Here is a 129918-nt window from a genome sequence, read left to right as displayed (position 1 = left end):
GGGATGGTGGTCGCTTCGGGGTCCTCGGAGATCGGGATGCCCGATCTCTTGCTACACTGGGGAATTCCAGCAAGTGGTCCTTAGTGCACAAAATGGTGTGATGTGCTCTCGGCCGCGTTCCCCGCTGAGGAACCTTATACAACGCGGTTGGGTTGTATAACTATGTGTTTCTCGGCGCTGCGAGCGGTTAAACGCGCTATGGGACCAAAAATCTGTCTATCCCAGCCTTAACGATATTCATTGATGAAGCATGCACGCCCCACTGGGATATGGAATTCCCTAGATTTACAACTCTTGGAGTGAAGTAATTTCTTCTCATCCTGGTCTGAAATGGTCAGCTTCTTATCGAGACTGCGCTCCCCTTGTTTTAGACTCCTCGGCCCGCAGAAACAATCTCTCAGTGTCCACCCTATTAAACGGGCAGCACGGTGGCACAGTGGTTGGCACTGCTGCCTCGCAGCACCAGGGACACTGGGTTTGATCCCAACCCTGGGTGACAGTCAGTGTGGAGTTTGTACATCCTCCCTGTGTCGCCGTGGGTTTGCTCCGGTTTCCTCCCACAGTTCAAAGATGTGGAGGTTCGGTGGACTGGCCATGATGAATTGCCCCTAGTTGAGGTTAAGGGGGATTGGGCCTAGGCAGGGAGCTCTTTCAAAGAATCAGTGCAGCCCCGATGGGCTGAATGGCCTTCCTCTGCACTATGAATTCTATGATTCTTTGAAACCCCTTCAGAATTTTGTTGGTTTCAATGAGATCACCTCTCCTTCTTCTAAAGTCCAGAGAATTTAGGCCTCGTTTGCTCAGCCTCTCATCGTAGGACACTCTCCTTATCCCAGGAACCAATCTATTAATTGGGGCAGCACGGTAGCATTGTGGATAGCACAATTGCTTCACAGCTCCAGGGTCCCAGGTTCTATTCCGGCTTGGGTCACTGTCTGTGCGGAGTCTGCACATCCTCCCCGTGTGTGCGTGGGTTTCCTTCAGATGCTCCGGTTTCCTCCCACAGTCCAAAAATGTGCAGGTTAGGTGGATTGGGCATGATAAATTGCCCTTAGTGTCCAAAATTGCCCTTAGTGTTGGGTGGGGTTACTGGGTTATGGGGATAGGGTGGAGGTGTTGACCTTGGGTGGGGTGCTCTTTCTAAGAGCCGGTGCAGACTCGATGGGCCGAATGGCCTCCTTCTGCACTGTAAATTCTATGATTAAGCCTTGGCTCTGCGGCCTGCAATATAAGTACATTCTTTCTGATACATGGGGACCTAAACTCCACCCAGCCATCCAGTTACAGGCTCACCGAAATGTTGCATAATTACAGCAAGACTGGTTTAGTTTTTGTATTCCAACTCCCTTGAAATAAAGGCCAACATGCCATTTGCCTCCCTAATGGCTCACTGAACTTACGTGTCAACCTGTTGCATTCCTTCTACGAATACACCCAAGTCTCTTTGCGCATAAAAGCACACAAGGCTTAACGCCTTTTCAAAATGTTCAGCTCACACCCGGCCACGATGGAAGGCTCCCTGAAGGAAATGAATGAACCAAGTCTGGTTATTCAACAATCCATTTCTGCTCATCACAATTGCCTGTCCTGTTCTGAGATGTACTTATTGCCACTGGAGCCAGCGGCAGCGACTGACAAGTGGCCCAATTGATACGGGACCGCCAATTTTCAACTGGGTTGGACCTGAGCAACCCTCCGAGATGTCCAACTTTTGGGAGATGCTGAGAAACGATCAGAGGAAGGAGCTGTGCAGCCTCCACAAGGAGAAGGTGAAATTGTTTTGCAAAACGGACAATCAGCTCATCTGTGTTGTTTGCCAGAGTTCAAAAAGCCACCAAACCCACGGGTTGCTGCCGCTGGAAGAAGCTGCTGAAGAGTTTAAGGTGAGGAGATACTGTGTAAAGCAGAGGGACCTAACAGAATCGATCCTGATCACAATGGTGTTCATTGACTTGGGGTTGAGGCCTGGCTGTCAATACTTAAGACATTTTTGATACTGTGTTTGTATTTATGTCATTACAGAGCCATTAGTAATAATAATAATCGCTGATTGTCACAAGTAGGTTTTGATGAAGTTACTGTGAAAAGCCCCTAGTCACCACATTCCGGCGCCTGTTCGGGGAGGCTGGTCCGGGAACTGAACCCGTGCTGCTGGCCTTGCTCTGCATTACAAGCCAGCTGTCTTTGCCCACTGTGCTAAACCAGCCCATTACTTGGGCTGCGAGTTGTATTGTTGTTTTCGGAGGCCAGGGATAAAACGTGCAAGTGTTAGATTGATTAATGTAGACGAGCCCTTCAACTGCCTGATCCAGATCTGAAGCAGTTAGTGCCAGCATGAATCGTTCTATCACCGACACCTCTCCAACAGCCTTTGGCAATATGGTAAAATAACCGGGATCATGAAACAGAGGCAGGTCCATTTTTTCGGGCCTTTTCCGAAAGAACAGCCCAGACAGAGGCAGCTTTAACAGGAATAAGCAATTTGGAAGTGTAGGAAAATAAATTTATTTTGAATCCGTAAGGAGGTCGTGGGCATGATTTAACGTGCAAAATCAGAGTTTCATTTCAGGCACGTGTAGCATGGTCTGCCTCAGTGCCAGTAGCGCCAAGAACAACTCCGCTATCAAGCAGGACTCCGGTGAGGAACGCCCCGACAAGGCCGTACTTACCTCATTTCCTGAACTAACCAGCTCAGCTCGTCAGTGCAGGAAGAGATCGGGGTGGAGTTTAAAAACGGTAGCATAGTGGTTAGCACTGTTGCTTCACAGCTCCAGGGTCCCAGGTTCGATTCCCGGCTTGGGTGACAGTCTGTGCGGAGTCTGCACGCTCCCCCTGTGTCTGCGTGGGTTTCCTCCGGGTGCTCCGGTTTCCTCCCACGGTCCAAAGATGTGTAGGTTAGGTGGATTGGCCATACTAAATTGCCACTTAGTGTCCAGGGATGTGCGGGTTAGATGGGGTTGCAGGGATAGGGCATGATCAATTGCCCTGAGTGTTCAAACGAAAGGTGAGGTGGGGTTACTGGGTTACGGGATAGGATGGCGGCGTGGGCTTTCCAAGGGCCGGTGCAGACTCGGTAGGCCGAATGGCCTCCTTCTGCACTGTAAATTCTATGATTCAATGATTCTACGATCTCTTGACTCTCCTCAGATGCCAAATCATGGCCTCCGGACTCCTCCCACTTCCCCAACTTACCTCTTAGGAGGTCCTCAAGCCTCCCACCCCCTCCTGAGAGCAAGCCACCACCAGGTCCGATCCCAGCACAGGCAATCTAGCATCAGGGCACTTTGGCACTTCCAGCCTGGCATTCCCGGCAGTGCACCCGCCAGTGTGCCAGGGTGACAGTGATCGGTGCCATGTTGGCAGTACCAAGCGGGAATGCTAAGGTACGACCCTGCCCAGAGCCCGACTACCCGGGAGTCTCCGATGCCCTGGGAGACATCCCCAGGTGCCATTATGCCTGGTCCACGTTTGTGTGTACCAGTGCTAAATGGCGGCATGGCGAGCTCTCCCAGGTGTTTGTTCTTGGGCCTCGGGAGAATCGTGAGGCAACATTTGTAAATGAGCCTATTGGCTCGCTTAAATATGTTAATCTGGATCTTGCTCCGCGAGGGCGAGATTCAAAATGAGACGTCTCATAAGATCTCATTCGATCCGGCGACACCTTCCGGGAAACATAAATCTCGCGAGAACGCCTCTCAAGAAATTTACCGATCTTGTTGCGTCACCGAGATCTAATGAGATCTCCCATGTCACAAAAAAATTGGTGGTGTGGTGAATAGAGAGGACAGCCCGAGTTTATAGGGTGACATAGACGGGCTGGTGAGATGGGCAGAATGGTGGCAAATGGAATTTAACCATGAAAAGTGCGAGGTAATGCATTTTGGGAGGACTGACAAGACAAGCGAATATACAGGGAAGGGCCGGATGCTCCGAAGTACAGAGGATCAGAGGGATCATGGTGTGCATGTCCATAGATCTCTGAAGGCAGAAGGACAGGTCGGTAAGGTGGTTAAGAAGGAAGACTTTATTCCCTGAGCAGAGACTATAAGAGCGGGGAGGTTTGCATGGCGCTTATTAGGCCACAGTTGGAGTACTGTGTGCAGTTGTGGTCGCCACACTACAGGAAGGATGTGATTGTACTGGAGGGGGTGCAGAGGAGATTCACCAGGATGTCGCCTGGACTGGAGCATGTCAGCAATGGAGGGAGGCTGGTTAGGCCGGGGCGGTTCTCCTTTGAGCAGAGGCAGCTGTGGGGGAAGAGGGGGAGACCTGATAGAGATGGACACAACAATGAGTGGCATCGGGTAGATAGGAAGAAACTTCTCCCCTTAGTAGAGGAGTCAATAACCGGGGCATAGATTTAAATTCGGGGCAGGTGATTGAGAGGGGATTTTGAGGAAATGTTTTTACATCCAGAGGGTGGTTGGAATCTGGAGCTCACTGCCTGAAAGGGTGGGGGAGGCGGGAACATTTAAGAAGCATTTAGATCAGCACTGAAAATGCCAGAGCATACAAGGCTACATTTGATCTGAGTTAGATTTATTGTCACGTGTACAGTGAAAAGTATTGTTTTGCATACAGTCCAGACAGATCGTTTCATACATGAAAAAATACAGGACATAGAATCATAGAATCATAGAAGTTTACAGCATGGAAACAGGCCCTTCGGCCCAACCAGTCCATGCCGCCCAGTTTTTTACCATTAAGCTAGTCCCAGTTGCCCGCACTTGGCCCATAACCCTCTATACCCATCTTACCCATGTAACCATCTAAATGCTTTTTGAAAGACACAATTGTACCCGCTTCTACTACTACCTCTGGCAGCCCATTCCAGACACTCACTACCCTCTGAGTGAAGAAATTGCCCCTCTGGGCCCTTCTGAATCTCTCCCCTCTCACCTTAAACCTATGCCCTCTAGTTTTAGACTCCCCTACCTTTGGGAAAAGATGTTGACTATCATAAATACCCAATGTAAATACAGACACACAGGCATTGGGTGAAGCACACAGAGTGTAGTGCAACTCAGTGGAGAAGATGTGTGGAGAGGTCAGTTCGGTCCATGAGGGTCATTCAGGAGTCTGGTAACAGCGGGGAAGAAGCTGTTTTTGAACCTGTCAGTGCCTGTTCTCAGACTTTTGTATCTCCTGCCCGGTGGAAGAGGTTGGAAGTGAGAATAACCCGGGTGGGAGGGGTCTTTGATTATGCTGCCCGCTTTCCCCAGGCAGCGGGAGGTGTAAATGGAGTCAATGGATGGGAGGCGGCTTCATGTGATGGACTCGGCTGTGTTCAAGACTCTGTGTAATTTCTTTTCATCTTGGGCCGAGCAGTTGCCATACCAGGCTGTGATGCAGCCCGATAGGATGCTTTCTATGGTGCATCTATAAAAATTAGTAAGAGTCAGTGTGGACATGCTGAATTTCCTTAGTTTCCTGAGGAAGTATAGGCGCTGTTGTGCTTTCTTGGTGGTAGCGTCAACGTGGGTGGACCAGGACAGATTTTTGGAGATGTGCACACCCAGGAATTTGAAACTGTTAACTATCTCCACCTCGGCCCCGTTGATGCTGACAGGGGTGTGTACGATACTTCACTTCCTGAAGTTAATAACCAGCTCCTTAGTTTTGCTGATGTTGAGAGAGAGATTGTTGTCATAACACAACACCACTAGGTTCTCGATCTCCCTCCTGTATTCTGACTCATTGTATGAATCTGACCCACTACGGTCACGTCATCAGCAAACTTGTAGATGGAGTTGGAGCCACATTTTGCCACACAGCCGTGTTTGTATAGGGAGTAGAGTAGGGGGCTAAGTACGCAGCCTTATGGGGCCCCGGTATTGAGGACTATTGTGGAGGAGGTGTTGTTGTTTATCCTTGCTGGTTGTTGTCTATGGGTCAGGAAGTCGATGATCCAATTGCAGAAGGAGGAGCCAAGTCATAGGTTTTGGGGTTTTATGAGCTTGGCCGGGATTATGGTGTTGATGGCAGGGCTGTAGTCAATGAATAGGAATCTGATGTAGGAGTCCTTGTTGTCGAGATGCTCCAGGGTGAGTGTCGGGCAAGGGAGAAGGCGTCTGCTGTGGACCGGTTGTGGCGTTATGCGAATTGCAGTGGATCAAGGGGTTCTGGGAGTGTGGAGTTGATGTGTCTCATGACCGACCTCTCGAAGCCCTTCATAATGATCGATGTCAAGGCAACTGGACAGTTGCTGTTGAGGCACATTGCCTGGTACGTCTTTGGCACCGCTGTGATAGTTTCTTTAACCTCGGAACGGAGTAGGGAGAGGTTGCAGATGTCCGCGAACACACCCGCCAGTTGGTCCGCGCAGGATATGACTGCACGACCAGGGACTCCGTCAGGACCCGTTGCTTTCCAAGGGTTCACTTTCAAGAAGGCCGCCAAGTGCTGGGAAATGGGATTAGAATAGATTAGGTCCCAATGGCCGGCACAGTCACGGTGGGCTGAAGGGTCTCGTTCTGTGGTGTAAAACTCTGTAACTATGATTAAACAAATCAGACCAGCGGTAAAAGTGTTTTCATTATTATCAAAAGAAATCTAAAACTGGGGAAAACAATAGCATTTGCAACTTTTGCTGGTCGATGGGATTGCGATAGCATTATTGAAGGTCAGGGCAAGTCATGTCGATATGCACCCCCCTCAGCTCTCATACGGGCTATTGATCCCTGTAATCTCCCAGGTCGAATGAAACTTTTGACTCCCCTTGTTAATGTACACCCTGTCTACATCTGTGAAAAATATTCATTGAGCCTGCCTCCACTGCTCCCCGGACAAACATAAAAACTTGCTCTCTGAGAGGACAAACATTTCCTATCTCCATCTTCAATGTGAGAGGCCTTATTTTTAAACTGTATCCCTAAGTTCTAATGACGTCCACTGCATGATTGCTTACCAAAGAGAAGCAGGACAACAGGGTCAACAGGAGAATAAGTGGAACGATACTTCATTTCTCACAAGCTATTCCAGTCAACATATCCTCAATGTTAACTCCATGCCTCAGACCACAGATTGGCTTGCAAAGCAAATGGAGATCAGATGGTTCCTATGGACAGCAGCTGATCCCTCGTTCCAACTTTACCACCAGACAGCAATCTGCAAATCGACCCCAAACTGCTGAATGTGAAGAAGAAGAGGCCTCATAAAATTCTGGAGAGTTCCACATAGGGCAGGAAGAGTCAATTCGGCCTCTAAATGTTTGTCCTACCATTCAATCAAATCCTGGCTGGTCTGGGTCTTAACTCTAGTCAATTATTTGATTTTATGATCCTTAATGTCAAAAATCTATCAAACTCCATTATGACAGATGAAATTAAAATCTGGATTTAAAAATCTAATGATGACGTGAAACGATTGTTGTTTAAAAGAAAAAATCTGTCTCACAGGTCTGCATGTAAGTCAAGATCCACAGCGACATGATGGCACTGCAATGGCCTAGCAAGCCACTCAGTCAAGGGCAATTAGGGGTGGTCAAACACTCAGTTTGGGTTCTGCCAGAGTCATTCAGCTCCTGACCTCATTACAGCCTTGGTTCAAAAGTGGTCAACAGAGCTGAATATCAGAAGTGTGGAGAGAGTGACTGCCCTTGACATCAAGGTAGCATTCGACCGAGTATGGCATTGAGGAACCCTAGCTAAACTGGAGGGAATGGGAATCGGGGAAAACTCTCTGCTGGTTGGAGTTATACCCGGCACAAAGGAAGATGTTGTGGTGGTTGGAGGTCAATTGTTGCAGCATCAGGACATCACTGCAGGAGTTCCTTAAGGTACAGCAGTTCCTCAGGGTAGTGTCCTTGGCCCAACCATCTCCAGCTCCTTCACCTTCCATCCATCATAAGGTCAGAAGTGGTGATGTTTGGTGATGACTGGACAATATTCAGCACCATTCATGACTCCCCAGATAATGAAGCAGTCCATGTCCAAATGTAGCAAGACCTGGACAATATCCAGGCTTGGGCTGACAAGTGGCAAGTTACATTCACGTCACACAAGTGCCAGGTAATGACCATCTCCTACAAGAGAGGATCAAACCAACGGCCCTTGACATTCAATGGCATTACATCACTGAACCCCCCCCAATCAACATCTGGGGTTACCGTTAACCACAAACTGAACTGGACTAGCCATATAAATACTCTGGCTATCAGAACAGGTTGGAGATTAGGAATCCTACGGCAAGTAACTCAGCTTCTGACTCCTCAAAGCTTGTCCACCGTCTAGAAGGCACAAGTCAGGAGTGAGATGATAAACTCTCCATTTGTCTGGATCAGCTCAGCTCCGACACTGAAGAAGCTCAACGCCATCCAGGACAATTGAATTTTGAATTTGTTCTGGCCGGGACAGCAGTGCTCACATCCCAGTGAATAGAAAACAGTAACCTATTCATTTTCTATATTCAAGACAGTAAGAATTTCCATTGTATAAACTAAATGGAATTTAATTTTCAGATATTTATGGTATGCTCACGTTAATTGATGTTCTTTGTTCAGGCGAAGCTGCGAACCTTCCTGAAGCCAGTCCAGGACAAGAAGAAGGACTGTAACGCTGTGAGAAGTGATTATGAGAAAATATTAAACCACATTCAGGTACTTTTGATGTCACTCTTTCTTTTTCTTTGACCAGTTCAATATTCAGTTCAAGGTTACGTGGATTTATGAGCAGCAGGGTAACACTGGTTAGCACTGTTGCTTCACAGCTTCAGGGTCCCAGGTTCGATTCCCGGCTTGGGTCACTGTCTGTGCGGAGTCAGCACGTTCTCCCCGTGTCTGAGTGGGTTTCCTCCGGGTGCTCCGGTTTCCTCCCACAAGTCCAAAGATGTGCAGGTTAGGTGGATTGGCCATGCTAAATTGTCCTTCGTCTCCAAAAGGGTTAAGAGGGGTTATTGGGTTAGGGGGATAGGGTGGAAGTGAGGGCTTAAGTGGATCGGTGCAGACTCGATGGGCCGAATGGCCTCCTTCTGCACTGTGTTCTATGTTCTATTCGTCACCAAAATAAAATATCACTTCAGCAAATCTCCCATGTTCTGGTAAAACCCGAGTTCAATACAATACAGCAACACAATCCTCCGTGTTTTGAAATTAATTTAAGGGATGTGGGTATCGCTGAGGGCACAGAGCCAACCACATTGGTGTAGGTCTGGAGTCACATGTAGGCCAGACCAGGTAAGGACGGCAGATTTCCTTCCCTAAAGGGCTTAGTGAACCAGATGGATTTTTAGGACAATCGACAATGGTTTCATGGTCGTCATCAAACTTTTAATTCCAGATTTTATTGAATACAAATTTCACCACCTGTCCTAGTGGGATTTGAACCTGGGTCACTGGAGCATTTCCCTGGCTCTTTTAATTACTAGTTCAGCGACAATACCACTGCCTCCCCGAAGAGAGGGTTTTACTCTCGGGGCGACACGGTGGCTCAGTGGTCAGCATTGCAGCCTCACAGTGCCAGGGACCCGGGTTTAATTCCGGCCTTGGGTAACTTCCTGTGCGGAGTTTGCACGTTCTCCCCGTGTCTGCGTGGGTTTCCTCCGGGTGCTCTGGTTTCCTCCCACAGCCCAATGGTGTGCAGGTTAGGTGGATTGGCCATGCAAAATTGCCCCTCAGTGTCCAAAAGGTTAGGTAAGGTTACAGGGATAGGGCAGAGGATTGGGCCCAGGTAAGGTGCTCTTTCAGAGGGTCGGTGTCGATTTGATGGGCCGAATGGGCTCCTTCTGCACTGCAGGGATTCTATGAATATTCTTATGAAGAAAACTGCACAACGTTTTTGGAATGTTCATTTCTATTTATCAACCTCTGTCCTCTTTCTCCAGGACCAAGGTACAAATGCAGAGAAACAGATCAACGCCCAATTTGAGAAACTTCACCAGTTTCTCCGTGAGGAAGAGAGGATTGTATTGGAAGGTCTGAAACTGGAGAAAGAGGAAAAGAGTCAGGAGATTAAGGAGAGGATTGAGAAGATAACGGAGGAAATCTCATCGCTTTCCGCTGCTGTTCAGGATATTGAACAAGAGCTGAGGGAACAAGACAACATCAAGTTTTTAATGGTAGCTCTTCATCTGTTTTTTTTCCCTTTGTTCCTTTGTCGCTTCCTTGACACCGTGTCCGAGATCATGCAGGTTGCTCTAAAAAAAAAACCTGAAACCTTGCCAGTTACGAGAACTGAAGGCTGACAGATCTGCTGAGAATTCCCGGAATTTCCTGAATTGTTCGGAATACGTCCCCGCTGACTCCGACACGTCAACTGCCATTTCAAGCTCCAACGAGCGTTGATTGGCAGAAGGAGGTTCCCCGTCTCATTCGGGCCTATTACGATCCCGGACCAGATCCCAACATTGCTAGGATACCGGACAGAAACCCCAATATTCTATTTAATCTGTATGACTGTGAGGAAAGGGTACCTCGCTGCAGGAGTGATTTCACCCACAAACAGGGATATGGCATATTAAAACAAACTTTATTACTAACACAGTCTCAATACCTTTAACCTTATCAATACAAATAGCTTTCAATTATCAGTTGAACAATGTTTCTGAATACAGTGACACAATAGCTCTGAACCGCTATCTTTACTCCCACTCAAACAAACCCATCTCAAACCAAAATCCACTTTGAAATACAGTTAGAACACTCAGGAGTATTTGCTGTAAAGGGATAAACCACTTTGAGAAAGTGATATCCCTCAGGAACCAGCTGCAGTTTCTTGCCTGTCTCAACGTATTTCTGAACCTGCCAACCCTTTTCACCGGCAGATCTTTAACTCACTGTCTTGAGGTCATCTGCTTCTGGCCTGTCCCCAGTCAAAGCTTGAACTGAACTGTTTAGGAAAGACACCGCTCGTGTTTCCACAGACAGATCTTTAACTGAACTGTGTTGGGAGCAGCTGCTTGTCTTCTGTTCAAATCCCAACCTAACTGCACTGAAACCCCAGAAACTGCTTCAGTCCTGGCTCCTCCCATTAACTCCATCACCTTGCAAAGCTGAACACAGTGGCCGCGATCTTCCGGCCACACTGTGCCAGAAAAACATTTCCCTGCGGTGCCGTGTACGGTGAAAGCCGGGAGACCCCACTCCCAGTATCTACCCGGCTCGCCATGCTTTGTGACATTCAAAGCAATCTCGCGAGACATTGCAAGGTGAATCCCGCCCGCGATGGCCTCTGGCGGCCGCGCCATGCAACATGGCGCCGGTCGTGGGTGGATCCGGTCTGCCAAAAACTGCCACCATGTAACCAACCTCGCCACCCCCCCGGACCACCCCCCACCAGTCCCCGCTGCCCCCGCTGAAGCCCCCTCTGACAGTGGAACAGCCCCCTCTCCCAACTGTGGTGGCGTCCCCCCGACTGAGACCGCAGCCGCCACGCGATATCCCTGAATGGTGCGAGCACGCGCGAGCGATGCCATCGGGGACTCGGCCCATTGGGGACGGAGCATCAGGAGAGGGCCTCAGGTGACATCCTGAGGCCGTCCTGACAGCGTGCGGCGTACTCCCCGAGTGTGCCATTTTCGAGGCGGTGGAGCATCGCAAACATGGTGAACGTGGATTCTCCGGCCGATCGCCGAATGCGATTTTGGCGTCAGCGATCGGAGAATCCAGCCCCATTTAAAATGGCGTCCCAATCTCTCGCTGCAACAGGGGGTACTGGCGACGCAGGCCCTCTTTAGGCCCCTTATTCAACACGTGTTTCTCAGCGCTCGAGTGCCAGGAAACACGTGGTTAAATGTGCTCGCTCGGGGACTTTGTTTCTTTCGAATTATCTCTCCTCAGGGAACCCCCTTAATATAAGCATAAATACATGAGCCCAAACCTTTGCAATGCTTTAATTGCACTTCTGGCTGCCTTGCAAACAGGATTTTTAAAAACACGACTGCAGCGGTCATACGCACCGTAACCCAGACTTTTCATGCTGACTGCACCAAATATATACACGATAATATATCTGAAATCCCCACATTATAACTTGAGAGGGCGCAACTCCACATCATGTGTGACTGACCAGGAGTCTCTCCCGCTCTTACCACCGGCCATTGGCACGTTTGGAAGGATTTACAGGTTAACAATCAGCCTGTTTGGCCACGTTTTGAACGCACCTTTCTTGGCCGTCAGGTCCGAAGGTGGGACTCGAACCTGGAATTTCTGACTCAGAGCCAGGGACCTGACCCACTGCACCACAAGACCTCCCAGTAACCAATGGTTGATCCCTCACTCTGAGATTGTGATCCCTAGTTCTATTCTCCCCAGCCAGGGCAAACATTCTCCCAATATACACTCTGGGCAGGATTTTCCAGTCCCCCCTGTTGCCAGGATCATCCACTCCCACTGAAAGTCATTGGCTAGGCCACCGAATCTACCATGGCGGGTCTCACCTCGACAGGCCGCAACATCCCTACCTCTCAAAAGCCCCTTAACCATTGTGCATTACAATGCGACCGCTGCTCATTAATCTGAACACCAAGGTGGGAATTTCACGTGCTTCCTGCCCGCGGTGTGTTCCGGTCCCACCGAAGTCAACTCTCCACAGCGGGTTCTTTGGTGGCCACGCAAGAGGGGGCGGCATGTGTGGTGGGATAATTCCGGCCTAAGGAAAATAGGCCTGGGGTGAAATGTCCCAGTCCAGCCAGTGGAATGTTCTAGTCCAGCCAGTGGAATGTTCTAGTCCAGCCCGTGGAATGTTCTAGTCCAGCCAGTGGAATGTTCCAGTCCAGCCAGTGGAATGTTCCAGTCCAGCCCGTGGTATTTTCCAGTCCAGCCAGTGGAATGTTCTAGTCCAGCCCGTGGAATGTTCTAGTCCAGCCAGTGGAATGTTCCAGTCCAGCCAGTGGAATGTTCCAGTCCAGCCAGGGGAATGTTCCAGTCCAGCCAGGGGAATGTTCTAGTCCAGCCAGTGGAATGTTCTAGTCCAGTCAGTGGAATTTTCCAGTCCAGCCCGTGGAATGTTCCAGTCCAGCCCGTGGAATGTTCCAGTCCAGCCAGTGGAATGTTCCAGTCCAGCCAGTGGAATGTTCTAGTCCAGCCAGTAGAATGTTCTAGTCCAGCCAGTGGAATTTTCCTGGTCAGCCAGTGGCACGCATCACCACAGGATCCCATTCCTCGACTAATGGGAAGGGCAGGAAAATCCCAGCCCTCGTCTACTCAATTTTTCCTGTTATGGTACCTGAACCAGATCCCAATTCATATTGAGACCCCAACTATTTTTCAATTTGTAAACTGTGAGGAAAGGCATCTTCACTCCAGGAGCGATTCCACTGACGAGTATTAAAGGAAACTTTATTATTCACACAGAATTTATCGCATTGTATTCCAAGAGAAAAATGCCTTTTTATAATAGTTAAACAGTTCTATAAAAACAACGTAAGGTCTTTTCTAAATTTGTGAAGTGATTAGTGTAGCCGCTTAAAATGGCTAACTCCCGATTAGAATGGCCAAACCCCGATTTAAAATGGCGAACGGAAGAGGCTGATGGGAAAATCAGCCAACAGGACTCAAACAGACAGCTGCAGACAAAACTGTGTATTCGCCTCTGGGGAGGCCAGACAGAATCGATACCTGCAGCCATCAACACAACAACACACCAGCCATCTGCATAATAAGTAGCAAACCCGGGAACAATATGCTACAAATTAGAAACACAAAGCCAACCCAGACGTTTCGGGGCCAACAGGAGCTTACACAAAGAGAGGTGAATGACCACCCCTCGATCAAGGAATCGCTCCAGCATTGGAGAATATCAAACCAAGTGATTGGGACCAAGTCCAATCACTTGGAACCAGGTACAAGGTCCGCCCCAAGAGGCGGGAAGCCCCTGGGGACTATAAGAATAGGGGCCAAGTTCAAATCGACCCTTCTCCTCCTCTGCACACCCTTCGAGACCCTTCTGCTGACCTTCTACAACAGCCGCAAGAACCGTAAGTCTTACTCCAACGCTCGCTACGAGATAGGCACTCCTGACTATCGACCTGTACCCGCTTTGAATCCCGCAGGCTCAGAACCCATACGAAAGGCCATTCGTTTCCATGACCGGGTGGGCCATTTCCAAAGTTAAGTATTGGCCTGTTAGTTGTAGGAAGTAGCTTAGAAGTAGAATTAATGTATAAGTGTTGATTACTGTATATAATAAATGTGCATTGATTTAACTCTTACTAAGCGGTGTGTTGGATAATTGATCATTACTCGGACTTGAACCACGTGGCGGTATCCGAAAGATACCTGGCGACTCAAGAGCAAAGGTGATAGAACAAGAGTAATTAAACTAATGCTAAAACGAGCAACATTTTGGTGACTCCTGACGGGACCCGATCTAGAAGTGGAAAACCACTCCGGGAGAACCCAAGAAATTTTGAATTTGAATCCAATTGGAAACAGAAAACCACAAGTGTTCAAGCAGTTCTAATCAATAGTCATAATTCGGAAGTGTGTGCATGCATGCGTAACTAACAGGGCTAGAAGGTAAAACTGATCGATTTTTGTTGCGTCAAAACTGTCGGAAGTCTGTATTTTCGGAAAGTAGCGAAAGCCGTACCCGCATTTACAACACCGCCTTAGCCCCCTGTTCCAAATTTAGAAGAAGCAGTCGGATAGCAAAGATGGCCATGCAGGCAATGCAGCGCCTCATGAACCCTGAGGAATTTGCGGTCACAGCGACCAGCAGCAGTAGAGTGAGACAGTGTCCCATTTGGGAGGAGGAAATCCGGAAATATCTCAAGGGCAAAGGATGGCCCCTGTGGAATGATTTCTGCGATAATGAGGAATCAGGCCCCGGGAGTATAGGACATACTTGGTGGGAGAACCTGAGCGAGATACACAAAAAGAGCTTGGAAAAAGCTTGCAAGCTGATGGCAATCGTGTCCTGTTTGGCACAATTGCGAGGCACAGAGGAGGTCGTCAAGACGCTCCGCAAAGAAGTTGAGGGCATACATCGGATGAGTAAAGTCGATGTAAGCGAAGTTGAAAAAGAGAATTTAGAATTAAGGAGGAAATTGGCAGCAAAAGATGGAGAGGTGACTGACGCCAAACGGGGTCACCAGTCTTGTCTGGCGCATTTAAGCAGTTTCCAGTCGCAATATGAAAAGGCTTATCAGGACACGCAACGTGCAGTCCTGGTAAGAGAAGAGACAGAAAAACAGGTAGAGACGCTACAGAAACAGCGTAGTGATCTCAAGGCAGCGTTAAGAGCATTCCACGCTGCCACCACAGAACAAAGGCAGAGCACCATAGATCACGCAAAGTGCCGGAAGCAGATTGCAGAGCTGTAGTCACTGCTCTCTGTTCAGAAAGGTTTTCAGGAAACCTTTGTGGATAAGTTAGACCAGGAAGACGGCCCTGATTGGGAAGAGTTACACGAAACAGCGCAGAGATATGTTCAGAGAAGATGTGCGCAGGGAAAGCCCCAAAAGAGAAAAGCACCCCAACCCCCCACACAGCAGATAGTTCACGCTCTGATGAACCCTGTAACCACCCTCCGCACAGCCACACTGGACGATGCGGAATATCTATATTCCACCCCCTTAACAGTGACCCAATTACGGGACGCGTGCGAGAAGATCACACCGTTCCTCCCCACCTCAGACCCCCACCATTTCTTTGCCACAGTTAGACGTCAGGCGCACATGTACGGCCTGGACGAGAGAGAGCATGTAAAGCTCATGGTTTTAAGTTTAGATCCGTCGGTAGCAGCAGCCCTTCCCGACCCACAGAATGTAGGAGGCACCCTTGCAGAAATGCATACCGCGATCCTGGATGCGATCGGGTATAACCAGGGTGACCCCGTAGATGGCCTCAATAAATGTAGGCAGAAGAAATCTGAGCACCCCACAGCGTTCGCTGGACGCCTGTGGATTCACTTCGCAGCAGTCTTTGGAGACGTAGACCGTGCCCATTTGTCCCCAGACAACATGGCCAAATGGACCCGCACCCTTATCTCCCATGCCACAGAAACAGGACAAACAGCTTGTGCGAATTACGACCCCTCAGAGGAAGCCCACAATGAGAAATGGGTTTTAAAAAGATTGTCCCGCGCCTGGGAGCAGTCTGTACAAAACAAACCCGCAGTTAAAAATCCCGAAGAACAGCAGGCAGAAGCAGACAAACCCGCAGTTAGGGAACCCGAGGAAGAGCAGGCAGACATGCATCCAGATAAAACGCACCAGAACCCCGCATGGGTAAACAAAGGAAGGAACAGCCCCCCACAGAAACCACCGGAATGTCACAATTGCGGACAATTAGGACATTACGCACAAGAATGTCAAGCCCCCCTGAAACAGCAAGTGAATCAGCCCACAAATGCCCCCCGAACCAGCAAAGACACCAACAGCCCCGACCCCCCACCCAGGGAACCATACCCAAGGGAACAATGCACCAGAGAGTCTGCTCCACCTTATGTGCCCCAGGGGTCATGTTACAACTGTGGGCAGCCAGGACACTTGCCCGAGATTGCAGGAGACCCCCACCAGCTAGACTAGCCCCCAGATATGAAAGAGAACACCACCCACAGCAGCTACAAGGTCCCAGCTGCCTCATGCAAACTGGGAGCGCTTACCCACCACTTCTCATGGCAACGTTACCTCAGCAAGGCCACTTCATTTTTGTTTCACGCCTCCTTCCTTTCTTCTTCGGTCACGCTGCACTCCCTTCATATGCTAATTACACCCCAGCCCAAAGGTGATTTACGATGTCCCGTATTCTGATGGAACCTGCAGAATGTTTTATGTTGTTAGTAAGTTTGTTTAATGTTGTATGTCCGACAGGAGAATGTTTCCACCCGCTTGTTCAGCGGAACTAGCTTATCTGCAGAAACTGGTCAAGAGACCACACGCTCGTTCAGAGGAACTAGCTTTTCAGCTGATACTTGTTCGGGTATCAGACGCCCGATCATAACTGCCCTTCTGGTTCGAAGGATAGAACCACTACGGCAGCCCCACCACGATGACTACATTTTTGCCCGTTCTTGTCGGTTGCTCAGGCAGTGGAGAAACGGCTTGAGACCCGCCCTGCCTGGGGACCCCCCCGCTGGTCAACTACGCTTGGGTAGGAGAGATACGGCATTGGTAGCCGTCCTACCCGGGGACTCCATCCATCTCTTACCCGTCGCGACCCATACGCACCTCATTTTGACATTTTTCATTTCAAAAAGTTTTGTTTGTTTCGGGAACCTTTAGGTTGCCGCCATCTGCTATTTGCATCCTGGAACATTTGGATGGTAACTCAGCACTGGTTCATGATTGGGAAGTGTGCCGTGTCCTAAAATTTGTTTTTGGAAAAAAAAATAAGGGAGTCACACATAGTGACCAATTATAAAGGGAATAATTGGCACCAAAGGACAGACACACTAACATACCGGATATTAAACAAAGATAGTTACAGATACGATGCTTGTTTCTACAGAACTCCAGAAGCTCCAGGACCGGAGAAAATAAAGAGAAGAGAAGAAAGTGAAGGAAAGAGAACAGCCATGAAGACTTCCTTCACCTTGATCAACACACTGTTTGTGGACATTTGGTTGCGCGTGAACGCGAACCCCATGACTTCAAACCCCCCAGCCGTTAATGTTTCACTGCCCCGCAGTACCCAGAGCCCAGTCACCAACGACACTGCATCATCCTGGTGTGCCAGGTTCACAACCTGGTACTCCCTGTCCTATGTGATCGAAACACTGTTAGCGTTGGTGATACTCTGCTGTGTAGTGCAGACTATGCGCCTACGTAAATGGAGGAGAGCCGACCGCGAAAACCCCGGTATATAGGATCAGATCCCCTATGTTCGGTTACGACCAGACCCCCGACCCCCGCGAATAAAATATTAAAGTGCATTCACTTGCGTTTATTGTTGTAAATAAAGAGATGTAAAAAAAAAACTTTTTCATGAGCAAAAATTGTACGATCCTGAGCTTGACTGCCAAGCCAGGAAAGACTGTATGCAATGCTGTGATTTTGTTGGATGATTGAGGAAGGTAGGAAAATGGAATGTTTAGCGAGGGTAGTATATTAAGGATAAATTAGAGGTTCCAAGTTTATTGTTTTGTAATGCATGTCCCTGTCTGACATAGCGCCCTTAGAATTGTTAGTTGAATTTTTTTGTGCATAGGTCAATGCAGAGGCCATGTAGGAGGTGTGTTCCCCGGTCAGGGAATGGAAAGTAACAATCATGATGTGATCCTTCACGCTTCGCGTTAGGATCACAAGGAGGGTAGTGTAGCCACTTAAAATGGCTAACTCCCGATTAGAATGGCCAAACCCCGATTTAAAATGGCTGAAGAGGCTGATGGGAAAATCAGCCAACAGGACTCAAACAGACAGCTGCAGGCAAAACTGTGTATTCGCCTCTGGGGAGGCCAGACAGAATTGATACCTGCAGCCATCAACACAACAACACACCAGCCATCTGCATAGGAAGTAGCAATCCCGGGAACAGTATGCTACAAATTAGTAACACAAAGCCAACCCAGACTTTTCGGCGCCAGCAGGAGCTTACACAAAGAGAGGTGAATGACCACCCCTCAATCAAGGAATCGCTCCAGCATTGGAGAATATCGAACCAAGTGATTGGGACCAAGTCCAATCACTTGGAACCAGGTACAAGGTCCGCCCCGAGAGGCGGGAAGCCCCTGGGGACTATAAGAATAGGGGCCAAGTTCAAATCGACCCTTCTCCTCCTCTCCGCACCCTTCGAGACCCTTCTGCTGACCTTCTACAACAGCCGCAAGAACCGTAAGTCTTACTCCAACGCTCGCTACGAGATAGGCACTCCTGACTATCGACCTGTACCCGCTTTGAATCCCGCAGGCTCAGAACCCATACGAAAGGCCATTTGTTTCCCTGACCGGGTGGGCCATTTCCAAAGTTAAGTATTGGCCTGTTAGTTATAGGAAGTAGCTTAGAAGTAGAATTAATGTATAAGTATTGATTACTGTATATAATAAATGTACGTTGATTTCACTCTTACTAAGCGGTGTGTTGGATAATTGATCATTACTCAGACTTGAACCACGTGGCGGTATCCGAAAGATACCTGGCGACTCAAGAGCAAAGGTGATAGAACAAGAGTAATTAAACTAATGCTAAAACGAGCAACATTAGTTTATTTTGATGATGTCATCCACACACCCAGTGACACACACAGTTACACACACAGTTGCACACACACACCCAGTTACACACACAGTTACACACACACAGTTACACACACACCCAGTTACACACACACAGTTACACACACACACCCAGTTACACACACAGTTACACACACACAGTTACACACACACAGTTACACACACAGTTGCACACACACACCCAGTTACACACACAGTTACACACACACAGTTACACACACACACACAGTTACACACACAGACAGACTTTGGATGAAAAACAGTTTCTGAGAATCTGCTCCGGTTCTGAACCGGATCTGGGAAAAGGTCGGGGCCTCAGGGTGTTGACATCATCCCTGACATCACAATGACTTGACCCCGTGATCAGGGTCAGAGGCAGAGGTCAGGGGTCAGAAACCGCCATTGACAACAGGTTGTCACTAAATGTGTTGTTTAATTTGCAAATTGTAAAATCCCAATCAGACTGTAAATAAAAACAACCCAAATAAAAATGTCAGAGAATTAAAATGAAAAGGAAATTAAATATCATGAACTTTCCCCTGCATTGTAGTGCCACTTTCAGCCAGACGATGGTGATGTTGAGCTGTACAAAGTTCAGTGAAGTTTTACAGCGCAATATCGCCACCTGCTGCTGGTACCTGGTACTGGCAAGAATACCAAAAACCCAAAATGCTTAAACACTCGCTGATCAGACAATTCAGTCAGGACCTTTCTTCACAACTGAAAGAGAATTGGATCAGAAACAATGGAGAGAAAATAAACACGATCCTGAACTTTCCACTTCTATGTTGCTGTCACACACCAAGACCCTATCGGGAAATTCCACCCAGCCGGTCTGGACAATATTCCAAAAAGCCCAGGTTGGGAGAGTGAATTTCCCAGTTTGGGATCCTGCTGTGTGTCAGGAGCTGAATTCACAAATCTGGGTCTGGATTCCGAATACAGAGAGGATAAGAATGACCTCCTGGTTTGGGCAGCACGGTGGCGCAGTGTTAGCACTGCAGTCTCATGGTACTGAGGTCCCAGGTTCAATCCCAGCTTTGTGTCACTGACTGTGTGGAGTTTGCACAATCTCCCTGTGTTTGCATGGGTTCCGCCCCCACAACCCAAAGATGTGCAAGGTAGGTGGATTGAACACGCTAATTTGTCCCGTAATTGGAAAAAATGAATTGGGTACTCTAAATTTATACTTAAAAGAAGAATGACCTCCTGGTTTAATAACTGGGACATTGGTGGATAGTTAGAATGGGAGAATGAAAGTGAAATTAGACAGAGCAACACCACCTCCCCCTGGCTGACAATGGTATTGCAGCAATAAAATTGAATTTTTAAAACCAGTGCAGCAGCTCCTGGTGAGACTGGAACAACATGTTCCCTGTTCAATTAACCAGCAGATCAAATTAATAACAAAAACAGAAAGTTCTGGCAAAATGTACAGCAGTTTCATTTTACTGTTTGTCTGCACGTTCTCCCTGCGTCTGCGTGGGTTTCCTCCGGGTGCTCCGGTTTCCTCCCACAGTCCAAAGACGTGCAGATTAGATGGATTGGCCATGATAAATTGTCCTTAGTGACCAAAAAGATGAGGAAGGGTTATTGGGTTACAGGGATAGGGTGGATGTGTCACACCCAGGACCCACATCACACTGCAGCTAAGCTCCCAGCAGACACACACTGCCCAGCCTCACCCCCATCTGTAGGACCTGCCCACACACAAGCCTCTAAGCATGGAGGCGATTGGAGGCACACGGTTACCCTCTCCACTCCACGACCAGGTGCCACCATGCTGGTGGGATAGCACACAGCCCACCCAGTGAGGAGACCCACAGTAAACCCCACTGGAGGAAACAGGACACAGGCCGCTGACACGGGTTTCGGCACCCACTGGTACCCCTGTCGATAGGGATGATCGGTGAGGATAGAGCCTCCCACATCACAGGCCCTGTCCCTCCTCCCTTCACTCCACCTTCCCTGTCCCTCCTCCATTCCCTGTCGCTCCTCCATTCCCTGTTCCTCCTCCCTTCCCTGTCCCTCCTCCCTTCCCTGTCCCTCCTCCATTCCCTGTCGCTCCTCCCTTTCCCGTGGCTCCTCCCTTCCCTGTCCCTCCTCCCTCACTCCATCCCACTACCCCAGCTTCTCCTCCCTCCCTCCGAGGGTCCTACCAGCATCACCACAGGGTGTTGGCGCTGGGTTGGCAGTATCAGCGGGTCTTGTCCGCGGGACGGAGGATGATGACGACTCGCTGGGAGATGAGCTCTGGATCTCCTCATCGTTTGATACAGTCTGACTCCTGCCTTTAGGATCACATTCCACTGTCCACCCGGGTCATCCCTGCATGTGTGCCGGCCAATCCGCCTCACAGGCCCATATAGCTTGTGGGGAGGGGGTTTGGGGAGATAGTGAGTGGTAACGGCTCACTCACTGGGTAAGCTGACATACACGGAGGCCTCACACTTCTGGCCCTGTTTCCTGCCACCTCTCACTGAGGGGGACCCCAGGTGGGACGTTCAAGTGTCCTGGGGCCCTGCCCCCGCCGTACATTCCAGAAGCTCGATCCCTGTCCGGATTACAGCTGCTTCCTGGGATCGGGCAGCCCTCCGACCGCCCACTCCCTCGGGAGTCCCTGCCTCCACCTGATGTGCTGCAGCCTGTGTGAAGTGAGCACCAGAAGGTGACCCAGGAGCCTCTACACTAAAATGCCCCCTGAGGTGATAGTCTCTGTGATGGTGGAGGGTGCAGGTGACAGCAGTGACGAGAAGTCGCTGTCTTCCCCGGACTGGTGCTCCGGGGTGTTCTGGGGATGTGGCTGGGGGCCAGCGAGCGGAGCTCCTCACTGCACAAAACGGGGCGATGTGCGGCCTCGGCCCCGCGTTCCCCACAGGCACCTTACCCAACGTGGGGGGCGTTTTATCGCCATGAGTTTCTCGGCACTGCGAGCGCCGGGAAACACACGGTTAAATACCCTCGCTCCGGGACTTTGTTCCCTTTTAGTTGAATCGCGCCCTTACTCTCCCAAATGGAGAATCCCGGCCATAATATTTGATATGAGGCCACATGTGGAGGTGGTTATTCAATGTGATCCTCCACAGACAAACCTCTACCTTAATCCTCTCCCTGGATGTATAAAAGGTATTCATCTGGAGCGAGTGCAATGTTTCCTCAAGGCAATTGAGAAAATGGGCTTTGCTGACACTTTGAGGAAATGGATTGCAATCCAGGGCTTGTTCCCCAGGTCCACAGTGAACAGCAGCTGACTCCATCCCCCTCAGCTCTCCTCCTCCCTCAACAGGCAGACAAAGCCTCATTCCCAGGCTTCCTGCACCAACCTTGGTCATGGACACGAGTCTGGTCCACAAGGTGGAGATGTATCAGGAGGATGAGGATTTTCAGGGAGGAAAGGTTCAGCTGGGAATGGCGGAGTTTCCACTTGTTGAAGTTTGTAAAGTATGGATGGGTTCTGGAGACAGAGCTTCATCTGAGAGTTCCTGTATTGGTGATGTTTGGGGAGCCGACAGTTTCAGCTGACCGAGCTGGGAATGATGTTTAGAAAGTGGATTAGGTGCATGAATCAGACTTTAATTCCAATCAGGACCATTTTTATCCTCATTTCTTTATAAAAAATCATTTAAACATAAACTCTCTTTGATATTTATATATATAATGATTCAAATATAAGGAGCGGGATTCTCCGTCCCGCCGCCCCGGATTTCAGGTTCACCCCGCCGGCGGGATTCTCCGTCCCGCCGCCCCGGATTTCAGGTTCACCCCGCCGGCGGGATTCTCCGTCCCGCCGCACCGGATTTCAGGTTCACCCCGCCGGCGGGATTCTCCGTCCGGCCGCCCCGGATTTCAGGTTCACCCCGCCGGCGGGATTCTCCGTCCGGCCGCACCGGATTTCAGGTTCACCCCGCCGGCGGGATTCTCCGTCCGGCCGCCCCGGATTTCAGGTTCACCCCGGCGGCGGGATTCTCCGTCCGGCCGCACCGGATTTCAGGTTCCCCCCCGCCGGCGGGATTCTCCGTCCCGCCGGCTGGTCAATGGGGTTCCCCATTGTGGGGCAGCCCCACACCATCGGGAAACCTCCGGGCTGCCGGCAAAATGGAGAATCCTGACGGCGGAGAATCCAGCCCAAGATATAAATCAGGACAGAGGAACTTATCTGAGTTTTACCAGGGTTAATGACATCCAGCATTTCTCTCCACACTGGGACGGGAAAGGGCTGTTGAATCTTCCGATGGACAGGACACCATCTGCTCCTGACAGCTTTTTACTCTCATCGCAAATCTTGTAAATAGTTGATTACAAATTGACCATAAACACTTTGCTGAGTAATTTTCCCAACTTGCACTGAGTTTCAGTAAAGTTCATGTCCTACCAGTCTTCCGGTGACAGCCACGGAGTGAGTGGTCGCACATTTGGTCGCTCCTGCTCGTGGCGGTCTTTTTTGGGCTTTGCCCCCGGTTTTCAAGTGGAAAAAGGTTCAGGAGTGTGAGTCGAGGAGATTGACCCTCTAGTTTATGGAGCTGAGGACCAGAAGTGCCCGAAAAAGAAGGAACAAGTTGGTCGAAGTGGGTGTGGAGCTGGAAATGCACGTGGAGATGGCGAAGGGGCAGGAAGCGGCCTTGCCGGCTCAGTGGTCGACGGAGCAGCTGGTGAGCTTCTTGAATGAGGAGTTCACCCAGCAACGAAAGGAGAGTCTGGAGGACCTGGTCCAGGCGGTTGACTCGATCAAGGCTGTGGTTGACCGCGTGGAGACGAGACTGGCAGCTCAGGGTCGGGCAATCCAGACGTTGGAGGAGTTGGCGGGGGAGCTCGACGAGCAGGTCACCTCGATGGCAGTGGAGATGGGACTGATGCAGGACCACCAGAAGCAGTTGGAGGAGAAGGTGGAGGATGTGGAGAACCGGTCGTCACATAGAACATAGAACATAGAACATAGAAAATACAGCACAGAACAGGCCCTTCGGCCCACGATGTTGTGCCGAACCTTTGTCCTAGATTAATCATAGATTATCATTGAATTTACAGTGCAGAAGGAGGCCATTCGGCCCTTTGAGTCTGCACCGGCTCTTGGAAAGAGCACCCTACCCAAACTCAACACCTCCACCCAACACCAAGGGCAATTTGGACATTAAGGGCAATTTATCATTGGCCAATTCACCTAACCCGCACATCTTTGGACTGTGGGAGGAAACCGGAGCACCCGGAGGAAACCCACGCAGACACGGGGAGGACGTGCAGACTCCGCACAGACAAAGACCCAAGCCGGAATCGAACCTGGGACCATGGAGCTGTGAAGCAATTGTGCTATCCACAATGCTACCGTGCTGCCCTTAAGAACAAATAAATCTACACTATATCATTTTACCATAATCCATGTACCTATCCAGTAGCCGCTTGAAGGTCCCTAATGTTTCCGACTCAACTACTTCCACAGGCAGTGCATTCCATGCCCCCACTACTCTCTGGGTAAAGAACCTATCTCTGATATCCCTCCTATATCTTCCACCTTTCACCTTAAATTTATGTCCTCTTGTAATGGTGTGTTCCACCCTGGGAAAAAGTCTCTGACTGTCTACTCTATCTATTCCCCTGATCATCTTATAAACCTCTATCAAGTCGCCCCTCATCCTTCTCCGCTCTAATGAGAAAAGGCCTAGCACCCTCAACCTTTCCTCGTAAGGCCTACTCTCCATTCCAGGCAACATCCTGGTAAATCTTCTTTGCACCTTTTCCAGAGCTTCCACATCCTTCCTAAAATGAGGCGACCAGAACTGTACACAGTACTCCAAATGTGGCCTTACCAAAGTTTTGTACAGCTGCATCATCACCTCACGGCTCTTAAATTCAATCCCTCTGTTAATGAACACGAGCACACCATAGGCCTTCTTCACAGCTCTATCCACTTGAGTGGCAACTTTCAAAGATGTATGAACATAGACCCCAAGATCTCTCTGCTCCTCCACATTGCCAAGGACTCTACCGTTAACCCTGTATTCCGCATTCAAATTTGTCCTTCCAAAATGGACAACCTCACACTTTTCAGGGTTAAACTCCATCTGCCACTTCTCAGCCCAGCTCTGCATCCTATCTATGTCTCTTTGCAGCCGACAACAGCCCTCCTTACTATCCACAACTCCACCAATCTTCGTATCGTCTGCAAATTTACTGACCCACCCTTCAACTCCCTCATCCAAGTCATTAATGAAAATCACAAACAGCAGAGGACCCAGAACTGATCCCTGCGGTACGCCACTGGTAACTGGGATCCAGGCTGAATATTTGCCATCCACCACCACTCTCTGACTTCTATCGGTTAGCCAGTTCGTTATCCAACTGGCCAAATTTCCCACTATCCCATGCCTCCTTACTTTCTGCATAAGCCTACCATGGGGAACTTTATCAAATGCCTTACTAAAATCCATGTACACTACATCCACTGCTTTACCTTCATCCACATGCTTGGTCACCTCCTCAAAGAATTCAATAAGACTTGTAAGGCAAGACCTACCCCTCATTAATCCGTGCTGACTATCCCTAATCAAGCAGTGTCTTTCCAGATGCTCAGAAATCCTATCCTTCAGTACCCTTTCCATTACTTTGCCTACCACCGAAGTAAGACTAACTGGCCTGTAATTCCCAGGGTTATCCCTAGTTCCTTTTTTGAACAGGGGCACGACATTCGCTACTCTCCAATCCCCTGGTACCACCCCTGTTGACAGTGAGGATGAAAAGATAATTGCCAACGGCTCTGCAATTTCATCTCTTGCTTCCCATAGAATCCTTGGATATATCCCGTCAGGCCCGGGGGACTTGTCTATCCTCAAGTTTTTCAAAATGCCAACACATCTTCCTTACTAACAAGTATTTCCTCGAGCTTACCAATCTGTTTCACACTGTCCTCTCCAACAATATCGCCCCTCTCATTTGTAAATACAGAAGAAAAGTACTCGTTCAAGACCTCTCCTATCTCTTCAGACTCAATACACAATCTCCCGCTACTGTCCTTGATCGGACCTACCCTCGCTCTAGTCATTCTCATATTTCTCACATATGTGTAAAAGGCCTTGGGGTTTTCCTTGATCCTACCCGCCAAAGATTGTTCATGCCCTCTCTTAGCTCTCCTAATCCCTTTCTTCAGTTCCCTCCTGGCTATCTTGTATCCCTCCAATGCCCTGTCTGAACCTTGTTTCCTCAGCCTTACATAAGTCACCTTTTTCCTCTTAACAAGACATTCCACCTCTCTTGTCAACCATGGTTCCCTCACTCGACCATCTCTTCCCTGCCTGACAGGGACATACATATCAAGGACACGTAGCACCTGTTCCTTGAACAAGTTCCACATTTCACTTGTGTCCTTCCCTGCCAGCCTATGTTCCCAACTTATGCACTTCAATTCTTGTCTGACAACATCGTATTTACCCTTCCCCCAATTGTAAACCTTGCCCTGTTGCACGTACCTATCCCTCTCCATTACTAAAGTGAAAGTCACAGAATTGTGGTCACTATCTCCAAAATGCTCCCCCACTAACAAATCTACCACTTGCCCTGGTTCATTACCCAGTACTAAATCCAATATTGCCCCTCCTCTGGTCGGACAATCTACATACTGTGTTAGAAAAGCTTCCTGGACACACTGCACAAACACCACCCCATACAAACTATTTGATCTAAAGAGTTTCCACTCAATATTTGGGAAATTAAAGTCGCCCATGACTACTACCCTATGACTTCTGCACCTTTCCAAAATCTGTTTCCCAATCTGTTCCTCCACATCTCTGTTACTATTGGGGGGCCTATAGAAAATTCCTAACAAGGTGACTGCTCCTTTCCTATTTCTGACTTCAACCCATACTACCTCAATAGGGTGATACTCCTCGAACTGCCTTTCTGCAGCTGTTATACTATCTCTAATTAATAATGCCACCCCCCACCTCTTTTACCACCCTCCCTAATCTTATTGAAACATCTATAACCAGGGACCTCCAACAATCTTTTCTGCCCTTCTTCTATCCAAGTTTCCGTGATGGCCACCACATCGTAGTCCCAAGTACTGATCCATGCCTTAAGTTCACCCACCTTATTCCTGATGCTTCTTGCGTTGAAGTATACACATTTCAACCCATCTCCGTGCCTGCAAGTATTCTCCTTTGTCAGTGTTCCCTTCCCCACTGCCTCATTACATGTTTTGGCGTCCTGAATATCGGCTACCTTAGTTGCTGGACTACAAATCCGGTTCCCATTCCCCTGCCAAATTAGTTTAAACCCTCCCGAAGAGTACTAGCAAACCTCCCTCCCAGGATATTGGTGCCCCTCTGGTTCAGATGCAACCCGTCCTGCTTGTACAGGTCCCACCTTCCCCAGAATGCGCTCCAATTATCCAAATACCTGAAGCCCTTCCTCCTACACCATTCCTGCAGCCATGTGTTCAACTGCACTCTCTCCCTATTCCTAGCCTCGCTATCACGTGGCACCGGCAACAAACCAGAGATGACAACTCTGTCTGTCCTGGCTTTCAACTTCCAGCCTAACTCCCTAAACTTGTTTATTACCTCCACACCCCTTTTCCTACCTATGTCATTGGTACCAATGTGCACCACGACTTCTGGCTGCTCACCCTCCCCCTTAAGGATCCTGAAGACACGATCAGAGACATCCCTGGCCCTGGCACCCGGGAGGCAACATACCTTCCGGGAGTCTCGCTCGCGACCACAGAATCTCCTATCTATTCCCCTAACCATTGAATCTCCTACAACTATTGCTTTTCTATTCTCCCCCCTTCCCTTCTGAGCCCCAGAGCCAGACTCCGTGCCAGAGACCTGACCGCTAGGGCCTTCCCCCGGTAGGTCATCCCCCCAACAGCATCCAAAACGGTATACTTGTTTTGAAGGGGAACGGCCACGAGGGATCCCTGCACTGTCTGCCTGTTTGTTTTTTTCCCCCTGACTGTAACCCAGCTATTCTTGTCCTGTACCTTGGGTGTGGTTACCTCCCTGTAACTCTTCTCAATCACCCCCTCTGCCTCCCGGATGATCCGAAGTTCATCCAGCTTCAGCTCCAGTTCCCTAACACGGTCTTTGAGGAGCTGAAGTTGGGTGTACTTCCCGCAGGTATAGTCAGTGGGGACACCGGTGGTATCCCTCACCACCCACATCCTATAGGAGGAGCATGTAACTGGCCTAGCCTCCAACCCCTCTTACCTTACAGAATATAGCTGCCGTGTGGACGAACTAGATCTCCGCCCTCCTTCTCTGCTCCCAGTCAGTTACACTTTCTGTGAACTCCTGGCTCTCTTCTCACTCTTTGCAGAAATGTCAGAAACAAAATGAAAGGAGCACCTTACTCCCTCCTCACCTAACTCCCTCGGTCACCAAACTCTCACTATCGCACTCAAAAAGCACCAAATTCAGCACTCAGTGCACGCATTCCATTCAGGCCTGTCTGTGGTTCTGACTGTGGTTCAGTTAAAGTATCCAATTGTATATTGGCCATTTTACCACAATCATTTCTCCGGGGTCACTGTAGGTTCCCACTTAATACAGTCCAGAGATCCCTCCATGGAAATGCAACCCCAAGGTTCGGCCATATTAAGACCATGAGGCAGAATTGGCCATTAGGCTCATCGAGTCTGCTCCGCTATTCAATGAGGTCATGGCTGATCTGATATAATCCTCCACTCCATTATCCCGCCTTAGCCCCAAAATCCTTGATTCTGGACTGGACTGTACGCAGAACAATACTTTTCACTGTAACTTGGTACACGTGACAATAAAACAAATTCAACAAATCCAATCAAATCCGATTCCCTCGCTGATTAAAAATCTGTCTATCTCAGCCGTGAACATGCTTAACGACCCAGCCTCTACAGCTCTCTGCGGGAAAAAATTCCACAGATTCACTCCTCTCTGAGAGAAGAAGGGCGGAAATCTCCCTTCTGGGGACAAAGTCCCCATGCCCACCGGAAAACGGGCGAGAATCACTCCGGACGGGGTGATTCTCCATTTTCCAGGGGGCTAGCAGAGCCCCGGCCTGTGTCCAGCAGCTCTGGCCGCCGGCGGGGCCCTGCTAGCCAGACCGCGCGTCCGCGCAGGCGCATAGCGGACGCAAGCGGGTCCACGAATGTGCGCGGCGGCCCACCTCGGCTCGGGCGCCGCCGACATGGCGGAGCCATACAGCAGGCCCGGGCGGAGGAAGGTAGGTCCCCCACAGATCGCGATGGCCCACCAATCGGTGGCCCCCGATCGCGGGCCTGGCCACCGCTGAGGCCCCCCCTGGAGTCAGATTCCCCCGCCCCCACCACGACCGCGGGTCCCAGCTCCCGCTGGGTGGTACCACATGAATACCGCGCCGGCGGGAGTTTCGCGGAGAATCGCCGCAGGGGCCTCTTCCAACAACCCCCGACAGGCGCCACGTCAACCGCGCGCATGCGACTGGCGGGTCCACGGAGAATCGCGGATGCGCCGTCGCGCCGGATTTCCGGCGTGAACGGCTATTCTCCGCTCCTGCACTGGGCGTGATCCCGGCGTGGAGGGTCGGAGATTCCCGCCCAAAATTCGTCATCATCTCTGTCTTCAATGGGCCACTCCTTACTCTGAGATGGTCCCCTCTGTTCCTAGTCTCTCACACACAGGGAGCATGGTAGCACAGTGGTTAGCGCTCCTGCTTCACAGCGCCCGGGTCCCAGGTTCGATTCCCGGCTTGGGTCACTGTTTGTGTGGAGTCTGCACGTTCTCCTGTGTCTATGTGGGTTTCCTCCGGGTGCTCCGGTTTCCTCCCACAAGCCCTGAAAGACGTGCTGTTAGGTAATTTGGACATTCTGAATTCTCCCTCAGTGTACCCGAAGACGCGACCCAGTGTCCTTTTCTTCACTTCAGCGTTCAGTTGAATTCACAAAGAGGATCCAGTTTCAGTGTCAAGGATTCTAGATCAGTGATCATACAGCGGGGGGAGGGATTCTCCGTTAACTGCCGCCGAAATGGTGAAATGCGATTGGGCGGAGAATAGCTTCCAACGCCAAAATCGCGGCAGCTGCCGATTTGACGCCAAATCGTGATTCTCCGTCACCTCAAAAATGGCGTCAATGCATTTCACTCCGCACGCAGAGTAGGCACCGTTTGCATATCATTAGCGGGACCGACCCGGTATCCTCCAGCACCTCCGCGATTCTCCAGACCCGGTACCCTCCAGCACCTCCGCGATTCTCCAGACCCGGGACCCTCCAGCACCTCCGCGATTGTCCAGACCCGGGACCCTCCAGCACCTCCGTGATTCTCCAGACCCGGTACCCTCCAGCACCTCCGTGATTCTCCAGACCCGGGACCCTCCAGCACCTCCGTGATTCTCCAGACCCGGGACCCTCCAGCACCTCCGCGATTCTCCAGACCCGGTACCCTCCAGCACCTCCGTGATTCTCCAGACCCGGTACCCTCCAGCACCTCCGCGATTCTCCAGACCCGGTACCCTCCAGCACCTCCCCGATTCTCCACACCCGGTACCCTCCAGCACCTCCGCGATTCTCCAGACCCGGTACCCTCCAGCACCTCCGCGATTCTCCACACCCGGTACCCTCCAGCACCTCCGCGATTCTCCAGACCTGGTACCCTCCAGCACCTCCGCGATTCTCCAGACCCGGTACCCTCCAGCACCTCCGCGATTCTCCAGACCCGGTACCCTCCAGCACCTCCGCGATTCTCCAGACCCGGTACCCTCCAGCACCTCCGCGATTCTCCAGACCCGATACCCTCCAGCACCTCCGCGATTGTCCAGACACGGTACCCTCCAGCACCTCCGCGATTCTCCACACCCGGTACCCTCCAGCACCTCCGCGATTCTCCAGACCCGGTACCCTCCAGCACCTCCGCCATTCTCCACACCCGGTACCCTCCAGCACCTCCGCGATTCTCCAGACCCGATACCCTCCAGCACCTCCGCGATTGTCCAGACACGGTACCCTCCAGCACCTCCGCGATTCTCCAGACCCGGTACCCTCCAGCACCTCCGCGATTCTCCACACCCGGTACCCTCCAGCACCTCCGCGATTCTCCAGACCCGGTACCCTCCAGCACCTCCGCGATTCTCCAGACACGGTACCCTCCAGCACCTCCGCGATTCTCCAGACCCGGTACCCTCCAGCACCTCCGCGATTCTCCAGACCCGGTACCCTCCAGCACCTCCGCGATTCTCCAGACCCGGTACCCTCCAGCACCTCCGCGATTGTCCAGACACGGTACCCTCCAGCACCTCCGCGATTCTCCACACCCGGTACCCTCCAGCACCTCCGCGATTCTCCAGACCCGGTACCCTCCAGCACCTCCGCGATTCTCCAGACACGGTACCCTCCAGCACCTCCGCGAATGTCCCGACCCGGTACCCTCCAGCACCTCCGCGATTCTCCACACCCGGTACCCTCCAGCACCTCCGCGATTGTCCAGACCCGGTACCCTCGAGCACCTCCGCGATTCTCCAGACCCGGTACCCTCCAGCACCTCCGCGATTCTCCGTCTCCGATGGGCTGAGTGGTTCACTTGTGCTTTTAAAAATGGTGAAACCGGCATCGTGGCTGCTGAGGGAGAGAGAGGGGTACGGAATATGTCCATCATCACCATAGTTTACTGACAGGTTGCTGGCTGGGGCCTTCTGAAAGGGCCGGGGGGAGTACTAGGGGGTGGCTAGGAGATGGGCTGTAGGGTTGGGTTGGACGGGCACAGGACACCATTGCCGCAGCCGGCAAGGCCGCCACGTAGCTGCGCCAACCGCTGACTGCCCACTTTGAACCTGGTGCCAGGGGTCGTATAGGTGTCCCCCCAGGGCACCCCCCCTGAGTGCCCTCTGGCCCCAAATGACCCACAGCTGTGTGGGCACACTCCAGCACAAGCAGTGCCATGTTTTGTCTGGAGTAAGTATGTGTGGGGAGTGTAATGTGTATGTGTGGCTGCAGCTTGTCAGCCTCCCGAGTGTCGAATCCCGCACCGTTTTTCATTGGAATAATTGTGTTCCACGAGGCCCCGGTGCTCGGCCCTGAATGGAAGCGGAATTGGTCCAGGGGCGGCGCCGCTTTTTCTGTCGTAAAAGTCCACAGATTCTCCGCGGCGTCAACACTTCGGGCTGGGTTCTCCCATTTTGTGGCTAAGTGCCGACGGCGGCATGGAAACCGTGGCGTTTCCGACGCCAAAATCGGTGCCCAATCCTCACCGATCCTGGGACCGGTGCAGGGCCAGCAGCCGCGGTGGGTGAAACTCCCGGCTCCCACGACACAAACGGCGGAGGAATGGCCGGGTCCGTGACGCGCAGGCGCCTGGCGACGACCAGCTTTAGCTGCCGATACGGCCCCGCCAGCCGTGCGCGGAACAACCTGCCAAATACTGCCCCCATGGCTACCCCATGGCCACCCCCGGCAGTCCCCCCTAGCCCTCGCAGAAGCCCCCCCCCTAGCCAGCAGAATGCCTCCCGGCCGACTGTGGCACCGCTGGTCACAGTCTGCAGCCCCCACTCCGGGTTCCCAACCGCTGAGACTACATGTCCCCCGCGCGGTGGGGAACTCGGCCCATCGGGGGCGGAGCATCAGGGGAGGGTCTTCCGATGGTGCGTCAATGCAGGCGTCTCCGCCCAATCGCTGATTATGATATCAGCGTCGGGCAACGGAAACTCCCACCCAGGGTCGCCACAATGCATCATAGACCCAGCATCAGCGCACGACACCATGACTGCCCAGTGAGAATCCCTCCATCCATCACACCAGCTTTTCCCAGTGATGGATTCGGTTATCAGGTTAGTGCTGTGGATCCTATTGACTCGCCTCCCACTCCACAGACCCAAGTGAAACTTAATAACAAATGTGTGCTGGCTCTGTGACAGCAACTCAAAACTAATCCTACTGTTGTGGTGGACGTCTTCCATCTAACCACAGGAGACCCTGGGACAGGTTGCAATGGTTTATTCATGATTCAAACATGGAGTCGACTACCCCAGAGAAACCTCGGAAGCAGCGCCCTCCTCTAATACAGCCCACTCCCAGGTCACAGATACACACTGTGTTTGTACAGTTAGTCAGCACACAGAACATTGGTTAAAAACCCCATGTCGTCTACAGAGGTTTATAATTAAGCCTTCGCTCAGAAGAAGGACCATTATCTCCTCCTAGCTGGAGACTATCTGCTCTGACAGAAACAACCAAGGCCTTGCTGGAGGTATCTTGCTGATCTCAACCCTGCGGTGTGCACAAGGTTCACTGCTGTGAAAAGGGTTTGAGCTCCAACCCTATTTTATTAAATCTATTCATTTACCCTAACTCCACTCATCAGGGGCGTCATTCTCCGACCCCCCCCAGAGGGTCGGAGAATGGCCGTTGGCCGCCGTGAATCCCGCCCCCACCGGTTGCCGAAGTCTCCGAAGGGAGAAAAGTCGGCGGGGCGTTAATGTCGCCGCTGCCGTCGGAGAATGTCACGGGTCTGCGCAAGGCAGCCGATTTTCGGCCTGCTGATATATTCCCTTCCGGATGGGCCGAAGTCCCGTCGACGTGATGACCGTTCACGTCGACGTAAATTAAACCTCCTTTTCATCGGCGTGACCCTGTGCTCCAGGTTCACGCCGACCAGCGTGGAGGTGAGTGACGGCCTGGGGGGTTGGCTCTGGGCAGGCGATGGCGTGGCTGCACTCTGAATGCGTGAGGAGAGGTGTGTCTAGGGTTGAGTGTGTGTGTGTGCGTCGGGTGGGGGGGGTGGTTAGAGTAGGCTGGGCTCCGGGGGAGTGCCGGGAGGGGGTCCGTGCCGGGGTGGAGGTTGGGGGGGGGTCCGTGCCGGGGAGGGGGATGGGGGGTCCGTGCCGTGGTGGAGGTTGGGGGGGGGGGTCCGTGCCGGGGTGGAGGTTGGGGGGGGGTCCGTGCCGGGGAGGGGGATGGGGGGTCCGTGCCGGGGTGGAGGTTGGGGGGGGGTCCGTGCCGGGGTGGAGTTTGGGGGGGGTCCGTGCCGAGGAGGGGGATGGGGGGTCCGTGCCGGGGTGGAGGTTGGGTGGAGGTTGGGGGGGGTCCGTGCCGGGGAGGGAGATGTGGGGGGGTCCGTGCCGGGGAGGGGGATGGGGGGGGGGTCCGTGCCGGGAGGGGGATGGGGGGGTCTGTGCCGGGGAGGGGGATGGGGGGGGTCCGTGCCGGGGAGGAGGATGGGGGGGTCCGTGCGGGGGAGGGGGATGGGGGGGGTCCGTGCCGGGGAGGGGGATGGGGGGGGTCCGCGCCGGGGAGGGGGATGGGAGGGGTCCGTGCTGGGGAGGGGGATGGGGAGGTTCCGTGCCGGGGAGGGGGGTGGGGGGTCCGTGCCGGGGTGGAGGTTGGGGGGGGGGTCCGTGCCTGGGAGGGGGATGGGGGGGTCCGTGCCGGGGAGGGGGATGGGGGGTCCATGCCGGGGAGGGGGATGGGAGGGGTCCGTGCCGGGGTGGAGGTTGGGGGGGGGGTGTCCGTGCCGGGGTGGAGGTTGGGGGGGGGGTCCGTGCCGGGGTGGAGGTTGGGGGGGGGGTCCGTGCCGGGGAGGTGGATGGGGGGGGGGGTCCGTGCCGGGGAGGGGGATGGGGGGGGTCCGTGCCGGGGAGGGGGATGCGAGGGCAAGTGTGTTGGTCCACCTGGCCAGGTGCCAGCCTCCAACAGTTGGACCCATGCGGTCCATGCCACCTGGCTGGGGGGAGGAGGGGATATGGGCAATGATGACATGTCGTCGTTCCCCTCCCTCCCCCACCAGGCCGTTATGTTTTCAGATCACCCAGCGATGTTGGCCGCCGTGGTGGCAGCCGCTCATGTCTATGTTGCCCTGGATGAGGAGGAGGAGGAGGAGGAGCGTGCCAGAGAGGCGGCGCAGGCTGCCGCAGAGGGACAGGCGGCAGCCGCCCAGGCTGGAGGGACACCTGACCGACAGGACGAGGAGGGGGAGGAGGACGTCGCGGCCCCACGGCAACGGAGGCACCCGAGGGCGCCCCGTGTGTACCGGCCCCGGCAGTCATACCAGGACCTCACAGACCGGGAATGCAGGAGGAGACTCCGGATGAGGCGGGAAACCGTGGCACACATCTGCCACCTGCTGGCACACCTGTCACCGCGTGGCACTGGCGGGGGACACCCTCTGCCCGTGTCCGTCAAGGTTACGGTGGCCCTGAACTTTTTTGCAACGGGGTCATTCCAGGCACCGAGTGGGGACCTGTCCGGCATATCGCAGACATCGGTGCATCCGGGCAGTGACAGATGCCCTATATGCCATGGCGCACCGCTACATCCGCTTCCCCGTGGACCGGGCCAGCCAAGATGCCCGGGCCGTGGGCTTCTCTGCCGTGGCCGGGTTCCCCATGGTCCAGGGCGCGATCGATGGGATGCACGTCGCCGTGCGGCCACCTGCAGATAACAGGGCCGTGTTCACCAATAGGAAGGGGACCTATTCGATGAACATACAGGTGGTCTGCGACCACCGCATGATGATCCTGCACGTCTGCGCCCGTTACCCAGGCAGTGTACACGACTCATACGTGTTGTCGCGGTCATCCATCCCCGGCATGTACGAGGGATGCCATCCCCGGCTGAGGGGCTGGTTGCTGGGCGACAGGGGCTACACATTGCGATCGTGGCTGATGACGCCTATACGGAGGCCACGCAATGAGGCGGAGAACCGTTACAATGATGCCCATGTAGCGACAAGGGGAGTGATAGAAAGGTGCTTTGGCGTGCTGAAGATGCGTTTCAGGTGCCTGGACCTCTCTGGGGGCGCCCTCCAGTATCGGTCAGATAGGGTCGGCCGCATCATTGTGGTGTGCTGCGTCCTGCACAACATAGCCCAACAGAGGGGCGATGTGCCGCAGGCAGAGGAGGGCGGAGTGGAGGAGCAGCAGGAAGAGGCGCAGTCCTCCCCAGATGAGGGGGATGGGGGTAATGGTCAGGGCAGACGGGGTAGACACAGGCGGGTGGCTGTCCACCGTTAGCGGCTGGCCCAGCGGGCACGGGACAGACTGATAGCCGCCCGCTTCACTGACTAGATGGGCGTGGGAATCGGGTAGTATGGCCACAGACCGCACACCATGGCAACAGCCTACCACCCACACCCCCCACCCATCCACCCACCCAGCACCCTCACCCCCCTCCCCAACCCCACCCACCCCACCCGCATGCACACACCCCCCCCCATTGCCGATCCACCTGCGGCACAACGGGCCGGGCTCACACAGTTGCGGGTGGACGCGTGTCTATTGCAGGCCATGGAGGATGATGACAACCCGTCCTGCGGTGAGCTCCTGGCTCTACATCGTTGGACTATGTCTGACCCATGGCCACAGTACCACCATCCACCCGGACCATCCCTGCATGCGGCTGTGACACTGCAGCACACGGTCCCGTCCTCTGCCCGGGGGATGTTGATGGCGGCCCAGGGGGAAGGGGGCAGACTCACCTGGGGCTGAGGTAAGACCACCCCTCACACACACACTTGCGCTCAACGTACATGACACCCCCGCACGCTTTGGACAGAGCACAAAGGCAGCTTCTGTAGGTGTAACATTGACTTTAATAACCAAACGAGTTCATGCACGTGCCCTAGCCCCTAAAACACATCTGTGCCCTTCACCCGTGCCAACTCACTCAGTGTCTAATTGTTTGGCCTTACGGGCCCTTTGACTACGTCTACGTGGTTCCCCAGACGGTACAGCAGAACTGGAGGTGGACGCCTGTGATTCCTGCCCTCTGACACTGGATCCCTTTGGCGGCCGTTTCCTGGGGCGTCCTGGCCTAGATGGGCCAGGCTGCGGCCCGGGCGACTGGGATGGCGAGCCGCCAGACTGTCCTGCCCGTTGCCCACCCGATGCACCTGGGACGGAAGGGGGGGAGTCCGAAGTGTCGCGGTGTACCGGGACCTCCCCTACAGGGGGAGCCGGGACGGACCACACCACCTCCTCCTCCCTCGGGGTGCCCGATGGCCCCCAGGCCTCTACATGGGTGGGGATGCGAACGGACTGGCCATCCGACGCCCCCTCGACATCTGGCGCTGCCAGTCCTGGAGGCCCGTGCTGGTATCGACAGGGGTCTGCAGGTTTGCAGCCATGGAGCCCAGGGGGTTGGCAAACCCTGTCTGTGACAGTGCGACGCCGGCTCGCACATGGCCACTGGCGCCGATGCCCTCAGCGATGGCCCGCAGAGACTGGGCCATGGCCTGCTGAGACTGGGCCATGGCCTGCTGAGACTGGGCCATGGCCTGCAGAGACTGGGCTATGGCGTTGAGCGCCTCTGCCATCTGGCGTTGGCACTGGCTCATGGCCTCCTGTGAGAGGGCAGCCATTTCCAGGGCCACAGACGCCGCCTGCACGGAAAGCCCCAGGCCTCGCAAACCGTTCCCCATGTCTGACACCGTCGCACCCATTGCCTCCACCGCGGACGCCACCCGTGCGGTGTCAGCTTGGGTGGCACGCATGACCGGCACCACTCCAAGCTCCTGGACGCGGGTGGACTCCTCCACCTGCGACTGCAGCCGCCGCAAGCCGCCCGTCACCCTCTTCGCTCGTCTCCGGGTCGGTGGTTGCATCGGATCTATGTGTGGGTGTGGTAACTCCAGGAACCCGGGATCCATCTGGGCGGCAGATGTTCGCTTGGGCTGGGCTGCCCTCCAACCGCCCTGCCCCTCTGCTGCTCCTACCTCCACCTGCTGTACCGGGACGGCTGTGTTGTGCGCACCAGTGAGTGTACCAGGCGCCTCATCAATAAAGTGCCCAACCGAGGTGAGTGTTTCTGCGACGGTGGAGGGTGTTGGTGACAGCAGTGGCTTTGTGTCGTGCTCTTCGTCCCACTCTGAGTCCATGGCACTTTGGGGTGGGGGTTCGTCTCCACCCATCCACTCTGAGTCACTTTCCGGTATTTCGTCTTCCTGGGTAGTGGTGTCCTGGGTAGGGGTGTCTTGGGCAGTGCTGTCCCGGGTAGTGGTGTCCCGGGTAGTGGTGTCCCGGGTAGTGGTGTCCTGGGTAGTGGTGTCCTGGGTAGTGGTGTCCTGGGTAGTGGTGTCCTGGCTCGGATGTGACGGGGGCCTGTGGCTGCCCCCCTCATCGTTGGGTGGTCGCTCCCGCACGTGACGGGGGTGTCGCCTCCCTGTTGCTCCAGGTCTCTCCGTCTCCCGTGGTGTGCGAGGGGCATCCTGCGGGCGTCGCATGCTGGAGGGTGCGGGTCTCTCCGTCTCCCGTGGTCTCCGAGGGGCATCCTGCGGGCGTCGCATGCTGGAGGGTCCGGGTCTCTCCGTCTCCCGTGGCCTCCGAGGGGCATCCTGCGGGCGGTCTGCATCTGCGGGGATGGGTGCCTGGACGTTTGGTCCTGCGATACACAATGAAGCATGCATGGTTAGACATCAGGCAGTGATCAGGTGATACGGGGGAGGGGAATATAGGGGAGGGGGGATATGGGGACGGGCTGTCGGTGGCTCACTTGCTACTACGCCCCCAACCTCTGCATCAGCAACCTCCCGGTCGTCAGGTCCGCCAGCCAGTTCCAGGGCCCTTTCCTCGTGTTCAGTCAGTGGCCTCTCATCAGCGGGGCCTCCTCCAGTCCTCACATGCTCCCTATTGTTGTGTGCGCGCTTATCCTGTTGGGGGGGGGGGGTGTGGCAGGGGTAAAAGGCAACAGTGTTAGGCAGGTATATGAATGCACGCCACCGGTTGCGCGTGCATTGCAGAGGTTAAGGTTAGGGCTGGATTCACTTGGGGATATGGGGGAGGGGGGATATGGGGGATAAGGGGGACGGGGGGATATGGGGGATATTGGGGAGGGGGGATATGGGGGAGGGGGGAAATAGGGGAGGGGGGATGGGGGATATGGGGGAGGGGGGATATGGGGGAGGGGGGATATGGGGGATATGGAGGAGGGGGGATTATGGGGGATATGGGGGAGGGGGGATATGGGGGATATGGGGAGGGGGGATTATGAGGGATATGGGGGAGGGGGATATGGGGGAGGGGGGATATGGGGGAGGGGGGATATGGGGGAGGGGGGAAATGGGGGAGGGGGATATGGGGGAGGGGGATATGGGGGAGGGGGGATATGGGGGATATGGGGAAGGGGGGATTATGGGGGATATGGGGGAGGGGGATATGGGGGGGATTATGGGGGATATGGGGGAGGGGGGATATGGGGGAGGGGGATATGGGGGAGGGGGGATATGGGGAGGGGGGATATGGGGATATGGGGGAGGGGGGATATGGGGGAGGGGGGATATGGGGAGGGGGGATATGGGGGAGGGGGGATATGGGGATATGGGGGAGGGGGGATTATGGGGGATATGGGGGAGGGGGATATGGGGGAGGGGGGGTTATGGGGGATATGGGGGAGGGTGGATATGGGGGAGGGGGAATATGGGGAGGGGGACATGGGGAGGGGGGAGATGGGGAGGGGGATATGGGGGAAGGGGATATGGGAGGGATATGGGGGAGGGGGGATTATGGGGGATATGGGAGAGGGGGGATATGGGGGATGTGGGGGAGGGGGAATATGGGGGAGGGGGGATATGGGGAGGGGGGATATGGGGGATATGGGGAGGGGGGATATGGGGGAGGGTGGGATATGGGGATATGGGGAGGGGGGATATGGGGAGGGGGAATATGGGGGATATGGGGAGGGGGGATATGGGGGATATGGGGAGGGGGAATATGGGGGAGGGGGGATATGGGGAGGGGGATATGGGGGAGGGGGGATATGGGGGAGGGGGGATATGGGGGATATGGGGGAGGGGGGATTATGGGGATATGGGGGAGGGGGGATATGAGGGATATGGGGAGGGGGGATTATGGGGGATATGGGGGAGGGGGTATATGGGGGAGGGGGGATATGGGGAGGGGGATATGGGGAGGGGGGGATATGGGGAGGGGGGATATGGGGGAGGGGGGATATGGGGAGGGTGGGATATGGGGATATGGGGGAGGGGGGATATGGGGAGGGGGGATATGGGGGATATGGGGGATATGGGGAGGGGGAATATGGGGGAGGGGGGATATGGGGGAGGGGGATATGGGAGAGGGGGGATTATGGGGATATGGGGGAGGGGGGATATGGGGGATATGGGGGAGGGGGGATTATGGGGGATATGGGGGAGGGGGTATATGGGGGAGGGGGGATATGGGGAGGGGGGATATGGGGAGGGGGGATATGGGGGAGGGGGATATGGGGGAGGGGGGATATGGGGAGGGGGGATATGGGGAGGGGGATATCGGGGAGGGGGAATATGGGGGAGGGGGATATGGGGGAGGGGGGTATGGGGGAGGGGGATATGGGGAGGGGGGATATGGGGGATATGGGGGAGGGGGGAAATGGGGGAAGGGGGATATGGGGGAGGGGGGATATGGGGAGGGGGATATGGGGAGGGGGATATGGGGGAGGCTCACCCCGCCTGTTCTGACGAGGTCGTTCACCTTCTTGTGGCACTGGGTGCCTGTCCGTGGTGTCAGGGCCGCAGCGGTGACGGCCTCTGCCACTTCCCTCCACAGACGCCGGCTGTGGCGTGGGGCAACTCTGCGGCCGTGCCCGGGATACAGGGCGTCCCTCCTCTGCTCCACCGCGTCCAGGAGCGCCTCCACATCCCGTGACTCGAACCGCGGGGCTGAGCGGTGGCCAGTCATCCAGTCGGGTGTTGCGGTCGGGTGTTCCGGTCGGGTGGGGGGAGCAGCGCGGCCTTATGAGCCGTCACGCCGTGCGGCGCGTATGACGCTGCACGGCGTGAACCACTGCGCAAGCGCGGATCCCGTTACGTCGCTGCTAGCCCGTTTCGGGCCGGAGACTTTCGACCCATTTTTCTGACGTGACGCAAGTCGGATTTGCGCCGTTTTTTGCGCCAATCGGCGGACTTTCCGCCGATAACGGAGAATTTCGCCCCAGATTCTTATCATCTTATCAGAAAATAATAATACTAATCGCTTATTGTCACAAGTAGGCTACAATGAAGTTACTGTGAAAAGCCCCTAGTCGCCACATTCTGGCGCCTGTTCGTGGAGGCTGGAACGGGAATTGAACCCGTGCTGCTGGTCTGGTTCTGCATTACAAGCCACTGTCTTAGCCCACCGTGCTAAACCAGCCCCGGCACACTGCCCGTGATTCTCCGTTCCGGAGGCAAAGTGTTCCCACCAGCAGAGAATTGCTGCTGGTAACCGCTGGTGACAGGAACGGGGCCCAGACTGTGAGGGCTGGATTCTCTGATTCTGGGGCAATGTCCCCACGCCGGCATTTTGCGCCAGCAAAAAGGGCGTAAAATGGCCGCCGATTCCCCGTGTTGCTGGGGGCTAGCATGAACGCAGCGTAGAGCACCCGGCTCTAGCTGCCGATACCGCCGGAGAATTGCCGGATCCATGGCCGCGCATGCGCGTGGCGGCAGCCTGCAGCGGCCTCGCCGTGCTACATGGCCGAGGCCGCTCGCGGACCCGGCCCGCGAAATAGTGCCCCCCCACTTTCGCCGGCTCGCACGCCCCGGACCATCCCCCCACAGTGGTCCCAGACCCTCATAAAGTCCCCCCCTGCCCGTGGATCAGCTCTCCCCTGTCTGTGGCGGAGCTGGACTGAGTCTGTAGCCGCCACGCCGAGTTCCCGACGGATGAGACCACGCGTGACCGTCGCCTTCGGGAACTTGGCCGTTCGGGGGCAGAGCATCGGGGGGCGGGCCTCAGGCAATGTCCTGAGGCCGTCGATACGTGGCGGGCGGACTCGGAGAGTACGCTTTGGAGGGGGCGGAGCAATGAGAAAGCGATACCGCCGCTGATTTGGTCGGGAACTGTGATTCTCCGGCCGAACGTGATTTCAGCGTCCGGAGAATCCAGCCCTGAGTCTCTCTCCTTTAACAGGGGCCAGTGTCAGGGGCAGGTCCTCTGGGGAGCTCCATTGGGGACATTCAGGAAAGAGGGCACACATAATTACCCAGAAATGTAAGGGTCCAGTGAGAGGGTGGAATTGAAGGAAATCAGTATCAGTAAGATAATGGTGCTGGGAAATGAATGGAGTTAAAGGCTGACAAATCTCCGTCCCAGATTATTAAAGGAAGTGGCTCTGGAAATGTTGGACACATTGGTGACCATCTCCAAAATTCTATCGACCCTGGAGCAGTTCCTGCAGATGGAGGGTGGCAAATATAACCCCACTGATTAAAAAGGGAGGGAGCGAAAAAAGGGAGAATTACAGTTAGTCTGACACCTGGGGCGAAATTCTCCCGAAACGGCGTGATGTCCGCCGACTGGCGCCCAAAACGGCGCCAATCAGACGGGCATCGCGCCGCCCCAAAGGTGCGGATTCTCCGCATCTTTGGGGGCCGAGCCCCAACATTGAGGGGCTAGGCCGGCGCCAGAGGAATTTCCGCCCGCCAGCTGGCGGAAACGGCCTTTGTTACCCCGCCAGCTGGCGCCTAAATGACATCTCGGGGCGGCGTATGCGCGGGAGCGTCAGCGGCCGCTGACAGTGTCCCACGCATGCGCAGTGGAGGGAGTCTCTTCCACCTCCGCCATGGTGGAGACCGTGGCGGAGGCGGAAGGGAAAGAGTGCCCCCACGGCACAGGCCCGCCCGCGGATCGGTGGGCCCCGATCGCGGGCCAGGCCACCGTGGGGGCACCCCCCGGGGTCAGATCGCCCCGCACCCCCCCCAGGACCCCGGAGCCCGCCCACGCTGCCTTGTCCCGCCGGTAAGGGAGGTGGGGGGAAGATTCTCGAGTCAATTATAAAAGATGTAATAACATAAGATTTGGAAAGCATTAACAGGATTGGACAAAGCCAACATAGGCTTATGAAGGGCTTCAATAATCCACTGGAGTGTTTTCAGGATGTAACTAGTAGAATAGATAAGGGAGAACCAGTCGATGTGGTATATTTGGATTTTCAGAAGGATTTTGATTTGGTCCTTCACAAGAGGTTAGTTGGCAAAAATTAAAGCACATGGGATTGTGGGAATGTACGTGGATCAGGAATTGGTGACAGACAGGAAACAGAGTGGGAATAAATGGATCTTTTTCCGAGTGGCAGGCAGTGACTAGTGAGGTACCACAGGGGTCAGTGTTTGGGCCCCAGCTGTTCACGATATATAAACACAACCTGGATGAGGGAACCAAATGTAACATTTCCAAGTTTATGGATGACACAAAACTGGGTGGAATTGTGAGTTGTGAGGAGGATGCAAGGAGGCTTCAAGGTGATTGAAACAAGTTGAGTGAGTGGACAAACACATGGCAGATGCAGGATAACGTGGCTAAATGTGAAGTTATTCACTGCGGTGTGAAAAACAGAAAGGAAGAGGATTATTTAAATGGTGATGTATTGGGAAGTGTGGATGTACAAAGGGATCTGGGTCCTTGTACACCAGCCAATCAAAGTGGAGAGGCAGCTGCAGCAAGCAATTAGGAAGGTGAATGGTTTGTTGGCCTTCATTGTGAGAGGATTGGAGTTCAGAAGTAGGGATGTGTCACTGCAGTTATACAGGGCCTTGGTGAGACCACACCTGGAGTATTGTGAGCAGTTTTGGTCTCCCTGCCTGAGAAAGGATTTACTTGTCACAGAGGGAGTGCAGCGGAGATTCACTCGGCTAATACTGGGGTTGGGGGGACAGTGCAATGAGGAGAGAATGATTCGACTGGGCCTGTGTTCACTCGGGTTTAGAAGGATGAGAGGAGATCTGATTGAAACGTATAAAATTCTAACAGGGCTGGACAGACTAGATTCAGGGAGGATGTTTTCCCTGGTTGGGGAATCTCGAACCAGGGGACACAGTCTCAGGATACGGGGAAGACCATTCAGGACTGAAATTAGGAAATATTTCTTCATTCAAAGGGTTGTGAACCTGTGGAATTCTTGACCACAGGAGGTTACCACAAGTCACTGAATATATTCAAGAAAGAGACAGATAATTTTTACATTTCAATGGCATCAAGGGGTTTGGGGAGAAAGCGGGAATGTGGCATTGAGATAGCGGATCAGACATAATCATATTGAATGGTGGAGCAGGCTCGAAGGGCCGAATGGCCTACTCCTCCTTTTTGATATGTTTCCATGTTTATGTGTGGGGTTTGGCGGAGGGGGGGGGGTCCCCTGTGCTTGTGGGGGGTCGGGTTGCCCCTGTGCTTGTAGGGGAGGGGGTTCCCCGTATCCGTGGGGGGTGGGGCTGTATTATTTTAACACAGATCAGGGCGCCCCGATCTCGGTGGAGCCGGCGTTGCCGGATCTATCAGGCCCCGCCCTGCCAGCGTGAGGGTGAAAACCACGGCCATAGATTTTCTGAGCTCAGAGTGCCAGAGAATCTGGAGAGAAAACTCAGCTGTGCAGCTGGAGAGCTACACAACGGCTTTCTCTCTCTAACCAGCTCTCTGTGCACAGAGAGCAAAATCCCACCCACTGTGTCAAAGAGCAGCACGGAGTTAATTCCTTATGGATTGTGAAAAAGGGTCAGGAATGACCAGGATGCTGAAGAGAACGGAGATTCTCGTCATTCACCAAAAGTCCCATCTGGTCAGTGTGTGAAATAGTCCCTCCGAATCAAACTGCCTCTGCCCGGCTTCACACACTGATCCCTGTTTGGGCAGAGATGTGAAAGTGAGTGTCTGCCTCCTCAAAACCAGGCCGTTCCCGATTGGCAGCTTTGATTGGCAGCCTGCCCTGGGGAAGGAAAACTCTGATTTGAAACTCCAGCCATGGGTCAAATAGTAAAGTCTTCATTGGCTGACAGTGCGGAAGGAGACAGACAAGACCAATGGTCTGGATGTAGAAAGAGCTGCTGAGGCCCTCCAGCTTGTTTAGTATCGAGGGAAAGGACAAGTGTAAAGTTAAAAGCTGCAGCCTTTCAGCTGCTACACTGTGACACACATTACACCAGTGCAGCAATAGCTGCCTCAGAGCAGAGAGCGGCTTTGTACAAACCTCACCCACTTCAATATACTCACTGTGCAGCTTGTTCAACAAATCAACTCAACCAACACCCCCATCATCAGTATGAAAAGCTCTGAGGGCTGGGGAAGGAGTCAGCCAGCACCAGAGACATTTCAGACTCGCTTTTATTGTATTTTAAAAAGTATTTTTATTCTCCTTTTTCACATTTTCTCCCGCATTTACACCCATCAACAATAAACAATAATCAGCAAGATATGTCAAACCCCATAATAACAACGATCTCATCCGCCCACCAAATCCCAAACATCAGCCCACATGTTTACATAAACAAATGACAAAAAGGAATCAGGGATTACCCATAGTCCCCCTTAATCTACACAGACCCCCTCCCCCCTGCCCCCTGTCCCCCCCACCCACCCACCCCCAACTAATGTTCGATGTTATCCAGTTCTTGAAAGTGCATAATAAATAGTGCCCATGACTTGTAGAACCCCTCCGAGCTTCCCCTCAGTTCGAACTTCACCTTCTCAAGGGTCAAGTATTCCAACAGGTCCCCCCGCCACGCTAGATCACTGGCTGGAGAGGATGCTCTCCACCCCAGCAGGATCCGCCTTTGGGCGATCAACGAGGCGAAGGCTATGATATCTGCCTCCGCACCCGTTTCCAACCCTGGCTGGTCCGACACCCCGAATATGGCCTCCTGGGGACCCGGGTCCAGTTTCACACGCACCACCTTGGAAATGACCCTAAACACCTTCTTCCAGTACTCCCCTAGCTTTGGACAGGACCAAAACATCTGAATGTGATTCGCGGCCCCCCCCCCCCCGCAACGCTCACACACAGCCTCTACTCCTTCAAAAAATCGGCTCATCCTCGCCCTCGTGAGGTGCGCTCTATATCAGACTCGCTTTTAAATCAAATATTATTCTTGGAAAAATTTCAGACAACCTTGTAATTCTCCAAAACTGATTTTTATCAAAAAATCTTCATTTTCACAGTGATATAAGTTTCAGTCAAAATTCATAACAAATAAATACCAAACATCTAACTTGAGTTGGAGTCAGGCTGGGTTTACGTAAAGGGACAGGTCAGGAGGAGCTGGACAATATGTTTCAGTTTGTGTTTCCCACAAAGTAAAACACAACTTGACCATCCGTGCCTGGGGCTGCTTTGAGACAGAAGTATATGAAGGAGAGCAGCAGGCTGCCAGTCACTCACAGGACACAATCCCCACCTCCTCCCATCCTCTCTCCACCCACCCCCACCACCAACAGACCTTCACTCCCATCGCCTGGGTTCAATTATTCCCTGTTGCTCCCTCTAATCCTGTTTACTCTTGATTCTGCTCCGGGTTTTGTCTCCAGCTCTCAAAGTGGGCAGGACCGAGAGCAGCAAATAACAATAATTCCTTGATGTGGAGATGCCGGCATTGGACTGGGGTGGGCACAGTAAGACGTCTGACACCAGGTTAAAGTCCAACAGGTTTGTTTCGAATTGCTCGCTGTCGGAGCACTGCTCCTTCCTCAGGTGAATTCCTTGAGTATTGCAGTGAACATCATGAGGGAATTACTGAACTGAATATGTTCAGTAGCGGAGCAGGAACATTGAAACTGAAAGTGGTTTGAATCAGGAAGTGCTGAGTGTGAACATGGCTTCCAGAGAGCAGGAAGAAAGTTTGTCCGAGGATTTAATTTGTTCCATTTGTCTTGATTTCTTCACTGATCCGGTTTCACTGGAGTGTGGACACAACTTCTGCCGCTCCTGTATCACCCAGTGTTGGGAAAAGGAGATAAACTCCTGCCCGGAATGTAGACAGGAGTTTCCAGAAAAAAACCTCAGAGCCAATCGGATCTTAGTGAATCTGTCTGAGAAAGCTCGAAAATTAAAGCTGAATGGGAAAGAGAAGGAAAGTAAACTTCACTGTGAGGAACATCAGGAAGAACTGAAGCTGTTTTGTGAAACTGACAAGAAATTGATCTGTCTGATTTGTAGAGATTCGCGGAAACACAAATCTCACAACTTTCTGCCGATGGTAGAAGCTGTTGAAATCTACAAGGTAAAAGGGAACGGATTTGATCCCCTGATTGTCTGATCACATTTTCAGGATCTAACACTTTTATTTTCTGATTTTCTCTCCCAATCCCAGGATGGGGTGAAATCTTCCTTCTATTCTCTCACAGAGAAGAAATCGACGGTTCTAGAAATGGAGCAGCAGCAGAAACAGAAGATTTCCCAAATTAAGGTAAAGTCTCCCTTTGCTGAGCTTCCAAATTTAATTCATTATTTTGTTGTTTTTATTACAGAAACATATTATTTTTAATGTTTCTTCTTGTAGAAACAGTCGGTCAGTCTGCAGAGCCACATCACATCCGAGTTCACTAAAATGCACCAGATTCTCACTGAGAAGGAGCAGCGTTTCATCCGAGATCTCAGGGAAGAAGAGGAAAAAATTCTAAAAACAATGGAGGAAAATCTTTGTGAAATTCAGGAGAATTTAAATTCTATTCAGGAGAAACTCTCAAAGTTGGAAAACCAGTTGGAACAAAAAGACGGAGTGAGATTTCTGAAGGTGAGGGATTATATTTCAGTTTAGTTCAGTGAAAGTTCACAGTCACAACATGATCCACACGAGCCTCCTCCCATCCTACTTCATTTCCCTGTCAATATATCCTTCTGTTCCTTTCTCCCTCATGTGTTTATCCAGCTTCTCCTTAAATGTATCCCTGGCTTTCCCTGGGTGGGTGGAATTTAATGTTGTTCCCCCCAGGGTACATTTAGTCAGGGTGTGGGGTGAGTGGAAGGGGACATGGGGAATGACACTGTGGAGTTTCTGTTGTCTTTCCATCTCTACACAGATTAAGTCTGTGGTGGTAAGTCTTGTGGGACAGCCTTCCTGTAACCAATTCAGCCCCTTAACAGGGCCATGAATGTTCTCATCCTGCTGTCACTGGTATTCCCCCAGCAATGAGCAGGGGTCTCACAATACGGGAAGCCTGAAAATCAAACCCTGTTGGGATTACTGGTGGGATTCTGGGAGGGGGTGGGGGGAGAGGGGGTGGGATTGAGGATGTAGCGGGAATGCCCTTGTTCAGTTGCACTGTGTACCTGATTGAGGGACTGTAAGAGGTTCACGCTCCCGTTTCCTCTGACTGATGGTTCTCGACTTGAGGATTTCGTAAAGAACAAAATTACACAGACACGGGGATTGGCTCAACCACAAACTTGTTGTTTAGTGAAAACACTCCCAACACCCGAATACAAAGAGCTGTAAATAGTGTAAATAACATCACACAGCATTTAATTGGTTTTCCAATTTAAATCCCTCCACAATTTAACCTCGGCTTCCACATAAACACACAAATCACCACAACTTATTAAAAATCCCCCCCGGATTTGGATGTTACACTGAAGTTATTTTAAATCCTCAGCCCCAATCCCCCTCGGATTTGGCTGATAAATTGCAATTCCCCACCCGGCTGCTCCTTCTGGTGTGAATTGTAGGCCCGGGAGCCAGGTTGACCGTTCTTGACCCTCCTTCTTGGCTGCAGTGCCAGACCCTTGGATCTTGTCCTTTTAATGATGATTCTTATCGGAATATCACAAACACATTTCCTGAAGCCATCCTGCTGGAGGGTCAGTGCTCAGCACCTTTCAATCTCTTTACACAGTCATTTTCAATCCCAGGGTCGCGGCGTTCCCGATTACGGGAAGTGGGATCCTCATAAAATCCAACCCATAGGGTTTAAACTGAATTGAAAAAGCAGCAATTAATGATGTTGGAATCAGGTTTAAACTGGTTTCACAGACTCATTAATGAGACTAATTAACTTCCTGTCGCTAGTCCGGTGCATTGACCCCTTCCCGACTCTGACTTAGTCCCGGGAGGTTTTCCTGCCATCGACAGACTGAGCCGTGTCCTCTCGTGTGATTCCCTGTGTCCGGACACCATGCTCGCTGCTGTGACAGACTGGAGTAAATTCCACCCCGTGTGATAGTGAGTTCCACATTCCCATCACTCTCCCGGCAAAGAAGTTTCTCCTGAACTCCCGATTGGATTTATTTGTAACTTTATGGTTGTGTTATGTAATTTGGAAGAACACAAGCTGCCACTTGATGCAGTTTTGAGTAAAAGTTGCTCCAAACTTTGAAGTGAGTTCAATGTGTTTTATTGAACTATTAGCACAGTTCTCAATGAGTTCGACTCTCTGCTAATCTAAATGTAGTAACTCAGTCTAACTGAACCAGCCTTGCTCTAAGCCACGTGCTGGGGTGTGATGCTGAGGATACACCCTGTCTCACTCTGTAGATGTTGGTCTGTGGAAAGAGGAGGGGTGTGAGTGCCTCATCCCTTTTATAGTGAGATACCACCCCTCAGTGTCCTGACTGCTCATTGGTCGTGTCCAAATTCTATGTGTTCATTAGCTGCATGTTTGCATATCATAGAACATACTGTGCAGAAGGAGGCCATTCGGCCCATCGAGTCTGCACCGACCCACTTAAGCCCTCACTTCCACTCTAATCCCATAACCCAACAACCCTCCAAACCTTTTTGGACACTAAGGGCAATTTAGCATGGCCAATCCACCTAACCTGCACGTCTTTGGACTGTGGGAGGAAACCGGAGCACCCAGAGGAAACCCACGCAGACACGGGGAGATCGTGCAGACTCCGCACAGTTAGTGACCCAGTGGGGAATCGAACCTGGGACCCTGGCGCTGTGACGCCACAGTGCTAGCCACTTGTGCTACCGTGCTACTATATCATGACATATATTATGTTTCTATCCCTATTTCTGGATTCTCTACAGTGTAAACATCTTCACTGAATCTATCAAACCCGACCCCTTTCATCATTTGAAAGATCTCTATCAGGTCTTCTCTTTTCTACAGTAAAGTTGATCAATCTTTGCTGTTAGCTAAAGCCTCTCAGTTGCTGTCAATCTTTTTGATACTTTCTCCTGTGCTTCAATATCCTTTGTGTAACATCCTCTTTCTATTCCATGTCTGCAGCAATGGGAATTGACAATTCTCAGCAGCTTGTAACAATGTGAGGGTCATTTCTGCTTTCTGGATATAGACAGTCCGTCTCTGTCAACTCAGATTTGTGTTTTGTTTATTTCAGGAGGAAGCATCTCGGAAGAGGAGGTAGGACATGAACTTTACTGAAACTCAGGGCAAGTTGGTAAAATTACTCAGCAAAGTGTTTATGGTCAATTTATAATCAACTCTTTAATATTTACAGGATTAGCGATGAGGGTAAAAAGCTGTCACTAGCAGATGGTGTCCTGTCCATCGGAAAATACAACAGCCTTGTACAGTTCTCAATGTGGAGAGAAATGCTGGATGTCATTAACCCTGGTAAAACTCAGATAAGTTCCTCTGTCCTGATTTATATCTTATATTTCAATCATTATCCATATAAATATCAAAGACACCGGGCGGGATTCTCCGGTCCGCCAGCCCCCTTTTCCTGGGCAGCGGCCCTCACCGGCAGCGGGATTCTCCGTCTCCGCCACCTGCCAATGGGATTGCCCATTGTGGCCACCCCACACCGCCGGGAAACCCTCGGGCGTGGGAGCGCTGCCGGCGCAACGGAGAATCCGTCGGCAGAGAGAATGTTTAAGAGCTTTGTTATAAAGAAATGAGGATAAAAATGGTCCTGATTGGAATTAAAGTCTGATTCATGCACCTAATCCACTTTCTAAACATCATTCTCAGCTCGGTCAGCTGAAACTGTCAGCTCCCCAAACATCACCAATACAGGAACTCTCAGATGAAGCTCTGTCTCCAGAACCCATCGATACTTTACAAACTTCAGCAAGTGGAAACTCCGCCATTCCCAGCTGAACCTTTCCTCCCCGAAAATCCCAGAGTGATCGTATTTAACCGTGTGTTTCCCGGCGCTCGCAGTGCCGAGAAACACACGGCGATAAAACGCCCCCCACGTTGGGTAAGGTGCCTGTGGGGAACGCGGGGCCGAGGCCGCTCATCGCCCCGTTTTGTGCAGTGAGGAGCTCCGCTCGTCCGAACTCCTCAGTGCAGCGAGAGATCGGGACGCCATTTTAAAATGATATCCCGATCTCCCAGGCCACCGACGCCACCCCGACACCCCCCCCTCCCAAGCACCAACTCACTTTGGGAGGGTCCCCAGCTCCCCCCGCAACACACACGCTGGACACCCCCAGCCCGATCACCAGCACACAGAAAATGGCAGCTTGGCACATTGGCAGTGACAGCCTGGCAGTGCCCTTGTCAGCTAGCAGTGTGATGCGACCATCAATTCACTCAAAGACACGAGGAGAAGTAAACCGTGGTTTTAATCAGCTTAGAACAGTGACTGCCTGCGACTGGAACAATAGTGGAAACCGCCTGCAGGTCAGCTGCTCTTTATACTTCCTTTCAAGGGGAGGAGCCATGGGCAGAGCCCGTACATGCCCCAACATATCCCCCTGTGGGTGAAGCCACACAATGGCCCATAGGTGGAGCCCACAGTGTTAACAACATAACACAACAGCAGAACATGATACAAATGCACTGGTGAATTATTAGCACTATACATTCCCCACACAGGGCCACCTGGGTGCCTGTGTGCTTTGTTTGGGGTGAGCTCTGCTATTCCCCTGCTTCCCCTGCAGTGGGGCTGAGCTTCTGATGAGTGAACTGAGGAGTGGCAGCACCTGGTGTGTCACTGATTGAGCTTGGCCACGCCCATCCCGGTGATGGCTCAGCCGGGGTCTGAGGCTTTCCAGAGGGGCGGCCTGGGTGGCTCCCAAATGACCAGAGGCTCTGTGAACATTTCCAGGACACAGTGAGCAGTCAGCAGAGTGAGCAGCCAGGGGCCTGTGAGTAGCACCAAAGGGGTGTGTTTAAAACCCAGACTGCAGCAATGGGGGTCTGAGCCAGGCCACCCCGATCCCGAGGGGGACACCCCGAGTGCACAGACCTGTCACCAAGTCTGCCCCCCGGCCCAGGCAGCCCCCCAGCAAGTCCCACAATTATTGAGGGTTTTTCCCCTCTCTCTGCCCCTCAGCAGCCATGGAGCCCAGTCCCCGTTTGTAAATACTTGCACTAATTCACACCCTCGTGACTTCTGCCTGAGAGGGGCGGAGCATCGTGGAAGGGCGGAGCATACTGTGTCCAATCCGCTGATTAGATTTAAATCTATGTAAATGAGGGTGTGACATGGGCCCGCTGCAGGGCACAAACTTTGATTTCACCGCCAGGGAGGGACTGGAGCCTGGCGTCGGAATCAGTGCCGGGCACAAACCTCGATTTGTGCATTACGCCCGATTCTCCGCCTGATAGCACTTCCGGTGCCGTGAAGCGGAGAATCCCCCATATTTGTTTCCACGGAGCAGAACGGAAATATCTCGGTGTTGAGATCTTCATCTAAATTTGTGAAGAGATTAGTTTATTTTGATGATGTCACCCACACCCCACACACGCAGTTACACACACACACACACACACACAGTTACACACACAGTTACACACACACACACAGTTACACACACACACAGTTACACACACACAGTTTTACACACACACACACACACAGTTACACACACACACAGTTACACACACACACAGTTTTACACACACACAGTTACACACACACACAGTTACAGACACACACACACAGTTACAGACACACACACACAGTTACACACACAGTTACATGCACACAGTTACACACACACAGTTACACACACAGTTAGACACACACAGTTACACACACACAGTTACACACAAAGTTACACACACACACAGTTACACACGCACAGTTACACACACATGCACACAGTTACACACACACAGTTACACGCACACCAACACACACGCAGTTACACACACACACCGACACACACACAGTTACACACACACAGTAACACACACAGTTACACACACACAGTTACACACACACACAGTTACGCACACACACAGTTTCACGCACAGTTACACACACACAGTTACACACACCCACACACACAGTTACACACACGTACACAGTTACACACAGTTACACACACAGTTACACACATGCAGTTACACACACACACAGTTACACACACACAGTTACACACAGTTACACACACACATACACACAGTTACGGACACACAGACAGTTACACGCACACAGTTACACGCACACACACAGTTATACACATATACAGTTACACACAAACGCACACACAGTTACACGCACACAGTTACACACACACACAGTTTCACACACACACACCCACACAGTTACACACACACACACACACAGTTATTCACACACACAGTTTCACACACACAGTTACACACACACACACACTTACACACAGTTACACACACACAGTTGCACACACACATACACAGTAAACCCCCCCACATACGCACACACACACGGTTACACACACACAGTTACACACACACACAGACACACAGTTACACACACACACACAGTTACACACTCAGTTACACACACATAGTTACACACACACAGTTACACACACGCACACATAGTCTCTTCCCGATCCCCAGTGACTCTCCCCCGATCCCCAGTAAGTCTTTCCCCCGATCCAGTGAGTCCCTCCCCGATCCCCAGTGAGTCTCTTCCCCCGATCCCCAGTGAGTCTCCCCCGATTCCCAGTGACTCTCCCCATGAACCCCAGTGAGTCTCTCCCCCGATCCCCAGTGAGACTCTCCCCCGATCCCCAGTGAGTCTCTCCCCCGATCCCCAGTGACTCTCCCCCGATCACCAGTGAGTCTCTCCCCGATCCCCAGTGAGTCTCTGCCCGTTCCCCAGTGACTTTCCCCCTGATCCCCAGTGAGTCTACCCCGATCCCCAGTGACTCTCCCCCGATCCCCAGTGATTCTCTCCCCCGATCCCCAGTGAGTCTCCCCCCCGATCCCCAGCGAGTCTCCTACCGATCCCCAGTGACTCTCCCCATGAACCCCAGTGAGTCTCTCCCCCGATCCCCAGTGAGACTCTCCCCCGATCCCCAGTGAGTCTCTCCCCCGATCCCCAGTGACTCTCCCCCGATCACCAGTGAGTCTCTCCCCGATCCCCAGTGAGTCTCTGCCCGTTCCCCAGTGACTTTCCCCCTGATCCCCAGTGAGTCTCCCCCGTTCCCTAGTGACTCTCCCCCGATCCCCAGTGATTCTCTCCCCCGATCCCCAGTGAGTCTCCCCCTGATCCCCAGCGAGTCTCCTGCCGATCCCCAGTGAGTCTCCCCCTGATCCCCAGTGGGTCTCTCCCCGATCCCCAGTAAGTTTCCCCCGATCCCTACAGAGTCTCTCCCCCGATCCCCAGTGTGTCCCCCCAATCCCCAGTGAGTCTCTCCCCGATCCCCAGTGAGTCGCTCCCCCGATCCCCAGTGAGTCTCCCCCCCGATCCCGAGTGAATCTCTTCCCCCGAAACGCAGTGAGTCTTTCCCCTCCGAAACCCAGTGAGTCTCTCCCCCCGATCACCAGTGAGTCTCCCCCGATCCCCAGTGAGTCTCCCCCCCGATCCCCATTGGGTCTCTCCCCGATCCCCAGTGAGTCTCTCCCCCCCGATCCCCAGTGAGTCTCTCCCCCGATCCCCAGTGAGTCTCTCCTCCCTGATCCCCAGTGAGTCTCCCCCGATCTCCAGTGAGTCTCTCCCCCCGATCCCCAGAGAGTCTCTCCCCCCCGATCCTCAGTGAGTCTCTCGCCCGATCCCCAGTGAGTCTCTCCCCGATCCCCAGTGAGTCTCTCCCCCCGATCCCCAGTGAGTCTCCACCGATCCCCAGTGAGTCTCCCTTTATCCCCAGTGAGTCTCCCTCCCGATCCCCAGTGAGCCTCTCCCCCGATCCCCAGTGAGTCTCCCTCCCGATCCCCAGTGAGCCTCTCCCCCGATCCCCAGTGAGCCTCTCCCCCGATCCCCAGTGAGCCTCTCCCCCGATCCCCAGTGAGTCTCTCCCCCGATCCCCAGTGATATTCGCCCCCCTGTTCCCCAGTGACTCTCCCCTGATCCCCAGTCTCTCCCCGATCCCCAGTGAGTCTCCCCCGATCCCCAGTGAGTCTCTCCCCCCCGATCCCCAGTGAGTCTCCCCCCGATCCCCAGTGAGACTCTCCCCCCGCATCCCAGTGAGTCTCTCCCCCGATCCCCAGTGATACTCTCCCCACGATCCCCAGTGAGTCTCTCCCCCGATCTCCAGTGGGTCTCTCCCCGATCCCCAGTGAGTCTCTCCCCCCCGATCCCCAGTGAGTCTCTCCCCCGATCCCCAGTGAGTCTCTCCCCCCCGATCCCCAGTGAGTCTCCCCCGATCTCCAGTGAGTCTCTCCCCCCGATCCCCAGTGAGTCTCTCCCCCCCGATCCTCAGTGAGTCTCTCCCCCGATCCCCAGTGTGTCTCCACCGATCCCCAGTGAGTCTCCCGTTATCCCCAGTGAGTCTCCCTCCCGATCCCCAGTGAGCCTCTCCCCCGATCCCCAGTGAGTCTCCCTCCCGATCCCTAGTGAGCCTCTCCCCCGATCCCCAGTGAGCCTCTCCCCCGATCCCCAGTGAGTCTCTCCCCCCGAAACCCAGTACGTCTCTCCCCCCAGTCCCCAGTGAGTCTCCTCCCCGATCCCAGTGAGTCTCTCCCCCGATCCCCAGTGAGTCTCGCCCCCCTGATCCCCAGTGACTCTCCCCTGATCCCCAGTCTCTCCACGATCCCCAGTGAGTCTCCCCCGATCCCCAGTGAGTCTCTCCCCCCGATCCCCAGTGAGTCTCCCCGATCCCCAGTGAGTCTCTCCCCACCGATCCCCAGTGAGTCTCCCCCCGATCCCCAGTGAGACTCTCCCCCCGAATCCCAGTGAGTCTCTCCCCCGATCCCCAGTGATACTCTCCCCACGATCCCCAGTGAGTCTCTCCCCCGATCTCCAGTGAGTCTCTCCCCCCGATCTCCAGTGAGTCTCTCCCCCCGATCCCCAGTGAGTCCATCCCCGATCCCCAGTGAGTGTCTCCCCGATCCCCAGTGAGTCTCCCCCTGATCCCCAGTGAGTCTCCCCCGATCCCCAGTGACTCTCCCCGATCCCCAGTGAGTCCCCCCTGATCCCCAGTGAGTCTCCCTCCGATCCCCAGTGAGTCTCCCCCCGATCCCCAGTGAGTCTCCCCCTGATCCCCAGTGAGTCTCCCCCGATCCCCAGTGAGTCTCCCCCGATCCCCCGTGAGTCTCCCCCCGATCCACAGTGAGTCTCTCCCCGATCCACAGTGAGTCTCTCCCCGATCCCCAGTGAGTCTCCCCCTGATCCCCAGTGAGTCTCTCCCGATCCCCAGTGACTCTCCCCGATCCCCAGTGAGTCCTCCCCGATCGCCAGTGAGTCTCTTCCCCGATCCCTAGTGAGTCTCTCCCCGATCCCCAGTGAGTTTCTCCCCCGATCCCCAGTGAGTCTCTCCCCGATCACCAGTGAGTCTCCCCCGATCCCCAGTGAGTCTCTCCCCGATCCCCAGTGAGTCTCTCACCCGATCCCCAGTGAGTCTCCCCCGATCCCCAGTGAGTCTCTCCCCCGATCCCCAGTGAGTCTCTCCCCCGATCCCCAGTGAGTCTCTCCCCGATCCCCAGTGAGTCTCTCCCCCGATCCCCAGTGAGTCTCTCCCCGATCACCAGTGAGTCTCCCCCGATCCCCCGTGAGTCTCCCCCTGATCCCCAGTGAGTCTCTCCCCCGATCCCCAGTGAGTCTCCCCTGATCCCCAGTGAGTCGCTCCCCGATCCCCAGTGAGTCTCCCCCCCGATCCCCAGTGAGTCTCTCCCCGATCCCCAGTGAGTCTCTCCCCGATCCCCAGTGAGTCTCTCCCCCGAACCCCAGTGAGTCTCTCCCCGATCCCCAGTGAGCCTCTCCCCCGATCCCCAGTGAGTCTCTCCCCACGATCCCCAGTGAGTCACTCCCCGATCCCCAGTGAGTCTCCCCCTGATCCCCAGTGAGTCTCCCCCGATCCCCAGTGAGTCTCCCCCCGATCCCCAGTGAGACTCTCCCCCCGCACCCAGTGAGTCTCTCCCCCGATCCCCAGTGATACTCTCCCCACGATCCCCAGTGAGTCTCTCCCCCGATCTCCAGTGGGTCTCTCCCCGATCCCCAGTGAGTCTCTCCCCCCCGATCCCCAGTGAGTCTCTCCCCCGATCCCCAGTGAGTCTCTCCCCCCCGATCCCCAGTGAGTCTCCCCCGATCTCCAGGGAGTCTCTCCCCCCGATCCCCAGTGAGTCTCTCCCCCCCGATCCTCAGTGAGTCTCTCCCCCGATCCCCAGTGTGTCTCCACCGATCCCCAGTGAGTCTCCCGTTATCCCCAGTGAGTCTCCCTCCCGATCCCCAGTGAGCCTCTCCCCCGATCCCCAGTGAGTCTCCCTCCCGATCCCTAGTGAGCCTCTCCCCCGATCCCCAGTGAGCCTCTCCCCCGATCCCCAGTGAGTCTCTCCCCCCGAAACCCAGTACGTCTCTCCCCCCAGTCCCCAGTGAGTCTCTCCCCGATCCCCAGTGAGTCGCTCCCCCCGATCCCCAGTGAGTCTCCCCCCCGATCCCGAGTGAATCTCTTCCCCCGAAACGCAGTGAGTCTTTCCCCTCCGAAACCCAGTGAGTCTCTCCCCCCGATCACCAGTGAGTCTCCCCCGATCCCCAGTGAGTCTCTCCCCCCGATCCCCATTGGGTCTCTCCCCGATCCCCAGTGAGTCTCTCCCCCCCGATCCCCAGTGAGTCTCTCCCCCGATCCCCAGTGAGTCTCTCCTCCCTGATCCCCAGTGAGTCTCCCCCGATCTCCAGTGAGTCTCTCCCCCCGATCCCCAGAGTCTCTCCCCCCCGATCCTCAGTGAGTCTCTCGCCCGATCCCCAGTGAGTCTCTCCCCGATCCCCAGTGAGTCTCCACCGATCCCCAGTGAGTCTCCCTTTATCCCCAGTGAGTCTCCCTCCCGATCCCCAGTGAGCCTCTCCCCCGATCCCCAGTGAGTCTCCCTCCCGATCCCCAGTGAGCCTCTCCCCCGATCCCCAGTGAGCCTCTCCCCCGATCCCCAGTGAGCCTCTCCCCCGATCCCCAGTGAGTCTCTCCCCCCGAAACCCAGTACGTCTCTCCCCCCGGTCCCCAGTGAGTCTCCTCCCCGATCCCAGTGAGTCTCTCCCCCGATCCCCAGTGATATTCGCCCCCCTGTTCCCCAGTGACTCTCCCCTGATCCCCAGTCTCTCCCTGATCCCCAGTGAGTCTCCCCCGATCCCCAGTGAGTCTCTCCCCCCCGATCCCCAGTGAGTCTCCCCCCGATCCCCAGTGAGACTCTCCCCCCGCATCCCAGTGAGTCTCTCCCCCGATCCCCAGTGATACTCTCCCCACGATCCCCAGTGAGTCTCTCCCCCGATCTCCAGTGGGTCTCTCCCCGATCCCCAGTGAGTCTCTCCCCCCCGATCCCCAGTGAGTCTCTCCCCCGATCCCCAGTGAGTCTCTCCCCCCCGATCCCCAGTGAGTCTCCCCCGATCTCCAGTGAGTCTCTCCCCCCGATCCCCAGTGAGTCTCTCCCCCCCGATCCTCAGTGAGTCTCTCCCCCGATCCCCAGTGTGTCTCCACCGATCCCCAGTGAGTCTCCCGTTATCCCCAGTGAGTCTCCCTCCCGATCCCCAGTGAGCCTCTCCCCCGATCCCCAGTGAGTCTCCCTCCCGATCCCTAGTGAGCCTCTCCCCCGATCCCCAGTGAGCCTCTCCCCCGATCCCCAGTGAGTCTCTCCCCCCGAAACCCAGTACGTCTCTCCCCCCAGTCCCCAGTGAGTCTCCTCCCCGATCCCAGTGAGTCTCCCCCGATCCCCAGTGAGTCTCGCCCCCCTGATCCCCAGTGACTCTCCCCTGATCCCCAGTCTCTCCACGATCCCCAGTGAGTCTCCCCCGATCCCCAGTGAGTCTCTCCCCCCGATCCCCAGTGAGTCTCCCCCGATCCCCAGTGAGTCTCTCCCCCCCGATCCCCAGTGAGTCTCCCCCCGATCCCCAGTGAGACTCTCCCCCCGAATCCCAGTGAGTCTCTCCCCCGATCCCCAGTGATACTCTCCCCACGATCCCCAGTGAGTCTCTCCCCCGATCTCCAGTGAGTCTCTCCCCCCGATCTCCAGTGAGTCTCTCCCCCCGATCCCCAGTGAGTCCATCCCCGATCCCCAGTGAGTGTCTCCCCGATCCCCAGTGAGTCTCCCCCTGATCCCCAGTGAGTCTCCCCCGATCCCCAGTGACTCTCCCCGATCCCCAGTGAGTCCCCCCTGATCCCCAGTGAGTCTCCCTCCGATCCCCAGTGAGTCTCCCCCCGATCCCCAGTGAGTCTCCCCCTGATCCCCAGTGAGTCTCCCCCGATCCCCAGTGAGTCTCCCCCGATCCCCCGTGAGTCTCCCCCCGATCCACAGTGAGTCTCTCCCCGATCCACAGTGAGTCTCTCCCCGATCCCCAGTGAGTCTCCCCCTGATCCCCAGTGAGTCTCTCCCGATCCCCAGTGACTCTCCCCGATCCCCAGTGAGTCCTCCCCGATCGCCAGTGAGTCTCTTCCCCGATCCCTAGTGAGTCTCTCCCCGATCCCCAGTGAGTTTCTCCCCCGATCCCCAGTGAGTCTCTCCCCGATCACCAGTGAGTCTCCCCCGATCCCCAGTGAGTCTCTCCCCGATCCCCAGTGAGTCTCTCACCCGATCCCCAGTGAGTCTCCCCCGATCCCCAGTGAGTCTCTCCCCCGATCCCCAGTGAGTCTCTCCCCCGATCCCCAGTGAGTCTCTCCCCGATCCCCAGTGAGTCTCTCCCCCGATCCCCAGTGAGTCTCTCCCCGATCACCAGTGAGTCTCCCCCGATCCCCCGTGAGTCTCCCCCTGATCCCCAGTGAGTCTCTCCCCCGATCCCCAGTGAGTCTCCCCTGATCCCCAGTGAGTCGCTCCCCGATCCCCAGTGAGTCTCCCCCCGATCCCCAGTGAGTCTCTCCCCGATCCCCAGTGAGTCTCTCCCCGATCCCCAGTGAGTCTCTCCCCCGAACCCCAGTGAGTCTCTCCCCGATCCCCAGTGAGTCTCTCCCCCGATCCCCAGTGAGTCTCTCCCCACGATCCCCAGTGAGTCACTCCCCGATCCCCAGTGAGTCTCCCCCTGATCCCCAGTGAGTCTCCCCCGATCCCCAGTGAGTCTCCCCCCGATCCCCAGTGAGACTCTCCCCCCGCATCCCAGTGAGTCTCTCCCCCGATCCCCAGTGATACTCTCCCCACGATCCCCAGTGAGTCTCTCCCCCGATCTCCAGTGGGTCTCTCCCCGATCCCCAGTGAGTCTCTCCCCCCCGATCCCCAGTGAGTCTCTCCCCCGATCCCCAGTGAGTCTCTCCCCCCCGATCCCCAGTGAGTCTCCCCCGATCTCCAGTGAGTCTCTCCCCCCGATCCCCAGTGAGTCTCTCCCCCCCGATCCTCAGTGAGTCTCTCCCCCGATCCCCAGTGTGTCTCCACCGATCCCCAGTGAGTCTCCCGTTATCCCCAGTGAGTCTCCCTCCCGATCCCCAGTGAGCCTCTCCCCCGATCCCCAGTGAGTCTCCCTCCCGATCCCTAGTGAGCCTCTCCCCCGATCCCCAGTGAGCCTCTCCCCCGATCCCCAGTGAGTCTCTCCCCCCGAAACCCAGTACGTCTCTCCCCCCAGTCCCCAGTGAGTCTCCTCCCCGATCCCAGTGAGTCTCTCCCCCGATCCCCAGTGAGTCTCGCCCCCCTGATCCCCAGTGACTCTCCCCTGATCCCCAGTCTCTCCACGATCCCCAGTGAGTCTCCCCCGATCCCCAGTGAGTCTCTCCCCCCGATCCCCAGTGAGTCTCCCCCGATCCCCAGTGAGTCTCTCCCCCCCGATCCCCAGTGAGTCTCCCCCCGATCCCCAGTGAGAATCTCCCCCCGAATCCCAGTGAGTCTCTCCCCCGATCCCCAGTGATATTCTCCCCACGATCCCCAGTGAGTCTCTCCCCCGATCTCCAGTGAGTCTCTCCCCCCGATCTCCAGTGAGTCTCTCCCCCCGATCCCCAGTGAGTCCATCCCCGATCCCCAGTGAGTGTCTCCCCGATCCCCAGTGAGTCTCCCCCTGATCCCCAGTGAGTCTCCCCCGATCCCCAGTGACTCTCCCCGATCCCCAGTGAGTCCCCCCTGATCCCCAGTGAGTCTCCCTCCGATCCCCAGTGAGTCTCCCCCCGATCCCCAGTGAGTCTCCCCCTGATCCCCAGTGAGTCTCCCCCGATCCCCAGTGAGTCTCCCCCGATCCCCCGTGAGTCTCCCCCCGATCCACAGTGAGTCTCTCCCCGATCCAAAGTGAGTCTCTCCCAGATCCCCAGTGAGTCTCCCCCTGATCCCCAGTGAGTCTCTCCCGATCCCCAGTGACTCTCCCCGATCCCCAGTGAGTCCTCCCCGATCGCCAGTGAGTCTCTTCCCCGATCCCTAGTGAGTCTCTCCCCGATCCCCAGTGAGTTTCTCCCCCGATCCCCAGTGAGTCTCTCCCCGATCACCAGTGAGTCTCCCCCGATCCCCAGTGAGTCTCTCCCCGATCCCCAGTGAGTCTCTCACCCGATCCCCAGTGAGTCTCCCCCGATCCCCAGTGAGTCTCTCCCCCGATCCCCAGTGAGTCTCTCCCCCGATCCCCAGTGAGTCTCTCCCCGATCCCCAGTGAGTCTCTCCCCCGATCCCCAGTGAGTCTCTCCCCGATCACCAGTGAGTCTCCCCCGATCCCCCGTGAGTCTCCCCCTGATCCCCAGTGAGTCTCTCCCCCGATCCCCAGTGAGTCTCCCCTGATCCCCAGTGAGTCGCTCCCCGATCCCCAGTGAGTCTCCCCCCCGATCCCCAGTGAGTCTCTCCCCGATTCCCAGTGAGTCTCTCCCCGATCCCCAGTGAGTCTCTCCCCCGAACCCCAGTGAGTCTCTCCCCGATCCCCAGTGAGTCTCTCCCCCGATCCCCAGTGAGTCTCTCCCCACGATCCCCAGTGAGTCACTCCCCGATCCCCAGTGAGTCTCCCCCTGATCCCCAGTGAGTCTCCCCCGATCCCCAGTGACTCTCCCCGATCCCCAGTGAGTCCTCCCTGATCCCAAGTGAGTCTCCCCCCGGTCCCCAGTGAGTCTCCCCCCGATCCCCAGTGAATCTCCCCCGATCCCCAGTGAGTCTCCCCCGATCCCTCGTGAGTCTCCCCCTGATCCCCAGTGAGTCTCTCCCCCGATCCCCAGTGAGTCTCCCCCGATCCCCAGTGAGTCTCCCCCCGATCCCCAGTGAGTCTCTCCCCGATCCCCAGTGAGTCTCTCCCCCGATCCCCAGTGAGTCTCTCCCCGATCCCCAGTGAGTCTCTCCCCGATCCCCAGTGAGTCTCTCCCCTGATCCACAGTGAGTCTCTCCCCGATCCCCAGTGAGTCTCCCCCTGATCCCCAGTGAGTCTCCCCCGATCCCCAGTGACTCTCCCCGATCCCCAGTGAGTCCTCCCTGATCCCCAGTGAGTCTCCCCCCGATCCGCAGTGAGTCTCCCCCGATCCCCAGTGAGTCTCTCCCCCGATCCCCAGTGAGTCTCTCCCCCGATCCCCAGTGAGTCTCTCCCCGATCACCAGTGAGTCTCCCCCGATCCCCCGTGAGTCTCCCCCTGATCCCCAGTGAGTCTCTCCCCCGATCCCCAGTGAGTCTCCCCTGATCCCCAGTGAGTCGCTCCCCGATCCCCAGTGAGTCTCCCCCCCGATCCCCAGTGAGTCTCTCCCCGATCCCCAGTGAGTCTCTCCCCGATCCCCAGTGAGTCTCTCCCCCGATCCCCAGTGAGTCATTCCCCGATCCCCAGTGAGTCTCCCCCTGATCCCCAGTGAGTCTCCCCCGATCCCCAGTGACTCTCCCCGATCCCCAGTGAGTCCTCCCTGATCCCCAGTGAGTCTCCCCCTGATCCCCAGTGAGTCTCCCCCCGATCCCCAGTGAGTCTTTCCCCGATCCCCAGTGAGTCTCTCCCCGATCCCCAGTGAGTCTCTCCCCCGAACCCCAGTGAGTCTCTCCCCGATCCCCAGTGAGTCTCTCCCCCGATCCCCAGTGAGTCTCTCCCCACGATCCCCAGTGAGTCACTCCCCGATCCCCAGTGAGTCTCCCCCTGATCCCCAGTGAGTCTCCCCCGATCCCCAGTGAGTCTCCCCCCGATCCCCAGTGAGACTCTCCCCCCGCATCCCAGTGAGTCTCTCCCCCGATCCCCAGTGATACTCTCCCCACGATCCCCAGTGAGTCTCTCCCCCGATCTCCAGTGGGTCTCTCCCCGATCCCCAGTGAGTCTCTCCCCCCCGATCCCCAGTGAGTCTCTCCCCCGATCCCCAGTGAGTCTCTCCCCCCCGATCCCCAGTGAGTCTCCCCCGATCTCCAGTGAGTCTCTCCCCCCGATCCCCAGTGAGTCTCTCCCCCCCGATCCTCAGTGAGTCTCTCCCCCGATCCCCAGTGTGTCTCCACCGATCCCCAGTGAGTCTCCCGTTATCCCCAGTGAGTCTCCCTCCCGATCCCCAGTGAGCCTCTCCCCCGATCCCCAGTGAGTCTCCCTCCCGATCCCTAGTGAGCCTCTCCCCCGATCCCCAGTGAGCCTCTCCCCCGATCCCCAGTGAGTCTCTCCCCCCGAAACCCAGTACGTCTCTCCCCCCAGTCCCCAGTGAGTCTCCTCCCCGATCCCAGTGAGTCTCTCCCCCGATCCCCAGTGAGTCTCGCCCCCCTGATCCCCAGTGACTCTCCCCTGATCCCCAGTCTCTCCACGATCCCCAGTGAGTCTCCCCCGATCCCCAGTGAGTCTCTCCCCCCGATCCCCAGTGAGTCTCCCCCGATCCCCAGTGAGTCTCTCCCCCCCGATCCCCAGTGAGTCTCCCCCCGATCCCCAGTGAGACTCTCCCCCCGAATCCCAGTGAGTCTCTCCCCCGATCCCCAGTGATATTCTCCCCACGATCCCCAGTGAGTCTCTCCCCCGATCTCCAGTGAGTCTCTCCCCCCGATCTCCAGTGAGTCTCTCCCCCCGATCCCCAGTGAGTCCATCCCCGATCCCCAGTGAGTGTCTCCCCGATCCCCAGTGAGTCTCCCCCTGATCCCCAGTGAGTCTCCCCCGATCCCCAGTGACTCTCCCCGATCCCCAGTGAGTCCCCCCTGATCCCCAGTGAGTCTCCCTCCGATCCCCAGTGAGTCTCCCCCCGATCCCCAGTGAGTCTCCCCCTGATCCCCAGTGAGTCTCCCCCGATCCCCAGTGAGTCTCCCCCGATCCCCCGTGAGTCTCCCCCCGATCCACAGTGAGTCTCTCCCCGATCCACAGTGAGTCTCTCCCAGATCCCCAGTGAGTCTCCCCCTGATCCCCAGTGAGTCTCTCCCGATCCCCAGTGACTCTCCCCGATCCCCAGTGAGTCCTCCCCGATCGCCAGTGAGTCTCTTCCCCGATCCCTAGTGAGTCTCTCCCCGATCCCCAGTGAGTTTCTCCCCCGATCCCCAGTGAGTCTCTCCCCGATCACCAGTGAGTCTCCCCCGATCCCCAGTGAGTCTCTCCCCGATCCCCAGTGAGTCTCTCACCCGATCCCCAGTGAGTCTCCCCCGATCCCCAGTGAGTCTCTCCCCCGATCCCCAGTGAGTCTCTCCCCCGATCCCCAGTGAGTCTCTCCCCGATCCCCAGTGAGTCTCTCCCCCGATCCCCAGTGAGTCTCTCCCCGATCACCAGTGAGTCTCCCCCGATCCCCCGTGAGTCTCCCCCTGATCCCCAGTGAGTCTCTCCCCCGATCCCCAGTGAGTCTCCCCTGATCCCCAGTGAGTCGCTCCCCGATCCCCAGTGAGTCTCCCCCCCGATCCCCAGTGAGTCTCTCCCCGATTCCCAGTGAGTCTCTCCCCGATCCCCAGTGAGTCTCTCCCCCGAACCCCAGTGAGTCTCTCCCCGATCCCCAGTGAGTCTCTCCCCCGATCCCCAGTGAGTCTCTCCCCACGATCCCCAGTGAGTCACTCCCCGATCCCCAGTGAGTCTCCCCCTGATCCCCAGTGAGTCTCCCCCGATCCCCAGTGACTCTCCCCGATCCCCAGTGAGTCCTCCCTGATCCCAAGTGAGTCTCCCCCCGGTCCCCAGTGAGTCTCCCCCCGATCCCCAGTGAATCTCCCCCGATCCCCAGTGAGTCTCCCCCGATCCCTCGTGAGTCTCCCCCTGATCCCCAGTGAGTCTCTCCCCCGATCCCCAGTGAGTCTCCCCCGATCCCCAGTGAGTCTCCCCCCGATCCCCAGTGAGTCTCTCCCCGATCCCCAGTGAGTCTCTCCCCCGATCCCCAGTGAGTCTCTCCCCGATCCCCAGTGAGTCTCTCCCCGATCCCCAGTGAGTCTCTCCCCTGATCCACAGTGAGTCTCTCCCCGATCCCCAGTGAGTCTCCCCCTGATCCCCAGTGAGTCTCCCCCGATCCCCAGTGACTCTCCCCGATCCCCAGTGAGTCCTCCCTGATCCCCAGTGAGTCTCCCCCCGATCCGCAGTGAGTCTCCCCCGATCCCCAGTGAGTCTCTCCCCCGATCCCCAGTGAGTCTCTCCCCCGATCCCCAGTGAGTCTCTCCCCGATCACCAGTGAGTCTCCCCCGATCCCCCGTGAGTCTCCCCCTGATCCCCAGTGAGTCTCTCCCCCGATCCCCAGTGAGTCTCCCCTGATCCCCAGTGAGTCGCTCCCCGATCCCCAGTGAGTCTCCCCCCCGATCCCCAGTGAGTCTCTCCCCGATCCCCAGTGAGTCTCTCCCCGATCCCCAGTGAGTCTCTCCCCCGATCCCCAGTGAGTCATTCCCCGATCCCCAGTGAGTCTCCCCCTGATCCCCAGTGAGTCTCCCCCGATCCCCAGTGACTCTCCCCGATCCCCAGTGAGTCCTCCCTGATCCCCAGTGAGTCTCCCCCCGATCCCCAGTGAGTCTCCCCCCGATCCCCAGTGAATCTCCCCCGATCCCCAGTGAGTCTCCCCCGATCCCTCGTGAGTCTCCCCCTGATCCCCAGTGAGTCTCTCCCCCGATCCCCAGTGAGTCTCCCCCGATCCCCAGTGAGTCTCCCCCCGATCCCCAGTGAGTCTCTCCCCGATCCCCAGTGAGTCTCTCCCCCGATCCCCAGTGAGTCTCTCCCCGATCCCCAGTGAGTCTCTCCCCGATCCCCAGTGAGTCTCTCCCCGATCCCCAGTGAGTCTCCCCCTGATCCCCAGTGAGTCTCCCCCGATCCCCAGTGACTCTCCCCGATCCCCAGTGAGTCCTCCCTGATCCCCAGTGAGTCTCCCCCCGAACCCCAGTGAGTCTCCCCCCGATCCCCAGTGAATCTCCCCCGATCCCCAGTGAGTCTCCCCCGATCCCCAGTGAGTCTCTCCCCGATCCCCAGTGAGTCTCCCCCCGATCCCCAGTGAGTCTCCCCCGATCCCCAGTGAGTCTCTCCCCGATCCCCAGTGAGTCTCTCCCCGATCCCCAGTGAGTCTCTCCCCCGATCCCCAGTGAGTCTCTCCCCGATCCCCAGTGAGTCTCTCCCCCAATCCCCAGTGAGTCTCCCCCGATCCCCACTGAGTCTCTCCCCGATCCCCAGTGAGTCTCCCCCGATCTCCAGTGAGTCTCTCCCCCCGATCCCCAGTGAGTCTCTCCCCCCCCGATCCTCAGTGAGTCTCTCCCCCGATCCCCAGTGTGTCACCACCGATCCCCAGTGAGTCTCCCTTTATCCCCAGTGAGTCTCCCTCCCGATCCCCAGTGAGCCTCTCCCCCGATCCCCAGTGAGTCTCCCTCCCGATCCCTAGTGAGCCTCTCCCCCGATCCCCAGAGAGCCTCTCCCCCGATCCCCAGTGAGTCTCTCCCCCCGAAACCCAGTACGTCTCTCCCCCCAGTCCCCAGTGAGTCTCCTCCCCGATCCCAGTGAGTCTCTCCCCCGATCCCCAGTGAGTCTCGCACCCCTGATCCCCAGTGACTCTCCCCTGATCCCCAGTCTCTCCACGATCCCCAGTGAGTCTCCCCAATCCCCAGTGAGTCTCTCCCCCCGATCCCCAGTGAGTCTCCCCCGATCCCCAGTGAGTCTCTCCCCACCGATCCCCAGTGAGTCTCCCCCCGATCCCCAGTGAGACTCTCCCCCCGAATCCCAGTGAGTCTCTCCACCGATCCCCAGTGATACTCTCCCCACGATCCCCAGTGAGTCTCTCCCCCGATCTCCAGTGAGTCTCTCCCCCCGATCTCCAGTGAGTCTCTCCCCCCGATCCCCAGTGAGTCCATCCCCGATCCCCAGTGAGTTTCTCCCCGATCCCCAGTGAGTCTCCCCCTGATCCCCAGTGAGTCTCCCCCGATCCCCAGTGACTCTCCCCGATCCCCAGTGAGTCCCCCCTGATCCCCAGTGAGTCTCCCTACGAACCCCAGTGAGTCTCCCCCCGATCCCCAGTGAGTCTCCCCCTGATCCCCAGTGAGTCTCCCCCGATCCCCAGTGAGTCTCCCCCCGATCCCCCGTGAGTCTCCCCCCGATCCACAGTGAGTCTCTCCCCGATCCACAGTGAGTCTCTCCCCGATCCCCAGTGAGTCTCCCCCTGATCCGCAGTGAGTCTCCCCCGATCCCCAGTGACTCTCCCCGATCCCCAGTGAGTGCTCCCCGATCCCCAGTGAGTCTCTCCCCGATCCCCAGTGAGTCTCTCCCCGATCCCCAGTGAGTTTCTCCCCCGATCCCCAGTGAGTCTCTCCCCGATCACCAGTGAGTCTCCCCCGATCCCCAGTGAGTCTCTCCCCGATCCCCAGTGAGTCTCTCACCCGATCCCCAGTGAGTCTCCCCGATCCCCAGTGAGTCTCTCCCCCGATCTCCAGTGAGTCTCTCCCCCCGATCCCCAGTGAGTCCATCCCCGATCCCCAGTGAGTGTCTCCCCGATCCCCAGTGAGTCTCCCCCTGATCCCCAGTGAGTCTCCCCCGATCCCCAGTGACTCTCCCCGATCCCCAGTGAGTCCCCCCTGATCCCCAGTGAGTCTCCCTCCGATCCCCAGTGAGTCTCCCCCCGATCCCCAGTGAGTCTCCCCCTGATCCCCAGTGAGTCTCCCCCGATCCCCAGTGAGTCTCCCCCGATCCCCCGTGAGTCTCCCCCCGATCCACAGTGAGTCTCTCCCCGATCCACAGTGAGTCTCTCCCCGATCCCCAGTGAGTCTCCCCCTGATCCCCAGTGAGTCTCTCCCGATCCCCAGTGACTCTCCCCGATCCCCAGTGAGTCCTCCCCGATCGCCAGTGAGTCTCTTCCCCGATCCCTAGTGAGTCTCTCCCCGATCCCCAGTGAGTTTCTCCCCCGATCCCCAGTGAGTCTCTCCCCGATCACCAGTGAGTCTCCCCCGATCCCCAGTGAGTCTCTCCCCGATCCCCAGTGAGTCTCTCACCCGATCCCCAGTGAGTCTCCCCCGATCCCCAGTGAGTCTCTCCCCCGATCCCCAGTGAGTCTCTCCCCCGATCCCCAGTGAGTCTCTCCCCGATCCCCAGTGAGTCTCTCCCCCGATCCCCAGTGAGTCTCTCCCCGATCACCAGTGAGTCTCCCCCGATCCCCCGTGAGTCTCCCCCTGATCCCCAGTGAGTCTCTCCCCCGATCCCCAGTGAGTCTCCCCTGATCCCCAGTGAGTCGCTCCCCGATCCCCAGTGAGTCTCCCCCCGATCCCCAGTGAGTCTCTCCCCGATCCCCAGTGAGTCTCTCCCCGATCCCCAGTGAGTCTCTCCCCCGAACCCCAGTGAGTCTCTCCCCGATCCCCAGTGAGTCTCTCCCCCGATCCCCAGTGAGTCTCTCCCCACGATCCCCAGTGAGTCACTCCCCGATCCCCAGTGAGTCTCCCCCTGATCCCCAGTGAGTCTCCCCCGATCCCCAGTGAGTCTCCCCCCGATCCCCAGTGAGACTCTCCCCCCGCATCCCAGTGAGTCTCTCCCCCGATCCCCAGTGATACTCTCCCCACGATCCCCAGTGAGTCTCTCCCCCGATCTCCAGTGGGTCTCTCCCCGATCCCCAGTGAGTCTCTCCCCCCCGATCCCCAGTGAGTCTCTCCCCCGATCCCCAGTGAGTCTCTCCCCCCCGATCCCCAGTGAGTCTCCCCCGATCTCCAGTGAGTCTCTCCCCCCGATCCCCAGTGAGTCTCTCCCCCCCGATCCTCAGTGAGTCTCTCCCCCGATCCCCAGTGTGTCTCCACCGATCCCCAGTGAGTCTCCCGTTATCCCCAGTGAGTCTCCCTCCCGATCCCCAGTGAGCCTCTCCCCCGATCCCCAGTGAGTCTCCCTCCCGATCCCTAGTGAGCCTCTCCCCCGATCCCCAGTGAGCCTCTCCCCCGATCCCCAGTGAGTCTCTCCCCCCGAAACCCAGTACGTCTCTCCCCCCAGTCCCCAGTGAGTCTCCTCCCCGATCCCAGTGAGTCTCTCCCCCGATCCCCAGTGAGTCTCGCCCCCCTGATCCCCAGTGACTCTCCCCTGATCCCCAGTCTCTCCACGATCCCCAGTGAGTCTCCCCCGATCCCCAGTGAGTCTCTCCCCCCGATCCCCAGTGAGTCTCCCCCGATCCCCAGTGAGTCTCTCCCCCCCGATCCCCAGTGAGTCTCCCCCCGATCCCCAGTGAGAATCTCCCCCCGAATCCCAGTGAGTCTCTCCCCCGATCCCCAGTGATATTCTCCCCACGATCCCCAGTGAGTCTCTCCCCCGATCTCCAGTGAGTCTCTCCCCCCGATCTCCAGTGAGTCTCTCCCCCCGATCCCCAGTGAGTCCATCCCCGATCCCCAGTGAGTGTCTCCCCGATCCCCAGTGAGTCTCCCCCTGATCCCCAGTGAGTCTCCCCCGATCCCCAGTGACTCTCCCCGATCCCCAGTGAGTCCCCCCTGATCCCCAGTGAGTCTCCCTCCGATCCCCAGTGAGTCTCCCCCCGATCCCCAGTGAGTCTCCCCCTGATCCCCAGTGAGTCTCCCCCGATCCCCAGTGAGTCTCCCCCGATCCCCCGTGAGTCTCCCCCCGATCCACAGTGAGTCTCTCCCCGATCCACAGTGAGTCTCTCCCAGATCCCCAGTGAGTCTCCCCCTGATCCCCAGTGAGTCTCTCCCGATCCCCAGTGACTCTCCCCGATCCCCAGTGAGTCCTCCCCGATCGCCAGTGAGTCTCTTCCCCGATCCCTAGTGAGTCTCTCCCCGATCCCCAGTGAGTTTCTCCCCCGATCCCCAGTGAGTCTCTCCCCGATCACCAGTGAGTCTCCCCCGATCCCCAGTGAGTCTCTCCCCGATCCCCAGTGAGTCTCTCACCCGATCCCCAGTGAGTCTCCCCCGATCCCCAGTGAGTCTCTCCCCCGATCCCCAGTGAGTCTCTCCCCCGATCCCCAGTGAGTCTCTCCCCGATCCCCAGTGAGTCTCTCCCCCGATCCCCAGTGAGTCTCTCCCCGATCACCAGTGAGTCTCCCCCGATCCCCCGTGAGTCTCCCCCTGATCCCCAGTGAGTCTCTCCCCCGATCCCCAGTGAGTCTCCCCTGATCCCCAGTGAGTCGCTCCCCGATCCCCAGTGAGTCTCCCCCCCGATCCCCAGTGAGTCTCTCCCCGATTCCCAGTGAGTCTCTCCCCGATCCCCAGTGAGTCTCTCCCCCGAACCCCAGTGAGTCTCTCCCCGATCCCCAGTGAGTCTCTCCCCCGATCCCCAGTGAGTCTCTCCCCACGATCCCCAGTGAGTCACTCCCCGATCCCCAGTGAGTCTCCCCCTGATCCCCAGTGAGTCTCCCCCGATCCCCAGTGACTCTCCCCGATCCCCAGTGAGTCCTCCCTGATCCCAAGTGAGTCTCCCCCCGGTCCCCAGTGAGTCTCCCCCCGATCCCCAGTGAATCTCCCCCGATCCCCAGTGAGTCTCCCCCGATCCCTCGTGAGTCTCCCCCTGATCCCCAGTGAGTCTCTCCCCCGATCCCCAGTGAGTCTCCCCCGATCCCCAGTGAGTCTCCCCCCGATCCCCAGTGAGTCTCTCCCCGATCCCCAGTGAGTCTCTCCCCCGATCCCCAGTGAGTCTCTCCCCGATCCCCAGTGAGTCTCTCCCCGATCCCCAGTGAGTCTCTCCCCTGATCCACAGTGAGTCTCTCCCCGATCCCCAGTGAGTCTCCCCCTGATCCCCAGTGAGTCTCCCCCGATCCCCAGTGACTCTCCCCGATCCCCAGTGAGTCCTCCCTGATCCCCAGTGAGTCTCCCCCCGATCCGCAGTGAGTCTCCCCCGATCCCCAGTGAGTCTCTCCCCCGATCCCCAGTGAGTCTCTCCCCCGATCCCCAGTGAGTCTCTCCCCGATCACCAGTGAGTCTCCCCCGATCCCCCGTGAGTCTCCCCCTGATCCCCAGTGAGTCTCTCCCCCGATCCCCAGTGAGTCTCCCCTGATCCCCAGTGAGTCGCTCCCCGATCCCCAGTGAGTCTCCCCCCCGATCCCCAGTGAGTCTCTCCCCGATCCCCAGTGAGTCTCTCCCCGATCCCCAGTGAGTCTCTCCCCCGATCCCCAGTGAGTCATTCCCCGATCCCCAGTGAGTCTCCCCCTGATCCCCAGTGAGTCTCCCCCGATCCCCAGTGACTCTCCCCGATCCCCAGTGAGTCCTCCCTGATCCCCAGTGAGTCTCCCCCTGATCCCCAGTGAGTCTCCCCCCGATCCCCAGTGAGTCTTTCCCCGATCCCCAGTGAGTCTCTCCCCGATCCCCAGTGAGTCTCTCCCCCGAACCCCAGTGAGTCTCTCCCCGATCCCCAGTGAGTCTCTCCCCCGATCCCCAGTGAGTCTCTCCCCACGATCCCCAGTGAGTCACTCCCCGATCCCCAGTGAGTCTCCCCCTGATCCCCAGTGAGTCTCCCCCGATCCCCAGTGAGTCTCCCCCCGATCCCCAGTGAGACTCTCCCCCCGCATCCCAGTGAGTCTCTCCCCCGATCCCCAGTGATACTCTCCCCACGATCCCCAGTGAGTCTCTCCCCCGATCTCCAGTGGGTCTCTCCCCGATCCCCAGTGAGTCTCTCCCCCCCGATCCCCAGTGAGTCTCTCCCCCGATCCCCAGTGAGTCTCTCCCCCCCGATCCCCAGTGAGTCTCCCCCGATCTCCAGTGAGTCTCTCCCCCCGATCCCCAGTGAGTCTCTCCCCCCCGATCCTCAGTGAGTCTCTCCCCCGATCCCCAGTGTGTCTCCACCGATCCCCAGTGAGTCTCCCGTTATCCCCAGTGAGTCTCCCTCCCGATCCCCAGTGAGCCTCTCCCCCGATCCCCAGTGAGTCTCCCTCCCGATCCCTAGTGAGCCTCTCCCCCGATCCCCAGTGAGCCTCTCCCCCGATCCCCAGTGAGTCTCTCCCCCCGAAACCCAGTACGTCTCTCCCCCCAGTCCCCAGTGAGTCTCCTCCCCGATCCCAGTGAGTCTCTCCCCCGATCCCCAGTGAGTCTCGCCCCCCTGATCCCCAGTGACTCTCCCCTGATCCCCAGTCTCTCCACGATCCCCAGTGAGTCTCCCCCGATCCCCAGTGAGTCTCTCCCCCCGATCCCCAGTGAGTCTCCCCCGATCCCCAGTGAGTCTCTCCCCCCCGATCCCCAGTGAGTCTCCCCCCGATCCCCAGTGAGACTCTCCCCCCGAATCCCAGTGAGTCTCTCCCCCGATCCCCAGTGATATTCTCCCCACGATCCCCAGTGAGTCTCTCCCCCGATCTCCAGTGAGTCTCTCCCCCCGATCTCCAGTGAGTCTCTCCCCCCGATCCCCAGTGAGTCCATCCCCGATCCCCAGTGAGTGTCTCCCCGATCCCCAGTGAGTCTCCCCCTGATCCCCAGTGAGTCTCCCCCGATCCCCAGTGACTCTCCCCGATCCCCAGTGAGTCCCCCCTGATCCCCAGTGAGTCTCCCTCCGATCCCCAGTGAGTCTCCCCCCGATCCCCAGTGAGTCTCCCCCTGATCCCCAGTGAGTCTCCCCCGATCCCCAGTGAGTCTCCCCCGATCCCCCGTGAGTCTCCCCCCGATCCACAGTGAGTCTCTCCCCGATCCACAGTGAGTCTCTCCCAGATCCCCAGTGAGTCTCCCCCTGATCCCCAGTGAGTCTCTCCCGATCCCCAGTGACTCTCCCCGATCCCCAGTGAGTCCTCCCCGATCGCCAGTGAGTCTCTTCCCCGATCCCTAGTGAGTCTCTCCCCGATCCCCAGTGAGTTTCTCCCCCGATCCCCAGTGAGTCTCTCCCCGATCACCAGTGAGTCTCCCCCGATCCCCAGTGAGTCTCTCCCCGATCCCCAGTGAGTCTCTCACCCGATCCCCAGTGAGTCTCCCCCGATCCCCAGTGAGTCTCTCCCCCGATCCCCAGTGAGTCTCTCCCCCGATCCCCAGTGAGTCTCTCCCCGATCCCCAGTGAGTCTCTCCCCCGATCCCCAGTGAGTCTCTCCCCGATCACCAGTGAGTCTCCCCCGATCCCCCGTGAGTCTCCCCCTGATCCCCAGTGAGTCTCTCCCCCGATCCCCAGTGAGTCTCCCCTGATCCCCAGTGAGTCGCTCCCCGATCCCCAGTGAGTCTCCCCCCCGATCCCCAGTGAGTCTCTCCCCGATTCCCAGTGAGTCTCTCCCCGATCCCCAGTGAGTCTCTCCCCCGAACCCCAGTGAGTCTCTCCCCGATCCCCAGTGAGTCTCTCCCCCGATCCCCAGTGAGTCTCTCCCCACGATCCCCAGTGAGTCACTCCCCGATCCCCAGTGAGTCTCCCCCTGATCCCCAGTGAGTCTCCCCCGATCCCCAGTGACTCTCCCCGATCCCCAGTGAGTCCTCCCTGATCCCAAGTGAGTCTCCCCCCGGTCCCCAGTGAGTCTCCCCCCGATCCCCAGTGAATCTCCCCCGATCCCCAGTGAGTCTCCCCCGATCCCTCGTGAGTCTCCCCCTGATCCCCAGTGAGTCTCTCCCCCGATCCCCAGTGAGTCTCCCCCGATCCCCAGTGAGTCTCCCCCCGATCCCCAGTGAGTCTCTCCCCGATCCCCAGTGAGTCTCTCCCCCGATCCCCAGTGAGTCTCTCCCCGATCCCCAGTGAGTCTCTCCCCGATCCCCAGTGAGTCTCTCCCCTGATCCACAGTGAGTCTCTCCCCGATCCCCAGTGAGTCTCCCCCTGATCCCCAGTGAGTCTCCCCCGATCCCCAGTGACTCTCCCCGATCCCCAGTGAGTCCTCCCTGATCCCCAGTGAGTCTCCCCCCGATCCGCAGTGAGTCTCCCCCGATCCCCAGTGAGTCTCTCCCCCGATCCCCAGTGAGTCTCTCCCCCGATCCCCAGTGAGTCTCTCCCCGATCACCAGTGAGTCTCCCCCGATCCCCCGTGAGTCTCCCCCTGATCCCCAGTGAGTCTCTCCCCCGATCCCCAGTGAGTCTCCCCTGATCCCCAGTGAGTCGCTCCCCGATCCCCAGTGAGTCTCCCCCCCGATCCCCAGTGAGTCTCTCCCCGATCCCCAGTGAGTCTCTCCCCGATCCCCAGTGAGTCTCTCCCCCGATCCCCAGTGAGTCATTCCCCGATCCCCAGTGAGTCTCCCCCTGATCCCCAGTGAGTCTCCCCCGATCCCCAGTGACTCTCCCCGATCCCCAGTGAGTCCTCCCTGATCCCCAGTGAGTCTCCCCCTGATCCCCAGTGAGTCTCCCCCCGATCCCCAGTGAGTCTTTCCCCGATCCCCAGTGAGTCTCTCCCCGATCCCCAGTGAGTCTCTCCCCCGAACCCCAGTGAGTCTCTCCCCGATCCCCAGTGAGTCTCTCCCCCGATCCCCAGTGAGTCTCTCCCCACGATCCCCAGTGAGTCACTCCCCGATCCCCAGTGAGTCTCCCCCTGATCCCCAGTGAGTCTCCCCCGATCCCCAGTGAGTCTCCCCCCGATCCCCAGTGAGACTCTCCCCCCGCATCCCAGTGAGTCTCTCCCCCGATCCCCAGTGATACTCTCCCCACGATCCCCAGTGAGTCTCTCCCCCGATCTCCAGTGGGTCTCTCCCCGATCCCCAGTGAGTCTCTCCCCCCCGATCCCCAGTGAGTCTCTCCCCCGATCCCCAGTGAGTCTCTCCCCCCCGATCCCCAGTGAGTCTCCCCCGATCTCCAGTGAGTCTCTCCCCCCGATCCCCAGTGAGTCTCTCCCCCCCGATCCTCAGTGAGTCTCTCCCCCGATCCCCAGTGTGTCTCCACCGATCCCCAGTGAGTCTCCCGTTATCCCCAGTGAGTCTCCCTCCCGATCCCCAGTGAGCCTCTCCCCCGATCCCCAGTGAGTCTCCCTCCCGATCCCTAGTGAGCCTCTCCCCCGATCCCCAGTGAGCCTCTCCCCCGATCCCCAGTGAGTCTCTCCCCCCGAAACCCAGTACGTCTCTCCCCCCAGTCCCCAGTGAGTCTCCTCCCCGATCCCAGTGAGTCTCTCCCCCGATCCCCAGTGAGTCTCGCCCCCCTGATCCCCAGTGACTCTCCCCTGATCCCCAGTCTCTCCACGATCCCCAGTGAGTCTCCCCCGATCCCCAGTGAGTCTCTCCCCCCGATCCCCAGTGAGTCTCCCCCGATCCCCAGTGAGTCTCTCCCCCCCGATCCCCAGTGAGTCTCCCCCCGATCCCCAGTGAGACTCTCCCCCCGAATCCCAGTGAGTCTCTCCCCCGATCCCCAGTGATATTCTCCCCACGATCCCCAGTGAGTCTCTCCCCCGATCTCCAGTGAGTCTCTCCCCCCGATCTCCAGTGAGTCTCTCCCCCCGATCCCCAGTGAGTCCATCCCCGATCCCCAGTGAGTGTCTCCCCGATCCCCAGTGAGTCTCCCCCTGATCCCCAGTGAGTCTCCCCCGATCCCCAGTGACTCTCCCCGATCCCCAGTGAGTCCCCCCTGATCCCCAGTGAGTCTCCCTCCGATCCCCAGTGAGTCTCCCCCCGATCCCCAGTGAGTCTCCCCCTGATCCCCAGTGAGTCTCCCCCGATCCCCAGTGAGTCTCCCCCGATCCCCCGTGAGTCTCCCCCCGATCCACAGTGAGTCTCTCCCCGATCCACAGTGAGTCTCTCCCAGATCCCCAGTGAGTCTCCCCCTGATCCCCAGTGAGTCTCTCCCGATCCCCAGTGACTCTCCCCGATCCCCAGTGAGTCCTCCCCGATCGCCAGTGAGTCTCTTCCCCGATCCCTAGTGAGTCTCTCCCCGATCCCCAGTGAGTTTCTCCCCCGATCCCCAGTGAGTCTCTCCCCGATCACCAGTGAGTCTCCCCCGATCCCCAGTGAGTCTCTCCCCGATCCCCAGTGAGTCTCTCACCCGATCCCCAGTGAGTCTCCCCCGATCCCCAGTGAGTCTCTCCCCCGATCCCCAGTGAGTCTCTCCCCCGATCCCCAGTGAGTCTCTCCCCGATCCCCAGTGAGTCTCTCCCCCGATCCCCAGTGAGTCTCTCCCCGATCACCAGTGAGTCTCCCCCGATCCCCCGTGAGTCTCCCCCTGATCCCCAGTGAGTCTCTCCCCCGATCCCCAGTGAGTCTCCCCTGATCCCCAGTGAGTCGCTCCCCGATCCCCAGTGAGTCTCCCCCCCGATCCCCAGTGAGTCTCTCCCCGATTCCCAGTGAGTCTCTCCCCGATCCCCAGTGAGTCTCTCCCCCGAACCCCAGTGAGTCTCTCCCCGATCCCCAGTGAGTCTCTCCCCCGATCCCCAGTGAGTCTCTCCCCACGATCCCCAGTGAGTCACTCCCCGATCCCCAGTGAGTCTCCCCCTGATCCCCAGTGAGTCTCCCCCGATCCCCAGTGACTCTCCCCGATCCCCAGTGAGTCCTCCCTGATCCCAAGTGAGTCTCCCCCCGGTCCCCAGTGAGTCTCCCCCCGATCCCCAGTGAATCTCCCCCGATCCCCAGTGAGTCTCCCCCGATCCCTCGTGAGTCTCCCCCTGATCCCCAGTGAGTCTCTCCCCCGATCCCCAGTGAGTCTCCCCCGATCCCCAGTGAGTCTCCCCCCGATCCCCAGTGAGTCTCTCCCCGATCCCCAGTGAGTCTCTCCCCCGATCCCCAGTGAGTCTCTCCCCGATCCCCAGTGAGTCTCTCCCCGATCCCCAGTGAGTCTCTCCCCTGATCCACAGTGAGTCTCTCCCCGATCCCCAGTGAGTCTCCCCCTGATCCCCAGTGAGTCTCCCCCGATCCCCAGTGACTCTCCCCGATCCCCAGTGAGTCCTCCCTGATCCCCAGTGAGTCTCCCCCCGATCCGCAGTGAGTCTCCCCCGATCCCCAGTGAGTCTCTCCCCCGATCCCCAGTGAGTCTCTCCCCCGATCCCCAGTGAGTCTCTCCCCGATCACCAGTGAGTCTCCCCCGATCCCCCGTGAGTCTCCCCCTGATCCCCAGTGAGTCTCTCCCCCGATCCCCAGTGAGTCTCCCCTGATCCCCAGTGAGTCGCTCCCCGATCCCCAGTGAGTCTCCCCCCCGATCCCCAGTGAGTCTCTCCCCGATCCCCAGTGAGTCTCTCCCCGATCCCCAGTGAGTCTCTCCCCCGATCCCCAGTGAGTCATTCCCCGATCCCCAGTGAGTCTCCCCCTGATCCCCAGTGAGTCTCCCCCGATCCCCAGTGACTCTCCCCGATCCCCAGTGAGTCCTCCCTGATCCCCAGTGAGTCTCCCCCCGATCCCCAGTGAGTCTCCCCCCGATCCCCAGTGAATCTCCCCCGATCCCCAGTGAGTCTCCCCCGATCCCTCGTGAGTCTCCCCCTGATCCCCAGTGAGTCTCTCCCCCGATCCCCAGTGAGTCTCCCCCGATCCCCAGTGAGTCTCCCCCCGATCCCCAGTGAGTCTCTCCCCGATCCCCAGTGAGTCTCTCCCCCGATCCCCAGTGAGTCTCTCCCCGATCCCCAGTGAGTCTCTCCCCGATCCCCAGTGAGTCTCTCCCCGATCCCCAGTGAGTCTCCCCCTGATCCCCAGTGAGTCTCCCCCGATCCCCAGTGACTCTCCCCGATCCCCAGTGAGTCCTCCCTGATCCCCAGTGAGTCTCCCCCCGAACCCCAGTGAGTCTCCCCCCGATCCCCAGTGAATCTCCCCCGATCCCCTGTGAGTCTCCCCCGATCCCCAGTGAGTCTCTCCCCGATCCCCAGTGAGTCTCCCCCCGATCCCCAGTGAGTCTCCCCCGATCCCCAGTGAGTCTCTCCCCGATCCCCAGTGAGTCTCTCCCCGATCCCCAGTGAGTCTCTCCCCCGATCCCCAGTGAGTCTCTCCCCGATCCCCAGTGAGTCTCTCCCCCAATCCCCAGTGAGTCTCCCCCGATCCCCACTGAGTCTCTCCCCGATCCCCAGTGAGTCTCCCCCGATCTCCAGTGAGTCTCTCCCCCCGATCCCCAGTGAGTCTCTCCCCCCCCGATCCTCAGTGAGTCTCTCCCCCGATCCCCAGTGTGTCACCACCGATCCCCAGTGAGTCTCCCTTTATCCCCAGTGAGTCTCCCTCCCGATCCCCAGTGAGCCTCTCCCCCGATCCCCAGTGAGTCTCCCTCCCGATCCCTAGTGAGCCTCTCCCCCGATCCCCAGAGAGCCTCTCCCCCGATCCCCAGTGAGTCTCTCCCCCCGAAACCCAGTACGTCTCTCCCCCCAGTCCCCAGTGAGTCTCCTCCCCGATCCCAGTGAGTCTCTCCCCCGATCCCCAGTGAGTCTCGCACCCCTGATCCCCAGTGACTCTCCCCTGATCCCCAGTCTCTCCACGATCCCCAGTGAGTCTCCCCAATCCCCAGTGAGTCTCTCCCCCCGATCCCCAGTGAGTCTCCCCCGATCCCCAGTGAGTCTCTCCCCACCGATCCCCAGTGAGTCTCCCCCCGATCCCCAGTGAGACTCTCCCCCCGAATCCCAGTGAGTCTCTCCACCGATCCCCAGTGATACTCTCCCCACGATCCCCAGTGAGTCTCTCCCCCGATCTCCAGTGAGTCTCTCCCCCCGATCTCCAGTGAGTCTCTCCCCCCGATCCCCAGTGAGTCCATCCCCGATCCCCAGTGAGTTTCTCCCCGATCCCCAGTGAGTCTCCCCCTGATCCCCAGTGAGTCTCCCCCGATCCCCAGTGACTCTCCCCGATCCCCAGTGAGTCCCCCCTGATCCCCAGTGAGTCTCCCTACGAACCCCAGTGAGTCTCCCCCCGATCCCCAGTGAGTCTCCCCCTGATCCCCAGTGAGTCTCCCCCGATCCCCAGTGAGTCTCCCCCCGATCCCCCGTGAGTCTCCCCCCGATCCACAGTGAGTCTCTCCCCGATCCACAGTGAGTCTCTCCCCGATCCCCAGTGAGTCTCCCCCTGATCCGCAGTGAGTCTCCCCCGATCCCCAGTGACTCTCCCCGATCCCCAGTGAGTGCTCCCCGATCCCCAGTGAGTCTCTCCCCGATCCCCAGTGAGTCTCTCCCCGATCCCCAGTGAGTTTCTCCCCCGATCCCCAGTGAGTCTCTCCCCGATCACCAGTGAGTCTCCCCCGATCCCCAGTGAGTCTCTCCCCGATCCCCAGTGAGTCTCTCACCCGATCCCCAGTGAGTCTCCCCGATCCCCAGTGAGTCTCTCCCCCGATCCCCAGTGAGTCTCTCCCCGATCCCCAGTGAGTCTCTCCCCCGATCCCCAGTGAGTCTCTCCCCGATCACCAGTGAGTCTCCCCCGATCCCCCGTGAGTCTCCCCCTGATCCCCAGTGAGTCTCTCCCCCGATCCCCAGTGAGTCTCCCCTGATCCCCAGTGAGTCGCTCCCCGATCCCCAGTGAGTCTCCCCCCCGATCCCCAGTGAGTCTCTCCCCGATCCCCAGTGAGTCTCTCCCCCGATCCCCAGTGAGTCTCTCCCCGATCCCCAGTGAGTCTCTCCCCCGATCCCCAGTGAGTCTCTCCCCACGATCCCCAGTGAGTCACTCCCCGATCCCCAGTGAGTCTCCCCCTGATCCCCAGTGGGTCTCCCCTGATCCCCAGTTACTCTCCCCGATCCCCAGTGAGTCCTCCCTGATCCCCAGTGAGTCTCCCCCCGATCCCCAGTGAGTCTCCCCCCGATCCCCAGTGAATCTCCCCCGATCCCCAGTGAGTCTCCCCCTGATCCCCAGTGAGTCTCTCCCCCGATCCCCAGTGAGTCTCCCCCGATCCCCAGTGAGTCTCCCCCCGATCCCCAGTGAGTCTCTCCCCGATCCCCAGTGAGTCTCTCCCCCGATCCCCAGTGAGTCTCTCCCCGATCCCCAGTGAGTCTCTCCCCGATCCCCCGTGAGTCTCTCCCCTGATCCACAGTGAGTCTCTCCCCGATCCCCAGTGAGTCTCCCCCTGATCCCCAGTGAGTCTCCCCCGATCCCCAGTGACTCTCCCCGATCCCCAGTGAGTCCTCCCTGATCCCCAGTGAGTCTCCCCCCGATCCCCAGTGAGTCTCCCCCGATCCCCAGTGAGTCTCTCCCCCGATCCCCAGTGAGTCTCTCCCCGATCCCCAGTGAGTCTCTCCCCCGATCCCCAGTGAGTCTCTCCCCGATCACCAGTGAGTCTCCCCCGATCCCCCGTGAGTCTCCCCCTGATCCCCAGTGAGTCTCTCCCCCGATCCCCAGTGAGTCTCCCCTGATCCCCAGTGAGTCGCTCCCCGATCCCCAGTGAGTCTCCCCCCCGATCCCCAGTGAGTCTCTCCCCGATCCCCAGTGAGTCTCTCCCCACGATCCCCAGTGAGTCACTCCCCGATCCCCAGTGAGTCTCCCCCTGATCCCCAGTGAGTCTCCCCCGATCCCCAGTGACTCTCCCCGATCCCCAGTGAATCTCCCCCGATCCCCAGTGACTCTCCCCGATCCCCAGTGAATCTCCCCCGATCCCCAGTGAGTCTCCCCTGATCCCCAGTGAGTCTCTCCCCCGATCCCCAGTGAGTCTCCCCCGATCCCCAGTGAGTCTCCCCCCGATCCCCAGTGAGTCTCTCCCCGATCCCCAGTGAGTCTCTCCCCCGATCCCCAGTGAGTCTCTCCCCGATCCCCAGTGAGTCTCTCCCCGATCCCCCGTGAGTCTCTCCCCTGATCCACAGTGAGTCTCTCCCCGATCCCCAGTGAGTCTCCCCCTGATCCCCAGTGAGTCTCCCCCGATCCCCAGTGACTCTCCCCGATCCCCAGTGAGTCCTCCCTGATCCCCAGTGAGTCTCCCCCCGATCCCCAGTGAGTCTCCCCCGATCCCCAGTGAGTCTCTCCCCCGATCCCCAGTGAGTCTCTCCCCGATCCCCAGTGAGTCTCTCCCCCGATCCCCAGTGAGTCTCTCCCCGATCACCAGTGAGTCTCCCCCGATCCCCCGTGAGTCTCCCCCGATCCCCAGTGAGTCTCTCCCCCGATCCCCAGTGAGTCTCCCCTGATCCCCAGTGAGTCGCTCCCCGATCCCCAGTGAGTCTCCCCCCCGATCCCCAGTGAGTCTCTCCCCGATCCCCAGTGAGTCTCTCCCCACGATCCCCAGTGAGTCACTCCCCGATCCCCAGTGAGTCTCCCCCTGATCCCCAGTGAGTCTCCCCCGATCCCCAGTGACTCTCCCCGATCCCCAGTGAGTCCTCCCTGATCCCCAGTGAGTCTCCCCCCGATCCCCAGTGAGTCTCCCCCGATCCCCAGTGAGTCTCCCCCGATCCCTCGTGAGTCTCCCCCTGATCCCCAGTGAGTCTCTCCCCACGATCCCCAGTGAGTCACTCCCCGATCCCCAGTGAGTCTCCCCCTGATCCCCAGTGAGTCTCCCCCGATCCCCAGTGACTCTCCCCGATCCCCAGTGAGTCCTCCCTGATCCCCAGTGAGTCTCCCCCCGATCCCCAGTGAGTCTCCCCCCGATCCCCAGTGAATCTCCCCCGATCCCCAGTGAGTCTCCCCCGATCCCCAGTGAGTCTCTCCCCGATCCCCAGTGAGTCTCCCCCCCGATCCCCAGTGAGTCTCCCCCGATCCCCAGTGAGTCTCTCCCCGATCCCCAGTGAGTCTCTCCCCGATCCCCAGTGAGTCTCTCCCCCGATCCCCAGTGAGTCTCTCCCCGATCCCCAGTGAGTCTCTCCCCCGATCCCCAGTGAGTCTCCCCCGATCCCCACTGAGTCTCTCCCCGATCCCCAGTGAGTCTCTCCCCCGATCCCCAGTGAGTCTCTCCCCGATCCCCAGTGAGTCTCCCCCTGATCCCCAGTGAGTCTCTCCCCGGTCCCCAGTGAGTCTCCCCCCGATCCCCAGTGAGTCTCCCCCCTGATCCCCAGTGAGTCTCTCCCCGATCCCCAGTGAGTCTCCCCCCCGTTCCCCAGTGAGTCTCCCCCGATCCCGTGAGTCTCTCCCCGATCCCCAGTGAGTCTCTCCCCGATCCCCAGTGAGTCTCTCCCCGATCCCCAGTGAGTCTCTCCCCCGATCCCCAGTGAGTCTCTCCCCGATCCCCAGTGAGTCTCTCCCCCGATCCCAAGTGAGTCTCCCCCGATCCCCAGTGAGTCTCTCCCCAATCCCCAGTGAGTCTCTCCCCCGATCCCCAGTGAGTCTCTCCCCGATCCCCAGTGAGTCTCTAATTTTCTGTTTTTTCTCCCAGTCTCTGTGACCCTGGATGTGGAAACAGCGAATCCCTGGCTCGAGGTGTCTGAGGATCTGAAGAGTTTGAGATTTACCTGGACCCGGAGGAGTCTCCCTGACACCAGGAAGAGGTTTACACACTGTCCCTGTGCGCTGGGATCAGAGGGATTCACATCGGGGAGACATTACTGGGAGGTGGAGGTGACGGGGAATCGGCGCTGGGGTCTGGGAGTAGCCGCAGAGTCTGTGGAGAGGAAGGACTGGGTCAGTCTGAGCCCAGAGACTGGATTCTGGACCATTGGGCGGGAGGTTGATCAGTTTTATATAAATTCCTCTCCTCGATCCCGTCTCCGTGTCGGTCAGATCCCCGGGAAGGTGGGAGTTTATCTCAGTTATGAGTCTGGGACAGTTTCATTTTACAACGTGGACACCAAGTCCCATCTCCACACCTTCACCGGGAATAAATTCACTGAGAAACTTTATCCTTTCTTCGGGACTTGGGATGTAAACCAGTTTCTGAGAATCTGCTCCGGTTCTGATCCGGATTGGGAAAGGGGCGGGGCCTCGGGGTGGTGACATCCTCACTGACATCACAATGACTTGAGGGTCAGGGACGAGGTCAGGGGATGGGGGTCAGAAACTGCCCTCGACAACAGTTTGTCACTAAATGTGTTGGTTAATTTGCAAATTGTAAAATCCCAATCAGACTGTAAATAAAAACAACCCAAATAAAAACGTCAGAGGATTAAAATAAAAAGGAAATTAAATATCTTGAACTTTCCCTTGCAGTTCATTGTAGTGCCGATTTCAGCCACACGATGGTGATGTCGAGCTGTACAAAGATCAGTAAAGTTTTACAGCACAGTATCGCCACCTGCTGCTGGATACCTGGTACTGGCAGGAATACCAACAACTCAAAATGCTTAATCACTGATCAGACAATTCAGGCAGGACCTTTCTTCACAACTAAAAGAGAATTGAATCAGACACAAAGGAGGGAAAATAAACATGAGCCTGGACTTCCCACTTCCATGTTCCTGTCACACACCGAGTCCCTATCGGGAAATTCCACACAGCCGGTCGGGACAATGTTCAGAAAATCCCAGGTTGGGAGAGTGAGATTTCCCAGTTTGGGATCTTGCTGTGTGTCAGGAGCTGAATTCACAAATCTGAGCGTGTATTCCGAGTACAGAGAGGATAAGAATGTCCTCCTGGTTTAATAACTGGGACATTGGTGGATAGTTCGATTGTGCGAATTAAAGTGAAATTGGACAGAGCAACACCACCTCCCCCTGGGTGAGAATGGTATTACAGCAATAAAATTAGATTTTTAAAACCAGTGCAGCAGCTCCTGGTGAGAGTGGAACAACATGTTTCCTTGTTCAATTAACCAGCAGATCAAATTAATAATAAAAACAGAAAGTTCTGGAAAAATGTTCAGCAGGTCCGGTCTGTGGAGAGAGAAACAGAGTTGACATTACTTGTCAGCAAAACAGTAAACCTGAAACCACATACTGTCTGTGGATTTATTTTTAACCCAGTCATTTCTCAGAATCTTTGTTATTCAGGCCCCCAAATTTATTTCACATTTCAATTAGTTCACAAAACTTCATTTCAGTCACTAATATCTGATGATATCTCTCCAGGGTTCCTCTGTTTTGATCTTTCTTCAGGTAAATGATTAAAAACATTTTAAACATCACAATCCTGTTTTGCATGGAGCAGCACTGCCACCCGCTGGCAGAGATCGGGACTCCACAGATTTATTGGTCCTGCATTACTGACTATGGCCACATGGTGGTGCTAGAACACAGCTGTTTCTTTTTGGGGAGACGATTCTGTTGACTGTTTACAAACTTAACTATAACTAGCGAAGGGAGCATCACTGTTTGTGTCGGTGAATGTGTCCATTAGACTGTGTAGATATTAGGGATGGACAACAAATGCTGGCTTTGCCATTGACACCCGCCTGTTCTGAGCTGCCACCATGTTCTGAGATTGGGTTCTTTGGCTCGGACTCTGGGTCTGGGACGTGGTTCTCAGACAGACTGGAGACAGACTTTAGTATCTGCTTCAACACTTGTTTATTAGGATTACTTCTGAACCGGTTACAGAATAGGCACGTAGCTCTTAGGCATGATTCTAAACTCTCCCTCGTGAGTCCAACTCATAACTGACTAGTGTCAGTGGCAGATCATCAACGTCACACAATAGCATATCACACCTGTTAAACTTTTAAAGAACACGTGAATGTTTTATACATATTAACCCTTTATACAACATGCGACACGGTAGCACAGTGGTTAGCACTGTTGCTTCACCACACCAGGGTCCCAACTTGGGTCACTGTCTGTCCAGGTGCTCCGGTTTCCTCCCACAAGTCCCGAATTCTCCCTCTGTGTACCTGAACAGGCGCCGGAATGTGGCGACTAGGAGATTTTCACAGTAGCTTCATTGCAGTGTTAATGTGAATCTACTTGTGACACTAATAAAGATTATTATTATATCAAGAAACGGCTGAAGGCAGTGGATACTGCAAAGGCTCTGGGCCCTGACAATATTCCGGCAATAGTACTGAAGACTTGTGCTCCAGAACTGGCCGCACCCCTAGCCAAGCTGTTCCAGTACAGATCCAACACTGGCATCTACCCGGCAATGTGGAAAATTGTCCTGGACACAAGAAACAGGACAAATCCAACCCAGCCAATTACCGCCCTATCAGTCTACTCGCCATCATCAGTAAAGTGATGGAAGGAGTCATCAACAGAGCTATCAAGCAGCAGTTACTCGGCAATAACCTGCTCACGGACGCTCAGTTTGGGTTACGCCCAGGGTCACTCAGCTCCTGACCTCATTACAGCCTTGGTTCAAACATGGACAAAAGAGCTGAATGCCAGAGGTGAGGTGGGAATGACTGCCCTTGACATCAAGGCAGCTTTTGACCGAGTGGGAACAAGGAGCCGCAACTAAACTGGAGTCAATGGGAATCAGAGGGAAAACTCGCCGCTGGTTGGAGTCATACCCGGCACAAAGGAAGATGCTTTTGGAGCTTGGAGGTCAATCATCTCAGCTCCAGAACATCACTGCAGGAGTTCCTCAGGGTCGTGTCCTGGGCCCAACTATTTTCAGCTGCTTCATCAATGACCTGCCTTCCATCAAAGGGTCAGAAGTGGGGATGTTCGCAGATGACTGCACAACAAGGGGCTGGTTTAGCACACTGGACTAAATCGCTGGCTTTGAAAGCAGGCCAGCAGCACGGTTCAATTCCCGTACCAGCCTCCCCGAACAGGCGCCGGAATGTGGCGACTCGGGGCTTTTCATTTGAAGCCTGCTTGTGACAAGAAGCGATTTTCATTTAATTTCAATGTTCAGCACCATTCGCGAATCCTCCGATAATGAAGCAGTCCGTGTCCAAATGCAGCAAGACCTGGACAATATCCAGGCTTGGGCTGACAAGTGGCAAGTTACATTCGCGTCACACAAGTGGCAGTGTCAGGCAATGACCATCTCCTACAAGAGAGGATCTAACCAACGGCCCTTGACATTCAATGGCATTACCATCGCTGAATCCCCACAACAAACACCCTGGGGGTTCCCATTTAACAGAAGCTGAACTGGACGAGCCACATTCATACTGTGGCTACCAGGGCAGATCAAAGGTTAGGAATCCTCCGGCGAGGAACAAAACCGTTGACCCCCCAAAGCCTGTCCAGCATCTACAAAACACAAGTCAGGAGTGTAATGGAATACTCTGGATGAGCGCAGCTCCAACAACACTCAAGGAGCTCGACACCATCCAGGACAAAGTAGCCCCGCTTGTTTGCTCCTCCTTCCACAAACGTTCAAACCCTCCACCACCGATGTACAGCGGCAGCCGTGTGTACCATCTACAAGATTCACTGCAGTAACTCACCAAGGTTCCTTAGACAACAGCTTCCAAACACATGACCACTACCATCTAGAAGGACAAGAGCAGCAGATAGTTGGGAACCCACCACCTGGACGTTCCTCTCCAAGCCACACACAACCCTGACTTGGAAATATATCGCTGATCCTTCACTGTTGCTGGGAGAAAATCCTGCAGCTAACAGCACGGTCGGTGTACCTACCCCTAAAGGACTGCAGCGGCTTCAAGAAGGCAACTCACCACCACCTTGTCAAGGGGGCAACTAGAGATGGGCAACATATGCTGGCAGAACCAGCATCACCCACATCCCGTAAATGAATTTTAAAAAATCTTTAAGTTTACGCTAAAATTGTCTTTGTGGGTTAAGGGTTAAGACTTCAGTTTTGCTCCATGTTGAAAGATACAAGTCTGTAGGTTTAATTTCACTTTAAACATTGCCTGCATTGCAATGAGGGTTTTACTACTCTAAAAGCAAACACAGGGTATAAACAAAACTAAGCTATTGCTTAGAAACCAGAGGGTCACACTGAAAAGCAGAAGTACTTGAGTTTCAGTTTGGAAACAGGCAACCCAGAGGTAAGAAGCATTTCACAGAAACTGCTCGAACAGACAGGACAGTGCACAGGGACAGAGAGCCAGTCGCAAACTTAAGAACAGGAAGTTCCAGAATGGGACACAGGAAAGTCTCTGACGTGTGAAGTCCACAAAAGTTAAATTAATGAGTGGAGAAAGGTAGACCTGGAAATGCAGACCTGGAGGTGCAGACCTGGAGATGTCGGCTCGCGAGAAGCCAGGTATCCGGGATAATCAAATGTTTGGTGACACCTTAATCCAGCCTGTGAGACAGTGGTGGTCCATTGGAGTAGCTGGGCCTGAGAGATGGTGTGGAAGCTTGAATGTACGTGGTGATCCAGGGTAGAGGAATTCCAAATGGAGAGGTTGAAGTCCTGAAGGTGGATTCTTGGTGAAGCTATCCGAGCGAGAGTAAGTGGGGGATGATTCCAATATGTTTACTTTGGAAGTGGAGTTTGGAAATTCTCGTGTGAAAGTCAGAGTTTCAGTCAGTCCAGTTGGCTCACAGTGACAAGAATCTGGGAGAATTGGGAAACCCATAGAAGTTGTCACTTGGATTCAGAGTGTGGTGTGTCTGACCACATTTCACCTGGTGCTTTACATGGACTGTGTATTTACTGAGAACATTAGATTAAAAGCCTGTAACTTGTGTTATCCTTACAAATCTGTAAATATCTGTAAAGGTACAGCTGGGATGAAGGAATTGTGAATAATAGGGGGCAGCACGGTGGCATAGTATTTAGCACTGCTGCTTCACCTCTGGGTGCTCTGGTTTCCTCACACAGTCTGAAGATGAGCAGGTTTGGTGGGATTGTGTGTTTTGGGTGGGGGAGTGGGACTCGGTTGGGTGTTCTTTCAGAGGATCAGTGCAGACTCGAAGGGCCGAATGGCCTCCTCCTGCACTGCAGGGATTCTATGGATAGTTAATATTTTTTTGTTTTCTTTTTTTTAAAAATATATTTATTAAAGTTTTTTAACACAATTTTTCTCCCTTACTAACAAGAACCACCCAACCCCCCCCCACCCCCGTAACAAAATAACGAGAAATCGCGCAGAGCAAGATATATACATGGCAAAATGATATATTTATATAGCTTTGTACACTGGCTCTCTTCCGTACGTGCCAGTTTCCCCAACCCTTCATGTTATCTCTTACTCATCCACCCTCACAGGCAGACCCCTCCCCCCTTCCCCCCCCTTCCCCACCCTCCCAGGACGTGTGTCTCCCCCCCCTCCCCCCCCACACCAAGGTTGCTGCTGCTGCTGACCGATCTTCCTCTAACGCTCCGCGAGATAGTCTAGGAATGGTTGCCACCGCCTGTGGAACCCCTGCGCAGACCCTCTCAAGGCGAACATAATCCTCTACCCCAAAGAACCTGCTCAACCTCGCCCCCGTCAAGTGCGCTCTGTGAACCACCTTAAATTGTATCAGGCTGAGCCTGGCACACGAGGAGGAGGAATTAACCCTACCTAGGGCATCAGCCCACAGACCTTCCTCGATCTCCTCCCCCAGCTCCTCCTCCCATTTACCCTTCAACTCTTCTACCAGCGCTTCCCCCTCTTCTTTCATCTCCTGGTGTATTTCCGACACCTTGCCCTCCCCGACCCATACACCCGAGATCACCCTGTCTTGAATTTCTTGTGCCGGGAGCAACGGGAATTCCCTCACCTGTCACCTCACAAAAGCCCTCACCTGCATATATCTAAAGGCATTTCCCGGGGGTAACTCGAACTTCTCCTCCAGTGCCCCTAGGCTCGCAAACGTTCTGTCAATGAACAGGTCCCCTATTCTTCTGATCCCCGCCCGATGACAGCTCTGGAACCCCTCATCCATCTTCCCCGGGACAAACTGGTGGTTACCCCTGATCGGGGACCACACCGATGCTCCCATTGCATCCCTGTGCCGTCTCCACCGACCCCAGATCCTTAGCGTTGCCGCCACCACCGGGCTCGTGGTCTACTTTGTCGGCGAGAGCGGCAGCGGTGCCGTCACCAACGCCCCCAGGCTCGTTCCTTTACAGGACGCCATCTCCATCCTCTTCCATGCCGCCCCCTCTCCCTCCATAACCCACTTGCGGATCATCGCCACATTTGCTGCCCAGTAGTAGCTCCCCAGGTTTGGCAGCGCCAACCCTCCTCGGTCCCTACTGCGTTCCAGGAACCCTCTCCTTACTCTCGGGGTTTTATTCGCCCACACAAACCCCATAATACTCCTGCCTACTCTCTTAAAAAAGGCCTTAGTGATCACGATGGGAAGGCACTGAAACACAAACAGAAACCTCAGAAGGACCACCATTTTGACCGACTGCACTCTACCCGCCAGCGAGAGCGGTAACATGTCCCATCTTCTGAAATCCTCCTCCATTTGCTCCACCAACCTCGTCAGATTCAGTTTATGTAGGGTCCCCCAACTCCTGGCTATCTGGATCCCCAGATACCGAAAGCTCCCCTCCGCCCTCCTCTCCTCAGCGGTAGGTCCCCTATCCCTCTTTCTTGGTCCCCCGCCTGTAATACAAAGAGCTCACTCTTCCCTACATTGAGCTTATAGCCCGAAAACTCCCCAAACTCCCTTAGAGTCTGCATGACCTCCACCATCCCCTCCATTGGATCCGCCACATACAGCAACAGGTCATCCGCATATAGCGACACCCAATGCTCTTCTCCCCCTCGGACCACCCCCCTCCATTTATTAGACTCCCTCAATGACATGGCCAATGGTTCGATCGCCAATGCGAACAACAGGGGGGACAGGGGGCACCCCTGCCTCGTCCCTCGGTACAGTCGAAAGTACTCCGACCTCCGCCGGTTCGTCACTACACTCGCCACCGGGGCTCTGTAAAGGAGCTTAACCCAACTGATAAACCCTCCCCCGAACCCAAACCTACACAGCACCTCCCAGAGGTTCTCCCACTCTACTCGGTCAAAGGCCTTCTCCGCGTCCATAGCTGCCACTATCTCCGCCTCTCCCTCCTCCGATGGCATCATCATCACGTTTAAGAGCCACCGCACGTTAGTGTTTAATTGCCTGCCCTTTACGAATCCCGTCTGGTCCTCATGGATCACCCCCGGGACACAGTCCTCGATCCTCGTGGCCAGCACTTTTGCCAGCAACTTTGCATCCACATTGAGGAGCGAGATCTACCTGTACGATCCACATTGCAGTGGGTCCTTGTCCCGCTTTAGGATCAAAGAAATTGTCGCTTCCGACATTGTCGGGGGCAGGGTCCCCTCCTCTCTTGCCTCATTAAAGGTCCTCACCAGTAGCGGGGCCAACAGATCTACGTACTTCCTGTAGAACTCCACCGGGAACCCATCCGGCCCCGGGGCCTTCCCCGCCTGCATACTCCCCAAACCCTTGCTCAGCTCCTCCAACCCAATTGGTGCCCCCAAACCAGCCACCTCTTGCTCCTCCACCCTCGGGAATCTCAGTTGATCTAGGAATCGTCTCATCCCCTCTTCCCCCGCTGGGGGCTGGGATCTGTACAGCTCTTCATAGAAGGCCTTAAATACCTCGTTTATTTTCGTCGCACTCCGAACCGTGGCTCCTGTAATTGATAATATGGAAAGATGTGTCATTTGAAACATGGAAGTCTGGCAATGTCTGGTCTGAGAGAAACATGAGAGAATACAGGGAAATATCCCACAAAGGGTTAACAGCAGCTGCCAGGGAAGGATTGTAAAATGCAGATATCCTTGGTCAAGCAGGCTTAGCAAACAAGACAAACAGGATTTTGAATGAAGCCAAAAACAATGGCTCACACATTCATTGAAAGTAACTAACTTAGTAAGGAGCTGGGAAAGAATGGATGAGGTTTCTAAGTGTGAAAATTTGCTAATACCAGGTTTATCAGTCTACGAGAAACATAATTCAAAGCCAAAATCAAAGTCAAAATTGAGCTGAGGACACATTTGGAAAATAAAACTATAGAAATGACAGGAATTAAAAGTAACACCTCTATTGAAACCAAAGCATTTTGAACACCACAAAGGACACAATGTAATCAGATCTATGAGATGAAGTCATGTCAAAATGAATACTTCGTTGGATTAGACTGTTTTAGATCAAAGTTCCTTTTTACAATCAAAGAAAATAAGAGTTACTTTACAATAACATCAAAAAATTTAATTGTTAGAAAGCAAATATAAACCTCGAGACCAGGGCAGGAATTATCCAGAACCAGAACTCAGGGAGAGAGAGAGAAGCAGAGAAGGGACAAGCAGCTAGACTCAGATTACAATCAGCTCGGCCATGGGAAATGGACAGGGCAGAGCAGCCGAGCTAAAAGAGCTGATACATCTAAAGAAGACCAGATTTTAAAAAGAAGATTGATTGTCAAGTTGGGCCTGAAGGTCCCTTCAACCAACCAGAAGGATCCAGAAGCAAGATCTTTTTACTTTTCTGTAAAGACAGTGATTGCATTTTTTAAAAATAAAAATAAAAATATAATAATAAAATAACTTAAAAGTTTTAACCTGAAACAGTGGTTATTAGCCTACTTTACTTACTTAGCAATGCGGGACCCAGGATCGATGCTACTAAGTGGTAAGTAGATGAAATCTTCGGTGAAGGTATGGGTTATACCAGGGGATAACTTGAAAATATAGTTTGACCTGAATAGCACCCACTGAAGCTTGCATCGGAGTCGGGGAGTGAGAATCCCTGATCACCATTTAGAATGTCGGCCCTTTTTGGTATAGGGGGACTTCTAAGAATAGTGGTGAGTTTTCAAAAACACTCCCCTTCCATCTTTGACTCCCCCTATTTCCCTCGCTGCCATCCTCTTACGGAGCTGGTGTGCCAGCATCCGACTAGCCTTTTCCCCATACTCGTAGGTCGCCCCCTGCACTTTGCTCCACTGTGCCTCCGCCTTCCCTGTGGTCAACAGGTCAAACTCCGTCTGGAGCCGTCATCTTTCCCCAAGTAATCTTTCCTCCGGGGCCTCTGCGTATCTCCTGTCCACTCTCAAAATCTCCCCCACTAACCTCTCCCTTTCCATACCCTCTGTCTTCTCCCTATGAGCCCTAATGGAGATTAGCTCTCCCCTGATCACCGCTTTCAACGTCTCCCATACCACCCCCACCCGCACCTCCCCGTTGTCGTTGGCCTCCAAGTACCTTTCGACACCCCCCCTCACCTTCCCACACACCACCTCGTCCGCCAGCAGTCCCACATCCAGCCGCCACAACGGGCGTTGGTCCCTCTCCTCTCCCAGCTCCAGTTCCACCCAGTGCGGGGCATGGTCCGAAACGGATATGGCCAAATACTCCGTCCCCTCCACCCTCGGGATGAGCGCCCTGCCCAGAACAAAAAAATCTAACCGGGAGTAGGCTTTGTGTACATGGGAGAAGAAGGAAAATTCCCTGGCCTGCGGCCTTGCAACCCGCCATGGGTGCACTCCCCCCCATCTGATCCATAAACCCCCTAAGAACCTTGGCCGCCGCCGGCCTCTTTCCAGTCCTTGATTTGGAGCTGTCCAGTGCTGGATCCAACACTGTATTGAAGTTCCCTCCCATTATCAGTCCTCCTATCTCCAGGTCCGGAATGCGCCCCAACATGCGCTTCATGAATCCTGCATCATCCCAGTTCGGGGCGTATACGTTTACCAACACCACCCACATCCCCTGCAGCCTACCGCTCACCATTACATATCGCTCGCCATTGTCCACTACAACAGTCTTGGCCTCAAATGACACCCGCTTTCCCACCAATATTGCCACCCCTCTATTCTTCGCGTCCAGTCCCGAGTGGAATACCTGTCCTACCCATCCCTTTCTTAACCTGACCTGGTCCGCCACCTTCAGGTGTGTCTCTTGGAGCATGACCATGTCCGCCTTCAGTCCCTTTAAGTGCGCGAACACTCGAGCCCTCTACACCGGCCCATTCAGGCCCCTCACGTTCCACGTTATCAGCCGGATTGGAGGGGCTCTCAACCCCCCCTCCCCCGCCGACTAGCCATCTCCTTTTCTGGGCCAGTCCCGTGTCCACGTCTCCCTCACCCTCCAGTCCCCCAGATGGGGGACCCCCGTTCCGGCCACCTCTTCTGTGTGCCATTCCCTTTCGGCCAGTGCAGCAGCAACCCTTTCCCCCCCCCCCCCCTTTCCCCCCCTCCCCTCCCCCGCTAGACCCCTGTCTAGCTTTTTTGCTCCCCCCCATGTCACTCCCGTAAGTCAGCTGACACCTACTGACCCCGGCTTCCCCCGCCGTCCCATTGACCTCCCCGTGTGGGAGTCTCCCGATCAATATACGTTCCTTTGTTCCCCTTCCCACCTTTCTTCCCGCGCGCGGGAATAAACCCCGCGCTTTCCAAAGCCCGCTCCGCCCCCTCTGGCGCAGCTCCTGTCGGGGCCTTGTCTCTCTCCCCCAACCCATGTGACATTTCCTGCGCGTGATTGACCCCCTATATACAACAACCATCATACTTCAAACCTCAAACATCCCCCCACCCTCACAAACCCTCAGTTAGAGTCCAACTTTTCAGTTTGTATAAAGGTCCACGCCTCTTCAGGCGTTTCGAAGTAATAGTGTTGGTCCTTGTATGTGACCCACAGTCGCGCTGGCTGCAGCATTCCGAATTTCACTCCTTTCCGGTGCAACACCGCTTTGGCCCGGTTGAAACCCGCTCTCCGCTTTGCAACCTCCGCGCTCCAGTCCGGGTATATTCGGATCTCTGCATTGTCCCACTTACTGCTCCGCTCCTTCTTGGCCCATTTCAGGACCCATTCTCAGTCCGTGAACCGGTGAAACCTCACCACCATCTCCCTTGGCGGCTCATTAGCCTGGGGCTTCCTTGCCAGCACCCGATGTGCCCCGTCCAATCCAGCGGCCTCAAAGGGGCCTCCGCGCCCATCATCGCCTCGAGCATTGTGCTCGCGTATGTCCCGGCATCGGCCCCCTCCACTCCCTCAGGGAGACCCAGGATCTGCAGATTCTTTCTCCTCGACCTGTTCTCCAGGTCTTCGAGTCTTCCCGCCCACCTCTTGTGTAGCGCCTCGTTCTGCTCCACTCTCACCGCCAGGCCCACGAGCTCGTCCTCGTTCTGACTGACTCTTTTCTGTATCTCCTGGATCTTAACCTCGTGGGCCTTCTGGGTGATCCCGAGTCCTTCAATTGCCGAAAGCATAGGCGCCAACATCTCCTTGCGCATCTCCTCGCGCTGCTCCTCGAAGCAGCGCTTGATGAACTCCTGCAGCTCCCCTTTGTCCCTGGCCGCCGCCATCTTGTTTTTTCCCCTCACTTCTCCCGTTGCTCCAGTGCCGCCATTTTGGCCGTTGCACTTCTGGTCCATTTCATAGAAGTTGGAGGGGAACCTCTCTCTTCCCTTCCCCACGGGTTGCGTCAAAAAAAAAGTTCCGTTGGGGCTCCTCTAGCGAGCCCGAAAGTCCGTGGTAGCGGGAGCTGCCGAATCATGCGGCTTAGCTCCGCATAGCCGCAACCGGAAGTTAATATTTTCTTGTTTAATAATTGTTTTGTTCAAAGTTCATCGTCCTGTGACTCTGTTCATCCACGTCTCTAAACTTAACCAGGGGACACAAAATACTTTCCATCTGCAAAATACCCTTTATTCAGAACATATCTGAAAGAACGTTACAAACATTTCAAAGTGGCCGTCACACAAAGTGCAATAATATTCAGCTTCTCTACATACATCATGTTGCTCTCTGAGGTGCTTCAATACAGTCAAAGAAACATTACAGACATTTCAAAATGGTTGTTACAAATGGTGTAAAACTATTTCAGTGTCGACAGAGATCAAGTTGGACTCTGAGGAGCTTCAATACTATTGTGACCCATGGAATGGTTCTATTTCTCTAGTTGCTGCAAAGGAAAAAGAAATTGTGGTTCCTCGCTCTCAGTTCATCACAAACACAGAGCAGGGTTTATTTGGCGATGTTGCTCTTATAGAACAAGATGGTGAACTGAAAACCCACGTAAACACTCTGCTGATGTCACTACAGATCACGTGATGTTCCACCAGCAGCTGGATTACTGAATACAGAACATAACTATTGATAATGAGACATCTCCAATTGTAGAATTATTGTTGTGGTGGAGGAGGAGGGAAAGGTGCCCTCCTCAGCCAGCTGAGCTTTTCCCTATCTGCTCACCTCTTCCAATGTCCCTCCAAACAGTCAGCCTCCAGAGGGCACGGCCATCGGTAACTGTCTCCCAGTTGTCAGAGTCAATGCCCATCATCTTCATATCTCACTGGCGGTGTCCTTGTAGCGGAGATATGGACTTCCAGCAGTGACTCAGTGTCCAGCTCACTGTACTGAAGATCTTTGCGTAAATGGCCGTCATCCACCTGGTGAATGTGACTGAGCAGCAAAGACGTCACTGACTGAGTAATGAGTGTCTGTTCATAGAGCTCATCGAATTTCACACATTTTAATCAATGTCTTGTCAGCAAAGTATGAGTTGCTCTAAGTTTGCTAATTGTTTTCTCTTTGTCTGTATGTATTTAAATAGTCATTTATTAATGCAGAACTTGTGTATTTGTGAAAAGAGAGACATGCTGTCAAAGCTTTTCATTTCGCACTTATCAGGTCAGACACAAGAATGCCAAGAATACTCGCCTTTTTGAATTTGAACAAAACCTTTGGGGGGACTGTTACCTGGTATATTCTCCATGACAACGTCTCAACCAATCAATGTCCCCCTGCCAACCAATCAGCACTTTTTTTCTCATGTGGTATTATTTGTTGTTCCCTTTGAAATTTGGAATTTTTGCCTCTGTCCTGATGAGTCAAGATGAAAAGCTTTGACAGCCTGTCTCTTTTTCAGCAATACTCATGTTTGTATTTCTTGCATTCATGGCCTGGGAATGTCAAATAAAAATTGGCACTTGGAGTTCCTGACACAATGGAAATGTGACCGATTGAGTTTATTCATTTCAATTTAAGATTTGGAAATAACTTTGAATGACATTCAAGTGAAAGATTTGGAGTGAATTTATTCCAACTAAAGTTTTCCTGTGTAAAGGTGAAAAGCTGTGTCTTTGGCCAATCTAAACACTTCAAATTATTTTGTCCGGGTTTATCCTAAAATCATCCCAGGGTCAGTGACAGTAACAAGACAGAGCAGCGAGTTAAAGTTTGGGAATGGAATGGAAGTGCAGGCGAGATAAATGATGTCAAAGTGAAACATCCCCTTTTAACCATTCAGTGATGCTGGGTGAGACTCTGTCCTGGGAACAACACCAACCAAAGCTTCTTTTGTGGAGGATTCACTATCACTCTCCCCCAAAGTGTAATATTCCAGTACGAAGTCTTACAACACCAGGTTAAAGTCCAACAGGTTTGTTTCGATGTCACTAGCTTTCGGAGCGCTGCTCCTTCCTCAGGTGAATGAAGAGGTATGTTCCAGATACACATATATAGACAGATTCAAAGATGCCAGACAATGCTTGGAATGCGACCATTAGCAGGTGATTAAATCTTTACAGATCCAGAGATGGGGTAACCCCAGGTTAAAGAGGTGTGAATTGTCTCAAGCCAGGACAGTTGGTAGGGTTTCGCAGGCCAGATGGTGGGGGATGAATGTAATGTGACATGAATCCCAGGTCCCGGTTGAGGCCGCACTCATGTGTGCGGAATTTGGCTATAAGTTTCTGCTCGGCGATTCTGCGTTGTTGCGCGTCCTGAAGGCCGCCTTGGAGAACGCTTACCCGGAGATCAGAGGCTGAATGCCCTTGACTGCTGAAGTGTTCTCCGACTGGAAGGGAACATTCCTGCCTGGTGATTGTTGCGCGATGTCCGTTCATTCGTTGTCGCAGCGTCTGCATGGTCTCACCAATGTACCACGCTTCGGGACATCCTTTCCTGCAGCGTATGAGGTAGACAACGTTGGCCGAGTCGCACGAGTACGTACCGCGTACCTGGTGGGTGGTGTTCTCACGTGTAATGGTGGTATCCATGTCAATGATCTGGCACGTCTTGCAGAGATTGCCATGACAGGGTTGTGTGGTGTCGTGGTCACTGTTCTGAAGACTGGGTAGTTTGCTGCAAACAATGGTTCGTTTGAGGTTGCGCGGTTGTTTGAAGGCAAGTAGTGGGGGTGTGGGGATGACCTTGGCAAGATGTGCATCGTCATCAATGACGTGTTGAAGGCTGTGAAGAAGATGACGTAGTTTCTCCGCTCCGGGGAAGTACTGGATGACGAAGGGTATTCTGTCGGTTGTGTCCCATGTTTGTCTTCTGAGGAGGTCGGTGCGGTTTTTCGCTGTGGCACGTTGGAACTGTCGATCGATGAGTCGAGTGCCATATCCCGTTCGTACGAGGGCATCTTTCAACCCACGGATAACCTCATGATGCTCCACTTCTCCAGCTTCCACCCTAAACACATTAAAGAAGCCATCCCCTATGGACAAGCGCTCCGTATACACAGGATCTGCTCAGACGAGGAGGAGCGTAACAAACATCTACAGACGTTGAAAGATGCCCTCGTACGAACGGGATATGGCACTCGACTCATCGATCGACAGTTCCAACGTGCCACAGCGAAAAACCGCACCGACCTCCTCAGAAGACAAACATGGGACACAACCGACAGAATACCCTTCGTCGTCCAGTACTTCCCCGGAGCGGAGAAACTACGTCATCTTCTTCACAGCCTTCAACACGTCATTGATGACGATGCACATCTTGCCAAGGTCATCCCCACACCCCCACTACTTGCCTTCAAACAACCGCGCAACCTCAAACGAACCATTGTTTGCAGCAAACTACCCAGTCTTCAGAACAGTGACCACGACACCACACAACCCTGTCATGGCAATCTCTGCAAGACGTGCCAGATCATTGACATGGATACCACTATTACACGTGAGAACACCACCCACCAGGTACGCGGTACGTACTCGTGCGACTCGGCCAACGTTGTCTACCTCATACGCTGCAGGAAAGGATGTCCCGAAGCGTGGTACATTGGCGAGACCATGCAGACGCTGCGACAACGAATGAACGGACATCGCGCAACAATCACCAGGCAGGAATGTTCCCTTCCAGTCGGAGAACACTTCAGCAGTCAAGGGCATTCAGCTTCTGATCTCCGGGTAAGCGTTCTCCAAGGCGGCCTTCAGGACGCGCAACAACGCAGAATCGCCGAGCAGAAACTTATAGCCAAGTTCCGCACACATGAGTGCGGCCTCAACCGGGACCTGGGATTCATGTCACATTACATTCATCCCCCACCATCTGGCCTGCGAAATCCTACCAACTGTCCTGGCTTGATGTAATTCACACCTCTTTAACCTGGGGTTACCCCATCTCTGGATCTGTAAAGATTTAATCACCTGCTAATGGTCGCATTCCAAGCATTGTTTGGCATCTTTGAATTTGTTTATATATGTGTTTCTGGAACATATCTCTTCATTCACCTGAGGAAGGAGCAGCGCTCCGAAAGCTAGTGACATCGAAACAAACCTGTTGGACTTTAACCTGGTGTTGTAAGACTTCGTACTGTGCTCACCCCAGTCCAACGCCGGCATCTCCACATCATGTAATATTCCAGAAAGACAATGGTGAAGGATAAAACTGGAGCCAATCTTTACACACTTTTATATCATTTATTTAGAGAATTAGACAATACAAGCATGTACCTCCAAACCAACAAGGACAGTTTCAGTCTGTATCTATTTTTTTCTTATGTAGAAATCCTAAACAAGAAGTTCCCCATCTGAAAGGGGCAGGAATAACCCATTGTGACAAAAATCCAAAACATTTAAAAGAAACTTTAAAACTCAAATTACAATGACTTTCCCAGGGTTGATGATGAACACCAGGCATCAACCCATTCCCCCCGCCCCCCCCCCCCCACCCCACCATCACCCCTACCGCTGCCCCCTTCCTACCCCGTGCCCACTGGCCATGCGTGCCACCAAGCGTACCAGTGGAATCAACTGCCCACTGCCTGGACCTGTTAATGGTCACCTTTACCAGGCCCAGGAGCAGGAGGACAAGGGGATCCTCTGCCCGATCTCCTCAGCACCGGGTGGTCAATGATCAGTAAGGTGGGGCTGAACTGTAACCAGAAATTGAGGACCAGCCCCTTCAGATAATGGAAGAGGAGCTGGAATCTCACACACTCTGTATAAATATTAAACACAGACACCCCCCCCCCACCCCCCACACAGTGACCCAGCGTGTGGGACCTTCCCCTCCCCACCCAGTGACCCAGTGTGTGGGACCTTCCCCTCCCCCACCCAGTGACCCAGTGTGTGGGGCTTCCCCCTCCCCCACCCAGTGACCCAGTGTGTGGGGCTTCCCCTCCCCCACCCAGTGACCCAGTGTGTGGGACCTTCCCCTCCCCCACCCAGTGACCCAGTGTATGGGGCTTCCCCTCCCCCACCCAGTGACCCAGTGTGTGGGGCCTTCCCCTCCCCCACCCAGTGTGATGGGCCTTCCCCTCCCACACCCAGTGACCCAGTGTGTGGGGCCTTCCCCTCCCCCACCCAGTGTGATGGGCCTTCCCCTCCCCCACCCAGTGACCCAGTGTGTCGGGCCTTCCCCTCCCCTACTCAGTGACCCAGCGTGTGGGACCTTCCCCTCCCCCACCCAGTGACCCAGTGTGTGGGACCTTCCCCTCCCCCACCCAGTGACCCAGTGTGTGGGACCTTCCCCTCCCCCACCCAGTGTGATGGGCCTTCCCCTCCCACACCCAGTGACCCAGTGTGTGGGATCTTCCCCTCCCCCACCCAGTGACCCAGTGTGTGGGACCTTCCCCTCCCCCACCCAGTGACCCAGTGTATGGGGCTTCCCCTCCCCCACACAGTGACCCAGTGTGTCGGGCCTTCCCCTCCCCTACCTAGTGACCCAGTGTGTGGGACCTTCCCCTCCCCCACCCAGTGACCCAGTGTGTGGGACCTTCCCCTCCCCCACCCAGTGTGATGGGCCTTCCCCTCCCACACCCAGTGACCCAGTGTGTGGGACCTTCCCCTCCCCCACCCAGTGCCCCAGTGTGTGGGACCTTCCCCTCCCCCACCCAGTGACCCAGTGTGTGGGGCCTTCCCCTTCCCCCACCCAGTGACCCAGTGTGTGGGGCTTCCCCCTCCCCCACCCAGTGACCCAGTGTGTGAGCCTTCTCCCGCACGGTGGCACACTAGTTAGCACTGCTGCCTCACAGCGCCAGGGACTCGGGTTCAATTTCGGCTTTGCGTGACTGTGTGGAGTTTGCATACATTCCCCATGTGTGCGTGGGTTTCCTCCGGGTGCTCCGGTTTCCTCCCACAGTCCAAAGATATGCAGGTTAGGTGGATTGGCCATGATCAATTTCTGAAAGGTTATGGGGTTAGGGTGGGACATTGGGCCTAGGTAGGGAGCTCTTTCACAGGGTCAGTGTGGACTCGATGGGCCAAATGGACTCCTTCCGCATTGTAAGGATTTTATGATGTCCCCATCACCACTCAGTGACCCAGTGTGTGGGGCTTCTTCCGCACGGTGGCACAGAGGTTAGCGCTGCAGGACCTTGCCCTCCCCAACCAGTGACCCAGTGTGTGGGGCCTTCCCCTCCCCCACCCAGTGACCCAGTGTGTGGGGCCTTCCCCACCCCCACCCAGTGACCCAGTGTGTGGGGCCTCCCCCTCCCCACCCAGTGTGTGGGGCCTTCCCCTCCCCCACCCAGTGACCCAGTGTGTGGGACCTCCCCCTCCCAGTAACCCAGTGTGTGGGGCCTCCCCCTCCCAGTGACCCAGTGTGTGGGCCCCCCCACCCTCCCCCACCCTCCCCCACCCAGTGTGTGGGGCTTTCCCCTCCCCCACCCAGTGACCCAGTGTGTGCCCCCACCACATAGTGACCCAGTGTGTGGGGCCTCCCCCTCCCCACCCAGTGTGTGGGGCCTTCCCCTCCCCCACCCAGTGACCCAGTGTGTGGGACCTCCCCCTCCCAGTAACCCAGTGTGTGGGGCCTCCCCCTCCCAGTGACCCAGTGTGTGGGCCCCCCCACCCTCCCCCACCCTCCCCCACCCAGTGTGTGAGGCCTTCCCCTCCCCCACCCAGTGACCCAGTGTGCGGGGCTTTCCCCTCCCCACCCAGTGACCCAGTGTGTGGCGTCTTCCCTCCCCCACCCAGTGACCCAGTGTGTGGGGCTTTCCCCTCCCCACCCAGTGACCCAGTGTGTGGCGTCTTCCCTCCCCCACCCAGTGACCCAGTGTGTGGGGCCTTCCCCTCCCCCACCCAGTGACCCAGTGTGTGGGGCCTTCCCCTCCCCCACCCAGTGACCCAGTGTGTGGGGCCTCCCACTCCCAGTGACCCAGTGTGTGGGACCTTCCCCTCCCCACCCAGTGACCCAGTGTGTGGCGTCTTCCCTCCCCCACCCAGTGACCCAGTGTGTGGGGCTTTCCCCTCCCCACCCAGTGACCCAGTGTGTGGCGTCTTCCCTCCCCACCCAGTGACCCAGTGTGTGGGGCCTTCCCCTCCCCCACCCAGTGACCCAGTGTGTGGGGCCTTCCCCACCCCCACCCAGTGACCCAGTGTGTGGGGCCTCCCCCTCCCCACCCGGTGTGTAGGGCCTTCCCCTCCCCCACCCAGTGACCCAGTGTGTGGGACCTCCCCCTCCCAGTGACCCAGTGTGTGGGTCCTCCCCCTCCCATTGACCCAGTGTGTGGGGCCACCCCCTCCCAGTGACCCAGTGTGTGGTGCCTCCCCCTCCCCCACCCAGTGACCCAGTGTGTGGGGCCTCCCCCTCCCCCACCTACAGGAAACAGTCTTTATTTGGATGAAGGGATAGAACCCTCATCCTCCTGGATTGTTACTGTCCGCGGACAGATTTTCAGGGGTTCTGGGTTTTTGCCCCCAGCAGTGAGTTCTGGATTGAAATAAGGATAGAGTTTCTCAGTGAATGTCCCAGTGAAAGTGTAGATATAGGACTTGTTATCTGAGTTATAAAAGGAAACCTTCCCTCCCTCATAATCCAGACAGACTCGAATCTTTCTCGGCTTCACTCTCAGATCTAAGAGTTTTGATGGATTCTCACAAGCCCAGTATTTATTCTCCTGTCTCAGAATCAATGTCCAGAATCCGTTATCTGGATTCAGGGTGAATTCCCCCTTCCTGTTTACGGATTCCTTGGCCACACCCACATCCCACTCAGTCTTGTTTCCCACCTCCACCTCCCAGGAATGTTTTCCTGATGTGACGCCCTCTGATCCCAGGACAACAGCATAGTGAACAAATCTCTCCGGATTGTCGGGAAGCTGCTCCCATTTCTCAGTGTATCTCACGGTGCTCAGGTCCTCAGACAGGAGAAGGACAGGATGGGCTGTATTCGGGTCGAAGGTGACTGGAGCTGGGAACAGATGGACACGGATAAAATGTTAGTCCCTCTCACTGTAACTTTCACAGCCGGTTAGTGATTGGCAAAATCAGCCAGGAACCAGAATTAGAAATTCATCGCCCGGGGAAGAGTTTAAACAGAGTACAGGGGAAACGGGAAGACACGGGAAACCGGGGAAGGTTTTACCCGGAGATCACACCCTGCAGTGAGGCTGAGGAAACCCCGTTACAGAGAGAGAGAACGAGTGACAGACAGAAAAGGAGAGATGGAAAGCACAAGACATACAGAGAGAAGGAGAGAGTGGGGTGTCATGATATTCAAGTGAACATCACAGCACATACACACACACATAATGATGGACAGATCAACGGACCAATTAGCACACACAACACGACTGCCAATCACAGACAAGAGCATACACAGTACAAAACAAGGAACATGACACTTCCTGGGCAGTCCAGCAGGAGACGGCTCAGGGCAAGGACCCCCATGCCAGACACTCAGACAGTCACCATGTGCTGAGTGCCAGAGTTTGTTATGTCAATAGTTAAATGAAATAAAACTGCGTTGTACCAATCGCAACCGTGTTGGTTCGTCTGTGTCTCAGAGTACCCAACACTTCATGGTACCAGAAGTGAATTAATACCTACCCACAAATCTGCCATCCTGCGCCATGGACACCGTCAACACACCGCAGCCGTTGCAAGTCGCTGGGAACCTCGGCGTCAATTGGACGTTGTTCAAACAGCGTTTCAAACTCTTTTTGGAAGCCAACGAAAAACAGAGCGCCTCGGACAAAATAAAGATCGCCATCCTCCTCACCACCGCAGGTCAGCACGCCATCTATGTCGACAACTCCCTGGTGTTCGCGGAAGGCGAGGACAAATCTAAGTACAACACGGTCCTCCTCAAGCTCGACCAACACTTCAACGTTGAGGTCAACGAGAGCTTCGAGAGGTATGTCTTCCAGCAGCGCCTGCAAGGTAAGGATGAGCTCTTTCAGCCATTCCTGACGCATCTCCGCATACTCGCGCAATCCTGCGGTTACGACACCACCTCAGAGTCCATGATCCGAGACCAGATCGTTTTTGGGGTTGCTTCGGGCACCCTACGCCAGCAGCTTTTAAAAATAAAAGGCCTAACCTTAGCATCTGCAGTTGAAGCCTGTGTCCTGCACGAGAACACGACTAGCCGCTATGCCCAATTTCAGGTGACCGAATCGCCGCGGAGGGGGTCCTACGCGACCCGATCGGTGAGCCAGGTGCCCCACGAGGCTGAACGGGTCCAGGCGATTGAGTTTCTCCCGGCCCGCGGCCCGGACGAGGGCGGCCGTTTCGCGCACATTTCGAGGCCTCCCGTGCTTGTGCGCGCCAAAACCTACAGCAACACTGAGGGACATGATGCGCAGGCGCGCTCGATGCAAGACCGAACTGCGCATGCGCAGTGGCGCAATGAACGCCATGACGTCACGACGTGCGGCAACTGTGAAGCTGCACATTTAAAAGAGCAATGCCCCGCGAAAACCCGACAATGCCTACGCTGTGGCAAGGTGGGCCACTACGCTGCTTACTGTCGAGCAGCTCAACCTATCGATCTTCCACATCTCCGACAACCAATGCGGACCATTCAGCCTCCACATTACGACATCCAGACCGATGACACAGATGACCGAGACGCCTTCCGGGTTGCGGTCATTGATGGGAACCGAGTCAACACAATCAATCCGGGTGATGAATGGTGTGCCACCCTGACGGCCAACCCAAATTCGTCGCCCACCTACTAGACTGGACTTATGAGGCTGTTTACACGTTGAACTCATGCAACCACTGTTGTAACATGTTTATGTTCTTATCGTTACAGGAATTCGTTTTATCGTTCCACATTTCCCCGTTCTTTGTTATGGTACAACCTCGTTATTATGTCACACCCGGCATCGCCCCTTGTATAGAGTTAAGCCCCATGTACATGCTGTAAATATTACACACACACATTTAGCTGCACTCAGTACACATCTCTATTTATAACCACGTAGGCACATAATTTTGTAAAAAAGGGGGATGTCATGATATTCAAGTGAACATCACAGCACACACACACATACACATTGATGGACAGATCAACGGACTAATTAGCACACACAACACGACAGCCAATCACAGACAAGAGCATACACAGTACAAAACAAGGAACACGACATTTCCTGGGCAGTCCAGCAGGAGACGGCTCAGGGCAAGGACCTCCATGCCAGACACTCAGACAGTCACCATGTGCTGAGTACCAGAGTTTGTTATGTCAATAGTTAAATGAAATAAAACTGCGTTGTACCATTCGCAACCGTGTTGGTTTGTCTGTGTCTCAGAGTACCCAACACTTCATGGGGTGAAGCGAAAGAAAATGTGAGGGACTTCAAGGTAAGAGAGAGCGAGTGGGAGCAAAGGAGAGTGAGGGAGAAAGAGAAAGAGAGGGAGAATGAGAGGGAGAGAGAGGGAGAGAGCGAGGGAAACAAGACACAGCGGGAGTGTAAGGTATAGAGGGAGATCGAGTCAGTGACCGAGGCAATTAAGAGAGTGAGATCAAGGGTGTGACCGAGAGTGAGGTAGAGAGAGAGGTAGAGAGCGAGTGAGAGTGAGGGAGAGAGCGAGAGCGAGGGAGAGAGTGAGGGAATGAGGGAGAGAGCACGATCGAGGGAGAGAGCGAGCGAGAGAACGAGGGAGAGCAAGGAAGAGTAAACAGGGAGAGCAAGGGGTAGGGAGAGTTGGGGACGGTGAGCGAGGGGGAGGGAGGAAGAGCGAGGGAAGGAAGGAAGAGTGAGGGTGAGAGTGACAGTGAGGCAGAGAGTGAGGGCAAGGGGAAAGCTAGGAAGAGAGCGAGGGTAGAGAGTGAGGGACCGAACGAGAGAAAGATCGAGGGAGAGTGAGGAAGAGCAAAAATGAGGAAGAGAGCGAAAGGAGAGCATGAGGGAGAGAGTGGGATCGAGGGAGAGAGCGGGATCGAGGGAGAAAGCAAGAGTGAGGGAGAGCGAGCTGGAGAGCGAGGGAGAGAGTGAGGAATAGAGCGAGATAAAGGGAGCAAAAACATGGGAGACTGAGGGAGAGTGCAAAAGAGAGGGAAAGAACGAGGGAGAGAGTGAGATCAAGGAAAAGAGCAAGAGCGAGGAAGAAAGCAAGAGCGAGGGAGAGAGCGAGAGTGAGGACAGAGCATGAAGGAGTGAAGGAGAGGAAGAGTCACAGGGAGGGAGTGCAAGGGGGGAGCAAGAGCGAGAGGGGTTCAGAGTGAAAGGGAACGAAAGCGAGGGAGAGCGAGATGGAGGAATGGTGATCAAGGGAGAGCGAGAATGAGGCAGAGTGAGGGGGAATGTGCGAAACTGAGGGAGCGAGCGAGGGTGAAGGAGAGCCAAGGGGTGGGAGTGCAAGGGGGGAGAGAGGCCGAGGGAGAGAAAGCGAGGGTGAGGAAAAGTGCAAGATAGAGTGAGAGGAAAGATCGGGGAAGAGCGAGGGAGAGGGAGAGAGCAAGCGAGGGAAGGCAAGTGATGGTGAACGTGAGCAAGAGTGAGGGATTGGGAGTGTGAGGGACAGGGAGACCAAGGGAGAGGGAGTGTGAGAAGGGGGAGAGCGAGAATGAAGGAGAATGAGAATGAGGGAGAGCCAGCAGCAGGGAAAGCAAGGGGCCTGGAGAACGAGGGAGCGGGAGAACAAGGGGGAGGGAGAGTGAGAGGGTGGAAGAATGAGAGGTCGGAAGAACGGGGCGAGGGTGAGCGAGGGGCAGGGAGGGTGTGTGAGAGCGAGGGGGAGGGAGAGTGAGCAGGAAGGCGGGTGTGGAGGAGTGAGAGCAAGGTGAGGGAGAGAGAAGGGATGAGAGTGCGGGGGGAGTGATAGCGAGGGGGACAGAGAGAGTGAGGGGTGAGAGTGAGGAGGAAGGGGGAAACCATTACAGACTCAAAATGAAAATCTCGACCTGAAAGCCTCGATTGAAGAAAGCTGTGCTAGAAACAGCCATCTGTAACAAAGTCTCTTTCATTTTACTTACAGCATTATTTTTACACCCATCTTCCCCCCTCTGTGTTTGTCTGTCTTGTGTGAGTGTGTGTGAGTATGTGTGTGATTGAGTGCGAGTGTGAGTGTGTGTGAGTGAGTATCTGAGTGAGTATGTGTGCGTGAGAGTGTGTGTGTGAGTAGAGGATGGGTCGAGTTTAAGTGGGGGGGGTTAGGAATTAGCCAACCTTTTGCATTTGCTGCATATTTAACTATAGTTAGTGTCATTAATACAATTAATTGTTTTTAAATTTACAAACCTGGTGACTGTAATTATTGGGTGGTGAAGGGCCAAAGACTTTGGGTGTTTTGCTCTGAATTATTTATTAATTTAAGTTGTGTTGTTATTCTGGGTCAAGTATGACTGAATTGACGGCGCACTCGCCCAGGGGGTCGTAACAATAGCTGATCTGACAATTCTGTATTTTAACAGAAAACTGACTGAAGTAAAGTCTAATCTGTTACAAATACAATTCTGTATTTAATATAAAGAGACCGGTCCCTTCTACTAATAACCGAGAGAGCTGTTTAATAGCTGGGGTCAGGAAGCTCACACCCACCTGTATTAATCACCGTCAGCATCTTTTTCCACACTCTGTACTGCAGTGAGCCAATGTACTTCCCCACATTTATTAACGGGTAAACCTTCTGTGGCTCTGGGAGAGTTCGCTTCAGTCTGAAACAGGAGATAAAGGTCAGTGTTGGATCATTCCAGGCTGGGCGAGAAATAGGTTAGAAATTAAAATCAAATCAAGGGGGTGAATTTTACCTTTTCTGTAAATCCGGAAATTTCTGTGGAACAAGAACAATTATTACTGTTTGTGTCTGGAGAACATTTTATCACAAAAAGTAAAGTTACAGACTGGATTGCACAGAAAAGTACACTTTAAATGGAGAAAGTTATTGGACTGCCTCTTGCTGTCCTCATTGGACTGTGAGTTACTCTACAATATTACAAATGACTCAATCTTACTGCACAACACAACTCACAGAGTTACAATCCAATTATAAAATCCTCATCAATGTCCAATTACTGGAATTAATTTATTAACACTCACTTGGTGGAACAGATTTTAAATATTGCTGAAAATACAGACATGTTACTGATGGAAAATGACCAGATGAACGGGAATTCCATTGTCATGAAGTACAGGTTATTAAACAGACAGGGTCATTTATATACATGTTGTAAACGTTGAGCAGTCCACAGGGAGAAAAATGTCCGGTTTGTGGACAATTCCAGTTTGTGGACAATTCCGGTTTGTGGACAATTCTGGTTTTTGGACAGTTCCGGTTTGTGAACAATTCCGGGTTTGTGGACAATTCCGGTTTGTGGACAATTCTGGTTTTTGGACAATTCCGGGTTTGTGGACAATTCCGGTTTGTGGACAATTCCGGGTTTTGGACAGCCGGATTTGGGGGGCTGTACCTGTACCAGTGTCCAATAGAAATCACCTAGAAACTGGGGTAAATCTGCAATGTTAGTTTAACCTTCAGTCTTGGGACTCATCAAACTTGTGTTTGAATCTTTGTCTGCAATGATACTACAGACAGAGTGTCAGACCACTCTGTGTAAGCTGAAGCAGACAGAATGAATTTGAATGTCAGCTCCACTTGCTGTGAGTCACACTGAGCTCAATGAGCAACCAGCTGAGTGGGAACTCCATTGTCAGAGGCAGCGGCTTTCCGCTGAGGTCTTAAACCCAGCTCTCTTCTGTCTGCTCAGGTGAAGGTAAAAGATCCCAAGACTCTATTCCAAGAAGAGCACAGGAGTTCTCTCAGTGTCCTGGTCAAATTTATCCCTCACCCAACACTGTTCAAATAGATTCATCAGCATCTCAATACACAGCAGAGAATTCACTAAAGTAAATACTCAGGGGTTCACTGAACTTCCTGGGAAATGCTGAAAATCAAATTGATTTTAATTTAAATGTTTTCAGTGTGGAGACTCTCCCCTCTCACTCTCTGAACATTGAACTATTTAACTGCTGGGAGGAAGCTTCACCTATCTGTGTATCTGACCCTGGAGAGCTCTCTCCTGGACAGAATCATTCCAGCTCTAGCCAGGGAGGAGCCAAGCATTGGAAACATGGTCCTGCCTGGCTGGATCCTGGACTGTAGTTCCCAGTCTCAGACCAACAGCTGGAAATGTCCACTCGGGGGAGAATGGTCTGACCATTCGGAGGGTTCCTCACTCTGGATGAAGCTGATTTTCTTCATTGTTTAATTTGATGAAACTATCCCTCTATAATATTACAGTAAACAAGCTCCAGGGTTAGTCATTTCCGTGTTAAAGAGCCGTCAGTGATCCTGGGTGTGAGACAGAGGAAACCAAATGTGACAGGTGATTGGGGTTGTTTTGGTCGGTGAGTTTTATATTCTAGATTTTGATGACACAACCTGCTCATTCTTCAAGACGGCGAAGGAGAGAAAAATAAATAAACAGTTACCGTTAAAAACTTGATGTTGTCCTGTTCACTCAGCTCTTGTTCAGTCTCCTGAACAGTGACTGAAAGCGATGAGATTTCCTCCGTTATCTTCTCAATCCTCTCCTTCATCTCCTGACTCTTTTTCTCTTTCTCCAGTTTCAGATCTTCCAACTCAATCCTCTCTTCCTCACGGAGAAACTGGTGAAGTTTTTCAAATTGGGCTTTAATCTGTTTCTCTGTCTTTACACTTTGGTCCTTTGGGAAATATCAGTGAGATTGAAAATTAATGAGGATTTTTAAAAGGTTGTTCAGCCTGAACAGTTCTGTTCAGATCAGAATATTCCAGAAAAAAACATTCCCAATCTAGTTAGTTCCCAAACTGGATAATTTATTAAGATGAAGACATGACTTTGATACAGAAAACTATTCCCTCATGCAGTGAAATCTAGTTAATTGATTAGATATAATAGATAATCAATTCGCAGATGATAATTTATTCAGGAGAGGGAGCTCTAACTGAGGATCGAGTTACTGATTTCTCTATTTGGTTTACTGGTGATTATCTTGGATTTGAAACCCCAGGTTTTGGACTCTCTGTCCAGTGGAAACATTCTCTGTATCTATCAAACCCTGAAATAATTATAAAGAACTCAGCTGACCTCACAGCTTCTCTATTCCACAGTCAGTTTAAACTTTCCTGATAGGTTTAACCTCTTAGTTAAGATCATAAGAAATAGGAACAGGGGAATAGGCCATTCGGCCCCTCGAGTCTGCTCCACCATTCAATAGGATCGTGGCTGATCCGACATTCTTCATGTCCACGTTCCTGCCCTTTCCCAGTATCCCTGATCGGCAATCTATCTGCCTCAGCCTTAAATATACACAAGGACTCTGCCCCCACAGCTCTCTGTGGTAAGGCGTTCCAAAGACCCACAACCCTCTGAGAGAAGGAATTCCTCCTCATCTCAGTCTGAAATTGGCTCCCCTTTATTCTGAAACTGTGCTCTCTGGTCCTAGACTCTCCCATGAGGGAAACATCCTCTCGGCATTCACCCTGTCAGCCCCTTAACAATCCAATATGTTTCAATGAGATCATCTCTCATTCTTCTGAATTCCAATGAGTAGTGTCCCAATTTGTTTCACCTTTTCTCATTAGACAATCCCTCCATACCGGGGAATCATCCTGGTGAACCTTCACTGAACCGCCTCTGTTAGTGGGAGAGGATCTCAAATAAATCACTCAACGCCCAGGGCTCCTCCTGGTCCTCGCATCAAACTGTTTATTTTGCCGGCGGGGAGATGACGTCTGTTAAAGTCCCAGACCACCTCTCCGCCGAACAAAGGAAAACATCCATTCTTATACATTTTCAACACAGCTACACAGCTCATTTCGGCTGGACCTTGTCCAATAATATTGGTTGTAGATTACATACATTAGTTATATATACAATTAAATTTGACATGACGTAAAGTGGGTTGGCCCCTTACCAGCCCCTGACTTCATGAAGAAGCCACTCATACTAACTGTTAAAGTTAACTTCCCTGTCTGCATCTGGACACCTTGGGCTGGCGAGGATACATAATGCTCTTTGTCCTGTGGAGCTGTTATCACTCGCTGGTGAAGTACTCCCATTTTTCCCATGTCTGTTTCAATCATTCTTGTCTCCCTGACTAACTCTGCTGTCTGGAATTGAATGATGTTACTTATACCAGTTTGCAACTGAACCCAGGCGAATGGTTGTTCTGGAATGTGGGTAGTTCAGCTAAAAGCCATTTTGTGTCTTTAGTATTGTTAGCTCAGCCTACCGCCATTTTGTGTCCTTTCTGATATTGGTAATTTTTAGTTTACAAAATCACATGCATTGTTTAGACACTATCTATTCCTACAAATTGCCTCTTATACACGTATCTGAGCCAATGGGTACCTTTTGTCTAAGAACCTTCTTTCTAAATCTGACTTCAACAGCCTCCATTGAAATAATATCTTTCCTTAAATAAGGGACCAAAACTGCTCCCAGTGCTCCAGATGTGGTCTCACCAATACCTTATACAGTTGCAGCAAGACTTCCCGACTCTTATCCTCCAACCCCCTTGGAATGCGGGCCAACATTCCATTAACCTTCCTGATTACCTGCTGTACCTGTCTGCTAGCTTTCTGTGTTTCGTGTACAAAATCCCCAAGTCCCTCTGTGTCACAGCTTTCTGCAGCTTTTCTCCATTTAAATAATACTCTGCTCTTTTGTTCTCCTTTCCAAAATGAACAACGTCACATTTTCCCACATTACACCCCGTGTGCCAACTATTTTCCCACATACTTAACCAATCAAAATCTCTTTGCAAATGGCCTGTGTCCCTCTCACCATTTGCCTTTCCATCTATTTTGGGTTTTTTTGCAAATTTGGCTACAAGACATTCACTTCCTCCCTCGGTGTCATTAATACATATTGTAAACAATTGCGGTCCCAGAACTGATCCATGTGGAGCCCCACCGGTTACAAACTGAAAAAGAATCCCTCATCCCATTCGCTGTTTCCTTCCTTCACCCCCAGTCCACCCTCCCCAATTCTCTCCTTCACTGACAATCCCCTCCTCCTTCCATTTCCCTCATTCCCCCCCCCCCCCCCCCCCTTGTCCACCCTCCAAGGATCTGTGAAACATCACCTCAGGGTGATGGGCCTGTGTCGGCACTGTCAGCGAGCGGGTCACTATACAAGGCAGGAGAGTGATGATCCCTCGCTGTGAGGTTAGCTCTGGTGCTCCTCAGTTTATGCAAAAGTCTGATTCTGTCTGTCTGCTGACGGGACCCTCACACCCATCCTCTGAACAGGGTCTGCATCGGGGGCTTTTGATCTTGGATCACTGTGCCCGAGGGGGGCAGAGATGGTGGAAGCGGAGGGTAACAGGGGATGGGGGTGCGGGCAGCCTGCTGTAAATATTAACGTGACAGATTTACTACCTTGTTCCCAATGCTTTGTGCATTAAGATAAGTTCTGGAACCATCCTTGTGATTTCTTTTACACCTACTCCACTGTCTCTTTATAATTCTTATCATAGAGACCAGAATTCTACCAGAATACAGAACAAAATAAGATCAGAAATACCTGAATGTGAATGAATGTTTTCTCATAATCACGTTTTACAGTGTTACATTCCTCCTTCTTGTCCTGGACTGGCTTCAGTGAGGTTCGCAGTTCCTCCTGAACAAAAACATAATTTGTACATCTTTCTGAAATAGGAACCCCAAATTAAATCTCATTCTGTTATTCACAGTGTGAGGTAGATGTTCAGTTCACAGTCTGTGTAAAACTGCTGTTCAGGATACTGGCTTAGACATTGTGAAATAAACTTTGAAAAGTTTCTCAATCCTAACTGTGGCTCATTATTCCTCTGAAATCTGTGACCCACAAATCATGGAAAAGCTGGTCTGACTCCATGAAAATTGTGGGAGACGAGGAGATCCCTACCCTGGAATGGAGCTGCCCAGGTTTGGAGTGCCGAGTGAGGGCTCACTACTCACACCCTTATCCTGAAAATCGGGGGCATCAGGAATGGGGCAGGAATTTTCTTTATTCATTTATGTGATTTGGGCATCACTGACCAGACCAGTATTCATTTTCCATCTCGAATTTCTCTCAGGACGGCGGTTGAGAGCTGCCTTCTTGAAGCAGCTGCACTCCCTGAGGTGTAGGTACACCCACCGTGCTGTTAGGGAGGGAGCTCCAGGATTTGGACCCGACGACACTGAAAGAACGGCTGATATTTTTCCCAGTCAGGATGGGGAGTGACTTGGAGGGGAACCTCCAGGTGGGGATGATCCCAGGTATCTGCTGCTCTTGTCCTTCTCGATGGTGGTGGCCGTGGGTTTAGAAGGTGCTGCCTGAGGAACCTCGGTGAGTTTCTGCAGTGAATCTTGTCGATGGTGCACACGGCTGACACTATTGGAGGTGGAGGGAGTGAATGTTTGTGGAAGGGACGCCAATCAAGCGGGGCTGCTTTGTCCTGGTTGGTGTTGAGCTTCTTGAGTGTTGTTGGAGCTGCACTCATCCAGACAAGTGGAGAGTTTTCCATCTCACTCCTGACTTGTGGACAGGCTTTGGGGAGTCAGGAGGTGAGTTACTTTCAGCAGGATTCCCAGCTGCTGACTTGCTCTTGTAGCCACAGTATTTATCTGGCTCGTCCCGTTCAGCTTCTGGTCAGTGGTCACCCCCAGGATGTTACTAGTGGGGGATTCAGTAATTTTAATGACCATTGTCACAGTTTTGAGTTTCTATCACCAGTTTTACAATTGCTCCCTCCACTAGAATCCAGGCCTGAGTTGAGCTACTGACCACATGTCTACACCTTCACTAAAACTATTTCCACCTCCATCGCTCTCCCGACATCACCCGTCTCAGCTCACCTGATGTTGAATCTCTCATTCACGACATTGTTACCTCCAGACTTGACCATTCTGACATTCTTCTGGCAGCTCTCCCACATTCTACCCTCCAGAAACTTAAAATCATCCCAAACTCTGCTGCCCATCTCCTCACTTACAGTGAGTCCCATTCCCCCATCACCCCTGTGCCCACTGACTGACACTGTCATCTCCTCACTCACAGTGAGTCCCATTCCCCCATCACCCCTGTGCCCACTGACACTGACATCTCCTCACTCACAGTGAGTCCCATTCCCCCATCACCCCTGTGCCCACTGACACTGTCATCTCCTCACTCACAGTGAGTCCCATTCCCCCATCACCCCTGTGCCCACTGACACTGTCATCTCCTCACTCACAGTGAGTCCCATTCCCCCATCACCCCTGTGCCCACTGACACTGACATCTCCTCACTCACTGTGAGGCCCATTCCCCCATCACCCCTGTGCCCACTGACACTGACATCTCCCCACTCACAGTGAGTCCCATTCCCCCATCACCCCTGTGCCCACTGACACTGACATCTCCTCACTCACAGTGAGTCCCATTCCCCCATCACCCCTGTGCTCACTGACTGACACTGACATCTCCTCACCCTAAGTGATCTGGGGTCTATGTTCATAGATCTTTGAAAGTTGCCACTCAAGTGGATGGAGCTGTGAAGAAGGCCTATGGTGTGCTAGCGTTCATTAGCAGAGGGATTGAATTTAAGAGCCCTGAGGTGGTGATGCAGCTGTACAAAACCTTGGTAAGGCCACATTTGGAGTTCTGGTCGCCTCATTTTAGGAAAGATGTGGAAGCTTTGGAAAAGGTGCAAAGGAGATTTACCAGGATGTTGCCTGGAATGGAGAGTAGGTCTTACGAGGCAAGGTTGAGGGTGCTCGGCCTTTTCTCATTAGAACGGAGAAGAATGAGGGGAGACTTGATAGAGGTTTATAAGATGATCAGGGGAATAGATAGAGTAGACAGTCAGAGACTTTTTCCCTGGGTAGAATAAACCATTACAAGGCGACATAAATTTAAGGTGAATTGTGGAAGATACAGGGGGGATGTCAGAGGCAGGTTCTTTACCCAGAGAGTAGAGGGGGCATAGGATGCACTGCCTGTGGAAGTAGTTGAGTCGGAAAAATGCGGGACCTTCAAGAGGCTATTGGATAGGTACATGGATTACGGTAGAATGATGGGGTGTAGATTAATTTGTTCTTAATCCAGGACAAAAGTTCGGCACAACATCGTGGGCCGAAGGGCCTGTTCTGTGCTGTATTTTCTATGTTCTATGTGCACGGGGTGTATTTCTAGATTGATGTTTTTCATCATGGATAAGGCGCTGCTGGGGCAGCACGGTGGCGCAGTGGGTTAGCCCTGCAGCCTCACGGAGCCGAGGTCCCAGGTTCGATCCCGGCTCTGGGTCACTGTCCGTGTGGAGTTTGCACATTCTCCCCGTGTTTGCGTGGGTTTCGCCCCCACAACCCAAAGTTGTGCAGGGTAGGTGGATTGGCCACACTAAATTCCCCCTTAATTGGAAAAAATGAATTGGGTACACTAAATTTTTTTTTTAATTTTAAAAAATGAATAAGGTGCTGCTGGCGGGAGTGGCCGACTGGGGTATTCGGTGGTCGTGGTCTCTGACCACGCAACTCACTGGGTGGATTTCTGGATCAATGTTTTTCCTCATGTATAAGGTGCTGCTGGCGGGGGGGGCCGACTCGGGTATTTGGCGATCGTGGTCTCTCACCACATGCCGCACTGGGTGGATTTGCGGGTGGTTCAGGGGAGGCCCAATGGCCGTAGTGTCAGATGAACTTGGGCTGTTGGTGGAAGAGGGGTGTGTGAGCTGGTGAGGGCTCCATTCGGGCCTATATGGAGGTGAATGATATGGGGGAGGTCACAGCCGCCACATTGTGGGAGGCACTCAAGGCTGTAGTTAGGGGGGAGTTTATTTTGATTCGGGTGCACAGGGAGAGGATGGAGCGGGAAGAGAGGGAAAGGCTGGTCGAGGAGATCTTGAGGGTGGATATGAGGTACTGGGTGGTGCCTGAGGAAGGGTTGTTGAAGGAGAGGCTGAGGCTCCAGATGGAGTTTGGGTTAGTGTCGATGGGGAAGGTGGTAGGGCAGTTGCGGAGGGCCAGGGGGGCAGTTTATGAATACGGGGGAAGACAAGCAGGATGCTGGCCCATCAGTTGAGAAAACTGGAGGCGGCGAGGGAGAATGGTAGAGTGAGGGATGAGGGGGGTATGATGGTGATGGATCTGTAGGGGGTGAATGGGGTATTTGAGGCCTTCTATTGGAGGCTTTATGAGTCAGAGCCCCCGAGGGGGGAAGAGATGCTGAGGCGGTTCTTGGATGGGTTGGAGTTTCGAACGTGGAGGAGGGTCGGGTGCAGGGCCTGGAGGCCCCAATTGGGTTGCACAAAGTGATGGATGGCATGGGGGCGATGCAGTCCTGGGTCCGGATGGGTTCCCAGTGGAGTTTTATCAGAGGTTTGGGGTGGAGCTATGGCCACTGCCGGTGAGGGCTTATAATAATCTGAGGGAGAGGAGGACCTCCCCCTACTTTGTCACAGGCTTCTAGCTCCCTGATTCTTCAAAAGGCTAAGGACCCGGAGCAGTGTGGGTCATACCGCCCGATATCATTGCTGAATGTCGATGCCAAGCTATTGGCGAAGATGCTGGCATCGCGGAATGAGGACTGCGTGCTGGGGTTGATTGGGGAGGATAAGACAGATTTGGTGAAAGTTGTCGGCAAATGTCTGGAGGTTATTGAACGTGATTATGATGCAGGAGGCTGAGGCAGTGGTGGCGATGGACGTGGAGAAGGTATGTGATCGGGTGCAGTGGACGTTTTTGTTTGAGGTGTTGGGGAGGTTTGGGTTCGGGCAGGAGTTTGTGGATTGGGTCCGGTTGCTGTATAAGGCACCGGCGGCGAGTGTGCGGATGAACCGAGCGAGTTTGGGGTATTTTGGGTTACACCGTGCGACGAGACAGGGGTGTGCGCTCTCCCCGCTGCTTTTCATCTTGGCAATAGAGTAACTGGCAATGGTGCTTAGCCATTGAGGAATTGGAGAAGGATTGAGCAGGGGGGCGGGGGGGGGGGGGGGGTGGGGGGGGTCGAGCAGAGGGCTTCGTTGTACGCAGATGATCTGCTGTTATATATTTCGGATGCATTGGGCTGGATTGGGGGTATCATGGGGATTTGGGGGAATTTGGACGGTTTTCGGGTATATATTGAATATGATAAAGACTGAGGTGTTCCCGATCAATACCAGAGGGCAGGAAACGAGATTGGGGAGCTGCCGTTCGGTGGGGACGAGCTTTAGATACCTCAGTATCCAGGTGGTCCGAGCTGGCCTCAGCTACATAGACTGAATTTGGCTCGATTGGTGGAGGGGCTGAAGGGGGATTTTAGGAGGTGGGATGTTTTGCCATTGTCGTTGGCAGGACGGGTGCAGACAGTTAAAATGACAATGCTGCCTAGGTGTGTGCTCGTTTTCCATAAACTACCCATCTTTGCCCCTAAGTCGTTTTTCAGGAAAGGTAATGGATTGATCTCAGAGTTTGTTTGGGTGGGGAAGGCCCCGCGGGTACAGCGGGATTTTCTGGATCGGGTGAGGGGGAGGGGTGACTGCCGTTGCCCAATTTAATTAATTATTATTGGGCTGCGAACATTGGGATGGTGAGGAAATGGGCTGTGGAGGAGAGGTCGGTTAGGGGACGGGTGGAGACGGCATCGTGTAGGGCGATGTGTTTGAGGGATTTGTTGTTGGTGCCTCTGACGTTCTTGCCGGCCAGGTATTCCGTTAGTCCAGTGGTGGTGTCGGCTCTGAGGGTGTGGGGGCGATGAAGGCAGCACTCGGGGTTGGAGGGCATGTCATTGTGGGCGCCTATTTGTGATAACCATAGGTTTGTGCCAGCGAGACTGGATGTGAGGTTCCAGGGTGTGGTGGCAGGCGAGGTTTGAATATGTCGGGGACCTGTTTATTCGGGGAAAATTTGCGGGGCTGGAGGAGTTGGAGGAATTGTTTGAGTTGCCTAAGAGTAAAGGCTTAGGTTCCTGCAGGTTCGGGATTTTGTGAAGCGAGAGGTGCCGTCTTTCCCGGGGTTGCTGCCTCCGGTGCTGCAAGATAAACCTCTGTCGGGGGCCGAAATAGGGGAGGGGAAGGTTTCGGGTATTTACAAGGAACTGATGGAGTGGGAGGGTGCCCGGGTGGAGGATGGTAAATGCAAGTGAGAGGAGGAGTTGGGAGAGGAGCTGGGGGCTGGGACATGGGCTGAGTTTTGCGGAGGGTGAATGCGACCTCGTTGTCTGCAAAGGTAAGCCTCACCCAGTTTAAAGTGGTGCATAGGGCCCACATGATGGTGGCGAGGATGAGCAGGTTTTCAGAGGGGGTGGAGGATAGGTGTGGGCGGTGGGTGCAAGGGGTGGGGGTGGGCCGCGAACCATGTCCACATATTCTGGGTATGTCCAAGATTGAGGGGGCTCGGACAGGGGTTCTCGAATGTGATGCTGAGGCTCTGGGGGTGAGGGTGGCCCCGAGTCCGGAGGTGGCAATATTTGGGCTGTCAGGAGATCCGGGAGTGCAGGGGGGGAAGAGAGGCCGGTGTATTGGCCTTTGCCTCCCTGATAGCCCGGAGATGGATTTTGTTCTGTTGGCCAACTTCCTTCTCTTGTATAACACCACCCCCGATGCCAGTCCTGGAGTCACACTGGCGGAGCTACTGATAGGTCGTCGCCTCCAGACTCGATTAGATTTTGTTTTGCCCAATTTGTCAGGGAGGGTGGATGCTGGGCCGGCCTCCCGAAAGAAGCAGCACCGTTATATAAAAGGAGACGGGTCATTTAACGTTTGGCGAACTGGTCTTCGTAAGAAACTTTGCTTCAGGTTCACTGTGGTTACCCAGCGGGATTGTGGTAAAGTCTGACAGGACCGACGGGTGTGGAAGCAGATAGACCATGCCGCGAGAGAGAGGCCACAACCCCAGTGGCTGAGCAGGTGGAACCAGCAGCATCGCCAGTGTCCCCACAGTGGAACCAGAACCGAGGGAACTGGGGAGTTCCATAAAGGCCCCGCCAAATACCCCTGGAGGTGCTGGAGAGGTGGGGGGGGGGGGAGGGGGGCCCGAAGGAATGGTCGAATCCTCGAGGCGACCACCTGCTGTTGACAACAAAACTGCCTCATTGGTGGAGGAGCTTGTTGGGGGCTGAGGCGGTCCATTAGGCCTAAGAAGTACCCTGACAGATTAACCCTAAGAAAGACTGCTGTGGACTCCCTCCTTTTTTGTCTCAGCCTTTTCTTGTACATATTTAACTGTACATGGCCCATGTTGTAATGATGTTGCTGGGGGACCTAAGGGGGGAGGGATGTGGTAGTACGGCCTCTTTCAGGAACGATCCTCACAATCCACGTGACCAGCTCGGGGTCTATCGTGCGAGAGCGGGCGAACCCCGACCAATGTGGGAAAGCGCGAGGACCTGGGAACGGGGGTGTGGGCAGTGTGAACCCAGGAGTCGTAGAGTAAAGTCCTATTTCAGAGACCTGTGTGCCTGTGTATAGTTAACCTTCACCTTGTTATCAATAAACCCCTTCTGGGTATACAAGAAGCCTCCGCAGCCCTGATAAATATAAGTTGTTGATTAGCTTCTATTAAAGTGGTGTTCAGACTGAAGTGAAATTCCTTCACTTTCTGTTCCTGGTTTCTGAAGCAGTGACACAAATAATAGTTCATCTAAAGACCGAGTAATTAAATAATAAACATTGAGAGACACTCAAACCCAAATCTATGAATGTTCTCTGTTCAGGATTCCGGTATCTGTTTCTGTATTTTGTTTCATAAGAACATAAGAACTAGGAGCAGGAGTAGGCCATCTGGCCCCTCGAGCCTGCTCCACCATTCAATGAGATCATGGCTGATCTTTTGTGGACTCGGCTCCACTTTCCGGCCCGAACACCATAGCCCTTAATCCCTTTATTCTTCAAAAAACTATCTATCTTTATCTTAAAAACAGTTAATGAAGGAGCCTCTACTGCTTCACTGGGCATGGAATTCCATAGATTCACAACCCTTTGGGTGAAGAAGTTCCTCCTAAACTCAGTCCTAAATCTACTTCCCCTTATTTTGAGGCTATGCCCCCTAGTTCTGCTTTCACCCGCCAGTGGAAACAACCTGCCCGCATCTATCCTATCTATTCCCTTCATAATTTTATATGTTTCTATAAGAACCCCCCTCATCCTTCTAAATTCCAACGAATACAGTCCCAGTCTACTCAACCTCTCCTCGTAATCCAACCCCTTCTCTGGGATTAACCTAGTGAATCTCGTCTGCACACCCTCCAGTGCCAGTACGTCCTTTCTCAAGTAAGGAGACCAAAACTGAACACAATACTCCAGGTGTGGCCTCACTAACACCCTATACAATTGCAGCATAACCTCCCTAGTCTTCAACTCCATCCCTCTAGCAATGAAGGAAAAAATTCCATTTGCCTTCTTAATCACCTGTTGCACCTGTAAACCAGCTTTTTGCCAACATTGTATTCCATCTGCCAGACCCTAGCCCATTCACTTAGCCTATCCAAATCCCTCTGCAGACTTCCAGTATCCTCTGCACTTTTTGCTTTACCACTTATCTTAGTGTCGTCTGCAAACTTGGACACATTGCCCTTGGTCCCCAACTCCAAATCATCTATGTAAATTGTGAACAGTTGTGGGCCCAACACTGATCCCTGAGGGACACCACTAGCTACTGATTGCCAACCAGAGAAACACCCATTAATCCTCACTCTTTGCTTTCTATTAATTAACCAACCCTCTATCCATGCTACTACTTTCCCCTTAATGTCATGCATCTTTATCTTACGCAGCAACCTTTTGTGTGGCACCTTGTCAAAGGCTTTCTGGAAATCCAGATATACCACATCCATTGGCTCCCCGTTATCTACCGCACTGGTAATGTCCTCAAAAAGTTCCACTCAATTAGTTAGGCACGACCTGCCCTTTATGAACCCATGCTGCGTCTGCCCAATGGGACAATTTCCATCTAGATGCCTCGCTATTTCTTCCTTGATGATAGATTCCAGCATCTTCCCTACTACCGAAGTTAAGTTCACTGGCCTATAGTTACCCGCTTTCTGCCTACCTCCTTTTTTGAACAGTGGTGTCACGTTTGCTAATTTCCAATCCGCCAGGACCACCCCAGAGTCTAGTGAATTTTGGTAGATTATCACTAGTGCATTTGCAATTACCCTAGCCATCTCTTTTAGCACTCTGGGATGCATTCCATCAGGGCCAGGAGACTTGTCTACCTTTAGCCCCATTAGCTTGCCCATCACTACCTCCTTGGTGATAACAATCCTCTCAAGGTCCTCACCTGTCATAGCCTCATTCCCATCAGTCACTGGCATGTTATTTGTGTCTTCCATTGTGAAGACCGACCCAAAAAACCTGTTCAGTTCCTCAGCCATTTCCTCATCTCCCATTATTAAATCTCCCTTCTCATCCTCTAAAGGACCAATATTTACCTTAGCCACTCTTTTTTGTTTTTTATATTTGTAGAAACTTTTACTATCTGTTTTTATATTCTGAGCAAGTTTACTCTCATAATCTATCTTACTCTTCTTTATAGCTTTTTTAGTAGCTTTCTGTTGCCCCATAAAGATTTCCCAGTCCTCTAGTCTCCCACTAATCTTTGCTACTTTGTATGCTTTTTCCTTCAATTTGATACTCTCCCTTATTTCCTGAGATATCCTCGGTCGATTTTCCCTCTTTCAACCGTCCTTCCTTTTTGTTGGTATAAACCTTTGCTGAGCACTGTGAAAAATCGCTTGGAAGGTTCTCCACTGTTCCTCAACTGTTTCACCATGAAGTCTTTGCTCCCAGTCTACCTTAGCTAGCTAGTTCTTCTCTCATCCCATTGTAATCTCCTTTGTTTAAGCACAAAACACCAGTGTTTGATTTTACCTTCTCACCCTCCATCTGTATTTTAAATTCCACCATATTGTGATTTCTCCTTCCGAGAGGGTCCCTAACTATGAGATCATGAATCAATCCTGTCTCATTACACAGGACCAGATCTAGGACCGCTTGTTCCCTTGTAGGTTCCATTACATAATGTTCTAGGAAACTATCGCGGATACATTCTATAAACTCCTCCTCAAGGCTGCCTTGACCGACCTGGTTAAACCAATCGACATGTAGATCAAAATCCCCCATGATAACTGCTGTACCATTTCTACATGCATCAGTTATTTCTTTGTTTATTGCCTGCCCTACCATAATGTTACTATTTGGTGGCGGATAGACTACTCCTATCAGTGACTTTTTCGTCTTACTATTCCTGATTTCCACCCAAATGGATTCAACCTTATCCTCCATAGCACCGATGTCATCCCTTACTGTTGCCCGGATGTCATCCTTAAATAACAGAGCTACACCACCTCCCTTACCATCCACTCTGTCCTTCCGAATAGTTTGATACCCTTGGATATTTAACTCCCAGTCATGACCATCCTTTAACCATGTTTCAGTAATGGCCACTAAATCATAGTCATTCACGATGATTTGCGCCATCAACTCATTTACCTTATTCCGAATACTACAAGCATTCAGGTAAAGTATACTTCTGTTGGCTTTTTTTTACCTCTGTTCTGAATCTTAACACCTCGATCAGTAACCTCTCCTAAGTTATATTTCCTCTTAACCTTTCTCCTAATTTTCCTTGTCGTTGAACCCATACCTTCATGTAACAACCTGCCGCGTCACTTACCATTAATGTTTTCACTTCCCGTTTTATTCCTTTTAGTATTCCTGGTCCTATTCACTGAGCTCCCCTCAGTCACTGTACCTTGTCCTCTCGCCCTTTTTGATTTTTGACTATGGCTTCTCTGCCTTACACTTTACCCCTTACTGCCTTTTGTTTCTGTCCCTGTTTTACTACCTTCCAACTTCCTGCATCAGTTCCCATCCCCCTGCCACATTAGTTTAAACTCTCCCTGACAGCTCTAGCAAACACCCCCCCATGGACATTTGGTTCCAGTCCTGCCCAGGAGCAGACCGTCCGGTTTGTACTGGTGCCACCTCCCCCAGAACCGGTTCCAATGCCCCAGGAATTTGAATCCCTCCCTCTTGCACCATCTCTCGAGCCACGCATTCATCCTATCTATCCTGACATTCCTACTCTGACTAGCTCGAGCACTGGTAGCAATCCTGAGATTACTACCTTTGAGGTCCTACTTTTTAGTTTAACTCCTCACTCCCTGAATTCAGCTTGTAGGACCTCGTCCCATTTTTTACCTATATCGTTGGTGCCTATGTGCACCACGACAGCTGGCTGTTCACCCTCCCCCCCCAGAATGTCCTGCAGCCGCTCCGAGACATCCTTGACCCTTGCACCAGGGAGGCAACATACCATCCTGGAGTCTCGATTGCTTGTGCAGAACCGCCTGTCTATTCCCCTTACAATTGAGTCCCCTATCATTATAGCCCTGCCATTCCTCTTCCTGCCCAGCTGTGCAGCAGAGTCAGCCACGGTGCCATGAAACTGACTGCTGCTGCCTTCCCCTGGTGAGCCATCTCCCTCAACAGTATCCAAAGCGGTATATCTGTTTTGCAGGGAGATGACCGCAGAGGACACCTGCACTGCCTTCCTATGGTCCTTGCTCTGTCTTTTGGTCACCCATTTTCTATCTCCCTCAGTACCTTTCACCTGCAGTGTGACCAACTCGCTAAACATGCTATCCACGACATCCTCAGCATCGCGGATGCTCCAAAGTGAGTCCATCCACAGCTCCAGAGCCGTCAAGCGGTCTAACAGGAGCTGCAACTGGACACACTTCTTGCACGTGAAGGACCCAGGGACAGTGGACGTGTCCCTGAGCTCTCACATCGCACACGAGGAGCATGACACGGGTCTGAGATCTCCTGTCATGTCTTAAATCTTCGGTTAACTTCAACAATTACAATTCCCCCCCCCCCAAAATAATAATAAATAAATAAATAAACAACGAAGAAAAAAATAAATAAATATACCAATGAAAAGAAAAAGAAAACAGAAACACTACTTACCAGTCACTTACCAGGGATGAAAAGCACCTCCACCCCACCCAGCTTTGAATTCCCACCTAGATTCAAATTCCCAAACTCACTCTTGGTTGTGTCTCACTCTGGCTGTGTCTTCTCTGGCTCACTGGGAGAACTCACTGGGAGTGAGTTTACAAGTTGCTCTTTTTAAATTGTCCTGAATTGACTCCCCTCCCCCACCTGCTTTTAGATCAAGGTAGATTTAAGTGACTGACACTTAACTGCCAACCAGTTATGTGAGTGGGTGGGGCAGCCCTTGTTAACCTACACTGCACAATTCTAGCTTAATTTAAATTAATTTAAACTCCTGAAATTTAAAAGGAGCTGCCTTACTGATTTGATTCAATTCCCACCTAGATTCAAATTCCCAAACTCACTCTTCAAACTTTCAAACAAGATCTCCTCACCTTAAACTCCTCAGCAGCTTCTTCCACTGGCAGCAACTCGTGGTTTTGATGATTTTTTGAACTCTGACAAACCAGACAGATGGGCTGATTGTCAGTTTTACAAAATAATTTCAGCTTCTCCTTGTGACGGCTGCATTCCTGATGAATTTTATCACCTTTATCACTTTTTACAAACATTTCCACGATGTTGGAAAGGGTGCGGATTGGTCTCAGGTCTCTGGATGGATTCTCCTTCCTACAGATGGGACAGGGGGTGGTGTCAGCTTCCTCCCAGTACTGGGTTATACAGGATCGACAGAAGCTGTGATCACAGTCGAGTAAGACAGGATCTTTATACAGATCATGGCAAACAGCACAGGAAAGTTCATCTTCCATCTCGAAGGGCTGATCACCTTGTTCTAAGCTCCAAGTAAAATGGTGATCGGAGTTCAGTGAAAACCTTTCAGTTTCATTTCTGATTCCAGCAGTAACTTTATAAACCACAGCCCAGAAAGGGACGGAGCAAATGAGTAATATAAATAGACTGCAGATAAAAAGGTTTGTTCATTGATATTGTTCAGAGAATCACCACCCTGACAGGCCTGACTCTGTCTCTGATCCTGTAAAAAGGTAGAATCGATTTTACATTATTCGAATACAGAACAAACAGAACAGTGCATCTGGACAGAGTTAATTTTGACTGTTGTCACAGGCAGGAGTGAATGTTAATTCTTGCACAGTCAACAAGACAACAGATTCCTTTCACTATAAAAAAAATGTTAAAAGTTTAAAAGCAAAGACAATGGGTGTTGGATTGGGAAGTGAAGAGGTCACTTTCTAGGTGTTGTGTGGGGGTCACTTTCTAGGTGTGTAGAGGTCACTTTCTAGGTGTCGTGTAGAGGTCACTTTCTAGGTGTCGTGTAGAGGTCACTTTCTAGGTGTGTAGAGGTCACTTTCTAGGTGTTGTGTGGGGGTCACTTTCTAGGTGTCGTGTAGAGGTCACTTTCTAGGTGTTGTGTAGAGGTCACTTTCTAGGTGTGTAGAGGTCACTTTCTAGGTGTTCTGTGGAGGTCACTTTCTAGGTGTTGTGTGGGGGTCACTTTCTAGATGTTGTGTGGGGGTCACTTTCTAGGTGTTGTGTGTGGGTCACTTTCTAGGTGTTGTGTGGGGGTCACTTTCTAGGTGTTGTGTCGAGGTCACTTTCTAGGTGTCGTGTAGAGGTCACTTTCTAGGTGTTGTGTAGAGGTCACTTTCTAGGTGTTGTGTGGGGGTCACTTTCTAGGTGTTGTGTCGTGGTCACTTTCTAGGTGTCGTGTAGAGGTCACTTTCTAGGTGTTGTGTGGAGGTCACTTTCTAGGTGTGTAGAGGTCACTTTCTAGGTGTTGTGTAGAGGTCACTTTCTAGGTGTTGTGTCGAGGTCACTTTCTAGGTGTCGTGTAGTGGTCACTTTCTATGTGTTGTGTAGAGGTCACTTTCTAGGTGTTGTGTAGAGGTCACTTTCTAGGTGTTGTGTGGGGGTCCCTTTCTAGGTGTTGTTTGGGGGTCACTTTCTAGGTGTTGTGTAGAGGTCACTTTCTAGGTGTTGTGTGGGGGTCACTTTCTAGGTGTTGTGTGGGGGTCCCTTTCTAGGTGTTGTTTGGGGGTCACTTTCTAGGTGTTGTGTAGAGGTCACTTTCTAGGTGTTGTGTGGAGGTCACTTTCTAGGTGTTGTGTAGAGGTCACTTTCTAGGTGTTGTGTGGGGGTCACTTTCTAGGTGTCGTGTAGAGGTCCCTTTCTAGGTGTTGTGTAGAGGTCACTTTCTAGGTGTGTAGAGGTCACTTTCTAGGTGTTCTGTGGAGGTCACTTTCTAGGTGTTGTGTCGAGGTCACTTTCTAGGTGTTGTGTGGGGGTCACTTTCTAGGTGTCGTGTAGAGGTCCCTTTCTAGGTGTTGTGTAGAGGTCACTTTCTAGGTGTGTAGAGGTCACTTTCTAGGTGTTGTGTCGAGGACACTTTCTAGGTGTTGTGTGGGGGTCACTTTCTAGGAGTTGTGTGGGTGTCACTTTCTAGGTGTTCTGTGGAGGTCACTTTCTAGGTGTTGTGTGTGGGTCACTTTCTAGGTGTTGCGTTGTCTCTGACTCTCTTGGTCGGCCGAAGCTCCTCGCCTCATGGGTCCGCCGGTTCGTCTGCTCGTTGCTCGTGGCCCTTTCCGCCACTTCTGTCATCTCGTCAGCCTCCTGAGCTCCCCTTCGCTGGCATTTTTCCCCATTGTTCCTTTTCTTTCGCTGGGATTGTTTTATTGCTGATTTTTCAGGTGAAATTCAGCTAATTGTGTCTTCTGTGGTTGTGGTTGGGAGGAGAGCCACCTGATGTGCGTCCGCTCAGCACATCACCGTCACCGGAAGTCCCATCTCTCATTCTTCGAAACTCCAATGTGTAGAGGTCCATCTGCTCAACCTGTCCACGTGAGAAATCCCAGAAATCAGCCGAGTGAACCTTTTCCCTGCTTCCAATCCAGCTATATTCCCTCCTGAAGTAAGCAATTAGCGAGCAGGAACCAAAGGTAGCAGTAACCGCTGGATTGCTCTCAATCTCATGAGCACGGAAATAAGAGTACAGAGTTAATTAATGTGTGGCTGGAGAGAGAGAGCAGGAAGGAGGGCTTTACATTCCTGGCACACTGGGACCAGCTGTGTACAGACTGGGCGAGCCATATCAGAACAGAACCGGGTTCAATTTCTTTGCAAGTTGATTTGCTGGTGTTACTGGGGAGAAAATAAACTAACTTGGCAGCTGTGTGGGAATTCGGAGGAAATAAGAGAGAAGAACACCAAGATGAGAGAGTGTGGGGCGAGACACACGGCACTGCAGTAGGATATAAGAGAGGGGCAGAGAACAAGGGAGGGTTCCAAAGGCCACAGGGCGGGCATCCTCTGGTTGGGCTGAGCTCTGCTGACCCCCTGCTTCCTCTGCCAACACCTGGCGGGCTCCTGATTGAGCTTGGTCCTTGAGGAAACAGCTGGGTTATGAGGGGTGTCCAGAAAGATGGCCTGGATGGACCCCCAGATGACGAGAGGCCTTCTGAGTATTTGAAGGACACATGAACAGTCAGCAGTGTGAGCAGCCAGGAGCCTGCAAGTAGCAACTAAGGGGTTTTGATGTCCCTTCAATTCACCGAGAGGCAGAGAGAGCGAGTGAACATTAGGCTTTATTAATCATGAACTTGCCGAGCCAGAGTCGGTTGTACCGATGAGTGGCAATTGCACTGAGAGCTTCTCGGGGCTGGAAAGGGCTTGTCCAGGGGGGGAGTGGAGCATAGAGTCTCGTTATACGCGGATGATCTGCTGTTATATGTATCGGACCCAATGGTGGGGATAGACGGAATTATGGCAACCGGATACAAACTGAACATGGCTAAGAGCGAGTTGTTTATAATTAAGGCGAGGGGGCAGGAGAGTTGGCTGAAGGGGTTGCCGTTCAGGCTAGTGGGGGCGAGTTGGGATATTTGGGGATTCAGGTGGCACGGGACTGGGACAAGTTGCATAAGCTCAACCTGTCCCGACTGGTGGAAAGAGTGAGGGAGGAGGTCCGGAGGTGGGATGCGTTCCCGCTGTCATTGGCGGGGAGGGTGCAGACTGTTAAGATGACGATTCTTCCGCGGTTCCTGTGTGTTTTTCAGTGTCTCCCCATCTTTAGCCCGCGGTCCTTCTTTGAGAGGCTGAATAAAATTATTCTGGGATTTGTATGGGCAGGGAAGTCCCCGCGGGTGAAGAGGGTGATGCTTGAAAGGAACAGAGGAGAAGGGGCTGGCGTTGCCGAACTTCAGCAAGTATTACTGGGCGGCCAACATAGCGATGATAAGAAAATGGATGGTGGGTGCGGGGTTGGTTTGGGAGTGGATGGAGGCTGCTTCGTGCAGGGGCACTACCTTAGCAGCCCTGGTCACGGCGCCTCAGCCGCTTCCGCCGGCACGGTACTCCACCAGCCCGATAGTGGTGGCGGCTCTTCGGATCTGGGGCCAGTGGAGGAGGCATGTAGGGGAGGTAAGAGCATCGGTGTGGACCATAATCTGCGGCAACCACCGATTTGCCCCGGGGAACATGGACTGTAGAGGAGGGCGGGGATTGTGAGGATGGGGGATCTGTTCCTGGAAGGGAGCTTTCCGAGCATGAGGGCGCTGGAGGAGAAGTTTGGGCTGGTGAGAGGGAACGACTTTAGACACTTGCAGGTGAGGGATTTTATACGCAGACTGGTGCCGTCCTTCCCACGTCTCCCGCCGAAGGGGAGGCAGGACAGGGTAGTTTCTGGGTGAGAAGTGGGAGAGGGTAGAGTTTCAGACGTCTACAAGGAACTAATGGGAGCTGACGATACGCAGACCCAGGACCTGAAGCTTAAGTGGGAGGAGGAGCTCGGGGGGGAGCTGGAGGACGGTATTTGGGCAGAAGCCCTGAGCAGAGTAAACACGACCGCAACATGCGCCAGGCTCAGCTGGATCCAGTTTAAGGTCGTGCACCGGGCCCAGATGACGGTGGCCCGGATGAGCAGATTCTTCGGGCTGGAGGACAATTGTGCGAGATGGGGCGGAGGGCCGGCTAACCATGTACACATGTTCTGGTCGTGCCCTAAACTCAGGGGGGATTGGCAGGGATTCGCAGATGTCATGTCCCGGGTATTGAAAACTGGGGTGGTAATGAGCCCGGAGGTGGCAATCTTTGGGGTTTCGGAGGACCCGGGAGTCCAGGAAGAGAGAGAGGCCGACGTTCTGGCCTTTGCTTCCCTGGTAGCCCGGCGACGAATACTGTTCACATGGAGGGACTCATAGCCCCCGAGGGCTGAGGTATGGCTATCGGACATGGCGAGCTTTCTTGGCCTAGAGAAAGTCAAGTTCGCCTTGAGAGGTTCGCTACTAGGCTTTGTCCGAAGGTGGCAGCCATTTATTGACTTCTTGGCAGAGGAGTAAGTGTCAGCGGGGGGGGGGGGGGGGGGGGGGGCAAGGGTAGTGTAGAGTGGAATAGGGGGATATTGAGGCAGGTCCGTGCGTGAACAGAACAGTGGTTTGCACCATGTTTAATTTGTAATTTGTGTCTTAACTTCTTTTTTTCTGTACTGTACATTGTCACTTTTTCTATATGCTTAAAATACCTCAATAAAATCGTTTGTTTAAAAAAAAAACTCCTTCCAGTAATCCTCCAGTTTTGGACAGGACCAAAACATATGAATGTGGTTTGCAGCAGCCCCCCCCCACCCCCCCCCCCCCCCCCACCCCGCAACGTTCACACACATCTTCTACCACCTCAAAGAACCGGCTCATCCTCGCCCAGGTGAAGTGTGCTGTGTGTACCACCTTCAGCTGTATCAGCCCTAACCTTACGCACGAGGTGGAGGTGTTCGCTCTCCGGAGCACCTGACACCAGAACCCCTCCTCCATGCCGTCTCCCAACTCTTCCTCCCACTTTGCCTCGATCCCTTCCAGCGGTGCCTTCTCCTCTTCCAAAATAGCCCGGTAAACCGCCGACACTACCCCCTTCTCCAGTCCCCCTGTTATCAGCACCTCCTCCAGCAATGTGGAGGTCGGCTCCATCGGGAACCTCTGTATCTCCTTTCGTGGCAAAAGTCTCGAACCTGCATGTATCTAAATATTTCCCCCTGCTCCAGCCCATACTTTGCTCCCAGCTCCTTCAATCCTGCAAAACTAACTGAGGCAGTTAACCAAGGTTTGGTTCAACCAAATCTGCAAGGACACTCAGGGTTTTAGATGGTCTATTTTATTATCCTGCTTCCTTACATTGTGCACTTTTATTTACTTGTCGATTTGATGAGACGGGTTTTTAACTTGTGTGTGTACAAACGGCAATGTTTATTTAATGTCTGGATAGACAGAGTATCAGCTCGAGATCTCTCTCTTCTCCACAACGATCCCTGTCCAGAATTGTTTGGAACGACACTCGTTAAAGACTCATTCATTCAAACAGGGGGAGTGTCATCAAATGGCTGCCAGGACATTGAACCTAAAAGTTGGCCAACTGAGGAGGATGCTGGGATTTAAAAGCAGACTTGTCCAAAGTCTGCTGAAATCCGCAGTCTGGCAAAAGCAGACAGAGCGCAGCCCCGCCGGACTCCAGCAGTCAGGTGCTGACTGGAAGCAGCAGAAGGAAGGAGCGCGAATGGACACAAGACAAACAGAATCTCAGCAGAGACAAAGGAGGCATTTGTATCTGAACCCTCTCTCCGGACAGAACGGCACCTGGGCGGAGGGAAAGGACAACCTTCCCCACACATCCAAACCAATTCAGGGCAGCACCCTGACTGGAGGAGACGACAGTCTATATACTGGAGGCTGACCCTGAATCTCTCTCTCTCATCCATTCCATCGAGCAAGAAACCTCCACCCAAGACTGACAGACACTCGACCGAGAGAGCCACCTGAGGTAGAGAGTGAGAGAGAGAGAGAAGGAGACAGAAAGAAGGAGAGAGAGAGAGAGAGGGAGAGAGAGGAACTATTGCATCCTGCCAACTTTGCCAGAACATTAGACATAAAACATAGAACATACAGTGCAGAAGGAGGCAATTCGGCTCATCAAGTCTGCACCGACCCACTTAAGCCCTCACGTCCACCCTATCCCCGTAACA

General features: G+C 54.2%; 3 protein-coding genes across 4 annotated transcripts; 2 read left to right on the top strand and 1 right to left on the bottom strand.

The window, feature by feature from the left end:
• The first annotated feature begins 1523 nt into the window (after window positions 1-1523).
• LOC140389166 (E3 ubiquitin-protein ligase TRIM35-like) lies at window positions 1524-10179 on the top strand. The gene is made up of 3 exons (XM_072473327.1): window positions 1524-1883; window positions 8501-8596; window positions 9820-10179. The coding sequence occupies exons 1-3, from the start codon at window positions 1533-1535 to the stop codon at window positions 10177-10179; spliced, it is 807 nt and encodes a 268-aa protein (XP_072329428.1). The 5' UTR covers window positions 1524-1532.
• A 36092-nt stretch (window positions 10180-46271) lies between these two features.
• LOC140390516 (zinc-binding protein A33-like) lies at window positions 46272-83002 on the top strand. Its single transcript, XM_072475685.1, has 6 exons — window positions 46272-46999; window positions 47090-47185; window positions 47279-47512; window positions 50065-50087; window positions 50185-50300; window positions 82251-83002. The coding sequence occupies exons 1-6, from the start codon at window positions 46592-46594 to the stop codon at window positions 82805-82807; spliced, it is 1434 nt and encodes a 477-aa protein (XP_072331786.1). The 5' UTR covers window positions 46272-46591; the 3' UTR covers window positions 82808-83002.
• Window positions 83003-101372: 18370 nt separating this feature from the next.
• Window positions 101373-123706, bottom strand: LOC140390512 (zinc-binding protein A33-like). Of its 2 annotated transcripts, XM_072475682.1 has the most exons (6): window positions 123332-123706; window positions 111540-111635; window positions 108460-108693; window positions 106779-106801; window positions 106570-106685; window positions 101373-101990 (listed from the first exon to the last, which is right to left on the bottom strand). In XM_072475682.1, the coding sequence occupies exons 1-6, from the start codon at window positions 123704-123706 to the stop codon at window positions 101413-101415; spliced, it is 1422 nt and encodes a 473-aa protein (XP_072331783.1). In that variant the 3' UTR covers window positions 101373-101412. The 2 variants fall into 2 exon arrangements, with proteins under 2 accessions (XP_072331783.1, XP_072331784.1); XM_072475683.1 differs by lacking the exon at window positions 111540-111635.
• Window positions 123707-129918: the final 6212 nt, after the last annotated feature.

The sequence above is a fragment of the Scyliorhinus torazame genome, chromosome 14 (assembly GCF_047496885.1).
Source record: "Scyliorhinus torazame isolate Kashiwa2021f chromosome 14, sScyTor2.1, whole genome shotgun sequence".
In the NCBI taxonomy this organism is placed as follows: Eukaryota; Metazoa; Chordata; class Chondrichthyes; order Carcharhiniformes; family Scyliorhinidae; genus Scyliorhinus; species Scyliorhinus torazame.
Note: the sequence above shows the minus strand (reverse complement) of the source record. Positions and strands in the feature narration are given on the sequence as shown.

Coding starts and splice junctions, on each gene's coding strand:
- LOC140389166 (XM_072473327.1), top strand. CDS start 1,533: ATGAACCAAGTCTGGTTATTCAACAATCCATTTCTGCTCATCACAATT. Junction 1,884..8,500: donor AAGCTGCTGAAGAGTTTAAG/GTGAGGAGATAC, acceptor TTCTTTGTTCAG/GCGAAGCTGCGAACCTTCCT. Junction 8,597..9,819: donor AAATATTAAACCACATTCAG/GTACTTTTGATG, acceptor CTCTTTCTCCAG/GACCAAGGTACAAATGCAGA.
- LOC140390516 (XM_072475685.1), top strand. CDS start 46,592: ATGGCTTCCAGAGAGCAGGAAGAAAGTTTGTCCGAGGATTTAATTTGT. Junction 47,513..50,064: donor ACGGAGTGAGATTTCTGAAG/GTGAGGGATTAT, acceptor TGTTTATTTCAG/GAGGAAGCATCTCGGAAGAG. Junction 50,301..82,250: donor GCTGGATGTCATTAACCCTG/GTAAAACTCAGA, acceptor TTTTTCTCCCAG/TCTCTGTGACCCTGGATGTG.
- LOC140390512 (XM_072475682.1), bottom strand. CDS start 123,706: ATGGAAGATGAACTTTCCTGTGCTGTTTGCCATGATCTGTATAAAGAT. Junction 106,802..108,459: donor ACAACATCAAGTTTTTAACG/GTAACTGTTTAT, acceptor CTTGTTCCACAG/AAATTTCCGGATTTACAGAA. Junction 101,991..106,569: donor GCTGACGGTGATTAATACAG/GTGGGTGTGAGC, acceptor ATCTGTTCCCAG/CTCCAGTCACCTTCGACCCG.